Raw genomic sequence first — 144,179 nt, 5'->3', positions numbered from 1 at the left:
TCCTTTGCAAAACTCAGACACCCATTGAGGATGCAGATGACTCGGCACAACATTTTAACATCTGGGGGTAATTGTATCATAGTCCGTTTTTTTCATCCCGCACGAGATGACAACTAAAATTTAAAGCGGCGCTGCCTTGTAAAGGGAAACTTCCCTTTACAAGGCAGCGCCGCTTTAAATTTTATCTGTCATCTCGCCGAGCTCGCGCGGGATGCAAAAACCGGACTATGATACATTTACCCCCTGGTCTTGTCTACTGTAAAAGAATTGACCAGAATTAGTGACACCTCTGCTGTAACTCCACCTGATCCTACTATCAACATTCAAAGAATGGTGGAGGATTATTTTAATTTTTTTTTTGAACGGCATAAAGACAACAGTTTTATTAACAAAGAACAACAGTGCTTGCAGAAGTAATGTAAGCATTGATGTCTAAATAGACGTGTATATGTATTACCTTCCACTTTGCTGCTGTATAATCCAGTGTTTGTAATCTGCACTTTACATCAAAAATGCCTAACTATATTATAGTTTTGTGGGAATTGGGGCTGATTCCAAGCTCAGTGATGAACTTGCTTTTTGCTGTGAATTACAATGGCTCTTTAGTGCATTGTCTTGCACCCTGGATTGGTCTGGGTCTAATAAAAACATGCATCCCGGGGAGGGGGGGGGGGGGGGGTCAGCTCTCGTTGCCATGTTTTAGCTGTAGAATTTCCACAGTTATCCAAGAAACGGCTGGAGCGATCAAATGAACCATAACTGGTTTTATGATCCAAGGACAATTCCATCTTGCACCACTTTTCTTTTCTACCACTGCTGTGTGCCAATGTTTCTTAGATGTGCTAGGAACTGCCGTGTGTTTAGCATCCAGCCAGGTCGCTGCAGTATTTGTTGGAAAGTGTATGAAAATAATATTGTGACCTACGAGGTGGCCAAAACTGACTGCGAATGGCTTGAAATTTAGTGTTATTGAGGTTAATAATAATGCAGGAGCAAAAAAAGAGAAAAATTATGTGATTTTAGCATATTTTAGCAATTTTTCTAAAAAATATAGTTGCAAAACCAAAACACACGAGTTCGGTTTTGCCAAAACCAAAACACGAAGTTAATCCAGATCCAAAACCAGAACATGGGGGTCAGTGAACATCTCTAACCTAGAACTAATGCATGACATATGTCAGTACTGTAATACATTTCTGCATTTAACATAATAATATAAAGCAGGTACACTGTGCTGTCAATAGAAATATTGTCAGGTGCTGTCCCTGCTCTGTCCCCTTGCAGCGTGGCTGGACACCTTCTCCTGACTGTGGCCTGTTGTCTAGGAACAGGACGCAGTTTCCAGGTCTCTGCTGTCCAGCTGTATTGTTAGCATTCCGTTGCTAGGCAACCGGATGCAGCCTTCGGTTTTTGTGTTTATAAATGAGCCTCACTGACGTCAGATGTACTTTCTCATATATATATTCTCTATATGACAAAAACTTTGCTAAAGCAACCCAGTCCTACCAAAGAGTACCAACACACTCAGGATGAGAATACAAATAAGGACAGCAATATTAGCCGCTAAAACTTATGACATAGGAATATTCAACAAACCATGTAAAATAAAAAAATAATAATAAGTCCAACTAATAAAAATGAAAGTTATCCTTATCTTCACATTCATCCAACTCTAATATATTCATATAGTAAAAAATTTCATAAAGCAAGAGCTTATCATCCTGTGCTCAGATATACCTGCTTTATAAACACAGATGACCCAAGTGTGGTAAAGATATTGGTAAATCTTCCTTTTACCCGTTTGTAAATATGCTTATGTTTATTCATATGCTGGTAGGCGCTTTTGAAATGGTGAATTTTTATAATTCTTCGTCAAGCTGTTTTTTTGTATTCCATAAATTCAATTAATAAAACCATATATGAATCTTCTGAAGAGGATGTGTAGCCTGCTTCCCCTATAGATGTATTCCGGGCAAGAAGGATCAGCTGTTATCAAGTCCCGGGATCTTATGTCCTCTGATCATCCTCTGAGCAGCAAATAGGTAAGTCCAATTGTATCACTCGTTGTATCTACAGATGTTTATTTAGTTGTATGAAACCTATCGGTATATGAATACAGAACTTTCTTATTTATTAGATGGACTTAAATTAATTTTTATTTTACATTGCTTGAATACTATGAGAAGTTTTAGCACCTAATATCTGCTGTCCTTATTTGTTTCTTCTCGTGAATATGACGTTATCTAATCCCATAGATTGTAAGCTTGCGAGCAGGGCCCTCTTACCCCTCTTACCCCTCTGTCTGTCTGTATTACCCAGCATTGTTTTATTACTGTTTGTCCCCGGTACGTAACTTGCTGGCGCTATGTAAATAAATTATGATTATAAGCAGCTTATACATTTTTCCCAGTAGAAACAGCTGTAGCAAATATTCCCATATAGTTGTGTAAATTTAAAATTAAATCGGAGGTAGACAACCTGGCACCCCAGCTGCTGCTGAACAACAAGTCCTAGTCAACCTGAAAAAGAAGATGCTAAAAAAAAAAAAAAAACACTCAAGAACTCGATGAAATAAAATCAGTGTGACTTAAGAATATTTGTCAAAGAGCAACCACCGAATTTTAATGTCTTTATGGCATTAAGACGTTCATTACTTTCTTTGGTATACATAAAATACTGCATATATTGTATATCTATTATTGCAATGGTATTTCAACTTTTTAGAGTCCTTAATGAGGCACTTATATTCAGGTTATATTTCCCTTTCAATCCTGCTGTCTCTCGAGAAGAGTATTTACCATTTCAACTAATGAAGCAAGTTTAATTGGACAGGCATGACAATCTTATGAAAATTAGAATTTGTAAACAAGGTGAAATTAAATATTAACCGTATGTCAATAGAACAATACCACAATACCACTGGTATTCAAAGTGTGATTATGGAATAGTTGGTAGTATCCTATGCAAAGTGAAATAATCCGATTTGTTGCTTGAACCCAGTATTCATGAGTATGCAGCTGTTACGTCTCACTGGAGACAACTACCAATCAGTATTGGCATTGGCCTTCTCAGGGCACGGAGTCTAACGGACCCCCCCGGTCTTCTCCAAGTACTGCTGCAAGGCAGGATGGTTTTAGCTGCCGGAAGCCCGCAGGTTGCGGCCCCTAGGTTAGCCCACTGGCGTGGTAGAGAGATGGTAGCAGGGTGAACAGTTCTAGGAACACAGTAAAAGGCCTCGTGTAGCTGGATATTAAACAGCTAGCTGTAAGAAGTAGGAAGCCAGACTTACCTTGCTGTCTAGTAGAGAGGCACGAGGAGACAAACACGAGAGGAGTCAGGAACTGTAGCCGGTTCGGTACACAGAAGGTCTGCCAGTGCGTGTTGCCAGGGATTCAGCAGATGCAGAGTTAATCAGACAAGCCTGGTCGGTACACAGAAGGTCAGCCAGTTCGTGTTGCCAGGGATTCAGCAGATGCAGGGTTAATCAGACAAGCCTGGTCTGTACACAGAAGGTCAGCCAGTTTGTGTTGCCAGGGATTCAGCAGATGCAGAGTTAACTAGACAAGCCGGGTCAGTACACAGAAAGTCAGCCAGTGCGTATTGCCAGGGATTCAGCAGATGTAGGGTTAATCAGACAAGCCTGGTCGGTACACAGAAGGTCAGCCAGTATTCATAGGGATAAGTGCACAGGGAAAGCACAGAGATCAGGAGCAGCCAGACTAAGTACACTTGTTACTCTGACACAGGAGAGTGTCAGAGTGAAGACTAAATAGTGGGGAAGTTTGAATTCCCTGCCTCTCAGGTCATGTGATCAGACAGACCTAATGTGGTGGTCGAGTACTGATGGGAAATCCTTCCCTTACCTTGTCCTCCAGACACGAGTCAGGTTCTTTTCTGTTCGGATATCCGGTGGTCAGGAGATAAATACTTCAATGAAAGGGACAAGGATTGGTCAAACAACTTGGGTTTATTGAGAATGCGGTAAGGATAGTTTTGGTAAGCCACCGCACCACTGACCACTTCAGCTCAATAGTAATGACAAAATAATGCGTCTGATCAGCATAGAGCACAATAGCATTTAACATATCACATACACCTGGTGAGTATAAGGCACAATAATGATGACATCTTCAATGCACATTGTCTAATAAGGCACACTGGTAATCACAGTTACTACTTTCAAGTTAACACTATCTGACTGGTGATGATGCAAGAACCATCAATAATAACCCATCAAGACTCTTACGGTCACTACCGCACCCACTAGAGGGCTCCTTCTTATTAAGGTGTTTGGGGTACCATGCTATTCCCTATGGGTCAGGCGCCCCACTTTTAGCATCTACTGCTGAGTTAACTTGAATTGCAGCGGTACCACTAACACTGAATGTCACACCTTCAATATTAATAAATCAATTCTTAGGTAAATCACATAACATTAACATCCACCTAAAACATTTGGTGCACCAATATTATCCCTGGTAACGTTACCATATTATCCACTCAGTCCTGGGCTGACCTGTGCACTGGAATTTTGTAGTGCTCAAATGTCCTGCAGAGGTTTCCAGAAGGGTTAACAATCCCGATTAAGTCCCTGTACTTCCTCTCAAAAGGGTAGATGTTAAACTGTAGGCTGGTTAAAGATTATAGCAAAACACAGGACTGTTGTTCAATTCAGTCACAAGATGGCGCTGTTCTCTCATAAATCAATGTGTTTCTAATAGCACATGTGCTCTGCACGGGGGATAGGGTTCAGATATCAGCCCACACAGGATTTAGCTCAAACGACAGCCTTAATGGTTCCCTGCAGCCTGTGTAAAGGTATAATCTGAGGGAAAAGCTCCCAAGGAGGGCACAATATTCTTCCTTGTACAGGAATGCAATGTCAGTTTAGATAGATTCTCTGAACACGTTTCCCTCTGACGCTGGGGTGTGTGCAGTACACTGTAGGCTAGGATTTTACCTTGAGAAGGTTCTGCAGTTCGTGGAGACTATCTTGGAACGTCCCACTGCGTGTCCCCAGCCGTTCTCCAGCCGTATGTGCTGGCAATGTCACCAGTTCCAGCAGCAGATCATTCTCTGTGCCCAGCTGCATGTCAGCTTCACCTTTCTTCTACCATGCCACACACTCCTCCTTCCTGCACATCCTCTTCCTGTTACTCCCCCAGCCAATCAGGGCCTTCATCCTCCTCCTGTCAATCACTCCTGGTCACAAGTCTCCAGGAGCAAATTTAACCCCTTGTAGCCCTGCATTTTAACAGCGCTTGTGCACTCCTCTGTGCTGTTCAACTGGGCTTTGGGGCACCACATTAACAGCAGCCCATGAATTCAGTACGGGACAAGACCATGATACGGTGCCCCATCCTTTCCTCACTAATTTCTTCTCCATCCTGTAGTCCATCCCCCCTGCAGGCATCATATTCTCATTTTTCAAGCATTCATTTTATTTCACTTTAATTAACTATTCTCCAGTGGTTATTAACTGAAACTGATGGATTTTTTGAGACAACTATGCTAAATAAACCTACACAAAAATACTGTATCAATATGTTGAACTGTACATATTTCAAGATACATGCAGCTCTGTAGCATATGCACTAGGTTTACATCAGACATGCATCAGATAGCGTCAAGTATGCCTATTTGAGAATGTAGAGTGGATTGTATGCTGTATTTCTTAATTAAGACTTTACACAATTGCAGGAGCCCTTAGTCGTATTCTTTAATACAGTAATACTATACTACCGCTGCTTATTTCTTGTGTGTTGCCACTGTTTGGTTTATTTGTAACATATTTTCTCTTCATTGTTCTGTAATTGCACAATTTGTGAATAATAAACACTTTTTGACACTATTGCCACCTTTATTATGTATATGTACTGTGTACTGTCACTGCACCACATTAATACATCACATTAATCGGACTGTTTAATTGTTTTTCCACTTTCTTAGAATAAATTATTTGCAATTTATGTTCACTGAAACAAACAGATTTAAACAATAATAGCTTACTATTTTTTTTTTTTACTTTTGAAATAATACATGTTTTATGTATAAATGTGGTTTTTTTATGTAATTTTAAATTTTTTATTTAGACCAAATTTTCATGAGGACAATATAGTTCATGGTGTGCCCTGGGGAAACCAGATAACACCCACTTGGCGATGGATGCCAACCAGCCATGCCTGGGAACTCTCCATGCATTTCTCCATGGATATTTCTTTGTGTGCAGCATCTGTGGAGAAGAAAGGTAAGTTATAATTGTGCCAATATTAAAATAATAGACCTATAAATAAACAAATGAAACAATTCCAAAATACAGAGTTCATCTATCGTTGTTGACAATTGGGGGCTAGACGTAAGTTGACTATTTCATTTTATCTTGTCATTATGTTACCATTATATTGAATAATTGATTTGAATTAAATTAAGTAATCTTAGTTTATATGATCATACACAAAGTTACTCTTAGGTCTACTCTGTTCTCGCACCTAGAATTTGCCCTAAACTGTATGGCTAAAACTACTTAGACACATTTGGTACACATGTCTCTTAGCAAAGAGATATGTGTACCACTTTTGTTTAAAAGACATTTGTACCAGACTTTTTATTCTGTAAGAAAATTTGGGTATTTCTTTTTTTTGTTTGTTTGGTTAGTCAAAAAGGTAAAAATCCTGACGTAGTACACCTCCATTAATTCACCTATACACTGTCTGAAGTTAAAAATACGCACTGATTTTAGTTGACCAACATTGAGTTATCTAAAGCCTATAATGTTGTGTCTATAAAAAAAAACACTTTATTTTCAAGGGTAATTTGGTAAATTTATTTACATTCATCAGGGCTCACCTGGCCTCCTCCACGGCCCTTGACTTCCAGAGGCTGACCTTCTGGGCCTCCTCACCCTCCTCCACCTCCTGGTCCTTGACTTCCAGAGGCTGACCTTCTGGGCCTCCTCACCCTCCTCCACCTCCTGGTCCTTGCATGCAGACTGCTTTTGGTGTTGTTGCTCTGTGAAACAGAAAAAAAATATGTTTCGTATCTTTTACTTTATTTTAATACACTATTTAACCAAAAGTCAGCATGTGTAGTGGCAAAATATCAAAGCACTCTTTGGATGCTCAACACATATATATGTACAAAGAGTAGTTGGTGACCTTTACAATGGACATTTGCATTCCCATTTTGCCCATTAACAACCTGTTTGTACAAGATTGTTACAGTAATATGTATAACTGAATGGTTTCAATATTTATGGGGGAGTTTAATGTAAAAACACTATTGTAATGCACACTTATATCAATGTCCATTTATGAAATCTTTTTCTGTTTCATGTACTTAGGTAATGCCCTCTTTTACTACACTCTTCACATTTTACGTAGACTTAGTACACACAGTGGTACAAAACAGGACTGTCACTCACCAGACTGTGAGTGCTTCTTCCCGTGTGTTTAGGAACCGTGGCCGTCCGCCATCCTGAGGGTCTGCGCATGCGCAGCCCTTTCAAAACCTTCAGTACCTGTTCCTTTAACTTAATTGGCTGATCAGGCAACACTCCCTATTTAAAGCACCTGCTGTCCATACCTCGTTGCCTGATCTTGGAGTCTCATTCCCCATGAGCCTCTGAAGGTGTTCCTGTGTTTCCTCATGTATTCAGCGCTGCTGATTCCTGTGGTTTCCAGACCACTTCTACTCCTGTGGTTTCCAGACCACTTCTACTCCTGTGGATTCATCGTGACTGTTAGCTGATTCCTATCTGCTGCCTCCGTGCACTACAGTCTTCAGACCACTTCAACTCTCCTGTGTTTCATCGTGACTGTTAGCTGATTCCTATCCGCTGCCTCCGTGCACTACAGTCTTCAGACCACTTCAACTCACCTGTGTTTCATCGTGACTGTTAGCTGATTCCTATCCGCTGCCTCCGTGCACTACAGTCCTCTGACCACTTCAACTCACCTGTGTTTCATCGTGACTGTTAGCTGATTCCTATCCGCTGCCTCCGTGCACTACAGTCCTCAGACCACTTCAACTCTCCTGTGTTTCATCGTGACTGTTAGCTGATTCCTATCCGCTGCCTCCGTGCACTACAGTCTTCAGACCACTTCAACTCACCTGTGTTTTATCGTGACTGTTGCTGATTCCTATCCGCTGCCTCCGTGCACTACAGTCCTCAGACTACTTCAACTCTCCTGTGTTTCATCGTGACTGTTTGGCTGATTCCTATCTGCTGCCTCCGTGCGCTACAGTCTTCAGCTCATCTCTACTCTCCCGTGTTTCCTCAAGACTGCTACAACTGATTCCTATCCGCTGCTCTCCGTGCTCAACAGTTCCAGCTCAGCTCTACTCTCCCGTGTTTCATCGTGGCTGCACCTGCTGGTTGCTATCCGCTAACCCCGTGTACCTGCAGAGTCCTGCTGGCTGCTACTCCTCAGTTCTACTCGTGTCTGCAGCAGCTGATCCGCTCTCCGTGCTTCTCAGTGTTCCTGCTGGTGTCTACTCGCCAGTCTGCATCGGATCTGCGCCTCACTGCTTTCATCTCGTCTAGACCATCGCTACTCTTCAGGGTCCTCCAGGAGTCCAGTTCTACATACTACTGCTTCCTGAGTATTTGTTCCCCTGCTGGTCTACCTACCTGTGCGCTGCACCTACTTGATTACCGCTTCACCCTCCAGGGACTTCGCATCCTGCCGGCCTCCAGCCGTTCAGGTATCTCTGCACTCCTGTCTGACAGCCTGCTCCTGAACCACGGTATGCATACTTCTCATTGACTGTGCTGGTGTATTGCATATCTTGCTGGACTGAGTTGTTCTCCTCTGGAGCTTACTATCCGCTGAGACTTTTGCCATCATTGACTGTGTTATCTTTTGCCCGGATAGTTTCTATGACTTTGTATTATTGCAGTGCTGTTCAGTCATTACTATATTGTGCATGTCATTGTGGATCAAGTTCAAGGTGCCAGTGTATCCTCTGTATTGCAGTCTCTCCCCGTGCTCCTCCTCACATATATATTCAGTGGTACAACTTGCTAGAGGCAGACCACTGATTCCTGTTTCCAGTGTCACCTGTTCCAGTGTCCTCTCACTTAGCAGTGGTACAACTTGCTAACGCAGACCACTGACTCCCCGGATACCTTCACCTGGATCCCATTCCTTCACCCAGACAGCGGTACAACTTGCTAAACGCAGACCGCTGACTCTCATCACCTCCTCGTTTCTGTTGGACATTCCTCCTCACTATAGCAGTGGTACAACTTGCTACCGCAGACCACTGACTACCCTCACGTGTCCTTTGTCCATTCAGTTCCTCGTGTATTACTACATATATATTACCAGTGCTGCTAGTCATAGACTTTCCCGAGCATCTCTATCATCTGCTGTCTCCTGTTCCGTGATCACCCCGCTACCAGAGTACCATATTACCATCTATACTCCTCTGGTAAGCTTATCACCTGGTGATCCCTGGGTAAAGACTCCTAGTGCCCGTGACAAGGACAATGGGTCCTTTCCTCTATTAAAGCTTGTTTAATGAGTGATTTCTATATTGCAGTTGTCTGCAATTCAACATAGAGTGAATTCAGTTCCAGAGTGAAGAATTACCTGCTTAAAATCCAATTATATTTATTTAGTTCAAAAAGGTGCCATTAATGTAAGGTTTTCGGTTTGGTGTAAGATACACTTTTTTTGTGTGTGTGTGTGTGTGTGTGTTATTCCACTGCAAATCAAAAATTACATATGTATGGCTGTATACATGTACACATGATATTATAGAAAATGTATCTGCATACATTAAGCAATTTTCTATGCCACCTGGTCTTGTATATTTTGAAATGACCACCTAATAAGTTAATGCTTTCAACAACTGTTTTACTTGTTTGATGTAATATTTGTAAAATAATTATATATAAATATATATATATATATATATATATATATATATATATATACAGGGTGATTCAAAAGTCGCAGTACACCCTTTTATTTCAAAAACTACAGGAATTGGGTCGATTGGCCGATTTCAAGATGGCGCCCATGTTTGGTACATACCGTAAAAGATAGACCACGTCACCCATACCTTACTGGAGTATTCAGGTTTCCCAATTTCCTGTAGAGTTTTTGAAATAAAAGGGTGTACTGTGACTTTTGGATCACCCTGTGTATTATATATTATATATATATATATATATATATATATATATATATATATATATATATATATATATATATATATATATATATATAATGTGTGTGTGTATTACTTTTTATTGTAACAATCATCTGTTAACAGGTGCCAGGATTTCAAGAGGTAGCGAAAGATGAAATCAGCGGCTACCACTACCCAGCCAGAGGCACCAGTGGTGGCCCCACCTCCTCTTTGGACCTTTTAACTTACAAGAAGTCGATGGAGTAGTGGGTTGGATCCAGACCAAATACCATCTGTTCAACATCCAGGCACCGGCTCCAATAATTATCCTTCATATAAAATATATATCCTCTAATAATTCTAGCCCTGCGTATAATAAATGCTGCATGTTAAAATCTGTGAGTCTGTCATCAATAATTAACAGGTTGTATGTAAATTACATGTTAAAAATATTTGGTTGAACAAACCATTTTGCATGTGAAGTGTATCCTTAAATATGTATACATAAATGAGCACATTGTAAATAAATAAAAGGTTTAATTGGTTTAGTTTAACATCTGTTAGATAAGTAAACAAAGATGAACTCCTCAAGCGCTTCACACACAGACCGTACAGCCCTGTTGGGCTTATAAACTTCCATTACAGCTTAATAAATTGACAAAAAGTTTGGAGTCAACATAAGGTGCTCAGCAAATATATCTATCCATGAATATCCCAAATGTATAAAGTTTTAGTATCTAATAGCTAAGCAAAAAAGTCCAACCCCTCCACTCACTTGACGGAAGTTGTTAGAAGGCTCTTGTATATTTCATCGATGTGTCAGAAGTTCTTCGCTACAATCATAGGGGGGAATTAAATTCTCCCCGGAAAACAGCTGCAGAAAACATATTACCATTAATATGGTAACTTCAACCCTGATTTCTGCTTGCGAGCAAAAGGCCGACGTTAAAATTGCCCTATTAATGGAAGTAGTGCACACTATTACCGTAATATCGGTAATAGTGTGTGTAGTGTAATTTATTATACTAGAGTGGTAAGTGAGGAGGTAAAGAGGGGACTGTTAATAAGTGAGAACGTCAACCGTTTTTATGAATTTGACTATAGGCTTCAACCTATGTCTGTTCTCTAGGACCTGCTGCTGTTGCTGCAAACTAACCCAGCTCATAATGTTCCACTCTGTTATGCAATAGGCATTGAGGAAGACTTTAGTTGCTTGTACAGAATTCCTGTGGTATTGCTACTTCTTATGAGTGCATACAGTGCATAGGTCTTCATCTTTGCATATCGGCTTTGAAAAAAAGTTAGAGGCTTTCTTAGAAACTTCTGAAGAAGAATGTGTTTGTGTGAGCCCCACATTGCTGCCATAACAAATAGGGTACAATATTTGCAGAAGTCTCATCTTTTAGCATCAGAGTATACCAACCTCGGAAACTGTCCAATTGAGATTGATTAAGAAACTTTTTTTCTTCCTTCCCTGTCTTATTAGGAGCTGAAAGAGGTAACTTGAATCCAATTTAGGGCTCCCATGGTCTCTCTAGAAGATCACATTTCAAATTGTCATATAATAGTTTTGTCATATAATAGTATAAATTGAGCTCATGTAATTTCCACCATCATTCTTTTGCATACTGCCACAAGTTCGATTCTAAGTCAAATAACCTTCAGTATATTTAACTCTTCTCAATTCAATACTTTTTACCACCTTGATGAAATCTTTCTATTCTACCCTTGATTTCATTTTATGATCAAATCCATGGTAATAGACTACGTTTCATTTCATGCCTCGCAATCTTAGGGAACAAAAAAATTAACAAGTAGATTACTACGATAGACCTACAGGGAGGTAAATGGATATGTCTGAAAAGACAGGCATGTCTGGGAGAACATAGTGATCAACAAGCATGCTTGAAAAGATAGACATGTCTGCACAAACAGAGAGATGGAAGAACGTGTCTGAAAAGACAAACATGTCTCGGTGAACAGAAAGATGGACGAATATGTCTGAAATGATGTGTTGGAGTGAATAGAGAGATAAATGTGTCTGAAAAAACACATTGTGGGAAGATGACACTACATATGGGATAAAGGGCGGTCAGACAAGGGAAAGAATTGCCTTTTTTAATATGCATTTTAAGCTTGCACTTGCAACTGAAATATTCTTGGATAACCTCATAGCGAAACAGCTGGGATCTGCAAGAGGTAAAGGCTCCAGAACTAGACCTTCTTGTTCCGCTATCAAAATATAAACCTTGTCCTCAATCTGCAGCATATCTGTGAGGGTGAAATTTTGAAGACTGGCATACAAAGCAATACGGTCACACACAACAAACATGAGGGCTCCTTCAGGCTGAGCAAGGTAACGAAAAGAGGCGCTGAGAAGTCATGCTGTTCATTCAATGACCAATTTGGTGGAGGTATGTGATAAATTGTACGCAACTTGTTGCTCTGTGGCTGCATGTAAAAAAGAAGTAAGAAACCACGGTTTGAGAGGGTAGATGCTGTCTCCTGCGAGTAGAATATTTTTTTTTTTAAAAAAGAATTACCTATGTGTATTTTCAAGGCAATCTTATTCCACATACTGTTAGGTTAATGTGTTGGATTTAGATTATATTTTTTAAAAAAGGAGGTTTATAACGTTATTTGAAATATTTAAGGAGAACTGGGAAAATTGGGAGAATACATGGAGCATTGTGTTCTATGTACATTCATACTTACATAACAAAATTTCTTGTAAAAAAAAATGTATGCTAAAAAAAATCTATAGCCAACCTTCTTGCCTCTATGATAACCTATGCCATATTGCCTCATCATCCCCTCCCTGGATATCTGGCATAAATAAATTTAATATTTTATCTCCACAAAAGAGTGCTCATTCAGTGGCAAATTAATAAACTGCCTATTGTGCTACAGGAAAGCCTGTAATAGTCACTTGATTACCTGATTAAAAGAAGTCTGGGACATCCCTGTTGCCACACCTTTTATGTTCTAGAATGGTCCAGTTGCACAGAAATCTAAGACAGCCATAAATTAAGTCAGCAGTTGTACTTCAGTGCATATGCTGACCATAAGCTCAAGATCAATCTGCACAATAGACAAAGGGTCTGATGCAGAGATTTCTGCAATTGTAGTAATAAATTGTGTTCACTAAAACAGCCCCAATTGCAGCCATGTGCACAATTGCAACTATTGCAAGATGCATGCAGGTTGGCGCCAGTAGCATAGGCACCTGCTTTAAGGTAGGCATATGCCACATACACTTACGTGCCACTTACACCCATGTTTTGTTTGTTTGTTTTTAATCATATTTTATTAAGAACATATGAAAATGCAGACATGTAATAAACATAGCAAAAACAAAAATTGTACACCCTTTGCAGAGGATGTAATAAACAAGAACATGCAAAATTTTGTATGTAGCAACAACCAGAAAACGAACTCCACATAAATATTCTGTATTTACATTAAACTAAAATACAAAATAATTATCAGATGCCTGGATTTTGTTTTAACATAAGAGGGGGAACATAAGAAAATATGGAAGAGCAAGGTTGGATAAGGTGTGGGGGAAGAAGAAAAGGAAGAAGTCTCTTGAGCAATGGGGTAAAATCTAGTTTCATGAGGCCCAAAAGTTATATCTAAATCCCATAGGGAAGGTATAATAGCAGAGGGAAATACTATTCACATCACCCCAAGTTTTATGAAATTATTTTGCAAGATACTAGTCATAATTTCCATTTCATATATGAACCAGATCTTTTTCCTGAGGGCGATCAAGTTAGGATGGGTTAGACTTTTCCAAGAGTCAGCAATAAGACAGGTAGTGGCACTCATAACATGTCTGACAAGTTTATTAAGGTGTTTTGGCACATCCGGGAGTGGGAGGGGCAGTTAGAAATATTTGGGTTGGAAAGGCATGTCATTGTCAGATAAAGAGTTTACAAAAAAAAAATAAGGACGTCTGACCAGAATATTTGAAGGGCCATGTAGATACACCATATATGCAGAGAAAAACCAGTCTCTTGGGAGCACCTCAAACAAAGGGGAAAAACTTGGCTGAATCCTGTGTAGTTTGGTTGGGACAAGGTATCATAGGTACAACAATGTATAATCATTTTCTTTGATATGTACATTGATTGAAGATTTGTCTACTCCCAACCAAATATCTGACCAATCCTCTGCATCCAATTCTTCACCCAGGTCTTGTTCCCAATTCTTTTTATGGAGTGGTTTGAAAGATGCGAGCTTTGCTTAGGAACAGTGGTAAAGGGACAATATGAGGCCCTAGGATATGGGATTACCCAGATAAATTTAGTCAAATTAAGTTAGAGGCCTAGCTGAGATCCTGGTCAGGGAGAACTGAAAGAAGTATCTGACTTATAAGTATTGGTGGAATGTTTAGTTAGGAAGGAATTGATATATCTTACAATTGAGCCCACCAGTGTGGGAAAGCATGAGGATTTAGATCTGGGGGGAAGTTTGGATTGTGCTAATGTGGGATGAGAGGAGCTACCTATTGTTGCAGATCCAAATTGCCATGGACAGATTTATTATCTGGTGAATCACCTGGAATGAAGAGACCATAAGAGTGCAGACATGGATGATGCAGGAAGAGAAACCAACTAAATATCCACCAGAAACAAGAGCTAGAAATGGAATGGAATTGGATTCATTGTGCCAATTGGTCTGCATAAAATGCTTTTTAAAGCTAGGGACTTCCAGTCCATCAGCTTGCCTGATTGGCTGATTGAAGGGAAAATTTAATGGGACGATGGCTTGTAAAAGAAAACTTGCCTTTACAATCCATCGCCACTTTAAATTTCCCCTGCAAAGTCGCCGATTTCCGACGACTTGCTGAAATCGGCACTTAGTACATTTACCCCTTGCTTTTTAGTTTAACCAAATGAGGTAATCTGCTTCTGAAGAGACTCAAAGGTCCTAGGAGGGACAGTAATTGGTAGCATCTGGATCAGATTTAAGAGTTTTAGAAGTATGTTCATATAACTCAGCAAATCTATGAGATAAACAATTTGTCCCAGGAGTCCCGATCAGATATAATAGCTGAAATGACACAGGAATAGTTCACCTGAAACAAGAACTCTAGACGCTTTGTAACATATATCCTCAAGTTTTTAATTTTGTTTGGTAGCCATTTGAAATAAAAACTAAGTTCTAACAATTTTGTGGTTGAGGAGGGGAGGAAGAAGAGTCTCTGATGTATCAGGATTTATTTTAAAATTAGAAAGAGCACCAAATTGATGTATTTCTTTAAAAATAATATGTAGCGTAATAATTGGTTTGGATATAGAGAAGGATGTCATCAGCATATAGGGCCAGTTTATGCTCTCTAGGATCTATCATAATTACTGATATGTCAACATTTATCATCATCATTTCATCATCATTTATTTATATAGCGCCACTAATTCCGCAGCACTGTACAGAGAACTCATTCACATCAGTCCCTGCCCCATTGGAGCTTACAGTCTAAATTCCCTAATATATACACACACTCACACAAAGACAGACAGAGAGGGAGACAGACAGAGACTAGGGTCAATTTTTTTTTTTTGATTGCAGCCAATTAACCTACCAGTATGTTTTTGGAGTGTGGGAGGAAACCGGAGCACCCGGAGGAAACCCACGCAAACACAGGGAGAACATACAAACTCCACACAGATAAGGCCATGGTCGGGAATCGAACTCATGACCCCAGTGCTGTGAGGCAGACGTGCTAACCACTAGGCCACTGTGCTGCCCAACATTTAGTTGTATCCTGGTGGCCAAAGGTGAGGGCGAATATAAGTAGGGAAAACAAGCACTAGACACGATCAAAGATACAAAAGACCAGTTAACCTATAACCCCAAGAAAATAACAGAAGAATTTTGCTCCTTTTACAGTAAGTTATTGATTAGGCCATTATTTATATCACCTGTAAAGAAAAAAGTGTACTGTGATTTGATACAATCCCTAGAGTCGAACATTCAGATGGTTAGGACTCAGTATCAGGTATCTCCAACAGAGAATTCCCAGACTGCCCTAACATTATTGAGGGGCCAGCTCAATGCAATCCTGGTCAAAGAGGCCGCCAAGTCCCTTAAGTGGTTAAACCAAAGGTTCTACGAAAAGACTAACAAGATGGACACCCTCCTTGCGAGGAGGCTTAGGCAATTCCATTTGTTTACATATACTCTTTGAGATAATTTGTAGTCAATAAAGATAAAAACTTTGCAGGAATACACATTATGGGGGGTAGAATAAAATATATGCATGCTGCCAGGAGTTGGACAGAGAAAGTTATTTTAGACAGTGACAATTTTTTACTAGAATTGGAATTAGAATCTTTTAAAGGTGGGCAAAATTGTCTTCATTTGTCAAGGTTAGGGTCAAGAGTCAAATTAAAGTCACTACCCAGATCACATGGTCTCTCACATAGATCAATTTGTTTAAACAGCAGGGAGAGGAAGGAAAGTTGACCAACATTTGGGATATAACATGAGATAAGGGAGAGTTGCAGAGCCCCCAAGGAGCCAACATCTATGAGGAATATCCCTCTCTGTGTCAGAGTATGAGCGGGTAGCTGTACATAGTAATTTGCTTGAGAATAAGCCACACCTTTACACTTCAAATCTGCAAAGGAGAAAAAAAAATCTGCAGGAAATTTTTGCATGGAAGAAAAGTGTGTGTGTGTGTTTGTGGGGGGATGGGGGAAGGTGTTTAGCATCTCTTGCAAGTATACTATGTCATAGTGCCCCTTTTAAGGGAAGATAATATTTTAGAGGGGTCAACGTTAACAGAAAGGGGTTTCAGGGACATGTGATTGTTGTGCAATTGTGTGCACTTACCTGATATCTAGCAGACCTGTCATAATGGAGTATTCTGGAAGTGAGCCTTCAATGTCAGATGTCAGAGAGGAGAAAGGAAAACATAATAAGACCAAAAACATACTATGCAAAAACAGAGCCATCTTAGGATAATGCTGAAGGATTTACAGGGGAATTCAGTCTGCCACCTAAAACAAGAGCCCAAGAGGCTCCATTTATTCACTGTACCCCATCTCACAGAACATGGACCCAATCTTTATGTCACAGGTCCTGCATGTAGCACTTGATCACAAGTGCGGTGGGGACTGTCCCCAGGATGAGAGGATAGAGATGACATCTCTTACAAGGGGCTGCATCACAGAGTCGGTCGGGCACCTGGAATCGGTCTTTGTCCTCCATCATAGTGCCTAAGCTCATGGTTGGGCCTTGCAGCTGGTGCTGAGACTAAGGGGATGGAAAGCTGGGGGAGCATCAGTTCCATCTATCTCATACACTAACACTCCAGTGTCTATACTGGGCAAGCCTAATCAGTCTGGATAACCCCACCTCTTCTGGACTCTGAGAACCACATTTTGCAAGTCCTTAGCCTGAGCAGGAGGACCGGGGCCATGCCCTGACAGAAAGTTTGAAATTGTGTCTGCTAGCAAAATCCCTTTTTAGCAGCACTCCATCTTTTGGACACCCAAGTCCAACTTCTCTCTAACCACTACTCCCCTTTCTAAGATCCTGTCAATGAGGCATTTCAAGACTTAACTAAAGTTACAGGAACACCATGATTTTCTGACCATTAAACCACAGAACTCTGAAGTCACTATACACTAAGCGTCACATTAGAGGGGTAGGAGACTCCTGCGCACATCACAAGATTTATCGTAGAGTGGCCAGAGTGCTCCACAGTGTGGCGCATACTTGGCCAGAGTTCCTCTCAGGATTATATGTGCCTAACAAATGCAATAGATTCTGAATTTGTTTTTTGTAGACATTGGTGTTCCCTTGTTTTACTCAGCAAGAAAAGTTTTGTGAATAATTATTGTTTATAAGGCATTTTTCACTTTAAGTCCCTTGTGAATACATAAACTGACAAGTTTAAAATCAGAAAAAAGGGAAATGTTATAGCATTCAAAGAAAACAATGCAATTGTTTACTATTCAAAATTATAAGCCACAATGTTATTTAGTTTCACAAAGACTGTCAAAATAAATAGCTGTTTAGTTTAGCTTATTTATTTTACTTTAACTCTACTGAATACTACTGTTTGAATACAGCTTAGCATTAGATAAGATGATTGGCAAGCACATAATGATTTCATTAATTATGTATAATAGGAGAAAAGTCATTATGTGGTGCAGAACAAAATTGTTTAAAATTAGACAGAGTGTACTGTTTCAAATACATTTTCTGGCAATATAGGAGACTAAAATCTTGAGTCAGATGAAAAGTAGTCTGATTACTATTTCAAATTCTAGAATCTCAAAAGCAATCATTTATATTGCAGACATGATAATTCTTAATTCCAAAGTTCATAAAAGAACACATTTTAAAGATCATTGGAGGAAAGTTAATGTTGTTCCCGTAACATATTTTAAGTTTGTGCTGTGTATTTTTAAGGCTATACCTCCTTTTTTAAATTACACAATACAAATTAACCCAATCAGTTGCACACTTTTTGGATGAGTTGGGTACATTCTGGCGATGGTGAATCTGTCGGCAGACTTTCGACTCCATAAGGTTGATAGTCTGCCTGTTGACAGCTTCAGCCTGTCGACATGGTTAAAATGTGGTAACAGATAGTAAAACACATTACAACTTGTGCTGGTAGCCGGTGGCAATACAGCTGCCGGACCCACAGGAACATCAATCAGCTTTGAGGACAGGGGAAGGCCCCAGGTTTAATAGACCTGGCAGCTGTAATTCTTTCATTCTGCGGCTGGAGCTCTTGCTGTCAAGATCTAGTATGTGTCGTTTGTAATGTTTTTTTTATTTTTCCAAGCATGTTCCTGTGGATTGTTTGGGTTTACAAGCTGCAAAAGTGGGAATGTGGTTTGTTTTTTTATTTTTTTATTTCTTTTAGGTGCAAGATGCTAGATGTCGGGATACTAGCCCTGTGCTGACCGGCCTCAGGCTGGTTTGCCATTATGGCAGATGGACCACATGCTGCAGGTTCCCCTGCTATTGTGCCACCAGCCGCAGGGGCAAAGTCTAATGCTGGTATTATTAAAATCGGGAGGCCCCATACTTTTTAGCCCCCTTATTTTGCTAGTACCAGCCTAGGCTGGCAGGACAAGGGTTAAGCTTTTTGAGGGGGTTGGGCACTCTGTTTTTTTAAATTTATTTATGGACGTTTTATTTGTATATATTTAATGTAGTGCCACAGTGGTAGGCTGCAATTGTTTTGCTTATTTTTTTTATTAGTTATTGGCGGTGGGGGAGCCGATCATTGCTGCTTTAAATCTAATGCTTTCTGTCGACATTGTGACTGTCAACATTACAACCTGTCGACTGTCACAATGTTGACATTTTAACTGTGGTGACATAATGAAAATGTTACCATTCTGAATTACGACATTTACATTGTCACCATTTCGTATTCAACCATCACATGGTGGCCTCCATTTCACCCACACCTCCAGACCTGGTGGCAGGCAAGGAGTTGGAGTTAGACTACTTCTCTCCCCACACATTCACATTCACAGTTCTATCAATAGTCCCGTCATTCAAGTTCACATCTTTTGAAGTACATGCTATACCCTAGCGCCCACATCAACAATTTTTTGCACAAGTCTCTGCATCATTCCCTCACTTATTATCCTCTGACATCACCACCTTCACCCTGGGTGATTTCAACATTTCCATTGCTAATTAACGTCACAATTGAGCTTCCAAACTACTCTCTCTACCATCCTCCCTCTGCCTCTCCCAGTGAGTTGAATCCTCTACTTATCGGGATGGCCACTGCTTTGATCTTGTTTCTCTAGACTATGCTCAGTTTCTGATTTCCTTAACACTCTTTTTCCTCTATCAGATCATCACCTTATCATCTACCCCATCACCCACAGTACTTTAAACTATACCAAGCCTCCTTATATCTGCATAAATGTTAACTGTATTAATTTAATGTATTAATGGACACAATCAGTGTCCAGGATCTTGCTTCCTACTTAAATGACAAGATTGATAAGATCTGACTTTAAATGGTATCATCTTCCTCGACAAGAAATCAGCTGAATTTCTTTTAAGAACCCTCTTCATTTGATTCCGCAAATTATGAAGTATCTACTCTATTCTTATCTTTCTTTTCTACCTCCGGTCCTCTTGATCCTATTCCTTCACAAATTGGTAGATTCCTGTCTCCTGTGCTCATTTCACCTCTCTGTAAAATCTGTAATCTCTCTCTCTACTGGTAAATTTCCGTCATTATTCAAGCATGCAGTGATTACTCCTATTCTGAAAGAAAACAAATTCCGTCCCAAACTCTCTCTCAAATTACCATCTAATCTCTCAGCTCCCATGCCGTCCAAGCTTCTAGAGAGAATTGCCTACATTCGCCCCATATGTGCTTTCTTTCCACAAACAACCAAATCCTCTTCAGGCTTTTGTTCTCAAAACTCTACAGAGACTTTGTTAACTAAGGTTGTCAATGATTTGATTACTGCTAAAACTAAAGGCAATTTTTCCTCTTTTAATTCTCCTGGATCTCTCTGCTGCATGCAAATTGTTGACCACTCTCTTCTAGTACAAATACTACAATCCCTAGGTCTTCTTGTGGAGTTTGTATGTTCTCCCTGTGTTTGCGTGGGTTTCCTCCGGGTCCTCCGGTTTCCTCCCACACTCCAAATACATACTAGTAGGTTAATTGGCTGCTATGAAATTAACCCTAGTCTCTCTGTCTGTGTGTCTGTGTGTGTTAGGAAATTTAGACTGTAAGCTCCAATGGGGCAGGGACTGATGTGAGTGAGTTCTCTGTACAGCGCTGCAGAATTAGTGGCGCCATATAAATAAATGGTGATGATGATGATGAAAGTTGATGAGGTTGAAAAAAGACACCAGTCCATGAAGTTCAACCTATTTTTGATCTCTTGCGATCCTGCACTTATATTTGAAATTGATCCAGAGTAAGCAACCGTCACTCTATTTCAATTGTGAAAATCCCCCCAGACCCAATATTGCAGTCCTATTTTTACCCTATATCCACTACTATGCTTCATTTTAATTAACGGTCGTATCCCTGGATACACTTTTCCGCTAAAAATTTGTCTAACCCTTTCTTAAACATATCTATTGAATCTGCCATCACAACCTTCCCTGGCAATGAATTCCATATTTTGACTGCCCTTACTGTAAAGAACCCCTTCCTTTGCAGGTTGTGAAATTTCCTCTTCTCTAACCTTAGGGGGTGACCGCGTGTCCTGTGTATAGTCCTTGGGGTAAAAAGTTCCCATGAAAGTTCTCTGTATTGACCCTTAATGTATTTGTACATAGTAATCATATCTCCTCTTAGACGCCTCTTTTCTAAAGTAAACATGCCTAAACTGGCTAACCTTTCCTCATAACTTAATGACTCCATACCCTTTATCAATTTTATCGCCCTTCTCTGAACCTTTTCTAGTTCCAAATGATCTTTTTTATAGAGTGGTGCCCAGAACTGTACTGCTTATTCAAGATGAGGTCTTACCAATGATTTATACAGTGGCAAAATTACACTGTCTTCCCTTGCATCTATGCCCCTTTTTATGCATGCCAATACTTTATTTGCCCTTGCAGCTGCTGCTTGCATTGAGCACTATTGCTAAGTCTACTGTCTATGAGCACTCCCAAGTCCTTTTCCATTATAGATTCTCCTAAATTAATTCCATTTAATTTATAGATTGCGTTCTTGTTTTTGATCCCTAAATGCATAATTTTTGATTCCTAAATGCATTAATCAGTTCCTTTTTTCCTAGGTGTGGGGTGGGAAAAAGACTAAAATAAAGCTAAATTCTTTATGTAAATTGAGGAAATTGAGTGGCGTTGCCCTGCAGAAACCTTAAGATTTACTATTATGCTTCTCAAATTGCTCATTTGAAATCTTGGGTGTCAGACTCCAGTTATCATGATCTCCATTGAGAACTACTGAGGCAAGTGGCCAGCCGCCATACTCCTCTTCAGGTTTCATTGTCCGGTATCTATCCCAGACGTTCAGCCCCCTGCTCACACAATCTGTTAAAATCTGCAATGCTGCACATTACATACTGCATGGTGATCGGGTAGATCCCTGTACTCCTCTATGGGGTCTCACCAAATGTACTGAACTGAAATCATTGGCTGGGCATACTCTCTAGTTACGGCATGGGATATCTGCTGTGGGACAATTTTTTACCAATGGCATCCTCAAATCATTTGAGCAACTTAGGGAGAAATTTGCGGCCACCATCTCTTATTTTTTGCTACCTTCAGCTTAGGCATGTCATACTGTCCCAGTTTCACCAGGGTGTCCTGTCTCTTAAGAAGGCCCCCATGAAAATTCTGCTTCTGCCTTTAGGATACGGGAAACTCCTTCCCCTATTCATACTTAATGAATTAATTTGTTAAAAATACCATATTACAATTAAAGGGGAAGTGGGCGGTGGATCTCGGTCCATTCCAAAGGGAGGAGTGGGGGATTGTTCCTAGCAGCTCAAGGCCCTCTACTGCCTCTTTGAAATTCCAGCAAATACAAATATATATTCGCCACAGGGTATATCTTACCCCATGTAGATTAGCGAAATTTTGGAGCAACCAAGCAGCTTAATGTCCCAAATGTGGCGCCCCATGAGCAACCTTTGACATCTATTCTGGCAGTGCCCTAAAATCATGCACTGTTGGAATCAAGTCATTAAGTAAATCAACAAAACTGGTGCGACTGTGCCTCTGAATTCAACGGGCAGGTGCCTCTTTGGATCATTGTGCGAGGATATGCTAAATAGTGTGACACTATAATATATTACTATTGTATTTATGTTAGCCAAGGTGTGTATAGCTAGGCTGTAGATGGCTCTCGCTAGTCCTCACGTTCATTAATGGATTTGACTTGTTAATGACACAGTGGGACATGATTGATTTGTCTACACTAGTAGAAATGCCCTTTGAAATCTGAAAATATCTGGGGTCGTTGGATCCATTTCCCATACACCTTATAATTACTAGAACTACCCAACCTACTGGAGCAGACTTGTGAACACCCTTGTTCTCCTTGGTATCTTTGTCTTCCTTGAATCCTACATTTTGTTTTCTCTTTAATTAATTTAGTTAATTTTGGATGATGCTAATGCGAGCAGTTTATTGTCTTTTGCAACTTTACTTCTCTATTATGTGATGCCTGTTTTCTGGCAATTAATGTTTTGACTGCTTGTTTGTTTTTTTATTCAGATGTAAAAACAAAAACAAATAATTAAGTTAACAAAACATTGCCAAAATAAACAAAAAATAAATAAAACACTAAATTTTGTGCACAATAATGCAATTTGAGAGTTGAAAATCTGGAAGCAATAGTGTAGTATGAAGTAATTAACTTTTAGTTGAATGAATTGTCCAGGATAGAGTCAGAAGATGCAAACGGGAGCTTATTAATAATGACACATTTAAAATGCTGATATTCTTTTCAACTTTTAACTATAGCAAAGTCAATTTGTGTGAACCCAGCATTTCACAGTCGGAGCTCTTCAGGGGCGGATCTAGAAAAGTATCCTACCCGAGGCGATTTAGGGGGGGTATTTAGGCCCCGCCCCCTTTTTGACTTCAAGGCTGCCGGCGGCTGCACAATATGTGCAGGTCCGCTCGGCGGTGACAATGTGCTGCCCGGCTGCTCTGATTGTGTTTTAAACACAATCAGAGCAGCCGGGCAGCACACTGTCACTGCCGAGCGCACCTGTACATATTGTGCAGCCGCCGGCAGCAAGCCCCGATCGCCCCCCCCCCCTGGATCCGCCATTGGGGTTCTTCAAACTATTTTAAATATACCAGTGGAATTTCATGTATATGACAGGTCCACTTTAAATACACCATACAGATGTGTAAATCTGCAATTCCAATCTTGCCTTAGATTTTCAATAAAGGTACTTTGGTAAATATACTTCTTTTTTTTGTATACTTGATGTTTAAAAGTACTGAAAGATGGATATCAGTATATATAAGCTCAGGGATTGATCTACAGTGTGAGTTTAATTAAATCCTTTTTTCTCTGATCCTAGAATGAGACTAGAATGAAGAAAATAATGACCAGCAGGATTGTAACTGGGGAGTTTATTTATGTGTGACTTGATTTACATGCAAGTCGTTGATGTATCACAATGGGCATAAAGGTTATTGAAATACAAACAAGTAGCAATGTGAACTTATTTGAAATTTGTCAAATCAGTTGTCTTTGTATAACAACTTGTCAGTTGTCAGTTGTAAATTATATATTATGTTAGTGAAAATGCTGGAGAAATATATAGCATAGTGGCAACTACATTGAGACTAAAGACAGAAGGCTTAGCTCATTTAAGATGTATGTACCTTTGCGTGTTGTATCATCATCATCATTTATTTATATAGCACCAGCAAATTCCGTAGCGCCTTACAATTGGGAACAAACATTGATAAGACAATACTGGGTAATACATACAGACAGAGAGGTAAGAGAACCCTGCTCGCAAGCTTACAATCTATAGGACAATGGGAGTTAGAAACACAAGGGCATGTGCTACATCATATTGCACAATGGACCAGCTAGAACGCAAAGGTAAAAGTATTGAGTGGGCTGGGTGTGTACCAATGTTGGTCAGAAGGTTGTTGTCTTTCGTTAGCAGTGTAGAGGATGGTATTAGGGTAATCTAGGGAAATTAAGATGGTGGTTGAGGAATATCATAACCTTGTCTGAAGAGGTGGGTTTTCAGTGAACGCTTGAAGGTTTGAAGACTAGAGGAAAGTCTTATTGTGCGTGGGAGGGAATTCCACAACGTGGGTGCAGCCTGGAAAAAATCCTGTAACCGAGAGTGGGAGGATGTGATGAGAGTGGAGGAGAGACATAGATCTTGTGCAGAACGGAGGTGTCGAGTAGGGAGATATTTCGAGACAAGTGAGGAAATGTATGTCAGTGCAATTTTGTTGATGGCCTTGTATGTTAGTAGAAGAACTTTATATTGGATTTGTTGAAATACAGGCAGCCAATGTAGAGACTGACAGAGTGGCTCAGCAGAGGAATAACGGTTAGTAAGGAAAATCAATCTAGCCGCTGCGTGCAAAATAGATTGTAGGGGTTCAAGTCTGACTTTGGGAAGACCAGTAAGGAGGGAATTGCAATAGTCAATGCTGGAGATGAGTGCATGAATTTTTGTTTTTGCGGTGTCTTGTGTCAGATATGTGAGTATTCTGGAAATGTTCTTTAGGTGTATGTAACATGCTTTAGATATAGAGTTGATGTGGGGAATAAACGACAGTTGTGAATCAAGGATTACACCTAGGCAACGAGCTTGCGGAGTGGGATTTATGGTCATGTTATCAACAGAAATAGAAATGTCAGGCAGGAAGCTACTGTTTTTGGGTGGGAATATTATTAATTCAGTTTTTGAAAGATTGAGTTTGAGTTGGCGAGAAGACATTCAAGATGAAATGGCAGAAAGACAGTCAGTAACGCGAGACAACACAGATGGTGAAAGATCAGGAGAGGATAGATAAATTTGTGTATCATCCGCATAGAGATGATACTGAAATCCAAAGGAGCTTATTAGTTTTCCAAGATAAGTGGTGTAGATAGAGAATAGCAGAAGACCTAGGACTGAGCCTTGTAGTACTCCAACTGATAAAGGAAGCAGAGCAGAGGTGGATCCAGAGTATCTTGTGGGAAATTGCTCTGTGCATGCACAGAAACAGACTTCGCCATTGAACGCAATTGCATGCAATTGAAGCCCAAATGCAAACGACACTTCTGACTGCCTACCATTTGAAGGGTGGAACAGGGGAGGGAAGAGACGTATGCACGTAAGCAATGTACAGTAAGGACAGCCTGGGGTAGATCACACGTACATTCGTCCAATTCAAGCTCTGAGCATCTCTTAGGTATTTGTTTTCTTAGCCGTATCAGTTGCACCAGCTACAGGGCAGGTGTAAGTGCCGACTGAGAGCTATGACTGACCAGTGTGCATGCCAGAACATGTATTTGCAATTAACAGAAACTGTAAAAAAGCTTCTTATGTACATTACATAGTAAGAATATTCTAGTTTATGTATTTCATGCAAAAAAATAAAGTTATTTTAAATGTATTTTTTATTTATGATTATAGTATTAAGAGTTGTTAATGTATTTAATTTTTTTTCTCTGATTGGACTGTATATTGTACATGTGTGTTTCCTGCAGTGTGTTCTGCTTTTCTGCATACGGCAAATGCCGTTTCTTGAAATTCACTTGTACTTGAATATGGGTGTACATGCGTGCAATTTACACCCATATTCAGGGCCGGATTAACCATAGGGCTAACTGGGCTTCAGCCCAGGGGCCTATGGCATCCAGGGGGCCCTTGAAAGGGCTCAGCAGCAGTATTGATCGGTCGGGGGCGGGGGCGCCCCCCGCCGCGATCAGTGCTGCTGAGCACTTTCACTGCGGTCCTTCTCCGGCGCGCTGTAGTCTCCTACTGAGGAGATCTGGTGAGTCTCACTCTCACGAGATCTCCTCAGTAAAGAGCGTACGGAGAAGGAGGTAAGTGCCGGGGGCGGGCAGCTCTGATCACGGGGGGGGGGGGGGGGGAAAGGGGGGGGGGGGCGGGGAGCTTGGATCACGGGGGGGCCCTCACGGAGGCCCCCTAAGCCCAGGGGGCCTCCATTTCCTTAATCCGGCCCTACCCATATTCAATAGTACATTGTGTTGCAAGGTTATCCATGCCCAGAGTGAGGAAAACCATTGTAATTGAGGAGAGGAAGCTGCATTGTAGATTTAAATAAAAACAGTACAATGTGTAGAAATGTTTGCCACCAATTAGACAACTGAAAACGAAGTATAAGCCTTGTTATATACACTATTTCTCTCCCATTCATGGTTTATTCTGCATAATGAAATAGGTGCTCTGCTCTGGCATCTGTGATCCTTATGTTAAATAAGTTGTACACCTAAGCAACCTGAAAGTTGGCTGCAGGATTTGAAAACTTTTGTTCAGGAGTGCTTTAAAGGCTGTGGAACATTCAACAGGTAGCATCTGATTGGATGAACTTATGAACTTATGGCTAGATAGCAAAGCTGCATTTTGCACACTGTGGACTCCATCCATTTTTTTTGTTGTTGAGTTATGCTTTAAATTTTAACTAGAATAGTTAGAATATAAAAACTGCAAATTGACAATGAATTTAAGAGATGAAGCTATAAAATGTATGTTAAAAAGCAATCAATAAATAAAAAGTGCATACAAATGCAGCTAGTTTGATATACATATTAACTAGTCCATGTTAAACATATAAATAACAATGAATCCATAACAGTAACATACAGGAATGTTGGTACAATAGTTGGTGTTGCACACAGGCTGGTAAAGCCAATGGTGTCTAAATGGTTGGTGCAATAGTATAATATGTAGCCCTCTCCTGCCTGGGACAAAAAACTTCACACTAATGGTAAGAGCTCACCTTGGTTCTCATATACACAAGTGCCCCTTATAATGGTAGTAATACATACTGTGATTTTCATGTCAGATTATGCCATTTTAGATCTTTGCAGTGTTTTTTGCACTAGTTGGATGGAAGAGGATGTTATGTTTTAAGATATGGATATGCTGAAACATTTCTCCAGAATCTTAAATAATGATCAGATTTGAGTACAGGCGTTTCTGTAAAAACTTTATTTAGTACTAGTCAGTGTGACAGGTGGATACAATTCGGACAACTTGCTTATGATTTCCATCTGCTGAGTTGTAGTAATGTATTTTTGTAGTGTGTCAGTAAAAAGAACCTGTAATTGATGGAACTAGACTTTGAAAGAAATTGCACGTGAGATGGAGAAATATGAATACAGCAGAAAATATGTGGCTTCAATAAAACCTCACTGAAATGCAAACTATTACATAACCCTGTATAAATAATAGCACATTTTTATTAAGCTAATTCTTTTCATATCACTAACAAGTTTTTGCATCTAACTGAAAAACAGTTTTTGTAATCCGCACAATGGACTGAGAGCGGGTTGCGACAGACAAATACCTAGCTTTGCTTCTCCCAGCTCTGCTGTATTTTTTTCAGCCAGTGTGATGAGTTAGTGCCAGGGAATGAAACATTACCAAGTGATTTTATCTCACATTAGACTTAAAAGAAACAATTTATTTCTCTCTATATAGCAATTGTAGCATGTTCTCCAAGTGTGACATGGTGTGACAGGCAGAGAGACAAGGAATGGGAGACAAAGGACCTTATTCTATATAAATGGTAAAATAGATGATGACAGCAAGAATTGCACTGCAAGAAAGAGGCCTGGGAAGGGAGATAACATAACTGGTGAGAGACTGGTGAGGCTGAAACTTTGACTAGGCGAGAGAGACAAGTGACTGGTGAAAGTCAAGTGAGTGGTGTGATAAGTGCTTGTTGTTTGGTGTTCATTTTAGAACATTCTTCCCCCGAGATTCTAGTGAGACATAGAGTTGAATTAAGAAATAGAGAATGAGAAATGTAAGAGATAATAAGGGCTATTTACTAACAAAATGCAAATGTACAGCAGCCAAAGACCATTTAATGCTATTTGCTAATTGGTTGTTATGACTTATTGCACATTTGCGTTATTTTACTGTGTCCCAAGGGAATGCTAGGGGGAAAAGAACTTGTCAAAGATAGAAAAGATCAGTAACTAACAGAGACAGAGATAAACATGAATTACAGGATATCAGAGATATTCAGATGGCATTTGGTTGGATTTTAAGAGATTGGTTGAGAAGCTGGATACACCATACTTGCCAAGACTTCTGAAATTCGGGTTGGTCTCACGGACTACCGGGAGAGCAGGCAAGTCTCCCACATCCCGCAATTGCCTGGGCAAAATGACGCGACGCGATTCACGGTGAATCACGTCATTTTGGCCCCATCCCCACGACAAAGCAGCTTTTTCGTTGTGGGACCAAAATGACGCGTTTGCCCTCGCCCTGCCCCCTACCGCCCTCTAGTCACACCCCTCTCCCGGAATTCACTTGCCGAAAGTAGGCAAGTATGGGATACACATAGGCCGGTCCTATCACATGGCCTCCATACCAAGCAACAGTATCCATTTCCAATCTAGCTACACACAACATGGGAGCTTTATTGCATACACTGGCCAAGAACGGTCATCTGACAACAGGAATTACATTGTAGAAAATAACCAAATTATTTCTGGTGCCCACTTTCTGGGCAGGGCAGGGCGCAGGGTTGCTAGTCACATGTTGAGATAATTTTTTAGCAGGATTGTTCTGCTTCGATTAAGGATTCTCTGGATGTGATACAGCGATGTCTGGGAAAATGAAAGGGTGGCAGCTTTATTAGGTTACAGGGATGTCATCATCAGCTTATATTTTACCTAAGGTAAAGAGAGACCATCATCCAATTAGACAAGTGGAGGAATGGATGCAGGCAAAAAATAACCTGATGAAGAAAATCCTTTTTACTAGTTAATGGCCAGTGGGTTTTGCTCCTTTTATAACCAGATCATAATTCACATTCATCATGTGTAGGTTTTACTGGGATTAACGTTTTTATTCACTAATTTTTACTTCTTGTGCTGTCCAGGTGGATATTATATTGTTTCTTTTTTTCCGAACAGAAATAGTTTTAATTCGGTAACATATTGGAATAATTATCCATTCATTTTATGTGCATTATGTAGAAAAAAACCAGAAAGATAACTGTTTAGTGAGAGCTTACAATATAAAGTTTATCACACGATGCCCTGTGATGAGGTCACTACAACTGTTTGCAAAAGAGGAGTTCTTTTATTGAGCCATTCCAATGTGTACATAGCTCTTTTAGTTCACAATGTACAGGCAAAGCAGTTCTCACAAGACAAGCACAACACCAAAGTTATCAGACTGTCACAAACTGCCTCGACTGCACTGCAGCATCTTCCATGCTTACTGTCTGCTAAGAGCTTTGTTTGGACTTTGCCATTATGTGAACCTGGCCTGCAGTATCCTTCTACCACCAGAGGTGCTGCTGTCTCACTATTGCACATACCAGGAGTTACCTCATTCCCCAATAAGCACCCACACCTGTTCACTTTATAAGAATGCCTCTCCCAGTAATCTGTGGCAATTCATTGTTGTCTTGCCTGCTTCTGCTGATTATTCAGAATATCCTGTGTACTGTTCCAGTCTGACCTCCTGGTATTGACCCCTGTTGTTTCTTGGCTTTGCTGTTAATCTTCTAACCCAGACCCAAGCTGTGTTCTCGACTACACTCCAGCTCATTCCCTGGTACCTTTGTGGCTTTCCTGGCTTTTACTCTTTGACTAGCTTGACCTGCCTCTATTCTGACACCCACAGATCTATCCAGTACCTCGCACCTCCTGGCAAAACCTTGAGTCCTGTCTACCATGGTTCATCCAGTACCTTGTGCCTCATGTCTCCTGAGTAAACCAGGTATCCTGCAATCTGTGATTTATCCAGTGCCTCGTACCTCCTGAGTCTGCCAGGCATCCTGACATTGTGGTGCTTCCAGTGTTTTCAGCCTTCTCTACTTCTTCAGCACTTGAGCTAGGCCTCATATCCAGCTATGTTTTACGCTTTGTGACTTCTTGAGAAGTTCAAACTATATTGCCAGTCCTGCCATTTGAATCTGCCGCTTTGAACTGTATTGTTATTTATCATTTACTGCAACAATTTCTGCCTGTGAATCTCTGCCTCATAAAGAAACTTACTTTTACATTATTATCTCTCTGGAGTTCATGCTAGGAGTCCTGACAGTATGAACTGCCCTATAAATTCAGAATGCCTTTGCACACCTTCTGTCTTGTTCAGGGGATCCCTAGCTTTGATGGAACATAGTATGAAAACCCACAATTCTTGATTCTCCAGATGGACATTCTTCAACTCCACTCCCAATTAAAACAAGTATCTAACTTGTTTTTGGAGGTGCTGAAACTACTTCCGTCTCCTTTTCAAATGGTTCTTGCTTAGGTTCCAGCTCCGGAGCAACAAACTCTTTTTCCAGGGAGAACATTGTTACCACAGTAGATCCTCCTGAGGCTGTACCTTGTAAAAAAGAGACTATTGGTGCTGTACCTTTGCCAATACCTGGGGTGTCTGCCCCTGAGTATCCCAAATCAGCAGGCCACCCACGTCACTCTTTGTCTTGGGAGGAACACAGACACAGAGGGGTAAACCATCTATGACTTTACTGTGCCAGCTCAAGGCGTTTCCTGGTGCAGTGCCCACTATGAAGATCCAAATGCTATCTCAAGGTCTCTCTGGTCTAAAAAAAACAAATTCAAGTCAGGATTGCTTACTAAACCTTTTTCTAAGACATCTCTTCAGCCTGAGTCAAACACCAGGTGAAAGGGTCAGTCCAGACAGCAATAAACGTAATTGGGGTCACAAGCAATAAGGTCAATTCAGGCAGCAATCAGGGGTGGTGATTTGACTGAGTATCAGACAAAAAAGCAGAATATACACCGGAGCATGGAGAAGCAAGCGTGTGAACGCTATAACCACCAATGGTTCAGTGAACTTGACAAGTATTTAAAGCAGTGGTAGCCAATCAGGGCAGGTGTCAGATTATGTTGCAGGTGAGTGGAGTTCATGTGATCAAATCCAGGCTGACATCAAGAGTGCAGCAGAAATGGAAACAGCAATTACCTGCTGTTCCTAACACTTTTGTAAGGCTTTAGTGGCATTTATTAAATTTTCACTACTTCAAAGTTGATAGGGCTAGATCCTGGAATATGTGTAACGTGTCCAAAGTAGTAGGCAATAGGGAGATTTGTGACCAATAATAGGGGCTTTTCCTCTGTTTTATAATAATGAAATTGTATTATTATAATGAAATTGTACATACCACAGAGATTGGTCTGAGGAGGATTTAGAGCACAGGGCCCAATGTGCACAGTCTAATTGAAGATCTTTAGATGCAGCATCGGATAAACACTGAAGAAAAAGGCCCTCTAAGTATTTGGGGAGAGCATCACTGTCAGTGGATTCTGGTATGTTACTTATTTGTTGTTATTTCTGGGCCTGTTTTCAAAGCCCTCCATTTGCTCTAATATTGCTTCTATTGCTGAATGCATGTCTGTAATTTCCAGTTCCACTAAGTATTGGAATTTGCACACTTTGTCAACTAAGGGGTATATTTACTAAACTGAGGGTTTGAAAAAGTGGATTTGTTGCCTATGGCAACCAATCAGATTCTAGCTGTCATTTTGTAGAATGCACTAAATAAATGACAGCTAGAATCTGATTGGTTGCTATAGGCAACATCTCCACTTTTTCAAACCCGCAGTTTAGTAAATCTAGCCCTAAGTGTTCAAAAGAATTTGTTCTGGATCTCCTAGTTTTACAATGAGGTAGAAGGAGAAGCAGTGATATACCACCTTATACTGGCCCACTTTGACCACTGGCACTAAGTGCCTTTTTTATTGCCATAATAAGCAATAACAAAATCAGTCTCATCGCTGCAATCAGGGTTGTAATGATAAATAAACCCATAAAGGACTAAATCAACTCTGCAGTGGGCAAATCTAACTAATAAATAATGTTTTTCATATTTTGTGAGGAAACAACATGCCTGTTTTTTTTTTTTGTTGTAATCAAATTGTCACAGTTGTCACAATTGATACGGAATATAAGTCATCTTGTCTTTATTGTAGTGAGGTTTCGCTGACAAGTCCTTCCTGATTTTCCATTCCTCCTGTGAATGCAAATGAAATAATTAAGATATTGCGAGGTGAAAGCAGATAGCAGCATACATGGACAAAGCAATTTGTCTTCTTTCCTGTTTATGCAGTTTAGAATATGCAGTAAAAGGGCTAAATACATTAGTGGCATTGAATTAGAAAACAGATAATAAAAATAGATACCGAATGGTAGAAAAATATTTCAAGATAAAATTATATTATTCCCCTTAATATATTTTGTGTTGTGTATTTGTAGAATTCATGGTCATTTGTTTACACATTAATTGTTCATACATGTTATTGATAGTGCAAATGTCTTCCCGCTGTCTGTTCTCAGTCTCACCAGATATGCAGGAATGATCTGTACTCACTGATGCTAACGACACTATGTAATCTTCCCCAGCCAGAGTTTGGCGATTTTATAACCACAACCTATCCTACAGTAATAAATGCTTGGGGGGCCCTCCCACCATTTGTTCATTGCTTCAGGGTTCCATACTCACTGTGATAGGGAAACTGCTAGATCGCTGCTCTAATGCTGTAAGAGAGCTGAAAGACCTAATGCTGGGGGTAGAAATGTCGGCTAGCTCATGATTGGATAGTTTTGATAACTAGACATATAAACTTAAATGTTGATTAAGTTTATTTTCTTTTTAACAGAATAGATAACTCGACACTCATAGGTGACTTAGACTGAAAGAGTAACGCTCTCAATTGAATTCCTCCCTAAGGGCTGATTGTAGCACTGCATTGTACTGTGGCTGAGTGTGAGGCAAGCAGTGTACAGTCTTCTTAGTGACAAGCACCAAAGAACGCTAGGCCTTTATAACACATATCATGAATGTAATGCAATTAAATTATGGATCCCATTGGGTGCCAGAGCTGTCTTTCCCCCTGGGTATGCAGGGCAGTTGCCCAGGGGCCCCACAAACATAGGGGCCCCATAGGCAGAGCCCAATAGAAAAAAAAATCTGTTCTCCCATTTATCAAGGCACAGCTGTACAGCATGTTATTTAATGTTTAAATACTGATTTTTGTTGCAGGTACCAATAAATATAAACTTAATTTTGTTGATAATTACATTTTTATTCCTGTGAGTGGTTGTGTAAGTAGGGGCCCAAGTGCACTGCTTTGGCCAGGGGCCATAATGTTGTTAAGATGGCCCTTCCCACTACCACCACTGTACATAGAAGGAGTGGTTGGCTTCTTGACCCTGTTAGGGCTGGGGGTTGTAGCGCAGCCGCTCCAGTTCCTCACTGTCACTGATGATGACATAATGGGCCGTAGGCTCAAGAGCATTGCTTGGGCTGGGGAGGAGAAGTGTGATTCCCCCCCAGTTCCCTGCTGCCATCATTCATGACACGAGGAGCGCTTGGCTCCATGCACATTTTGTGATTGGGGGGTGTATGGTGGCCCCATCACCCCTCTGGCACCAATGTGCAAGAAGGAGCATTGGGCTCCATAAATTGTATCAGTAATCAATTTATAAGAGGCTCTAGGCTCCTGGACCATGCTGTGGCTGGGGGGGAGTACTGTGGCCTCCTCGGCGCACCACTGCCAACAATCATGACATAGGGAGCACTAGACTATGGGACACATTTTTGGCTGGGGGAGTAGTTGTAGTATAATGGAAACTACTGAGGAAGAAAGGGATCTAGGAGTCATTATTTCAGGTGACATAAAGGCATGTAAGCAATGTAACAAAGCAATGGGAAAGGCAAGTCAGATGCTTGGTTGCATATGGAGAGGAATCAGTAGCAGAAAGAAAGAAGTAATAATGTCACTGTATAGGTAATTGTTACGGCATCATCTAGAATACTGTGTTCAGTTTTGGAGGCTATATTTCCAGAAGGATATAAATACATTAGACTGTACAGAGATGGGCACTTACAATGGTGCATGGTCTCCCACACAAAACTGCCCCAGAAAAACTAAAAGATCATATGTATGGTTTGGAGCAGAAAAGGGAACGAAGGGGACATGAAACTTTCAAATATATCATGGATTTTAACAAGGTACATGAGGGAAACATTCTCCAAAGTAAGAGAAATATTAGAACATGAGGACATGCACCAACACTGGAGAGAAGTAGGTTCAGAGGAAATTTGAGAAAAAATTACTTCACAGAATGGGTAGTAGATAAATGTAATAGCCTCCCATAAGAGGTGGTAGAGGCTAATACAGTAGAGCAATATAAACATGCTTGGGATAGACATAAGGATATCCTTACAAAGAACTAAGGATCAAATAGAGTTTGAGGTTACCATAGGTTAAACATTGGGCAGACTAGATAAGCCATTAAGTTCTTTTCTGCCATCAAATTCTATCTTTCTATGTTTCTTTGTTTCTAGACCCCCCCCCCAACATCCCACTTCTCCCCAGGGGTGGCCCTAAGTAGGGAATGTGGGGCATAAGTTATCCCTCCTGCACCCACAGCTCCATAGCGCATTGCTGTTTGGAGTAGTGGGGCGCTGAATCGAATCATACTTCAGTTGTCCTCCATGTATCCCTGCATGGCCTTGGCTTTAGGTTCACATGCTTAAGGCTCTTTCCCTATAGGGTGGGGGTAAAAGTAAAGGGAAACAAGTGCACTTCAGGTAATTTACCGATTGTGGGTACAACTTGTCCTCACCCAGTGCGATGCCCATTTCATTACTTATGTCCCTTGTTATAAATATGAATCCAGCGTTACACTTTTACAGGGCATGGCATAGCTGAGTGGGTACATATTCTTGTGGACCATGGACATTTCGAACAAGCGGGTAAGGTTTGTGCCATGAATATGTTTTTGGTAGGAAAGGTACAGTCATTTTTATCATATTTTTATGTAAGTGGGTGGGTGAATATACTTGGTTAGCTGTTCTTGACTAGTTGGAAAATAAACTCAAACCTAACATTATCAAAGATCCCGTGGCATCTGACCAATCAATTAATTAGCATATCTGTAGCAATATGAGAACCAACCCTATCTGGTGCTTTAGCTCTCAGGAACTCGCAAGCGGCGGGTTGTTAAATTAATTTTAATTTCACAGGGTTACGGTGCTTATCAAATTAAGGGAGAGGGCAACTTGACAGACAGACTCTTCACAAACGGTTTTCTTTGAATAGCTAAGCAAAAACAGTAAAATGATGTTGGCACCCTCATGTATGCTGTTGCATAGTCGACGGCCTTATGTTGCCCATGCAGCTATCTATCAGATCTATTTAAGGCTTTTGGGTGTGGCTCACGAACCACCCCTTGCTAGATGTCAGCCCCTATGCCTGGGAGATGAGTGTATCTACTTTTAATGGTACTTTAGTGGTGTTTGACGTCTATAGAGCAGGGGAGGAGCTGCGTACCAGGAGGCCATTGATGATGAGATGCAGGTTCCATTTTGATCAAACTTTAAACCGATCCCTCATGTTTTCCTGTTGCTGTTTTTGCACAGAATGGCAGTGTTGAGGATATGCGCCCCACAGTTGGGCAGATGGAAGAGCATTGCTTTTATGTATGTGCGGCTCCCTGTTACAATGGGGGCAGTGAGTCACTTGTTCCTTAAGAAGAATGCCTTACATTGCTGGTTCCAAGTTTTCCCTGAGTTGCCTTTATACATTCTCTTACAGTGGATGGTTTGTGCATTGAGATGGGTCCCCCTCACGGCATTCCTGTTTACGGTTGCTTTTAAGCAATCACTAGGCTTAAGTGGTGTAGATGACTTGCTGTTGGGGCAAGCATTCCTGTTGATCAGAGCAGCCACATCTGCAGCTGTAGATGGTGCGGCAATGCAATGTATTTACCAGTTGGGCAGGTGGAAGTTGATTGCTTTTATGTATGTGTGTCTTCTCTGCTATCTTGCTTTTCTGTTTTTCCTTACTACTCTTTCGACTTTTGGGTGACACAGGGCTGTGGTCGCTGGTTGCTTTTAAAAGCAAGATCGCAAAGGGATTTTGCTTAATTTTTCCTCTACAAGTGGGTCTGATTGGCTTTTGGCGCTACAAGCTTTTATGGTTTTACCTTCGCTTGTGTCTACTGTTCAATGTCTCTTATTTCTTCTTCTCTGGTTTGTGTCTCCTTCTTTTGTTCTTTCCCTACCTGTTTTCCCTTGCTGTTCTTTTTGGGCCCTGTCTGTTGCTGCTCTCTGCTCTGTGCCACTCTGTTCTGGCGCTGTGTTGGGCTCCTCCATTCTGACATGCCCTACCACCTCCCTGTTTGGATCTGACTTGGATTCATTGGATACATTCCTTCTGGCCTGCTGTGGTCCTCTGCCGGTCCGATGTAGGTTCCCAGGGGATATGGAGGTCTTTCCCCATGGGGGATGGTTGAAGAGGAGTGGTGAACAGTTAATTCAGGTGGCCGGGTTTGGACACACCTCCACATTTTTCAGGGGTGATGCATCAAGCATATTCAACTTAAATCCCATCGTGCTTGCCTATATGGTCAGCTGGAGTTCATTTGCCTGATGAGATTTTAGGTCTGTTTATGAGGCAGATTCATGGGAGTTTGGTTACTGTAGGTTCAGGTATGGTAGCGGGCTTTGGTTTGTGAGGGAAACTGGAGTGGCAGAAGAACACTGTACAGTAAGTGGGCGAGGTTGATGGAGAAGAGTCGGCTTAGGCTCGGTGCAAGTACAGCCCCTGTGGGAGGTTGCATTACGATTAGCCCAGAAGGGTTTGGGTTCTGGAATGCCTGTGATTATTATCCCCATTTAAAGACAAATGACAAGGGTGCGTTCAGGTATAAGTGGCATAGTTATTAATGTCCGGAGGGTAAGTGAGCTATGATTGGACATCCAGATTGGCGTTGTGCCTTTGCCGATCTGCTTACAGTGTTCTCAATCCACCATACAGTGTGATTATTGGGTTAAATAAACAACTCTTTATTTGCAAACAGGTTTGGTGTGGTGTCCTTTATTTATAATATTGTGTTAAGGGTAAGAGTACGGTGGTTATAGTTATGACATCAACCATTAAACACTCTATAGACATGCATCTATTTTGCTATAGTTTCAGCTTTGCATATGTCCATAATTGCATCTCCTTTAGTGTCTCTCTTGCATCTCTTTTAGTAAACACAATTTATGCCTGCGATTAGAGTCAAGGTAAACAAGATAATAAAAACATGAAGAAGGTATATTCTGTATGTTATATGTTATGTGATTCAGAGTTAATATAATATGGAAAACAAGGATGGGCTGCACAATAATGTAAAATCAAGAGTATAAATTAAAACCTAAAGCAATTCAGCATAGCAAGATATGTAAAAGCCTAGGTTTATTTTTACATTGATAGTGTTACATTAATGTTAAATTTTACATAAACTCCACACAGACAGGGCCTTGGTCGGGAATTGAACTCATGACTCTGCTCTTTCAATTAACTCTGGCTTAGAATGGTTTGAGTGCACTGACCAATCAATGCTCAGGACAGATTACAGGCCCCAATGACAGCCACGAGAAGGAAAAAATATACAATTAATGCAGGGCTATCCAAAGGTGGACTTGGGTTACATGTGTTCATCCAAAGCTTTTCTGACAACTTAGAAAGACTCTGTTCAATGACATCATTGTTGTCATAGTCTCAACTACACAGACATGTAGTCAAAACATATCATCATAACCATTTATTTATATAGCACCACCAATTCTGTAGCCCCATTGGTGCTCACAGTCTAAATTCCCTAACACACACACACACACACACACACACACACACACACACACACACACACACACACACACACACACACACTAGTGCTAATTTTGTTAGTAGCCAATTAACCTACCATTATGTGTTTGAAATGTGGGAGGCAGGGGAGAGCTGGCAAATTTTAGCTTGGGGGGCAAGACTCTACTCAGCAGGCCATTAGGAACATTTTAAAAGAAAACAAATTATAGTAAAGGATGAAATCGCGCTCTCTTCCTAAAGTTTTGCAAGAGCTGCACCAGCTAAGGGTATCCCTCCCTTATATTAGAAGTCAACACATCAATACTGCTGGGCGCTCATTGGCTTCTTGAAATTTAACTTAAAACAATTGATAATAATTGCTGTTGAATGCAGATATATGTATGTAAATAACCAAATAATAAATAAAATAAACCAATTTATTGTATAATTGGAAGAATCCAATTCATCTATTCATAAAACAGCACAAAAAACCACATTTAAAATTGCATCACACAAACCATCAATAGCATGAGTTCAAACTACTGTCCATCCCGGGTAGTATATATCTGATGTTAAGGGGGTGTAAAACCACCCCCTTAACATCAGATATATACTACCCGGGATGGACAGTAGTTTGTTCCGTTACGAACCAGTAACACCTGTCAGCAAATTGTGGCTGGAGGTCAATATTATTTAGGAGTTGCAGTGTGGAATCATTTTGTGCTGTATATTTATTATAACTCTTTTAATATAAATTACTGTGTGTTTTCACACCATGCTATTGATGGTTTGTGTGATGCAATTTTAAATGTGTTTTTTGTGCTGTTTTATGTATAGATGAATTAGATTCTTCCAATTCTACAATAAACTGGTTTATTTTATTTATCATTTGGTTATTTACATACATATATCTGCATTCAACAGCAATTATTATCAATTGTTTTAAGTTAAATTTCAAGAAGCCAATGAGCGCCCAGCAGTATTGAGATGAAAAGAAAAAAAAAGCAGGTGGTCCAGTGACTCAGCCCGATGAAGCCCACTATGGGATTGGCCCGGGGGGAAGATGCCCCCCTGCCCCCCAGCTCAGCCTGCAACTAGTGGGAGGAAACCGGAATACGTAAAGGAAACCCATGTAAACATGAGGGGAACTCATGTAAACTCCACCCAAATAAGACCATGTTTTGGAATTGAACTCATGACCCCTGTGCTGTGAGGCAGAAGTGCTAACCACTGAGCCACCCTGCAGCCCAACATATTCAGTTTTGTGCACTTGTAAATTCAATCAACCTCTAGTTTTACATAACCTCTACAGTGTATAAAGTTATATGTAAAATGCTATTGCAAATTGAAATGCATGATTACTAATTTACTATTTCACAGCAAATGTTAGGTCATAATTATCATGTTATTATTATTATTATTATTGACAGTGAATCTATCATATAATATTTAGTATTTTGGTAAATCAATTCACAAATCTTTATTACTGCTGCAAACAAAATGTTCTGTAAAAAAAAGAGCATAATAAATTTAGAGTAAAAATATGTTGTTATATTTTTAAATAGAATTTTAACTTAAATAGAAATTTTAATTAACATCTTTTAGATGATATTGAGTGGTTGGATTGCTGGCCCAAATACCCCTTAACAAGCCAGTGTTTAAGAATAAATAAAAATCATTTATGAGCTGCAAAAAAAGTGCAAAATCACAGCATAAATACACTTGTGACATTACATGCCTGTTTTTCCAGAAGAGCACATACCTTTACAGGGAAGCACATAGATTTGTGAGCCAAGATAACACGTACTAACCACTGTGAGAACTTGGTCAGATCATGGGTGTTCATCATCATCATCATCATCATCATCAACATTTATTTATATAGCGCCAGCAGATTCCGTAGCGCTTTACAATTGGGATCAAACAGTAATAAAACAATACTGGGTAATATATACATACATACATACGTAGAGGTAAGACGGCCCTGCTCGCAAGCTTACAATCTATGGGTGTTCCCTACTAAACCACTTAGTAAAAGTGGAAAGTTTAAATGAATAATGGATGTGGGCCACGGTGGTACTACATTGGACTTTGATGTGATGTTGTTACAGATTTTACCCTACACGCTTTCTGCCAACTCACAATACTAGGTGCAGATTGCTTTTATATGGGTATTTACATACACCATGAAGTGGTGCACCTTTAAATGCTAGTGGTGGAAATGTAGGTGCACTTGTTCTCTTAGAAAAGCATTGCGGGTCAGCAGATTTTGGGCTTTGTAAGTGACCCTTAGGGGTCTATACATCAATAAGACGTAGTGCACCTAAATATGCAGCGCTGCACATCACAGTGATGTATATTTATGTACCGCTTCATGCCGGGGCTACTCTGGGAGCCCTGGCGAAGTGACCCCTCTCTTGCGATTTTCCTATTAGCCGGCAGCGTAGCGCAGGAAGTGATGTGCGTATGCACACAGCACTAATACCGTATCAGATTCTGCAAAGCCGAAGAGGCTTTAGCAGAATCCCATAGGAAATGAGAGGTAACGCCATCCTGAGATGGCGTTACCTGTCTGCGCAATGCAAAGCTTATCAAAGCTTGATGCATTGCAGAACACCGCAGTCCCCATAGTATTCTATGGGGACTGTGATGCAGCACGATATTTCCCTAAATGGAGGAGATTTCTGTGAAATCTCCTTCAATAGGTAGTTAATGCATGGCTAACATACTTAAAAGATGTGGAAACAGTAGTTTACACATCTTTTAAGTGTCAAAAAAGCTTGATGCATAGACCCCTAATTATCTTGACTTGTTGATATTTAGTTGAATCCATACTTTATTTCACTTACACTCTGTTAGTTGTGACACTGGTACCATGTTTAATATTTCATTTTTAAAATGAAATGATACATTTTAATGTAACATTGTAAATATTCAGGCTTTCATGTATGTATTGCTTAACCCAGCGAATAAGCTGAGAATTTTACACTGATACATTCTATTCTCAGCAATATGTTCTTGGAGGAAATTCTGTTGTGTTTCTTCATTTCTTACTGCAACAATAAAAACACACAGTCTAAACTTCATTGTATAATCGCTGGCTAAAATGCATCAGGTCTCTTCGTAAGCAGCGCCAGGGGAAAACACTGTCATTTTTAGAATGATGTTTCCATAGTGATGCCTGATGTACAAGTTTTGATGTTCTATTTTTAAATGATTGCATTTTATTTATTAATAGGAATATTTAAAAAAAAAAGGAATAAGTAATTCAGCATCTAGAGATAAGTAATTACAATGTGATTACAGGGGTGGTGCTAGGTGGCGCTGCTGTGCTAAATAATTATATGACAGATACTCTGGCAGAGAAACCTAGCAGATCATTGTTGTCTGCTTCTATCTAGTTTACAAGTATAGTGCCAAGTTTTGAAGATTTTGTCCAACATTGTCTTTGGTGTCTAACATTTTCCAACTGAAATGTAATACTCCCCCAATTTGACTGAAGGATGCATTTCTCACTATGTGTGCTTATCTAAGCTGTATATGTTCTCTAGAGTAGTCATGTAATGGGTACAGTCTGTGTCACTATAGAGACGAATAGATTTTTAATATGGTGATGACCAGTGGTTAGTTTATGTTGGGTAGATGCAGGAGTGACGCCATATCCTGCTGCTAAATTTATATAAACAGCATTTGTGCACTCACACAAAAGCAGGGTCAGGAGCTGCAAAAGCAGTCCTTGAAGTCTTGGAGTCATGTCCGTTGGATCTTCACAAAGCTTTGAGGCAGCGTTGAAGGTACTGTCTTCTATTATCCAAAAGCATGTTCCTGAATTAACACCGTCCACACTTGTTCCTTCTTTTGGCACTTTTAGTGTGCAGGCAATGTCTAAGTCTGGTGTTCTTACACAGAAAGCACCACATTGGCTGGGTGAGTTGGTATCATGCAACCTCCATATTTGTGGTAGCAGACAGTAGTGGATGTAAGAGGTTCCCGATTATGCCTTATGGCAGTCAAACCTTTTTTCAGAGGCAGCTGGAGTCAGGTTTGTAGGTGCCCCATATGGTGGTCAGATAAGCATTTCCCTCTCTATATTCAATGAATGCCACAGGCATGGAAATATTGAAGTGTAGAAAATGATCTGCCACCTTTTATTAAACATCTGCCAGGTCTCAGGGCATGGGACAGTCAGCCCATGTTAGAGAGGTTGGGGAACGCAAATGCGACACTTATAATAGAGACACAGACTATATAGACCAAAATAACCCGATTGCCATAAAACAAACATGCTTGAAATGCTGATTTACATTATTAAAGACATAGAACATGTCCGTAAACAGTACCTTGCAGACTGCTATCAATTCCGAAGTGACTGCATGCCGGCACTTCCAGTTTATATCACTAAACAGAGCGAGAGTGAGGTTTGTGAATTTAAAGTGGCAACCAGGTGCCTAATCTTAACCCTAATCCTAATCCTAACAGTAACCCTTACATTAAATTGTGGAGTTGTCGGGTACTGCATTGCCGCTTTAAATTCACCAAGCTCACTGTTGCTCTGTTTAGTGATATAAAATGTAAGTGCCTGCATGCAGTCACTTCGGAATTGATAGCAGTCTGCAAGGTACTGTTTACAGATATGTTCTATGTCTGTATTATTATAAGTCAGCATTTCAAGCATGTCTGTTTTATTGCAAACGGCTTATTTTTGTCTATATAGTCTGCGTCGGTATTATAAGCGTTGCATTAACCACTACCACTGATTAGAGGACTCTGTTGTCCTTTAAGCTCAGTATAAATGTGCTGCTTGTTTTACTTCCAGCACAAGGGTTGTCATGGTGAAAGCGCCCATTCAGCCAATAGGTGCTTTAAAAAAAGAGGTGGCCAAAGGGGGCAATAGCAACAATGATGTTTAAAAAAAGGGCTCCTTGGCTCACCCAATATTCTACCAAGGGTAGGACCATTTACTGTTAGGTGTATTTACCAATGTTTTCTTATCTGTGTGGATGAGTTAGGCTATGATGGGAGGGAGTCTTTCAGCCAAAAGGCTGCCCTCTTCTTTTTGCCTCCTATTTAAGGTTTGAGAGTTCACCTCTAGATGTAATCCCTGAAATAAAGAAGACCCAGGGGTATATTAACTAAACCAATCCGATTATAGCTGTCATTTTGTAATAATTAAATGCTAATTAAAATCTGATTAGTTGCTATACGCAACATCTTCAACACATATGTATGTTGTCCCTCAGAGATTTCATTGAATGACACTTGACAGTTTTTTTTAAGAAGGTCTGTAATTGCTAGGACAAATAGCTGCATGCAGTGCCTGACAGTTACTATCTGTGCGACTACTGCATGTTTGTCAAAAGACAGTGTATAATCACCAGTATGACTGAACTATGTACAGATGTGTGCCTAGCTGGCATATAGTGGATTGCCAACACATTTTCATACATTTATGTTAATTTGTAAAATTGTGATAGATTTTATGACGCCTTTATGGTATCAAAGGTATATCTTATTTTTTAATAGTGTGTTTCCATCTGCATTGATTTCAGGAACAAATTTAAAAAAAAGTGTGTTCAATATTATCCAAGCACTCTGTGTAGGCATTCAAAATGACTACTCATGATACACAGAGTAAAAATCAGTAAGTTGCTGTATTAGATTAATGTACTATGTACAGCTAAATCTAAATAACTACGTGCATAAAAAGTTCTAGGCCATTCTGCAACCTGATTGTCAGTGGGTGTATAAATGTAGCACACTCAGGGGCGGGCTGGACCGGGAGGCAGCGGGCACTCGGGCCGCTCAGTCTAACGGCTGTTTGGGCCGGCTGCTTCCCCCATCCCCCCCGTGGATGAAATAGTTTCTTAATGTTACCGGCGGCCGCATCACATGACACGCGATGCGGCCGCATGTGCGCCCCCCGGGCTGAACCCTGCCAGCTCGCGCCTGAGCACACTGTCACAAACCTCTGAAGATTACCAAAGTAAACATGTATACTGCAATTGACTGTGCTATTGATACATTGTTCTTCTCTGACAAACCCAACAAGTTGAATACATGCAATTTGTTGCATAGGGGGAGATCCAATTAGCAATGAGGTTCCGTAGTACCCTTGTGGCTATAGTAATCCATACATTACCGTCAATTACGGCAATTAAAACTTCACTCTTTTTTGCTCGCACATCTATGAGGTGCCAACCAAAAAGAGTGAAGGTTTTTCCCAAACATCACGTTAACACACTGCATGATGAACTTCGTCGGTAAATTGAATCTCCCTCCATAGAGTCACAAACTACTACTCCATGCTACTGTTAACATTCCAATGCACAAACTGGATACAGTGTGTTCCAGAACCGCTCACTTTATTTTCTGCTTGTCCGTGTGTGCCCAATCTTGAAGATTGAATGCAGTAGGTACTCTGGTCCCTTTAAAGGGAAATTAAAAAATATTTGTTTGTTACTTGAGACAACACAATTCAGTAGGAGACTTCAGACAGAACAGGCTTTAAAAATATATATTTTTACATTTTAGCAGTTTATTTTGCAGCATTTCAGCTGATGCAATGAAATTGTGAAAATGAATAGTTATATCAGAGATTGGTGTGCGCTGCTACTATTTGTTCAAAAGATAGTTTCCCTTCTATGTACCATAAACTGTTCTCTATATAATATTCTGCTGCAAATAATAAAAAGAATACATACTGTGCAAAACCCATCCTTGTCCTCACTGTCAGATATGTATGACATATGTCTTAGATATGTAATAAAAAGTAATGTACATGTACATACTATATATATATTTTTAAGTAAATAGGCTTGCAGCTTGTGATATAACTACAGATAGAGGTGCCGAGAGGGAGGGTGGGGCAGGTACCAAGTACTAGGTCTGGGCCTGACTGGGGGCACCGGCCTACCTCTTTAGAGTTTGGATGGGGGCAGACATGTCGGGCCTGATTCATTAAGGAAAATAAAGCTAAAAAAAAGGAGTAACCATTGGCAAAACCATGTTGCATTAAAGGGGGAGGTAAATGTAAAATATAGGGACAGATTTATAGTTAGGTAGGGCATGTCCTGGATCAACTTTAAATATCAGTGTAAAAATAAATCTAACAAGTATTTGTGTGCAACACAAAAAAACAGCCAGTATTTTCCTTACGTGTAAACTACTACATTAATTTGCTCCCCTTGCATTAAAACATTATTATTCAGGAGCAAGTTTACTCCTTATTTTTGCTTTACTTTTCTAAACGAATCAAGCCCGTTGTGTTTACTGAATGAGAGACACAGAGAACTGAGCAATGAGAGGGGTGAGGACATATTGAATATCTCACGCTGTGGAGGAGCCAATCACTGCTCAGCATTTTTGTTGTGGGGCAGGTACATTCTGCCCAATTAGCAGTGTGGGTTAGGAGCATGCTTGTGGTTCCCGTGGTAACCAGGAGGCGTTCAGAAGCTGCTGCAGTTCCTTTCTGAGCATGTCACTAGACAGACTGCATTGTCCCTGCTGATTCTGTTGGCCTTCCTACTCAATGAGAAAACCTGAGCTGTTCTTTTCAAATATATACCATAGGCAGATCAATAAAATAGTGCAACAGTCTAAGAGAGAGTGAAAGATACAAATGAACTAATAAATATATTAAGATATTACACTATATAATACCTATTTGATGATATTCCAATATATTGGTTATTGTTACTATTCCAAATTGGTAAGGCCGAATATACCAATTATTGTAAAAATATCTACAGTAGAAGGAATCGTCCTGTAAACTATTTGAAGGAGATAATCAAGACCCTAGATGAATATTATACAGTATAGCTTACTGTAATTTACTCCAAACAAATAGAATTTATTCCTTAATGAACATTTGGTTAATTTTTAAAAAAAACCTGTTCAAAATTTATATACTTTTTCATAGCTGTATTTATTTTTGTACATCTTTATTTATAAAAGGTTGCATTACAAAAATATTTCAATTCATGCATTTCCCATACATCATTTTTTTAACAATATAGATTTTAACATTTATTTCATATTGACAAAAATAAAAACTTTTAAAAGAAAGAAAAAAAACACATTATTTCCTTTATCATCGTCTTCATTATTTTCTCTTTTCTTGCTTACTAAATCTATCAAATATATTAAAAAAGGGATTTAGGGAATTCTTTTTAATCAATGGGCAATGTATTTATATAGGGGGTCCATATTTCGAGAAACCTTTTTGCCATTTTTTCTTTATTAGTTATTAGTTTCCAGCCAATCCATTTGAAAATGGAAAGAAATTCTGTTTATCAATAGGTTTATATTAGGAATATCTGAAGATATCCATTGGGATAATATGGTATATTTTGATGCAGCCTCTATCATCAATAATCATATTTTTTTTACCCATCGTTAAATGTTGGTTTCTATCTTGATAATATATATTCCAAAAAACCCAATCAATAATTATTTTAAAAACAATCTTAAATCTCTTAAATCTCGACAGCATTCCAGAAAGCATTAACCTTTTCACAAGACTATAAACAATTAAATATATCTACATCTGGTTGTTTACATTTATAACAATTTGTATTTAATGTCTTACCAATAATAAAGCTTATCTTTGGTCTTAAACATGCTCTATGTAATATTTTACAATTAATTTTTCTGAATGTTTGTAGATAGTTTTAGTCTTTTATGAATTTGTCTCCATGCCCTAGATACCGGATACAACAATGAATTATCTTTGATATCATTCGGTAAACCTGTTGGATTACTATGTAGCAGAACTATTAAATCAACATCTGGACTAAACATTTGTTCTATATCACTACTAGTATACAAATCTGTAACTATTATCCAATCAACCACATATCTATAAGTTATATAGTAAACTATAAACTTTTATGTTTGGTAAATTTATCCCTCTTTTATCTTGGAAATGTTTTAATTTTGCTAATGAAATTCAAGGACGCTTATTTGACCATATAAATTTCTGAAATGCTTTATTAAATTTTTTTTATATCTGACTTAAGAAGTATTATTGGTAACATAATAGGATATAATAACCGTGGAAAACTTACCATCTTAATAAGATAACATGTATCTAAATAAGATATTGGTAAACTTGTCCAAGAGGAAAAATCTCCTATTATTCTATTAAATAAACTTGAAATATTTTGTACATATGGCAACGATGGATGTGTCAGGGTATTTAAACCTAAATATTTTAATGTTTTTTCAGTCCACCTGAATGGGAAATCTCCTATCCATCCTCTCCTCGCTTCTGGGAAAAAAGCCAAAGCCTCTGTCTTATTATTGTTCACTAAGAACCCTGTAACAGACTCAAATTCTAACAATTTCTGCTTTATAAAATGTATAGCTTCCTTTGGGTTATGTATATATAGCAAGATATCATCAGCAAAGGTAGATATTTTAAGTTCATTTAGGCCAAGTTGTATTCCCTTCCAATTAGTTATATTATCTAGATGTCTCAAAAGTGGGTCTAAAGCAATGTTAAAAAAATAGGTGATAGATGGCATCCCTGCCTTGTACCTCTGCTCAATGAGAAAATGTTATTGTTTTTTTATTATTATTATTATTATTATTATTATTATTATTATTATTATTATTATTATTATTATTATTAAGTCATAAAAGCTTTAGGTTTATTATATAGTGTTCTAAAGATATGTAAGAAAGTAGAACCAAAATGTTGAATTCTAAGCATCCTAATCAGGTGGGAACAAGATATACGGTCAAATTCTTTATCTGCTTATCCCTATATTGTTTTTTTCTTTATATTGATGTGTTTTAGTCATTGGTGCTATTAAATGTCTAACATTATGAACAGAATATCTACTACCTCTTGTGCTGGATGTAATAAAGTAGGTAAAATACCTTGCAGTCTAGAAGCTATGATTTTAGAGAAAAGTTTAATATCTTGATTCAATAGAAATATTGGTTTATATGACTCTACCAATCCCACATCTTTATTTGGTTTTGGAATAACAATTATTCTTGCCAAATTAAAGTATTTTGGCACTTGATTTACATTTATTATAGAATAAAACTTTTTTGTCAGATGTAGAGGGATATGTTCATATAAATATTTCATAATACTCTGCTCCTAGACCATCTGGTCTAGGTGCTTTGCCATTAGGTAAGGACATTATACGTTTTTTAACTTATGTTTCAGTAACTGGAGCTTTTAATATTTTTCTTTCTGTTAATTCTGTCAATTGTCTCAATGTTCCCTCTTGTGGGCTATCTTAGAGTCATATACATTTTTATAATATTGTAAAAATTCATCTGAGATTTTCTGAGGATCTTATTCTGTGAGCCAGTTTTAATAGCTAGTATACAATTAACTGATATAAAAACCTTTACTATATTTGCCAACAGTTTCCCTGGTTTATTTCCCCATTGATAGAATTAATTCTTCTGGGAATCCATAATGTTCTGTGCTTTTCCATACACAAAGTATAAAACATTGACTTTAGTTCTTTATATTTTTCCTTAGTAAATTGGTTGTTATCTATATGTAAATCTGCATATGCTTTAGTCAATTCCAATTTCAAAGCAAGCAGATGCTGATTAATACATTTCCTTTTATGGGCTACATAAGCTATAATAACACTGGTTTAGATGCTTCCCAAAATAGATTAATATCTTGCTTATGTTGAGCATTGTCCTCTATATATTTTAATAAATGCTTTTCTAATTATGCTCTGAAGATCTCTGCCTTAGCTAAATATGAAGGGAATCTCCAATTATTAGAATTAACTTAAATTTCAGTGAACAAATAAGCTATCAAGTATTTGTGTGCTACATGAAAAAAGACAGTATTCAACTTAAAAATAGAAAACTAATTTTGTACCCCTTGCATTGTAACATGGTTTTGTCCAGGAGACTACTTGCTCAATTTTTTACTTAACTTTCCTTAATGAATCAGGCCCATTGTGTCTAAATCTATCATGTTAGTACACATTCAATTGCCTTTTCTTTGCTTCTTTTAGCTTCCTCCTTCCCTTTGTGGAATTTGGGGCTGATTTTGAGTTAGGAGCAAAGCAAATAAAAATAGCTACTTTGCACCCGGACAAAGCATTTTACAATACAAGGGGAAAATTTACTTATTTTTTTTAGAGATGAGCGGGCTCGGATATCTGAAATCCGAGCCCACCCGAACGTTGCCGATCCGAGCCGGATCCGAGACAGATCCGGGTATTCCCGCCAATTGCAAAACTGAAACCGAGGCTCTGAGTCATAATCCCGCTGTCGGATCTCGCGATACTCGGATCCTATAAATTCCCCACTAGCCGCCGCCATCTTCACTCGGGCATTGATCAGGGTAGAGGGAGGTTGTGTTAGGTGGTCCTCTGTCCTGCTATATCTCGTGCTGTGCTGGGGAAATAACAATGCCCTTAGAATGGCCCAGCCCAGCCCAGCCCAGCGTAGCACAGCACAGCACGAATTTTTTTTAAAAAAGTTATAAAAAAAATAAATATCCAAAAACAATCCTGCAGTATAAGTCCATTGGTACTGCAATATTACAAAGTTCACTGATTCTGCAGAATAGACTGGGAATTAGTGGAAATGATTGTTATTGAATGTTATTGAGGTTAATAATAGCGTAGGAGTGAAAATAAACAAAAAAAACTTGATTTTAACACTTTTTATGTTTTTTTCCAAAATAAATCCGAATCCAAAACCATAAATCCGAACCAAAACCTTTCGTCAAGTGTTTTGCGAAACAAATCCAAACCCAAAACCTCAAGCAAATCCGAATCCAATACACAAAACACGAGACACCAAAAGTGGCCGGTGCACATCTCTAATTTTTTTGCACACAAGCACAATACTGGCTGTTTTTTCGTGTAGCACACAAATAATTGATAGTTTTATTTTTACACTGAAATTAAAGTTGATATATGACATGCCATATCCCAACTATAGATTTTAAATTTAACTCCCCCTCTAATGCATCATGGTTTTGCCAAGGTGCAAAGTTACTTCTTTTTTTTGCTTTGCCCCTAACTCAAAATCAGGCCATTTGTCTGATTGAAACCAAAAAATGTTTTAGCTGAAGTTAGAGTGTCAAAATATATGGTTCTCCATGGTGCATAATCCTTCATTTTCCAGGATATATTAATGCAAATCTAATTTCCATGGCAAAGAGTTCTTTACAAATCGGCGAAAACTCACATCTTTTTGTCGCCACCTGGTAAGAAAAATCTTGTAATAATATGAGTTTATCCCATTGGTAAGGTAGTTCTGAGTGTTTTCGGTATGCTTCCAGCAGTCTAACCTTATCTGCATAATTTAATAATTTCATTATAACAGGCCTAGGTCTACTTTGTTCCATTTGTCTTCCAGGGCCTATTCTGTGTTCTCTTTCAATATCTCTAGGGTCTGAAGTTATATTTAATCCTAACTTTGCAAGTAACCATACTGAGACAGTTTTCATTAATTCTTTAAACTTTTACCCTTTCTGTCAAGTCAATGACCCTCAGATTATTTTGTCTATTTATATATTCCAAATCTTCATTTTTTTCATGTAGGGCCTTAATTATATCATCATCATGTGACCCCAAAAGTGTTTTCACTCATACATTATCATCTTCCATATTAGAGATTCTCTGTTCTGCTTCAGTTATGCAATAAGTATGGGTAGCTATCTGTGTTAATGCTGAGTCAATTGACTCTTTAAGACCCGCAAGTTTTTCATCCAATAATGGTGAAATTATTTCTGTTATTTCTTGCACTCTTCTAACCGCTTGAGAGTTATATTTTACAGGATCTATTTCAGTATCCATAGTATCTTCTACCATGGAGACATGGGGAATCCTAATAATAACAAACCTCTTATAGTTTGATATTCGGTCATTCTACATAATACATTTCCATATAGCATTTAGAAAATTCTTTCTCATAAAAGACTTATTAGTCCCGATATCTCTTAATTCAGCATATAACTCCTCAAATTATTTTCTATTTACGGTTTCTATATAACCTATATTCATTATTATTTTTATTTCATTATGTTTATTTAATTTTTTGGACTTTTGTGATCCTTTGATACTGAATTTTTATATGAGGTATACCACTTTAAGATTAAATGTTTTTGCTACAGTTGATAGAGTAATTAGTTAATGAGTATGCAGTATAAATAAGACCCAGGAGATCAGGTGGTCATGTTTATTTCCCTCTGAAGAAATCGCTCTCAAGCGAAGAAACGCGTCAGTGTATTTCTTTTTTAGTGAACCCTTTGGAATTATTTGTTTTTGCTAAGAGACTTTTCTGCGATATACATCAGACTCCATTTGGATATTTCGGTTATATTGATCTTCAGTAGTTCCAATGTGCTGCCGTATTAAGGATCCAGCGATACGCTGCTAAACTATACAGACTACAGCTCAATCATCATGGGCCATCTACACTATTTAGACTAATTATAACACGCTGCACAGACCCAAGGATAGCACGACCCGTGAGATCTTGCGAGACTAATAGCGAGATCAGACCGGCAGGAGCTTTCACAACACCTGGAAAGCCACAGGTTGACCAGGCCTGGTATAGCTGTTAACTATAATACCCTGTGTATTATACGGTGGACACAAGTATACACTCTGTATTGTATTGAGAGCACAAGAATGCTCTCTGTATTGTGTGGCGATCACAAGTATGCTCTCCATATTGTGTGGCTGTCACTTTGTCACTCTCTGTATTGTAAGGTGGTCACTATGATGTTCTCTGCATTATATGACTGTCAGTAGGATGCTCTCTGTATTGTATATGGGTCCCTAGAATGCTCTCTGTATTGTATGTGTGCCCCAAGAATGCTTCCTGCTTTGTCGTACTAGAAATACATTTTGTATGGCACATTCATGGGAGTATTTTCGTTTAATTCAAACAAGAAAAGCATTTTTGTGAAGTTAATGTTTACAAATAATCACAGTTACATTTAAAAGTAAAAGAAAGCCACCCGTACTCCAAGAAGAGGTACAGAGTCCATTGGGACGGTGGGATTTCTTCTTACGGGTAAGGGTATACCCCACTATCATTAAACAATGATGTGGCTAGGGCTATGTCCTAACCACACCTAGTTTTGTGTTGGCCCTGCCTATAGTTCATTTGTTACCACCTACATGATCCGCCCCTGCTGGCAACACTGCAGGGTTATATCAAACCCCCAAACATATGTTATATAATTTGATTTACATTCTCAAAAGTAGTGTGTCTTATAGTGTGTCTTATATGTTCCATTTTATTTCCATATACTTTTTTCTTTCTACTGGAAACAAAAGTCATCATATTAACATGTTAACAGAGCAAAAATGTAAGACACAAACTTCCTTTATCTTGTTGCTATGTTTAACCAATATATAAAGAAATAGTGGTAAACTTACTAAAGTGCAGTTTTGCAAAACTGCATTTTTTTATGTGTGGTTTGGAAATTTTGAGATTTACTAAAGAGCAAACGGCTCGTAAAATAGCATGTTTTAAAATTGCTATCCCAACTGATTTCTTTTTATGATGATATATGTTACTCAATTTTTCAACAATAATAACATGGGTAGGGGACAGGGGTACAGAAAAGAGAAGGGAGGGAAGGTGGCACAATTTTTATTAAACATTAAGAACTTTTGGCACATTATTAACCAAACAATGCATTGACAGTACCACTAGAAGTAGTCAGACAACATAAAAACAGTCAAGGACCATTAGTTTCCAAACTAAGTAAGTTGGGAGAGGGAAGGGAGACCGGGCAGATGTCAGTAATGGACCCAGAGAAGGAAGGGACCGTAGTGGAAATAGAGGTAGGACTACAGACTAATTGGCAGAAGCATCTTGTGCTTTTGGGGTTTGGGTCTGATACATAGTGAGTGCATTAGAACATATACTAATGATATGTTCTAGCTTGTTAATTGCTAGACTTTATGAATGAGCGCTGGAATGATGGGAGGGTATATTTTCTCCAATTGAGAGCAATAAGACTACTAGCTGCTGCAAGAATGTGCCCTATACATTTCTGAGTGTGCATTTGAGGTGGAGACGTACCTGTGTAATGGTCAGGGCCTGATTACCCAATAGGCTGACTATGCTGCAACCTAGGGCGCAAGGCTTTTTGGGGGAGTGGGGGTTCAAATTTTTGACAGGGAGAAGTATAAACTGAAATTCATTGTAAAATATAGTTATTCAAACTAAAAAGAAAACATGAAAAAAAAATATAGTAAGGTTTTAATCTTGACGTATTCCCATGGTAAAGGATGACGATAAGCGACTAGGAGAGACAAGGATGGTGACTGGTGCAGGCTATATAATTCTGATTGTAATGAGAACGAAATGAGGGACAAAGATTGCTGTGACCCTTTTAAAAAGCCAAGTGTTGCTGAGTTTCAAAAACAAGAAACAAGGGAACAAAAACATTGGATTAAAGATGAGTTAGTTTTTAGCTACAGTGAATTAGACTGTTAGGGAGTGCGAAGAGCGTTATGAGCGTATTAGCCTAGGGCAGCCTGAACTCTTAATCAGGCCCTGGTAACAGTTGTAATAAAGTCACGTACTTCTTGACAGAAGCTCTCTATTTTGGGGCAGCTCCACCAGACATGGGACAGGGTGCCTTCGAACCGCAACATCGCCAACAGAGATTAGAAGAAGATAGGTATATGGCGCAAAGTCGAGATGGGATTAGGTTCTAACGAAGCAGTAATTTATATGAACTTTCTTTGATTCCTGTGCAAATTGAACTTTTAGCAACTCCCTCCTGGATTCAGTCCTCTGGGTTTAGAGCATCACCCATATCTTTCTACTTTCAAAGCTTGTGCAACTCTTTAGTTGGTTGGCCATGTTTAATTAAGAGAGAGTAAAAGGTAGAGTTAGGCCATTGTAGGTGGATCTGCTCAGGCAAATGGCCTTGAGGGCTGAGGGATGGTGTGGTTTTCGTGGGTTGATTTTGATATTATAGAAATGCTGGAGATGCAATTATTGATAGAAGGTACTCGGAGGTAAACCAATGTGGTCACGCAGCTCTGAGAACTAAGGGAAGAAGTTCAGAGACAGTATGTCATGGAGGAATTTAATATTATTTTGCATCCAATCCTTGAATGCCTTGGATTGATGCCCGTTAAGAAGGTTGTTTTTTTTTTGTTTTTTTTAGAGAGGAACCATTCTGTGAGGTTTATCTATGAGCTTAAAGGTGTGGGTACAGTAATTCCAAATTGAATTCGAGAAACATAGCGTGGAGGGAAGGAATAATTTTAAAGGGCTATCTTTGGGGTCCATCCAGAATAGAGTTTGGGGGGGTGAAAGTATATTCACTAAGCTCCCCTCTACCTGGTTTGGGTGTAAGCATGAGCCAGAGCTATCTGAGTGTGATGGGTGGCTGGGTAATACTTTTGAAGATAATTAGGCCTAGCCCTCCATCCTATGAGTGTTTATAAAGTAACTTTATTTGAATTCCGGTCCTACTACCTGACCAAACATGTCCAACAACGTTTTTCTGCAGGACTCTGAGGATGTTGGATGGGACCCTGATTTTGGGGGTTTATGACAGTAGAGAATCCTGGGGAGGTTATTTATCTTAACTGCAGCTCCTCTGCCTATCCAGGAAACAGGGCTGTCACCAGAAATTGCGGGGCCCAGTACAATGTAACAATGTAATCCGTCTCTCACCCCATTCCCATTTTTACATTATCCTCTGCCCAACATTTGCCTCTTCAGTCACCCCATCCCCGGACCTATCTTACCCCTGTTTGGGTCCCGGGCTGGTGGGGCCCCATTTTACTCTTGGGCCCGATACTGCTGTACTACCTGTAGCCCCCTGATGGCGGTCCTGCCAGGAAATACATTGTGAGTACCAAAAATGCAGATTTGTTTGAGGGGCAGGGCTTCTGTCTTTAAGCATTCATTTTGAAGTTTGAAATCTGGCAATAACCTCTGATCTCTTTTAAAATGACATGTGGGATATCTGTGGGATTCCTATTGTGAGGAGTATATCAACGGCTTAAAAAGCTAAACCCCTGGTGGTTGATGTTGGGGTTGTTGTGCAGTCTGGCTGCTCCATAGTCAGACTCCATACTAGGGGCAAATAGAATGGGGGACTTGCCATCCCAGTTTTTTCAAATGGCAAGTATACAAAACGAGAGATTTATTAATCTATTTATTTCAAACCCACTTGTCAAAACTCCAGAAAAAACAAAAGGACCTTGGGCCTGATTCATTAAGGATCTTAAATGAAGAGGTATCTTATTTCAGTCTCCTGGACAAAACCATGTTACAATGCAAGGGGTGCAAACTAGATTTCTGTTTTGCACATAAGTTAAATACTGACTGTTTTTTCATGTAGCACACAAATATCAACTTTAAATTTCTGTGTACAAATAAGCTATCAAGTATTTGTGTGCTACATGAAAAAACAGTCATTATTTAACTTATGTGCAAAACAGAAAACTAGTTTGAACCCCTTGCATTGTAACCTGGTTTTGTCCAGGAGACTGAAATAAGGATCCTCTTCATTTAAGACCCTTAATGAATCAGGCCCCGTGTTCTGATAGGTGAGATGGCTAAAACCATATGCTGTTTGAGAGCTATGTTGACTGTCAGAAAGGTGCTGAAAAAAGAAGGAAGTGTGTGCTTTTAAAAAATGAATGCACTCCATTGCACACTCTTGCATGCCAAGAAAGCATTAGCAGGTGCAGTGTGATAACTTGATGAGACAGAGTGATTTGTGCAATCTTCTTGTTTTGGTTATATATATCTATCTACTATATAAAAGCCTAGTGGCGTGTGTCTGTGTGTGAAAAAAAAAAAACAAGCTGCAGCGCCACCTGCTGGGCGAAGTTATACATTGACCTACTAAATTCTTAGTGTGTGTGGGAAAAAACCTCAGAAAGGGCTGAAATTTGCTGCAGCGCCACCTGCTGGGCGGAGTTATACACTGACCTACTAAATTCTTAGTGTGTGTGGAAAAAAACAACTCAGAAAGGGCTGAAATTTGGTATACTAAGATGTTTTTAATTTGTTAATTTAATTTGTTAATTGTTAAAAGTGTTTATAAAGATTTTAAAAAAATATATATATATTTCCTGAAGGAGAAGTGACAGTGGGGAGTGGTTGGTGGTTGCCGGGGGTGACAGTGGGGAGTGGTTGGTGGTTGCCGGGGGTGACAGAGTGAGAGGAGTGTGATACTCAGGACCGCTGAGAGAGATCCCTGTGTCTGGATAGACATCTGGATAGATGTGGTGATAAAGATGAAGGATGAGGTGATGGAGAAAAATGATGAGGTGGTGACATGTGGACAAAACCACGTTAAAAAAGGGCGCTTGCGTCAAGAAGTAACGCTCTTCCCCTGAGGAGGCCTGGGCTAGGCCCAAATGCATGACAAGAACTTTTTTAACACCTGATATAGCTTGATTTGACTAGAATGCATGAATATCATGCACGGGTTAACTTGTATATATATATATATATATATATATATATATATATGTATATGTTACTTTTTGATTGTTATGTGTCATAGAAGTGACTATACTGTGTGTGCTGATTGTACTGTTGCTATTTGTTCTCCTAGAATACTTGGTTTTGGGGTGATTCTTGTTTTCAATCCTACATAGACCCTGCTTGTATAGTTAACTACAGAATATATATAAGTGGTTTTGGTAATAGTAAAGGCAGTGATTTTTAAACCTACAAGGTTCATCGTGGAATATGGAGTATGTATGTTAAGCAGGAGTGAAGCTGGGATTATTCCTCACTCTGTCCATTTTAATTGAATCCAATACAACATCTCTCACAGCAGAAACTAACACATCTGCCTGCTGCAACAATCACACACCCAGCACTTCTCATCAGCATCACATTCCAAGCTCTCGTTGAATTTTAGTCCATGCTGCCACTATCAGGGATCTACACGACTTTATTTCTTTAAAAATACAACAACTAGTGCCCTTGGCAGAGTGCCACCCACCTGCTCTGTCATGCCAGGCACGTTATAAATTGCAAATCACTCCACATAGACAAACTGCATCTACTTATACCATGCGGGTTGGGGTTTTAATAACTGCCACATTGAGGTATTCAGTGAGAGTAGGAAAAATGTGGAGAAAACATATATATTAACGTATTGCAAATGTAGAATTATCTTTTTTTTAAAATTACATCAAACAAACATATAACAAAAAAAGTAAATGGAAACCCTTTGCAATATTTAGCATGATTGGCTGAGAGATTCCACAGCAGAGTGATGTACCTGGCAGAAAAGGGTAGTATGTGAGCCAATCATGTGACACTCATATTCAATCTTGGAACACTCTGTTAGGCTAAGTATGCTTCGCTGCTGCTGAGTCCCCGGGCTAATCAAAATAAATATTGCAATGTGTCCGGGGGCTTCTCTGTCCCCTTTAAACAAGCCAGAATAATGCTGCTATCTAGCAACCAAGGTCTTCCAAAGACAAATAGAAAGAATAAACACACAAAGGTTTATGGAAAGTTAGCTGCATTGCTGGATACTAATAACTATGGGATTCCCACAATTCATAGCTTTAAGCTTTAAAATCATAAATTTAAATAATCGTTGGTTCTTCCTCAGAATGCTTAAAATGTTCTTATTCTAAAATGTGGTGCTAAAATGTAATTATTGAAATTGTTTTTAAAAAGTACAAATGATTAATTTCCTCTTATTTGTAATATGTGGTCATATTGCACCACAGTTTCCATTTAATGTTTGTGGTGAGCAGAGTATATCCCTATTTTTGTCTATGATTACTAAACACCCAGGGCTTTCAGATGCAGTGAATCCTAGTAAACAGCAACTTTTTGAGGGTCACCAAATATTAATTTTGAATATTTTGTAGATTCACAGCAATCACACATCCTTACCGGACACCAGCATGCAATACATCTTTAATTTTGTAACAGGTTAGGAACTTATTTTCCAAATGAGATATCAGTAATAACCGAAAGCAGTTGGACATATATGATTAATAATATGCAGATTAGAGCCAAATGATTTTGGTACAGCTGAAATAAAAATAGAGGGTTTGCGCTTAGGTCTTAGTGGAGGGCTGAAATTACAATAATCTGTGTTGGAAGACCTATTAAAAGCAAAGACAAAGCCTTGTCCTCACTTTGAAAATAATTTACAAAGTGTGTTTCCAAATCCTTCCTGCAGCATACTTTAATATGTTCTTAATGAGCGCTACTATAGACCTGCATAGCAAAGTGAAGCAAACACAGAAATTGTGTGTATACATTCACTTACACTACTGGTGTCTATTAGCCAGTGCTCGAAGTGGGGGGTTATGTGTCGGTTTGATATACCGGACTTCTTCTCCCCACTCCATTTGAAGCTTCTCTCATGCTCTGCAGCAGGTGCTTTGCTTGCAAAGCATGTAAGCACAACATTAGCAGCCAACACTGCCTGAGCAGCAGGTAAGTGATCAGCTCAGCGATTGGGTCTTCTGGGGAATGCATAGGAGAAAATGCCTTTCTCACCTTTTTGGGAGCTTCATGCTCCGGTACATGCATTGATGATGTGAGCAACAGAGCGATCCGCAAGAGAAACTTTATACAGCACTCCTCCAACATCTAGGTAGCTGCTCCCCTCATAGACCAGACACCAGTGAAGATACATCAAGAGCTACTGACTAAAAAGTGGCTATTATTTATTCCATGTATTTCATTCCAATATATAGTGATACACTGTTATGTTTGTCGCTACCAATAAATATTGTCCGATGCAATTAATGTGATTCCAACGCACAAAGAGATTTAATAGCAAAATATAACAGAATTACAGCATAAGAAGGAATAGCAAAATAGAAGAAAGTATAACCAAATACATTACGCATAGCGCACTGAAGTCCAAATATCAGCCATCAGTCCTGAAGTCTGATTTAGCAAAGAGAATGAATGATATTGTCCAATGACTTTTTATGCAGTTTGAGTTAACAAATACCAGTGATGATGTCACAATGCACAACAAGATAAACTAAGGTCTTTCTTCATTGGTCCATGGGTAAAGTCAGTCCTGTACAATGCAGATCATAGGTCAGTTCAAAGAATTCCTTCCAAAGGTGGGGGCAGCTCACTCCAACCGCTGCTTAGGTGCCTGAGGGAACTGACTCAAGCTGGTGTGAACTAACCCTTTTTTATATGTGCTGCATACAATATTATAGAGTATCAATCTCATAACAATCAATACTATCGATCGCAGAGTGCGATCGCCTAGCCCACAATACCGGATTTATTCTGGTAAAATGAGGAATAATATAAGACCAAACACCATACATTTCTCAGGACCAGAACCATAAATACCCTTAATGTAAAAGTATCTTTGTATAAATAACCCTTAAGTCTTACTAATGAACCAATGTGAGTTGGAACTTTATTAAATGAGTACTATTTACAAATGTAAGTGTGAATGTAAGTGTATTTACTTTGTTTGAAATTGCGATGGCATAATTAACCCTTTTATGCCGTAGGGTACCAATCGCAATCCCAAGGAAACACCATTGCAATCCTTATTTAATCATTGAAACACCTTCATCTAATTATTCAACTTCAACAACACATACCACATTTCCTACTGCCACCATTACTCCCACATTTCACACTCACAATTAGAGGCCGATAAAACTACTTACTTGGGCTCACAAACATACATTTGCTCTATTTTGAGCTTACACTTTGACTGTGATTAAGTTTGCATAAAAAATTTGCCATTTATTAAGAATGGTACCAGTGCTCGAATTGGGCCGGTATACAGTAGTATGTCATACTGTCACTTCTCTCACTGCTCTAATAGACAGTTCTGTGTGGCTGTGTGCTGGGTGTATCCCCTCTTTCCCCTCCCCTTCCTGTATAACCATGCCGCCTTCTATTAGTTGATGTAATCTGTCCCCTATACCTATCCGATCAAAGGCATTTGTCAGCTGGTGCCATGGTCACCAGCTCTTTGCCCCGCCATTGCATAGTGTCCTGTGATAGTATACACTGTCCTGTGTGGCTCTATACTGCAATGTGATATTTTGTATTGGGATCGTCAGCAGCAGAGAGATCCAGACACACTGGTGCTCCAGCTGTGTAGGTGCATACAGGCAGGTAGAGGACCACAAGTTACTCCCGCAAAGCCCTGCGTTCCCTTAACCCATAAACTGACACAAGCCTGCTATTATGTCCAACAAGTACAGCCCTCTGGACGGCCTGGGGGCCCTGGATTGCCAGGTAGCTAAATGACATAAGATACATAAACCACTGTGTCTAATACATCCACCATGAAGGGTAAATTATAAACTACAAAATGTATCCACCAGCAATGCTTATTTTTAGGATTTTTCTTCTATATCCTGTACTATCTCATCATCTTCTACCTCCCATCCTATCTTACCTCCCCTGTCCCCCTTCTTAAACGTCCCGCCTGCCATTATCCCTACCATATCCCTCTATAACGCCTTTATTCTACCCTCCTACAACTTAGACCATTTAGCCTCTCTCTCTTCTGCTACCCACCTGAACCACAGAGCCTAATGTCACATCTGCTGCTATTATCTTGCATTACCCCCTCTCTCTAAAATGTAAGCTCTTACGGTCAGAGCCCTTTACCCTATGTCTTATATCTGTTTTCAAGCGCCGTCCCTGTGCTCCTTCATCCAAACAGGGACAGGCACCTTCTCTGCAGAAAGTTGCATCTGGTTGCTAATGCATCAGCGTCCGGCGGCTCATTCTGCACGTGCGCATCCCCTTGCTAAGCAACAGGACGCTATTCTTACAGTCGGTGGAAACAGCTGACGTTAGCGCTGCTGGCGGACCAATTCTCCTGCCTTTATTTAAGGAAGATTCTGGCAACATTAGGGTGCCAGAGTATTAGGTCTCCTAGCTCCTGGTTCTGACCTCGGCTACTCCTGACACTCCTCTTGGATTCTCCCTTTGGCTCTTCAACCTTGACTTTTATTTGACGTCTGCCTGCCTGCCTATTCTTTTGGAACCTCCTTGTGTCCTGCATTGACCACATGGCTAGACCTCAGCACTCCTGACCATCCGATTATCTTCACCTATTTCGCTGATTACCCTCCATGCGCGCCTCTCACAGCTAAATCCAAACCTCCTTGTGGGGGTCTCTGGTGAAGACCAGAGGAGTATTAGACTCCGCGCTTCCAAATAGGGTAGTGCCAAAATCAGCAGATAACTCCAGTTGCTGACATCTGTCCTCACCGTCTTCCTTGTAGTCCCAGTCATGTTTCTGTATGTCATGAGATTTGTTCTGTTAGTTTTAGCCAAACATTTTATTATTCTGCCTAACTGTACCCATGTTATTAACTTTACTTTTTCGTGTATATTTTATCTGTATTATTATGTCAGGTACTACAGAATCTGTGGCGCTATACAAATAAACAGTGGTGATGATAATGTTATGTGGGAATTGTGTGTGGGGGGAGGTTCCAAAGTTAATTTCAAACTATCGAACTCCACTCACATTTTCTAAATTCTCACTTCAACCACTGCTATCAGCAATAGAGCACAAGTAATAGGCTTTAAGAACCATCCTTCAACACCTTTGTGTATAAGAGCTAAAAGTTGCCAGTTCTCTGACTGGCCAACTAAATTAACAGGGACTCCATCACTGTGTTTTTATTTTCTCTTTGTATTTTTGTGTATGTCTAGTTATGCATCTAGTTTCTATGATGGTGCTAGTAACTCTGCCCACAAAGATCACCATTTAATACAATTCCATTGTTTGCTTTCACTTATCTACTTCCAGATTATATTTATCTTCTCCCAGAGCACTGCTGTCAATTTAGTTAAGGAGCGAAAATTCTCTTACAACACAATATCTTGGGAAAGTGGCCCAATTGCAAGGGATAAATGTGACAACATTAGGACCTGAGTATGATGTAAATGGTGTGGACAGGTACTGAATAGCCCAAAAATATAACAGACAGCAAGCAGAGGGAACAGAACTGAAATCCTCAGTTTGCTTATATGTGTCTAAGGGAGAATAGTGGGGAACATATGTTCAAGTGGAGAGTGGTGAAGATATATGTGACTCACACCCTCTTCAATCTCTCATTGTCACACAAGTTCCCTGGCCATTCTCCCTTTATCATGTATGCTTCTCCTCCAAACAAAAAATCATCACAGGTTTCTACCTGCAGAATGGTCTGGTGGAGGAGTCTTCTGGTCTTCAAGTAGCTCCCACCTCTGTTGCTTTATGTGAGAAGGAACTCTGGGCAGAATGACCATGTCTCCCACTAGTGATGTCTTCGGTGCAATGCACAGACTGCTTACATCATGGGTCTGCTGTTGTGCAGTACAGTACTATGACCCATCCTCCACTGGATACTGCAGCAGTGCAAACTGGGAGAGCAGAGTGAAGTGGGACACATCTCCCAAAAATGGGGACTGTCCTATTAAAATCAGGATATATTGCCCTGCTCTCTCCTACCTGTTCTTGCAGCTTTGATTACCTTCTGCTTGCGTGTTAAGCTCAGTCGCTGATTGACAGACCTGGGAATTTTGGGGCTCTGGAAAAGGGATAGGTGCTATCCAACTTCTGGAAAACCAAGTGAACACTGTAACACTCCCCCCCACCAACTTCAACATTAAATCATATCTTCATGTTTATTAAATAGATCTCCATACCCCATCAATAAAGTATTAGTCACTACATTTAATTCACAGTCCCAACATTACATTATTAGCCCCCACAATATATTAATAGCACTTATTATAAACACATTACATCAAAAGACCCCATTCTCAATAAAAAGAGACGTCATATTAAATGAATAGCCGGATCTGTGTATGCATTATATATACTGCCACATTAATACCTCCCATGTTACATTAACAGCCCCCATCCATACAACTGACAGGAAAAATGCAAAAACACCTTGGTTAAATTCTAGGTTCGAGCCTGCAAAGCATTCATTTTCTTGAGTAGAAACATGTCGATCCTTACCTTCAGTTGTGAAATTCAGGCTGGTTGATATATAACAGCTGACTAGGCTGATCATGTGACCAGCCCTTCTTGTGATGTCACTTGGTCAAGGTAAGCAGTGCGGGTTTGCATTTTTTTTTCCAAATTGTAAATAAGCTTTAGGGTCTCTCACAAGATCAGTCCTATTCATTCGATCCACTGTAGATTATACACACTTCTATAAATTGATGTTAATGCATAGCTGCTGTACCTATCGAACAATAAACAATTAATGAGAATTGACAAACAATGTTTGCTCTGTGACTTCCATGTAGTTCTCTTTCATTATCACAATATTTTCAGGATTAGTATTTTAACATCACATTTCATTTTGTAATGTTGTGATGACAGAGAGCACAGCATGCAGCGTCTGTCTCATTACAAAACAACAAAGATAAGGTCAGAGCTTCAAAGACTCTCACAGTTTAACACCATGATAGCTTAGACTGGGAAAAGAGCGCCAGTTAATTTAAAATAAATACAATAAAATATATTTTTTAAACAATTAGATGTAAAATCACTTTCAGTTAGAGATGTTCTCTATTTTTTTGTATTGAAGAACTCACTTAAACAATGAAAATGTTATTTTTTTCACTACAATCATTATACAAATAAATCACTTAATTCAATTGAAAAGACATCTAAGAAATGTCGTTTATATGGCAGCCACTTGGGTCAGTGCTTTAATCACTGGGTATTCTGAGCACATTAAGGGCCTTTAATGAGACAAAGGGGAGAGCCTATAATAAAGGTCGATTTGCAGAACATAATTTATTTTTTAGCAATTTACAGGTCTATTTACTAATCACCAAATCTGTTAATGGCAAATCAGCATATAAATCACTAGTTTTCCAAACCAAATATTGGCAGATATTGAAAAATCACTACAATAACAGATTGCTCAGTGTGAAATATAGACCAGTTAAGGACAGATTTAGTAAATAACTGTGAAAACCACAAAAATGGTTTCACTGGTTTGCTTGTAAAACCAGTAAAATTAAAAATTACAGAACACACTTAAGCATGTATGGAGCTTTTCTCATTCATTTCAATGGCCCATTCATTGCAGTGGAGAGTTTCCAGTGCAATAGAAACACCACAAAATGAGTATGCCAATTTAAATGAATGTGAAAATCTCCAGTAATAAAAAATAATAATAGTAAAGGAATCATGCAGCCTGCCCACCCTGTGGGGTCACCCTGCCATAATGAAAACTGACCCCAAGCTGGTTATTGCATTATTGGTGCCTGTAAAGGGGGGCCTTCAAAAGCACTGCATGTATTCCGCCCAGAGATGAGTCTTGCACTGGAAAGCGCTAGGACTCTTCCAGACCCCCATCAGGTGTGGTTTTCAAGGTAATGCACAAGATTAGGACCTTTGGAGCTGCAATTAGTAAAAATAAGTCAACAAATATGCAATTTTAAAATTAACTTTATTTGGAAAAAAGGACTCCACAAACTCTTCTATACTACTTTATTAAATCTAAATCTAAAATAAAATCTTCCTTTCTTCTTCTCTCATGAACAATTTTAGTACAAGCAGGAGGAAAATCACAAATGATCTTAAAATCCCCATACAATCCGACACATCTGCTCACTAACACTGCCTGCTGCTAAATGGAGTTCCTGGGTCTACCCTTGACCAACAGGTTAACACAAATGGCTGGATTTTGCTCTATCAGGGGGTCCCCACACTTTTAGTGGTTTTAGTGGACACTAGCTCAGGCTGCCCACCACTGGGACTGATTAAAGATCTGGGGGTAAATGTATGAAGCTCCGGGTTCTTCAACACCCGCGAGTTCGGTGTCTTCAGCGCTTAAATTTAAAGCGGCGCTGCCTTGTAAAGGGAAACTTAGTACAGGCTTACATCAGATGAAACCTACCTGGTGTATAGGCAGTAGAAAAATCTGACTCATTTGTTTTTGAATATGGTATAAAGAGAGAAGACCTTGAAATACTACTAAAGAAATTTCAATAAACACGCCTCCCAGTAAAAAACGTAATAATGTCTTTAACATAGCAACTACAAAATGGGAGGAGATTATACAAACATACGTGCTCACACTCAAATTACTGACAATGAAATGTGATTTTTGTGAAATTACTAATGAGCTAATAAGAGACAGGATTGTATGAGGCATTCAAAATTACACTGTCCGCATGTAGTTAAGAGAGAAAAGGGACTTACACTAAAGAATGTGATTTATATGGATGCTCAATAAGCAATCTGAGAGGAACTAAAGAGAGTTGAATGGGGATGACATACCTAACTACAGTGAAGCAAATACACCACTGCTCCAACTTCTCTACCAAGATGCAGAATGGTGTTGGCAAGTGCACCAAGATGCTGGATAAGTGGAATATCCTCCCATCAGAGGTGGTAGAGGCTAATACAGTAGAGCAGTTTAAATATGCTTGGGATAGACATAAGAATATCCTTATAAAGAATAAAGGATCATATAGGGTATCAGGCTACCAAAGGTTAATAAAATAATGAGCAGACTAGATGGGCGAAGTGGTTCTTATCTGCTGTCAAATTCTATGTTTCTATGCTGCATTTGCAAAGCTAAAGGTTCTGCTGGCAAGCCTCCCTGTGGTCCAGTACTTCAATGTACACCAGCCAAAAGTACTGTCTGAAGAAGCTTCTCAGGATAGGTTAGGTGCACTTTGTCTGCAACACAACAAACTGGTGATTTTTGCACAGATTGTAAAAGAATCATAAGCACTAGTATTCACATGCCAGAAGTTCCATTATTACATCTATGCCTGCTCAACTGTGGAAACAGACTACAAATCATTTATCACTATTCTGAAAAAGCCACTTCACACAGCATCCTCATGCATTCAGAGAATGATGCTCAACCTTCAGCATTACAACAAGGATATCATTGACAAACATAGCAAGTAACTGTATGTCGCAGATAGTCTTTCACGTACATACCTGCCACAATCTGGGCATGTTGACCTGTAGAGGAGTATGAAGTCATGACCCTTCAAGTGCTTCCTCAAGGAGAATTGAGGAACGTAAATGTGAAATGTAAAACTAGCTGATGGTCTATGTAATCGTCTGTCACAAACTGTCAGGAATAAATAGAGTTGCAACATGTCATATATTCCTTCTATGTTATGATGGATGAACTAACTGTAAATGGTGGAATACTATTGCAAAGTCAAAGGATCATTATACCTTATTTTCTCCAAAAGTGTTACATCCAACAACTTTATCAAGGGTACTCTGGTATGGAGGCCACAACGTGGAGAGCATGGGAGACAATGTTCTCGTCATCTGTCTATATTCAAAGAGAGATTTCCCTTTGTGCACCCTGTAACGTGCTTACATCTCACCAATCTGAAGAAGCACTGCACCTGCACAAGACCCCTGACATGCCATGGACACTCACTCTAGATACATAATCCAAGCTGATAACAACACGTGTGAAACTGACACTATATCCTACAAGTGCCTGAAGGATCTGCTTTGGCCCATACACCAGTGGCAACTGCCCCACCAGTAAATTCCACATCGTGACAGAGACACTGAATACCAAACCTTCAGATGTTAAGGTTCCTCCAAGTTCAGTGGGACTCATCATCATCAACATTTATTTATATACCGCCAGCAGATTCTGTAGCGCTTTGGACTCATGGATGGAAGTTTGGATCACGAGCCACCACAAATGCCTGCTACTATCACCAAGTCTGTGAGGGTATCAAACACATAGTTTTTTCTTTTTTTTTAATTGACCTCTTTCCCTCATCCATCCAAGTGACGCCTATGTTTGCTATCACCATCATCATCATCATCATCATCACCTTTTACTTATATAGTGCCAGCAATTTCCGTAGTGCTTTAAAATTGAAATACTGTCGCATGTTCTTTTGAGGAGAGGGATGTAGAGTTATGCAGCATCACAGGGTGCTGGTACGTATTATGGGAGGTGTGATCCCGCACAATCAGATGTTATATTATGTAGGTGCCAATCTCACCACCACTTGTATCGTAGTAGCCAAATCAAGGAAATGTATTAAATCAGAAGCAAGTGTAGCCCATTATTGCTTACACACATCTACCACACAGTATGAAGCTATTAAATGATATACAAAGATGGAATAGTCATGTGCAACATTACCTGATTGTAAGACAACCATATACAGGAGTCTCTAGATTCAGCTTGTGGGAGAGAGTTGGCAGGTATATGGTAGGGGGTATGCCTTACCTCTACTTCTCCTACTACTTTAATGGTAAAATTGTTATAATCAAATAAAATAATGCTACTATATATCTGTTCACATAATTAGCTAAGATAAAATTGAATATGTTTATATTTTTAAACCTCAGTATCCAGTAATTACACATCCCTTCAAGAATACCTATAGAGGCAAATGCATATTTAATATCATATATGCCTAAACTGCTACGGAATTTGCTGGCGCTATATAAATAAATGTTGATGATGATGATACTCTTGTTTCTACTTTTCATTATAAAAAACCTTTGGCTATTTGCACATGGTATGCTTTTAAAATGAGGGCAGACTTCTGCTATATTCCATAGCTACAGCAGTTCTATTTTGTCTGTGTCCTCAATTTTTCATTGTAAAGTAAATACATTGCTCCCTCTTTTGAATATCCCTTTATAATGCCAGCATCATATTCTAATAAAAAAACATATTCATTCCATTATAGGGCCGAACTGGCTTACCCATCCAGGGAGATTGTTATCATGCATTTTACATTGCATAATTAGACTGTAACTGCAACATTCTGTAATGGTCTTCACCACAGAATATGTGTTCTCTGTCTGTTAGCACCAACAGACCTAATGGATTATTAAGTGCATTTGTTGTGACAAATTTTGTTTTTGAATTTTAAGATACATCAACACAATGATTTGTGAATAGCTTTTGCTTTTTGTAGTTGACCTTTGTTTCACATTATAATCTTGTTATTTCCATTATTTTGTTTCATCAGTTTTTGTGCTCACTTGTGACATTTGTCTTATGCACTTTCAGGAAAAATGAGGGAATGCGCCGGTATCATTCATACAGACTAGAGGCCATGTATCATTGTGAACAGATTATTGGGGAATCAGAGAACATCATTTTGACAGATGTCATATCAGTTGGAAGAGTGTGAGAATGTCATGTAATGTCAGTTACATATAGCATTTTTACATGAGTATAACATATCACAGTTACAATACTTATCTTCAGGCTCCTGGAAAAGGATATTAACCTTAAATAACAAATACTTGTGTTATTACATAGCTGTTTGCAATGAAATAGTCGGGAATGGGTGCTCTACCAGCTCTAATCCTATGAGCTTACTGGTACACAGAGATACTGTAATATCTGGTGCAAAAACACTACCATACCATATGCTTTTTTTTTTTTTCTTTATAAAAACGCAAACCAATTTATATAATTATACTATAGTCTCTATAAATAAAGATATACTATACTCTTTATAAATAAACAGCCAATTTATATAATTATACTATACTCTTTATAAATAAATAACCAATTTATATAGTTATACTATACTCTTTATAAATAAACAGCCAATTTATATAATTATACTATACTCTTTAAATATGTCAAATATATAAATGTTTCATTTACCATAAAATTTGAAAATATCCTGTTTATAGACACTGTATATATTTTCAATGAATCCCCTGAATTAAGTGAAGATACATTCATGACAGGTAGATTCTGTTATTAAGTAGTAATATCAGTCAATTGTTCTACCATCCATAGACATTACCCACTTACGCACTGATTTTGCTACTGACAATGAACTAAATCATGTCCTATTGCAAGCATAGTCTGTGACAGAAGTGGTGCAACAGTGGCCATAATCCTACCCATGACATAGCATCTAACAGAGACATCTTTGACAGTGTTATCCTAGTTAGTAATGATATTGGAGGTTTATTTACTTCATTGGAGAACTGTCTCCATTCTGCTATTTCCACTGCTACAACATCACTAGACACTAGTGGTATATCTCAGGTACAGATAAATGTCTCTACAGCATTTGCTACAGACACTTTGCCTTTTTCCCAGGATTTATTCACTTCCAGATTCTTGGTGGCAAGTACAGCAATTCAAGGTCTAATGCCTGTGGCATATGCTAAAGATTTAGGCAGCCCAATGTTCTGCCCACTATGGTCTTTGACTTGTCAGTATTTAATACTGCCAAGAGGAGGCTGCATTAAGGACTTGATGGTGGACACCTGCAATCTATACAGTAATGTTTTGCTCTTGGGCACCTCCATCAATACCTTCAGAGGGTGCACAGGATGGATTTAGGCAAGGTTGGCATGGCTATGATTGCCACTGCAGAGGTTCTTGTCTGCACTGGTACTGCTATTTCTGCATGTGATGTTGGTGCCACTAGCAGTGGAGCCCCTAGCAGAGGTTGTCAGGGACAAATGCAGGTGCAAGCAGCCTGCTGGAAATGTTGCCAGTGCTGTGGATTCTGTTCTTCAGCCCCATCCAACACCCAGGCAGCAGGATACAATTGTGGGGGCAGAACTAGTTACCAGTCAGAGTAGGTTCCTGTCCCTTTCTATTGAGATGATACATAATCTCATGTCCCTGTATCTGACTGTTTGCAGTGTCTCTCTTTTGGAGTGTGAGATCTGAATGCTGTTACAGATACAGGAAAAACACATGAGCATCACTCAACCTGACCGATGTCAGGCTATGGAGGCGGAGCCTAAGACTGCCTGCAGCCCTATATACACATTCAGATAACACACTAGAACATGGACACACCTGAGTGTCACACTAGGACATGGACACACAAGTTTTGAAATGGGCGGATTTACTAAAGACCAAACTGCCAGTAAAATGACAGCGTAACAAAGCACCACTTTGCAAATCAGCATCTTTATTTTTGACATGATCAAGCTAGAAACAGTCAGAATTACTAAGCTGCTGTTTGACAAACCGCCGGATAAACCACCAGCAAAACCGTGAAAACAAAAGAGGTGGTTATGAGAGGCGAGATTGCTCAAAACTGCATGCTGTTGGAGCTATTCACAACATAAGGAAGCACCATTGACTTGTGACTTATGGGATCAATCATTATCTATTGATTATGGGGCAAAAATAATTTATAATAAACTAAATTTTATTTTCCATTATATTAAGGGGACAACATTATTGTATTATTATATTATGGGGCAATATGAAGTGCTGCATGTGTGCATAATAAGTAATTATTGCCTCCATTAGCAATCAAATAGTATTTTCCCTTAATATAATTATATATTCATATTGCTCCCATAATGAAATACAATAATATTTCCCCCTTAAAATAATAAAATTAAGATTTGCCCACATAGACTAAATATAAATTAGAATCAGTGAAACCAGGGTGCGGCCCTTTAAATGAATGAAATATATACAATGGATAAAATCATTGGAGATGAGAGAGGACAGCCAGGACAATTAAGACCACTGTGTAAGTGCAAACAAAAAAAAAGTCTAGTCTGGCGCTCTGAAACAAACAATATATAAATCACTATATATCTATATAAATCACTTTATATCTATACTGAGATAAGCTCACCGGCTACCGTCAAGGCATCTCCTGTAGGTGAGACCCTATCCTTTATAGCAACATATGTACTCTGGGTATCATAGTTAAAACGTCCCTGAGTCTCCATTTTCAAAGTCTGCAGTAACCTATGAAGTGTACACATATTGCTACACAGGCTAGGGACTCTCCTACAGCAGATGCCTTGGCGTTGTCAGGTAAGCTTATCCAAATATAGCTATATTGTGCACTAAACTCTTCTACTTTTATATATATATATATATATATATATATATATATATATATATATATATATATTAACACATAGTGATTTATATATTACTTGTTTCAGAGCCAGGCTATATTTTCTTTTGATAATTATAAATTAATTTTTCCCTTTAATCAATAAATTATAATTGCCCCAAGTTAACAGTGCCTCCTCTTATGTTCTGAATGACAGGATATGCTGTCTGAGCTATATGGGAAATCAGAAGCAGGTAGAAAAAAATCCACCTGTGGTTTAGCTATTTTTGCATTGTCAGCCATTTAACATCCCAGCCTCAAACCGCCCTATAATAAGTGGAGCAGTTTGGAGCACTAAACTGTTGGTGATGTGTGGCGGTTTAAAACCACCTCCAAATATGAGTTTTAGTAAATCTACCTCTATGTTCTAAAGTTTGCTTAGATGTGTTAAGATTCAAATAGTTATTTTTAGTTTCATTGATACTTTACAGGGCTGTGAAAGGTCTGGTTGTGGTGGTATAAATCTTCCTGTATGTAGTGGAAATTATGCCAGGAAGACAATGCAGCATTTCAGTTTTTCATTTCTCTAGAACAATTTGTGAGATCTTGTACAAATGCTATTTAAATATTGTACAGTCGCCCCATAAAACTGAACGCTGTATTTAAACTGCATGAGATTATGGCAGTTACACAGGAAATAATTTTCTTTTACACAGCAAAAGGTGATCACTTCAGCAGAAGGTCGTACTCTTATTTTTTTTTGCTAACAATTCATTTTTAAGACAAGTTTTACAAAGTTAAACTGTCTTCCGTAGGTCAGACAGTTCTGAATGTCCCTCTCCAATATTCCCAGCTCATTTCATTTCTCTATAGAGATTTCATTAACGGTGTGTTGGCATTTTTCTCAGATCTTTGTGTTGTCTACTTGACCTGAGAGTAATATTCTGGAACATGCAAGATTGTACTTGAAACATGTATATATTTATGTATATACAGAAAAGCAACTGACTTTTAATTGTGTTGATTACTATATATTTCTTTGTACAGCTGCTTGTTTAGGTATGCACTGTGGCGATGAATGAAACACTTCTAAATTAATTCTACATATAAAACTGTCAACCACAGGTATGTAGGCTGCATAGTCAAGGGCTTAGCTACAGTAGGTGCAGGGGGAGCAGCTGCTGTGGTGTCCACAGCTGAAGGGGCCGCATTCCATGTTAAAGCCCTATATGTTTGTTTTTTCAACATAGGGCGGTACCAATTGTTTGCTATGGGGCCCACAAATATTTAGTTGTGCCCCTGTGCATAGGTATAGATATAGTCTGTGCAATTTATCAATGTTGAGAATTGTTTACATTTTAGGTCAATGGGGGTGATTTGGGTATTAATTTAGGGATGAAAGAGTATGTATTTTGAGGAGACTCCTTTATTTTGTAGTGGACATAGCATTATTTAATTACACCCTAGCCTATGTTTATGCATTTGAGGCATTATTTAGAGTTGAACGATTTGTATTTGAGTAAAGATGTGTCAGCACACTTTTTTTCCACATCTGTATTTTGAGATGTGCATCTTTAGATATGCGCAATCTTAAGCCTAGTGTACAGCTGCATCTGCCACAAAGTTGCATTAATAAGGAACTAGCATAGTGCCTGCAATCTCCAGCTGTCCAGGAACTAATGATGTACCTGTAAACACCAACTACCTAGAGCCAGGAACTAGCACAGTGCTTGTAATCACCAACTGCCCAAAGAACTAGTGCTGTACCACGAACTGCTCAGGGCCAGGAACAACCACTGCGCCTGTGATTATCAACTGCCTGGAACCAGGAACTAGTACTGTACCTTTAACCACACACTGCTCTAGGCCAGAAACAAGCTCAGTGCATGTGATTATCAACTGCTTGGATTTACTAATTATCAACTAATGTTGTACTTTTTATCTTCAATTGTCCGCAGCCATGATCTGACTGGATCAGCACGCTGTAATTACCAACTGCCCAGAGCCAGGAACTAGCACAGTGCCTGTAATCACCAACTAACCAGAGCCAGGATCGGGTGCAGTACCTGTAATTACTAAATGCCTGGAGAAAGAACTATCATAGTGCTTGTACCGTGTACATGAACATATAACCCCACCAACAAATACAATTTATATTCCACTACCTTATGTTTCAAGTGTACCTCACTCCTTTTAGATTGTAAGCTCCTTTGAGCAGGGCCAGCTTTAGATTCTGATTCATTTCATGGTATGTTATTTGTTTCTATGGTGCTTTATAAATAGAAGATAATAATGATAATATTTATAATAGTAATCATCATTATCAACTCCAAAGTATGTACCCAGCTAATGTAGGTACAAAATGCGTGTCTTTTAGCTAACTTATTTCAAGATCTGTGTAACTCAATATAAGACACATTACAAAGGGGAGTGTTTAACTTACATCTACAAGCCCCTAGTACACAAGGGCCTACAAGTGCAAGATATGAGCTAGTCTAAGTACATACGCAAGTTGTGCACATGCTATCTACTAATTTTGTACAAAAATCCATCTTTACACAAAAGTTCATGGGTCTGACTCATTAAGGAGCGTAAATGCCGATATGTGCCGCAATTACATAAAATCATACTTCCTATGCCCAGAACCGGAGCATATAGCAGAGAATGCAGCAACGTCCAGTTCATCTATGATCACAAAGGACCCTTAATATAGCCTACAATTTCAAGAGCGGAACAGGGAGGGGACTGGTCGTATGCACGTGGTCAATGAACACTAAGGGAGTGTCAGGGTCGTGCGCCCGCAGCAGCATCTGATTCAAGCTTTGGGCATCTCTAAGTAGCACATCTCCCCCCTCCCTGCTGCTAGATACCCCAATCTGTCACACCCGTCCTCACTGCTGCCCACTTATCAAAATCCTTCCACTGTTGCCTGATACCCTGTTCTGTTACACTCCCCCTCCCTGATTTCAAACACCCCCTCTGCCGCATTAACACCCTCCTGCTGTCAGTCACCCCAATCCATCACACTCCCCCTCCCTGCTGCACACCTATCACACTCTCCCTCCCTGCTGCACACCTATCACACTCCTCCTCCCTGCTGCACACCTATCACACTCTCCCTCCCTGCTGCACACCTATCACACTCCTCCTCCCTGCTGCACACCTATCACACTCCTCCTCCCTGCTGCACAACTATCACACTCCTCCTCCCTGCTGCACACCTATCACACTCCTCCTCCCTGCTGCACACCTATCACACTCTCCCTCCCTGCTGCACACCTATCACACTCCTCCTCCCTGCTGCACAACTATCACACTCCTCCTCCCTGCTGCACACCTATCACACTCCTCCTCCCTGCTGCACACCTATCACACTCTCCCTCCCTGCTGCACACCTATCACACTCCTCCTCCCTGCTGCACGCCTATCACACTCTCCCTCCCTGCTGCACACCTATCACACTCCTCCTCCCTGCTGCACACCTATCACACTCCTCCTCCCTGCTGCACAACTATCACCCTCCTCCTCTTGCTTCCAGACAGCCCAATCTGTCACATTCCCTCTCCCTGCTTTCAGAACCCCCCTCTGCATTATTAAACACCTCACTGCTGTCAGTCAACCCAACCTGCCACAATCCCCCTCCCTGCTTCCAGACATCCCAATCTGTCACCCCTCCCCCCTCCCTGCTGCATACTTATCACACTCCTCCCCCTGCTGCAAGGCACCATAATCTGTCACACTCCCCCTCCCTGCTGCACACCTTTCACACTCCTTCCCCTGCTGCCAAGCAACCCAACCTGCCACAATCCCCCTCCCTGCTTCCAGACATCCCAATCTGTCACCCCCCCCTCCCTGCTGCATACTTATCACACTCCTCCCCCTGCTGCCAGGCACCTCAATCTGTCACATTCCCCTCGCTGATTTCAGACACCCCCTTTGCTACATTAAATCCTCCCTGCTGCCAGACACCCCCAACTACCACACCCCCCTCCCTGCTTACAGACACCCTATTCTGGAACACTTTTCCTTAATGCTGCCAGACACACCATCTGCCACACTCCCCATCCCTGCTACCAGGCACCCCAATTTGTCACACTCCTACTCCCTGCATTCAGACAACCCCTCTGCCACATTAACCCCCTGCCTGCTGTCAGACACCTCAATCTGTCACACTCCTAGTATAGCCAGAATGTTCTTATAACCGTATTTAAATGGAAACGTTTCTTGAGATCCGCTTGTATTTGAATATGGGTGTATGTGTGCAATTTTTGGCCTTTTTAAAAAAAAAAAAAAAAAAAAAAGAAGATAAGCAAATTGCATTAACTCTGCATTCCTTCTGTAGAGGTACAAAGCTATGATTAAACCCTCTCGAACATAATGTCATTATATGTGTTTTTTTACAGTACTGTATACTAAACTCTAAAAAACAATCAACTGATGTATGTCTCATGAAAGCATCCTGACGAATGCCTGTGTTTTACGCTGTTATGCAATAAATTGTTAATGTGCATTAAACAATTTACAACAGCCCTATGAAAATGCCAATTACATGTATTATTTAAAAGTGTCGTGTACTAAAGTCTGAAAGCAAATGAAACAACTGATGCGTGTCTGACTGGAGCATAACTACACATATTATTGTAGAGTCTAATATTAAAATTTTACTAGTACATAAATCAGATGATATCTGTATAAGTAGAATTAAGATACGTTACATTTTTGCAGTTGCTTATTTTTTGCCTGCTGGACTGCAACCAAGTACACTTTTTTGTTGTTTCTTTTCTGTTTTCTGTTTTAGAGAAGAAGATTGATTTTATTCACATATGCAAGGTTAGGGCTAGAAACAATGGGACCCAGAGAAAAAGATAATTATTTTGCTATAGCATATGACATGCCAGGATACCAGGATGTTAGAGCCTAGACTCACAGTGTAGACAGGGGCAAGCACAGGATTTCAAAAGGGGGGTTTCCAAATGTTTGCTTGGGGCGGTCTATTTAACAAGTATCGTGGTGGTAATTGTACCTCCACAATACCTATTCTGTAATTGCCATCACAGTATGGAGACAACAGATTAACATAATTTGAAAACAATGTATTATTTGAATAAAACATTTTAATGATTAAAGATTTTAAAATATATATATACTTTTAAAATAAATTTAATTTATTTTTTTAAGAAGGGGTTTGCCGCAGATAATTAAAAGAGCCTCACTGTTTTAACTCCTTCCGTGATTTTGTGATGTGGAAGGGACTCCAACTGAACTCAGCTTCCTGTTCCCAATGATGGAGGAAACTCTTTAGCAGGAAAAAGGGATGGCATCTGGTCCTAACTCCTGGGAGACTCATGGAACCCACCTGGCTCCATTTAAAAATATGGCTGTTGTGTTAAACTTCCCCATGTCCAGGAAGTAAAAATGGGTCACAGTACCATGTGCATCCTCCTCCCATCTGAGGAGAAATCCACCTCTCCCAGCTGACCCAGGTGCTGTCCTCTGGTCATGGTAACAAAGTGGTTGTAACAAAATTTAGGAAGGGCAATCAAGTGTCCACAAGAATAAGTGCATTAAGATAACTTCTTTTAACAATGTGAGACAGTTGGAGGGAATGTTAAATACATTAGAGATTGTACAAAGTTGGGCAACTAAAATGGGGCTTGGCCAACAGCACAAAACTAAGACTAAAAGATCTTAATATGTATTAATAAATATAGTTTGGAACGGAGAAGGTAAAGGAGGGGCATGATAGAAACTTTCAAATATATCAAGGGTTTTAACATGGTACTGGAAGGAAACATTCTTCAAAGGAAGAGAAGTATTAGAACACGAGGACATGCACTGAGACTGGAGGGAAGTAGGTTCAGAGGATATTTGAGAAAATATTTTTTAACAGACAGGGTAGTGGATAAGTGGAATATCCTCCCATCAGAGGTGGTAGAGGCTAATACAGTAGAGCAATTTAAACATGCTTGGGATAGACATAAGGATATCCTTAAAAAGAAATAAGGAACAAATAGGTTTGGGTGTTACCATAGGTTAAAAAATGGTCAGAATAGATCAGTCAAGTGGTACTTATCTGCCATCAAATTCTACATTTCTATGTTTATAACTTAGCTGGTGCTTCCATAGACTATTGTGAATAGAGAAAACTGCAGGGCTCTAGACATCCTAAACCCCTTTTTTGTGCTTAGAGTTGAAGACGCAGACATATTTATACATAGGATAATGCAGTAAATTATAAGGATATTATAAGTCACCAAGGAGATCTGTGACCATGCATTATTTTTATACAGACTATGGATCTCCAACTTGACATCTAATATCTGTGAATTATTTCTCATACACAATTTTCCTAATGAACACCGACGTGATGATATCAGAACGCATCATTTATAAAGAATTTTATAGGAGTTATTCATATATTATCCCCACTTGTGTATTATAATGTTAACATTATAATCCCAGATATGTGTTGTTGTTTATTAGACTGATGGATCTAGTTAACTTATTCTTATGTAGAATTTGTTTACATTAAGAGCAAAATGACACATTACATTCATTTGATGAGGCTTAACTCACTTTCATGGAAACTTTTTTATGTGCTTATTGGACATATTAAGACATACAGTACATGTGTAATAATATTCATATTACTTTAACTAGCTTTCCCAAAATGTGTTACAACTGTGCCAGCGAGGCACTAAGAAGCCATTATTCTAATATTAGGGCCATCATCTCCTATCAGTGACAGTGTTCTCACAATATAATAACATAGGAAAGTGGTCTAGTGGCAGAGATACAGCCTAATTTTTGGGGGGTGACGTGATTTACGTTCTGTTTCCCTTTTTTCCTCGGTTGAAACCTGGTTGAAAGAATTAAGAGATGACAGATAGCAGGCAAAAAGAAGGAACTATATATATATATATATATATATATATATAGCTATTTACTAAGACTGCATTTAGTTAAACAATTTTGCTACACCACATGAATTCAGTAATTTACTTTATCTAGTTTGTGCTGGACAGATAAAAGCTAATTGCTTTTGTTGTCAATTTTATTTTTTGTTGCTTTTCTCATATAATATTATTGGGATAAACGCATCTGAAGAACCAACAATATATTCCATGTTATGGAGTTTGCATCTTCTTATCTGGAATGTTGTGTCAAGCAATAAAACAGTTCTGAAAACATAATCATAGTGTTACTTAATATTCAGTAATATTACCTTTTCTTTTTTGACCCGTAAAAGTGGTGTTAACAGTCATGTAATTACATTCCCAATGTTAGATGAAAATGTACTGAGAAAAATATTAAAATATTGTGTATGTGTCTTTATAATATTTATCCCAGCATTTGATCATAAATGGCAGATGACATAACATAATTCCACCCTTATTATAGTACTATAATAGACACAATGTTATGGCAATTCCGTTTATGCAAAATACACAAAGCACTTGATGCAATCAATGTTAATAAATTATCAGGTACAGGTGGGATCTATACATTGCTGTAAATTGAAATGATCTTTATTATTCAGCAAGAGCGTTTAGAGGTGATAACTTATATTCTTTATAAGAATGTCAGAGGCGTAAATTTTGTACCTCTAATGATTTCATCACATATAATGCTATCTACCACTCCTATAGAAATGCCCTGAACACTGCAAAACAAACATACTTCCAATCTCTCATCTATGCTCAGGCTTCTAACCCAAAACGTCTTTTTAACATATTTAAATATTTTCTCAATCCTCCCACCGCAAACCTTCTTACTACCATCAGTGCCCAGGATCTTGCTTCCTATTTCAAGGACAAAATAGATAAGATCAGACTTGAAATGGTATCATCTCCCTCAACAAGCTATCAGCTCAATTCCTTTGTAGTACCCTCTGACACTCTCTCTTCATTTGATTCCACAAATGAAGAGGAAGTTTCTACTCTCTTCTCATCTTCTTACTCTGCCTCCTGTCCTCTTGATTCCATACCCTCACAAATTGGTAGGTCCCTGTCTCCTGTGCTCATTCCACCTCTAACCAAAATCTGTCATTTCTCTCTCTACTGATATTTTTCCATCACTATTCAAGCATGCAGTGATTACTTCTATTCTAAAAAAACAAATTCTGACCCAAACTCTCTCTCAAATTACTGCCCCATCTCTCAGCTCCCATGCCCCTCCAAGCTTCTCGAGAGAATTGCCTACACTCGCACACATTTGCTTACAGCCAACAACCTACTGGATTCTCTTCAGTAAGGATTTCGCTCTCAACACTCCACAGAGACTGCACTGACCAAGGTTGTCAATGATTTGATCGCAGCAAAAAATAAAAGCCATCACTCTCTTCTAATTCTCCTGGATCACTCTGCTGCATTTGACACTGTTGATCAATCTCTCCTTATACAAACGCTACAATCCCTAGGTCTTAAAGGTACTGTCCTATCCTAGTTCTCATCCTACTTCTCTAATCACTCTTTCAGTGTTAATTTCTCTGGATCCACCTCTGCTCCTCTTCCTTTATCAGTTGGAGTACCACAAGGCTCAGTCCTAGGTCCTCTGCTATTCTCTATCTACACCACTTCTCTTTGAAAATTAATAAGCTCCTTTGGATTTCAGCATCATCTCTATGCGGATGATACACAAATCTATCTATCCTCTCCTGATCTTTCACCATCTGTGTTGTCTCGTGTTACTGACTGTCTTTCTGCCATTTCATCTTGGATGTCTTCTCGCCAACTCAAACTCAGTCTTTCAAAAACTGAATTAATAATATTCCTACCCAAAAACAGAAGCTTCCTGCCTGACATTTCAATTTCTGTTGATAACATGGCCATAAATGACACCCCACAAGCTTGTAGCCTAGGTGTATTCCTTGACTCACAACTATCTTTTGTTCCCCACATCGACTCTATCTAATTCATGTTCTCATCATCTCCCGCATCGACTATTGCAATTCCCTCCTTATGGGTCTTCCCAAAATCAGACTTGAACCCATACAATCTATTTTGCATGCAGCGGCTAGATTGATTTTCCTTGCAAACCGTTCTTCCTCTGCTGAGTCGCTCTGTCAGTCTCCACATTGGTTGCCTGTTTTTCAGCGAATCCAATATAAAATTCTTCTACTAACCTACAAAGCCATCAACAAAATTGCACCAACATACATCTGCTCACTTGTCTCAAAATATCTCCAGACCCTGGACAGCTCCGTTCTACACAAGATCTCCGTCTCTCTTCCACTCTCATCACATTCTCCCATTTCCGGTTACAGGACCTTTTTCGTGCTGCTCCTACTTTGTGGAATTCCCTCCCTCGCACAGTAAGACTTTGTTCTAGTCTTCAAACCTTCAAGCGTTCTCTGAAAACCCACATCTTCTGACAAGCTTATAATATTCCTCAACCAGCATCTTAATCTCCCTAGGTTACCCTATTACCACCCTCTACACAGCTAACACAATACATCAACCCTCTGACCAACATTACTGTGTGACTGATCAAACAGCCCACTCAATACGTCTTACCTTTGCATTCTAGCTGGTCCAATGTGCAATATGATGTAGCACGTGCTCTTATGTTTCAAACTCCCATTGTCCCATAGATTGTAAGCTTGCGAGCAGGGACCTCCTACCTCTCTGTCTGTATGCATTAGCCAGTATTGTTTTGTTAATGTTTGTTTCCAATTATAAAGCATTAAGGAATTTGCTGGCGCTATATAAATAAATGTTGATGATGATGATGATATTCTTTAATTATTATTTTGCTTTAATAATAATGGTGATACAATTGGCTATATTGAATAAAAAGATGATTTGATTGTAAATAATAGTGTGGCTGAATAATATGTTTCAGTTGTGTTTTCTGAAGACACAATACTATTATTAAGCTTTTCTGACTGGTCTCGTCTTGGCAGTCATCAACCAGTTTCTAAGTACTGTATGTTACCTGATGAGAATAGATAAGGACTAGTGACTTTTTACAGTAAATTAACCTGGCAAGGACACCGCTTATTGTGGGTGGGGTGGATCTTGTCATGAGACATCCCTTATCTGTCATGACAAGCTTCATCCTACCCTGCTGTAACCCCAGCCTTCATATCACCAAGTTCTTTTAAATGGCAAATTCTCCATTTTCCTAGGTTTCAGGGTGACTGCATAGAACCATTATTTATGAATTGAACATTTTATTTTAGTAATGTAAGAAAGCTGATTTTCCCTTGCATTTTTGAAAACATACAATTTCTTGAAGTACTTATTTAAACACATTTTCCAGTCTGTTCTGAATTGACTAAATTTAAATTACTAGAAAGCTAAGACAGCTATTTGAAAAATACATATTTTTATTAGCTAAATGCACTTTGGAAATTGAATCTAAGACCCCAGTTTGAAATGAAATACAAGGAGTGCACCACCTTCTAAGATTATTGCAACCTTAGAGAGAGAGAAAGAGTGTGATTGAGCTAAGTAATTTTCTTGAAGTAATTGAACAGTTTATGTTCCCCCTACCTTACATCACTCTGAAATAGGGTGAACCAGTATAGAAGCCTACAGGAAATGGTCATGGGAACACTTGCACGAATGAGACTGGGCTTCCTCAGCAAAGAGGAAACTCATTTACATACAGTCTAACACATTACTGTTCAGAGTTATTGGCTTGTTGCCGCCTTAATAACACAAATGCTTTGCTCAGGTTGATGGGTTCAAGTGCTACCAGGGTCAGTCTAACTCAATCTAGTATCTGTTTATGTATTGAATCGATCATTGGCATGTGTCTTAAATTTAATGAAAGGGAAAGATATACTATATCACACTTTATTTTTAAACAAAGCTGCTGTGGAAACTTTACATTTTAATATACAGTGCATTGTCATTGAGCATGTCATTTGTGTACTGAATATGTCACAACTACATTGATTTTCAAACAAGATTCTTTATACTAATCTGGCAATGGCTCCTATGTCCTCACCCAACAATGTCACCACTGTGATTCTGTGGCAGACTTATTCAGATGTTCTATGATGCCTACAACCTCACAACATGACAGAATGGTGAAATGGGAATATCAGTCTCACCGAAGCATTTAGGATGAATTAGAGATTTTAGAGGGGTATGCCATATAGGAGGTTGTTGCTGCAGTTTAAGGTGAAAGAATGGATAAGGGTAATAGTAACACCTTAAGTGAAGAAAGGGTGTATTCTGGCGAAAGGCAGAGATGACAACTTAGTGCAAGGGACTTGATGTGTGGAGTGAAGCTGAGGGCAGAGTCAAGAATGATACCAAGGGTTGGGGAACAGAAGAGATAGTGATTTTGTAAACCGTGAGGGAGACTGGAGGATGGGTCAGAACACTTGAAAGGGGGGAGATGATAAACTCTGTTTTAGACATATTAAGTTTTAGGTAGCGTTGGGAAATACAGGTGGGGATGGCAGAGAGGCAGTCTGCAGGTATGAGTGCAATCAAGCAGAACACCTAATGAGAACTCCTTGAACTGCTTAAACCTGTCTTTTTCATTGCTCATGAGTGACCAATGCAAGATAGTGGCTGCTGTCTAGGGAGTCTGTTAATTTAGCATTACGTTCTTGAGAAAGTGTGTGGAACTTTCTGTTGTCAATTACTTTTCCACCCTGACAATAAAGCAAAGTATAATGTAAGAAGTTGTTCATGTGTGCATCACCAGAAGGGTGCCCATGCTACACTGTGTATTGTGTATTAATTACTTAATTTTGTTCATCCCCTTTGTACTGCTCTGCTGACACTTTGTGGCACCTTAAAACTATACTACTACTACTACTACTACTACTACTACTACTACTACTACTACTACTACTAATAATAATAATAATGATAATAATAAAAGACAATAATTAGACAACAAAAAATAAGTGCAATTAAGATGCTATAACTGGCTCTCTAAGTATGGCAATGCACCTGGCTCAAGAAAAGAAATATAAAGCCTTTACCTTTAACTCCATGCAGACATTGGTGCCATTTAGTAATGAAAAGGGTTTAAACAAATACCTATAGTTTTCACTTTGAAGGAAAGGAATTAAATAATAGACCTAGAGTGTGCTTAAATCTTGTGAAATGCAAGGCATTAGTAACAATATTACAAGCTTAATAGTGTTATAAGGGACAGCGCCACTTCTAAAAAATACCTCTGTAACATAAAAACAAAATGCAGTCAATGCTAATAGAAGATATAGGGCCTGATTCATTAAGGATCTTAACTTAAGAAACTTCTTATTTCAGTCTCCTGGACAAAACCATGTTACAATGCAAGGGGTGCAAATTAGTATTCTGTTTTGCACATAAGTTAAATACTGTCAGTTTTCTCATGTAGCACACAAATACTTAGCTTATTTGTACACTGAAATTTAAAGTTGATAAAGTTGTTGTGGTGCAAAAAAAGCTCCAATTTCAGTGGGCTCTGATGTAATTTTCTAATTGCTTGCAGTTCAGGCATGCTGGGAATCGACTGCATTACACTGTCACCTACTGCCAATAACTCCTCCCATTATGTCAGTCAGTTCTTGGGACCTGACCCTCCGCATCAGGTAACTGCTGGAGCCGGGGTTTACAGACATTATTCATGCAACATATTTAAAATACGTATTAACTGTTAACATCAACACAATTTGCAAACATTATTTTATACATTGTTTAAGCAATGGTAAGTTTACTGGTGTTTAAAGCTGCATTACCACCTATGGAAAAGATTTTACACCAACCTTTCTGCTGTTTAAAGGGTTTGTTAAATGTATTTATTATTATGTCATTGCAAATATAAAAGTATACATTAAAGTTAAACTTTTTTTTATTATAAATATACTTTTATACTGTAATACACATGGCAAATTAAAGAGCTTCAAATGGAAAATCTCTGCTAATCACAAATGCCATACTCCCGTCACTATTTACACAGTGGAGGCATTTCTGTGGATAATTGCTGTGGGAGTCCATTTACCTAAGGGCACTTATCCTACAAATGTGCAATAAAATGTAAATTTAACTAGAATGAATGTAGCAATATGTTTTATGTAATATGATAACACTATATGGTTTTACAAGTTGGTCTGTAAAGTAATCCAAAATATTGATCATAAGAGGACTGTAAATAGTTACACAATCTGCATTGCTACCCTAACAATGTCAGGTTAACACTGTACCATCAATTTATAAAGATGGCTTTAACATAAAGTATCCTTGACTTGTAGAGGTCAAGATGCACAGTAATTGTATCTTTTAAAAGAATGATTTGTCATAAATCAAATATACAGAAAGCTCCTAGTCATTTTATTAAAACAAAGCATCCAAGAATGAACAACTGAGAAAGAACACATAAGATTAATTAAGACAAGTTTAGCCTTGATATAGGGAAGCCTGATTTCCTCTGGGAAAGGAGAGATTAAGAATACAGCTAATGACTTGGAAAATGCATATCAGCACTCCAAGGGGATGCATGGGGTGCACTGCAGATTGCAAAGTTTTTTTTGAAGCATGAAAGATCCTGCTGGATATTGTACAACATTTTATTCTGAAAGAATATCTATAATTACATGTATAAGTTATGTTTATAGTGTAGGATATTCAGGGCTGTGCCCAAGTAGAAGTTTGGTGATGACACAATGCATTGGAAGTCTTGTAATCCCTTTTTATTATCTGCATGGAGGTTTCAGAGTTCGAGTCCGAATCAACCAGAGTTTGTATCAGATAGTCCTCAACTTTTTCATGCTAATATATGTGCTGAAAGTTTGTATTGTCTGGTGTGTGATCATTTCACTGCTTAATGTCAATATGAAGAAAACATTTTACATTATGGCAGCTCCTTTTCTTCCTTCTTACTACAACTAGGAACATATCGAGGGCAGCACTATTTATGGGTGTGAGAAACAGCTTATTTTCTAGTTGTTTATCAACCATCCATTTTACCAGTAAAAATAAGTGAGATAGAGGGACAAGCATGTGGGGTTTATGATCACATGTTTAGAACACATTCACTCACAGTGCCTAAAGCAGCATTAACTTTAAATTCAGGTCAGGGAGTATGAGTATGTATGTATGTATGTATGTGTGTGTGTGTACATATATATATATATATAATATATATATTTTTATATATATATATATATATAAATATATATATATATATATATATATATATATATATATATATATATATATATATATATATATATATATATGTACATGTGTTTGCAATCAGGAGCAACTGTAAAAATGTATTTTATGTTCAGTAGACATTAAGATCATCCTAATAAATGCATTTCATGGGGGTAAAATTAAAAAACATGTTTTTCAGTATTGCCTATATTATTAACATTAATTGTATAGGTTTTTTGTCTGTGCATTGGTTTGCAAATTTATATTCCCCATAGGCATTGGACGTATCCTGCAGTGTCTTGTGTAGCAGAGCAGACCTACATCCGAAATCAGCAGCGCACTTATCTCAGATCCGTTCCTTGTTGGATTCGGGCACACGCAGACCCAAATTACATGCATTCTAAAATAAACACATGTTGCATTCCGTATGCCTGTCTTGATGAATAAGGCCTATTATCTTCAGTCTTTACCATGGGAATACGTCAAAATTTAAATTTTTCTTTCATGTTTTCTTTTTTCTTTGGAGAACAACAATTCTCTTATATTTTAACATGAATTTCAGTTTAGCCCTCTCCGTGTCACAATTTTGCACATTCAAAAATCTCATGCCCCCGAAAAGACTTGCACCCTAGGCTTCAGCCTAGTTAGTCTATTGGATCATCACGCCTTGGGCATGCTATTACTTTAAATACAGGATGCTACAGAGTCATTTAATAAGACTAGTTCAAGACCGCAGCTTTTAAATCCAAGTAGACACTACCAATGAAGGAACATTTCTATCACAATTTTCAGAATGAAACACAGTATCCTTACACTTTAGGTTTTAATTAACGTTGTGTATGCCTACAAATTTTAAGTGCAACTGAACATTCTATTTCATGTACATAGGTGTAGTATATTTCCATTTCTTGTAAATGTATTTTTTATTGATGTTTTTTTAATGTACTAAATAATATGACATTAAGCTATTTTTTATTTATAAGAAATACATGTAAAATGCTTTTTTACTGTTTCTTTACTTTACAAACTAATGCATATAATATTTTATTTATTATTTTATACTATACATTTAAAAAGCACATTAACGGATTTTATCATCATCATCAGCTATTTATAAAGCGCCACTAATTCCTACTGGAGCTTACAGTCTAAATTTCCTTCCGTGACATAACATCTAGACACAATATGTGCAGGATAAGTTTTGTAGACAGTGACTATCACAAAAGAAGGCAAGGTGCCAGTCAGAGGTTACTCTAGGGAAGAGGGAAAGTATTTTGAGTTGAGGTTTGAGATATATAAAGGGGTGGTACTCTTGAGGGGTGGTAGGTGAGGGTGAGTCATTTGAATAGGATTTTGGAGAATATAGTGAGCCAGTTTATGGATTTGCAGAGTGGTGCAGCAGATGTGGAGTGACAAGAGATGAAGATTAGATTTACTAGGATTGCCTGAAGTAGGACAGATAGATGAAGGTAATGCCACATAGGAGGAGGTTGCAGTAGTCCAGTCAGGAAATGATACATACCAGTCATTCAGTTTGTTTTTATTTCTCAGTTTTTTTTCAGATCTGTTCTAAATGCATTAGTTTAGAATACATTAAGGCAGTGGTTCCCAAACTTTTGCAGTTCATGGCACCCTTAGAGTCTCCATAATTTTTTCAAGGCACCCCTCCAAAATAATTACTGAGCAGTCCTGTTTTAGAAGTAGTTGGGTCAAAAAATTGGAATAAGTGTTTAGGTCAGGACAGAAATACTTATTTAATTGTATGCAAAAATGCCCCTCTCTGCCCCCAGACTCTCTGCCAGGGCCGGACTGGGACTAAAAATCAGCCCTGGCATTTCAAGCATACAGGCCCACCTCTGTTGATCAGCAGGACAAAACTGTGTGCCGCTGCGCAGCAGCGGCGCCGCCAGGGGCGTGCCCACATTATGTTGGGGGCGTGGTCAACATGGGGCATTGATACATACATTATAAGAAAATATTACATTTATCAGGCCCTCCCTATCATATCACACCCCACCCCAGAAACACATTACAACACCCCCAGCCCACTGCACTTATCTATGCTTCTGATGCTGCTGACATCCAGCAGGGTGGGAACTTCCTGTAGAGTGAGCAGGGATGCACTTAGTCTCACAAGATTAATAAATCTCATGAGACTTAGAGCTCCTCGGCTTGCTCTGCAGGCTGTGTCCTATCCAGGAACTGGGAGTAGCTATCCGCTCCCTCCTGCTAATCAGAGCTGGATTAAGGCTCTGGGGGCCCTAGGCACTTAAGACAGGGGGACTTCTATGATGTAATATGGTTATTAAACACATTTTCAACAAATACACAGGCAATACTGTGAGCACTACTATTAGGTGCACACAGTTCTGTCTTCACAAGCAGTACAATGTGAAGCAGTACATACCTCCCAACTGTCCTTGTACTCACACCAAATCCTGACTAAGCGGGACAGTCACCCACCAAATTCAGGACAGTTGGCAGAATGTCCTGGTCTCTCTTACCTGTTTTGTCATTGTCTCCACTTGTGGCCGCTGGTGTCTTTAGATCAGTTGCTGCTTGTCTGGATCCTGGAATGTTGGGGGCCCTATTTGAAAAAAAAAATGGTTACATGAAATTTAGAAAACTCCAACCAGCAGCGGTGTTAAATCAATATAACACCCATGTTTTAAAATTAGGCCTCACTCCAGCCCCAACATTAAAATGATAGTATTCACATTTGAGAAATACATCTATTTCCCTCCAACTAGCCCTGACATTAAATAGTATATACATTTAATAAATAGACCTATTTTCCTACAACAAGCCCCAACATTAAATTAATAGTATTCCCATTTAATAAATTAACCGCTTTCCCTCCCTCCAAACAACCCCAGCAAGAAATTAAATAGCATTTATATTTAATAAAAATAAACATTTCCCACAACCATCTCAGGCATTAAATAATTCATAATTTCATTTAATAAATATACCTAATTTTCCCCAAACAGCCCCACATTCACTTAATAGCATACATTGGTCATATACTGTCCCCCATACACATTATAGTCATATACTGTCCCCCCACACACATTATAGTCATATACTGTCCCCCCACACACATTAGTCATATACTGTCCCCCACACACATTAGTTATATACTGTCCCCCCACACACATTATAGTCATATACTGTCCCCACACACATTATAGTCATATATTGTCCCCCACACAGATTAGCCATTTTTTATTTTCCACCTCCTACAGCCATTGTCCCCATACAGACATTTTCACTCCTAATTCCACCTGCAGCCATTGTCACACACCCCCCCTTCCCCCTGCAGCCATTGTCACACACCCCCTCTTCCCCCTGCAGCCATTGTCATCCCCTCCCCCTGCAGACATTGTCACACACCCCCCCTTCCCCCCTGCAGCCATTGTCACACACACCCCCTTCCCCCTGCAGCCATTGTCACACCCCCCCTTCCCCCTGCGGCCATTGTCACACAACCCCCCCCCCTTCCCCCTGCAGCCATTGTCACACACCCCCCCTTCCCCCTGCAGCCATTGTCACACACCCCCTCTTCCCCCTGCAGCCATTGTCATCCCCTCCCCCTGCAGACATTGTCACACCCTTCCCGTTCCCCCTGCAGCCATTGTCACACACACCCCCCTTCCCCCTGCAGCCATTGTCACACACCCCCTTCCCCCTGCGGCCATTGTCACACAACCCCCCCCTTCCCCCTGCAGCCATTGTCACACACACCCCCTTCCCCCTGCAGCCATTGTCACACTCACCCCCCTTCCCCCTGCAGCCATTGTCACACACACCCCCCCCCCTTCCCCCTGCAGCCATTGTCACACACACCCCCTTCCCCCTGCAGCCATTGTCACACTCCCCCTTCCCCCTGCAGCCATTGTCACCCCCCCCCCTTCCCCCTGCAGCCATTGTCACACACCCCCCCTTGCCCCTGCAGCCATTGTCACACCCCCCCTTCCCCCTGCAGCCATTGTCAATCACTTCCTCCGTGTATTTTCACTCATTCCCCTCCCTTGCAGTACCTGTCATTATCCCCGGACACACCAACTCACCTCAACAACCCCGCGAGCTCAAAAGACTGACGGCTCCTAGGCGGCTGCGTGACGTCATGACGTCACATCGCGCAGCCGCGCGGAAGTTAAAAAAAAAAAAAAAAAATAAGAAAAAGCTGCGGGACATGAAGCGCAGGGACCGGACCGGCCCATACAGCCATCGGCCCTTCTGGCAAATGCCAGAAGTGCCAGATGGCCAGTCCGGCCCTGCTCTCTGCCCTCTTTCACGCTGCCCTCTCTCATGCTGCCCCCTCTGCCCTCTCTCACACTGCCCCCTCTGCCCTCTCTCACACTGCCCCCCTCCTCTGCCACGCTGTCCCCCCTCCTCTGCCCTCTTCCACGCTGTCCCCTCTGCCCTCTGTCACGCTGTCCCCCTCCTCTCTCACGCTGTGTCCCCCTCCACTGCCCCTCTCATGCTGTGTGCCCCTCTCATGCTGTGTCCCCCTCCACAGCCCCTGTCACGCTGTGTCCCCCTCCACAGCCCCTGTCACGCTGTGTCCCCCTCCACTGCCCCTGTCATGCTGTGTCCCCCTCCTCTGCCCTCTGTCATGCTGTCCCCCCTCCTCTGCCCTCTCACACGCTGTGTCCCCCTCCTCTGCCCTCTCACACGCTGTGTCCTCCTCCTCTGCCCTCTCACACGCTGTGTCCCCCTCCTCTGCCCTCTCACGCTGTGTGCCCCTCTCATGCTGTGTCCCCCTCCACAGCCCCTGTCACGCTGTGTCCCCCTCCACAGCCCCTGTCATGCTGTGTCCCCCTCCACTGCCCCTGTCATGCTGTGTCCCCCTCCTCTGCCCTCTGTCATGCTGTCCCCCCTCCTCTGCCCTCTCACACGCTGTGTCCCCCTCCTCTGCCCTCTCACACGCTGTGTCCTCCTCCTCTGCCCTCTCACACGCTGTGTCCCCCTCCTCTGCCCTCTCACACGCTGTGTCCCCCTCCACAGCCCCTGTCACGCTGTGTCCCCCTCTACAGCCCCTGTCACGCTGTGTCCCCCTCCACTGCCCCTGTCATGCTGTGTCCCCCTCCTCTGCCCCTGTCACGCTGTGTCCTCCGTCCCTCTCCTCTGCCCCTGTCACCCTGTGTCCCCCTCCTCTGCCCCTGTCACGCTGTGTCCCATTCCACTGCCCCTGTCACGCTGCGTCCCCCTCCTCTGCCCCTGTCACGCTGTGTCCCCCTCCACTGACCCTGTCATGCTGCATCCCCCTCCACTGCCCCTGTCACGCTGCATCCCCCTCCTCTGCCCCTGTCACGCTGCGTCCCCCTCCTCTGCCCCTGTCACGCTGCGTCCCCCTCCTCTGCCCCTGTCACGCTGTGTCCCCCTCCTCTGCCCCTGTCACGCTGTGTCCCCCTCTGCGCCTGTCACGCTGTGTCCCCCTCCGCTGCCCCTGTCACGCTGTGTCCCCCTCCTCTGCCCCTGTCATGCTGTGTCCCCCTCCTCTGCCCCTGTCACGCTGTGTCCCCCTCCTCTGCCCCTGTCACGCTGTCCCCCTCCTCTGTCCTGCTGTCCACCTCTGCTGCGCGCCTGCCATAGAACAAACAAACAACACAAAAACTCTGCGCGGCGCCGGGACCCAGCATCCTCCTCTCTCACGCAGAGAGGAGGATGCTGGGTCCCGGTGCCACGCGGATTGGGTAAGTTTTTGTGTTGTTTGTTTGTTCAATGACTGGCCTGCGGCACCCCTGTGACAGCGCCCCGGCACCCCTGGGAGCCGCGGCGCACACTTTGGGAACCGTCGCATTGAGGCGATAATTGTAGATCTCTAAAATGTTATGTCCTTTAATTTCAGAGTATTGGCAAGAAACCCTTATGATCTACCAGTAAAGACTAATGTGATGCATGTTATGTAATATATATATTTTTTTTTTAATTCTACTTGCCAATAGTGATTGTTCCAAAATGCAGGAGTATGCTTACCTTTTTGCTAGATTTACAGAGAGCGTCTTTAAAGGCATGCTGAACACAGTAGTGCAGCGGCCACTGCGGCTGTTTCCAGAACTGTCTACTCTGCCAATCATCTGGACAGTGGTGTTCCAAATGGAAGATAATTTGGAGATGGAGCAGGAGGTTAATAGTAGCATTAATCCTTAGTTGGCTCACAGGAAAAATAAAAAATAAGACAAAAAGGGGAAAGTCTGTTGAGGTGGTGTAGGATATGACTGGATAAACAGCTGACACACCAGAGTATAGCAAGGAAAACAGAGGAAACTGGATAACGATTACAACGTGACAGTTTAAGCACAGATCTAACAGAAGGAAGGAAGGAAGGTGAATACTATATGTTGAAGAACGAATTTGTTTATTAACTAACACAACCTTAAATGGAACGCTGAGCTGTTTGTTAGTTTTTTATACTGTGTGCCAAAAGACAAGAAAATAATACAACCTTAAATGAAGAGTTGATCAGTGTTATATTATTGAGTGTTATAGACTTCATTTGTTAAGAAAAGCATATACTGTATATATCTTACGGTGTTGCACAACTACTAGGGGAAAGAGATAAAAGTTAATTAAAACATGACCCTTAAATAATAGTGGAAATATATTTTATTGTTCATATTTACATGTGATAGTATAAAGAAGCTTATGGATGTCACTTATATCAAATGATGTGTTCCCTTTATAATGAATGGTTGGTGATCAACAGACAATAATAACCTACACTACAGAAAACATTAAGGAACCCAGGATAGTGGCAGGGTTTTGTAGTGTCCAGATCTCCCCCATCCGGGCTCCAAGAAATGATGCGGACCCCTTCTTTGAAAGAGGATAGTCTCAACTTTCAAATGCTATGCCCTTAGTATTTATTGCTTGCTGATCACCGGACAATAAGAATGTCCAGATCTCCCCCATCCGGGCTCCAAGAAATGATGCGGACACCTTCTTTGAAAGAGGATAGTCTCAACTTTCAAATGCTATGCCCTTAGTATTTATTGCTTGCTGATCACCGGACAATAAGAATGTCCAGATCTCCCCCATCCGGGCTCCAAGAAATGATGTGGACCCCTTCTTTGAAAGAGGATAGTCTCAACTTTCAAATGCTATGCCCTTAGTATTTATTGTCTGCTGATCACCAGACAATAAGAATGCCCAGATCTTCCCAATACTCAAATCAGTAAACTCAGGGTTCCCTTCATTTGATGCAGTAGGTTGTTTAGCTTTCCACATGGTGTGCCTTGCTAGGTTGCCTATATTGTTCCTATACATTTCATGCATTTCATTCAAACAAGCAAAAAAAACCAGCCAATTTTTAATATGAAAACCTATGTGTCTAATCCTGTGTTTTGTATTGGTGTATTGATGCCAAACCAAGAACCACAAAGTATTTCTTGGTATTTAGAAGAAAAATACACACTTTTACTATTAATTCACTTTTTTACAATTTCAAATAAACCCTCACTTTCAGGGCATTTTGGGTAGCACCACATTCCTATACACCAGGGGTCTGAATTATGGGCAAATGTGGGTGACCATTATACCTCCTCGGGCCTGCACCCTGGGCGGCCTCACCACCACCATTGCCTTCGTTACAGCCCTGATTTCATCAGAAGTCAATTAACCTTCCAATATGTTTTTACAGTGTTGGAGGAAACACACACAAACATGAGGGGAACATAGAAACTCCCCATAGATAGGGCCCTGGTTATGCCCCCTGCACTGTGAGATATCAATGTTGACCACCGTGGCTCCGTGCTGCCCATGTGACATTTTTTGATCCTAGTTAATTAGCTTCTTTATGTTTCATACACTGTGATTGTAGACTTGGGGTAAATATGAACTTAAGATTTCAGATTCAGCTTAATTGATTCTCCCATCTCCATAAATGGCATTTACTAACATGATTTTGATTAAATTTAACTATTATTTTATTTATCTGTTTTGTAATGATAATTTTGCAGAAGCTCCATCTTCAATTGCTTAAATGGCCTGGAAACCTAAACCTTGTATAAAAAAAACTATGTGCTAATAACACTTACAAATATATGTGAAACCATTTTCAAGCATTGAAAGATGAATAATGCTGCGTGGAGGTTCTTTATCAACTCATCGAAAGTGTATAAAAGGTTTAACTTTATAGACTTGTGCATTCTTGCATCCTAATTTTGTGACTAAATGAAACAATATTCCTTTAATTCTTAGGTTGTACAAAAATTTATGGTTAAGAATGAGTTGTTAATAAGATCCACCTTTTGAAAGCCAACAGCATTGACTATGTTAGTTTTGTCAGAATTATCATGTGCTTTAGCCTATTAAAGGTAATATATATCAGGAGGCATATTACAGTATACTAACAAAAGGCATGTTTACACAATAGTGGCAGCGTGGGCATCCTCATCTGGTAACATTTAAAAATATACAATAGACATACATACATAGTTAACACACTCCAATCCAAGCAATTTTAAACACAGTATGGACGAGAAAGGTGTCCATCAGGCTAAACCCCTATTTTCAAGGTCAATACCCCGACCTCATCACGGCGGCCAGGAATTTAATCCAAAATGTGAAACAAAAAGTGTTTATTAATACTCATTGTGACATTCTACATATCATAAAAACATTGGTGACTCGTAAGTACAGAGTGATATTATCCACCCGCCCACAACACAATTGCTTGAGAGGTCCTCAACTTGATATGTGAAAATGTGGGTATTGCTCTGAATGATAGTATATGATGAAGAGTAAAAGCTTATTATCTAGTAATAGACAAAAGCAATTTATGGTTAAATATGTATTATTGGTATTAGTACAATGGTACAATATATATTTCCTCTGTGGAAAAACTTGTATAGCCAAGAAAATATGCGATTACATGTTTGCATTAGTGAAAGGGGCAAATGCAGGATTACTACATGCCACGCCACTAGAGTGTATGCAAGGGGCATGGCTATCATTTGAGACAGTGCTAGGCTGCTCTCCATCTTTTCTCATTCTCTTCAGATATGAGCAATGGGAGCCAACTATCCTGATTCTGGTGGGGCATTTCCAATTTTGTGTGACTCACTCAGGACTTTGTTTCGACTGCAAGTATAGTTGGGAAGTATGTCCTGCTTCACACTGTACTACTTATTAAGGATGAGTTACTTGCATGTACATGTAATTCATGCAGCTTGCCCTTAACAAGCAGAAAAATGTGACATGGGAAATAAGTCACAACTATCATTGTAGTTGGGATGAAGTCCTGACTGAGCAGGACAGTGACACAAAATTGGGACTGCTCCACCAGAATCAGGACAGTAGGTAGACTGTGCTGCTGTCTCCTTCCTGTTCTTGCAGCTTTCACTGCTTGCGGCTGCTGGTCTCTTAAGCTTAGTTGCTGCTTGTTTGGATCCTGGAATGTTGGGGCTGTTTGGAAAAAGAGATATGTACATAAAATATGAATAATCCATTTAGCTCTCCCTCCCCCCTACAAGCCCAGATGTTAAATCGATTGCACCTACATTTAAAAATTAGGCTTCTCTACCTGAAACCAGCACAACCTTTAATTAATAACATTCACATTTATTTCCCCCCATTTAGTCCCATCAATAAATTTTTAGCATTCACCATTGATAGATAGACCTATTTCCCCCAAATATGCCTTGACATTAAATTAATATTACTCACATTTAATGAATACATCTATTTTCCCAAGCAATAATATAAACAATAACATGTATTCCCATTTAATAATGACACCTATTTTCCCCAATATTAAATAATTGTTATTCACAATTAATAAATAGCGCTCCTTCTCCCTAAACTCAGCACCACATTAAAATAATAATCCCCAACTCACCCTAACATTAAATAATGCCATCATGCCACCTTAAATTAATAGTCATTACTTAGACCCCACTATTAAATTAAATAGTCCCCGCCATCAAATACATTTCCCAACCAATTAATTAATGTTTTCCACCCACTATTGAATGATTGTCATCCACCCTCGCCTGTATTTTCTCCAGATATGACTAGTCTGTTTCCTCTAGTGAATCAAATGGGGTTATACAATTTCCACCCGTTCTAGATTTTTGTGATTTTGGTTTTGCAGACTACATACATGCACTTGGATGGTGTTCAACTATTGTAAGTTTTGTAAAGACTTACCAGTCTGACATCTTCTTTGTAGAGTTTGCGATTGATTCTGTTCTTCTTGTACACCATGTTGAGTTTTGTGCGTGCAGGTGTATGAGTATGTGAATGTCTTAAAGTCACTGACACCTAAGTATAGGCTTGACATCAATTATAAATCCATTATAGGTTCTGCTTCCTAACCTGGATGCTATTGTCCTTGGTTGTACAGGTACTGACCTTACTGACTTTGATTTCACTTGCTGATTTTTTTATCACTTTTGTCTGTTGTGTTAGATCTGGCTTACCTTACCTCTGCTGCACTTTTCTTGTTCATTACTTACTGATTACCGATACTGGTCTGTGACTATAACAATGAGCATAAGACTTGGGGGGGGGGAAGGTAACTGAGCAGCGCCACCTTAACAACATTATGGGCCCCCGGGCAAAGCAGTGCAGCAGGGCCCCTACCTCTATATATGTGTATCATATATATATATATATATATAGCAAAAAAATCTTTAAGTCCAGAGCGCTTAATTAAGTAGTGTGATAAAATAAAAATAGTACTTATATGTAATAGGCAGCTCCCCGGTCATTCAACACCTGTCTGCAAGTGTCAGACCTAGTAAATGGAACACAAAATTGACAGGGGGCGCCAACATAGTGCATTACAAGAATTAAGAATGCAAATACAACGCCAAAGATAGGTTTTACCCGTACCAGATGGTGGTAAACTGATAGCCAAATGGAATATAGTTCTTGCTATAAACACTGGGAATCTGTACCAAGCCTGGATGGCAGATGGAACCTTCCAATACGAAAAGGTGATGATCAGGAAACACCTGTGGACAGGCCTTATTCACTTTCCTTACGGTGCAGTTACCATCTCTGGATACAGGAATGACACACACTTGTGGATGGCAATAAATATATGCTGAAATCAGGTTAACAGCAACTCAAACATTTCTTGTTAGGCAGTCCAGAGAAAACTCTCCTTCAACCATAATTCCCTTCTCAAACATAAGTCCCAACAGCTCTTATCCCAACTTTTATGACCTAGATAGATAGAGATATATTTGCAGGTTTTTTTGCAGGATTATTTATTTTACTTAAGAGCCCTGTCTATGGGGCCTCCTTGCCTGTGGGGCCCCCGGGCACCTGCCCATCGTGCCCAATGGAAAAGATGGCCCTGTAACTGAGTACCTCCTGAACACCTTAAGCTATATGGGAAAGTGGGCAAATAAAGAAAAAGACCACAACTAGTCTGGCTATAACAATTTTGGTTCATCTATATCTTATTATCTTCATGAGAAAGCTATGTGAGCATTATGCAGCACTGAACATTATTGGATTTTATTTTTCATGTCTTCATAAATTATACACCATGCATTATGAATTATATCATTATGAACTTCATGTTTCTATATAATTATATATTTGTGTGATGTATTACCATGATGGTTTTATTAATTTATCCAATATGTAATATTTAATTATCTATTTAACATGGTTAACTCTACGCAGAGTAAGTTCATCCTGGGAATTACAATCATACTGGCATTAGTATGTGGAGCCAACTATATATATATATATAAATTCAAATAAAGGCTGACAATTATTAGTATGCAGTATTTTTAAAGCACCTTAAGTTTACAATATGTAGCACTGTACAATGTGTAAGGCATGCAGACATTACATACTAGTGGGTCCTTTGAAAGCAACCAACCTCCCGCCCTTCTGGCATCAGCATCGGAGGCACTGCATCTTTACCTTGTGTGGAAGAGGGCGTAGGGTGAGTGGCATCTTCTGCACCTCTGTGCCAGATTTGTAGTGTGTGACATCATAGCCCTGCACCACACTCAAAGCCCATCACTCAAAGCCCATCACCCAGACGCAAAGCGGATCACAGACGCCATGGCGACTATGCTAGTATTAGATCAGTGTCCAATATCCACTATTAATGTAGCTGATGTTAGACAATTACTTGAGGTCTTGTGTTCCTGTTACCAAATTCCATCATGACACCATTTTACTAGAAAAGCTATTCCTCACCTCTACCAGAAGGTTCGTAAAAATGTAATTATTGGACTACAAAATGACATTCTACCCACTGTACACTTAATTACAGATATGGGGACAAGCAGAACTGGGCAAACTTAAAGATTATATGACTGTGACAGCCCACTGGGTTGGTGATTCGCCTTCACCAGCAGAAACAGCAGCAGCATGTACCCAAGTACGTCACATTTTTCTGAGGCGGGCTACTCTGTATCATCTGCTTCACTAAGAGGCATATTATTATTATTATTATTATTATTATTATTATTAATAACGTAGATTTGCAAGGCACCATAGTTCTCCACAGCTCCGTATAGTAGGGAAGACAAGGACATACATAAAACAAGACACACATAAAACAAGTACAGACAAGGCAGACAAAATGAATGGAGACATGAAAACAAAGGGTATGGAGGACCCTGCTCATTGCAGAGCTTACATTCTAAAGGGAAGAGGGCACAGCTGAAACAAGAGGAGCGAGTGTGGCTCAGAGTGGAGATTGGGATAGTTGTGAGGGTGCATTAGTGTGAATAGTGTTATCGAGGATAAGGTCACCTCTAAAAGAGCTGGGTTTTCAAAGAGCATCAAAGTTTTGAAGGCTGTGGGAAAGTCTGATTGAGTGTGGTAGGGAATTCCATAAGTGGGGAGCAGCACAGGAGAAGTCTTGAAGGCAGGAGTGAGAGGTGGTTATCAGACACGAGACAAGGCGCAGGTCAGAGGTAATACTGCTGACAACCTCTTTTAAAAACTAAGGGATGTCATTGCAACATGGCTTATCCTGCTTGAACTCTCGGTAATGTTTTGGGTAGAATGGCATCTTGGCAATTTTATGTTTTTCTACAGTAAACTTTCACCTTTTTTAGAGCGTTTTTTTTTCTTTAAAAAGGTACAAGCTTTTTATTTACATTTTTGTTTCCCTGACTTAAAACCACTATGCACTTGAACATAGGCTTTAGCACATGAGGTAGAGGGATTAGTATCATCATGACTGAGACTGGAGAGTGACAACAACAATGTCACCCCTCCTGCTTCTGTATAAGCTATGGCACAGTACAATGTCACTGGAGACTTTTAAGACTTTTTAACATGGACAGCTCTATTATTTTAATTTCTGATTCAGCACTGAACCCTGCCACCTTTCCCGTTTCTGAGTGAGCTATGGTACAGTAAAATGTAACTGCAGATTTAGACCAAGCCAGCCAGCTCTATAATTTCTATTTCAGCAATGGCAATTAGCAATGGAGCAATGGAGCTCTTCTGTTTGTGTGTAACCTATATAACACTGAACAATTTGACTGCAAAGTCAGAAGACAAGCCTGCTACTCCTCGTATTTGTATTTCAGCAAATGACTCTTATCAATGGAGCACTCCTCTTTGTGTGTAGCCTATATAACGCCGTACAATTTGACTGTAAAGTCTGAAGAAAAGCCTGCAAGGCCTAGTATTTGTATTTCAGCAATGACAATTAGCAATGAAGCAATGAAGCTCTTCTCTTTGCTTGTTAACTATATAACACAGTAGTATTTGACTGCAGAATTACACCAACCCTGACAGCACTAGTATTTGTATTTTTCTGCAATAAGAATTAGCAATGGAGCTCTCCTCTTTGTGTGTTACCTATATAACACAGTAGAATTGGACTGCAGAATTACACCAAGCCTGCCAGCACTAGTGTTTGTATTTTTCTGCAATGAGAAATATCAATGGAGCTCTCCTCTTTGTGTGTTACCTATATAACACTGTAGAATTTGACTGCAGAATTACACCAACCCTGACAGCACTAGTATTTGTATTTTTCTGCAATGAGAATTAGCAATGGAGCTCTCCTGAATGTTACTATAGACTTTGTTGAACACTGCATGGGGCACCATGGTGGCTAAGTTGTTAGCACTTCTGCCTCACACCAGTGTTCAATTACTTACCATGTCCTTATCTGTGTGGAGTTTGTATGTTCTCCCGGTGTCTCGCGTGGGTTTCCTCCGGATGCTCCGACTTCCTCCACACTCCAAAAACATACAAGTAGGTTAATTGGCTGCTATTAAATTGAACCTAGTCTCTCTCTCTCTCTCTGTCTGCGTGTGTGTAGGTTAGGGAATTTAGATTGTAAGCTCCAATGAGGCAGGGACTGATGTGAATGAGTTCTCTGTACACCGCTGCGGAATTAGTGGCGCTATAGAAATAAATGGTGATGATGATGATGCTACCCCCTCCTCTTTCAATCCTATCTATTTGGTTGCCCAACTGCTCTACACAGTGTGCTACCACTTCTGTGTCTCTCTTTCAAATGACGCTAGATTTATAGATTTCAAAACTCGCGAGATCCGAGATCCGATGACGTAACAATGACGTTTTGCCTCGTTTTCGTTTTCAAAAAGTGCAAGCACCAAGCCGGCTTGGCTCGATACTCGGATCCCCTAAGTTTGGGTGTGTTCGGTTCTCGAGGAACCGAGCCTGAGCATCTCTAACATATATATATATATATATATATATACATATATATATATATATATATATATATATATATATAAAATTTTACTATTGCACATTATAATTTGGTGCCCCCGATTGTCTATTATTATTCTATTGCGGAGTGACAGATTAGAGTTGCATAGTAATATTAATACATTGATTGATAGATTTTCCAACATATTAATGTCTAGATGTTTTCAGTGTTTTTTTAGAGGATTTGAGTGGGGCCACTGTTTTCTAGCTTTATTTCTTTTAGTTAGTTTTTGGAGGTACAGACTATTTTATGAAATTGCATTAAAATGTTTTATTAACCTGATTACTTTAGTGAGGTAAATATAGGGATGTGCACCAAACACCTTAATTGGCTAAAATGCATTAATTACATCCCCTAGGTGTTGTTTGTTGTAAATAACAGGGTATTTTGTAGTGTTTTAATTTCTGTTGCTTAGAATGGTGGTACAATATAATAGCGGATCAGGATATTAGAAATAAGAAACACAATAACCCTCGTTACCAATGTGGCTGATGAGTAATTGTGTAGAGAATGGTTTTAAAATCATTTTTATTTGCTATAAAACCCACGTATACTTTATCATGAAATGCATACAAGATTACTAGTAATACAGGGCCCTGGGGCACAAGTAATCTGCATGTGTTAAGTAATGTTAAATGATGTGTTCTTGCTATTATTTGAGAAGATTACAGAGCTTAATTGTCAGTCAATATAATTTACTCGGTCATGTTTTCATATGTCTGCTATGTTGCAGGGAAAAATGATGGTAACAATTACCATTTGGAAAATCTTTTATTCATCCATGTGTAAAGGAAACCTGAATGCTATTTTCCTACAAAAGGTAGTGTGTATTTAGAACATCTTTTAAAAAGGTTATACATTGAAACATACTAATGTGCACAATACGCTTTATGAAAACATTTTTAAGTCTACATATATATATATAACAGGCTAACACTGCTCCTCACCTTTATAAATACACACAAACAATATTTAATTTTTTTTTTTTAAATGACTCTTTTGTGTACTTGACTATTCTTACTGACTAGATTTTGCTCATTTCTTGGGTTTATTTTGTTTGGTTTATTTGGGTGGCAATTACCATTTAAAATGACCTTTATAACGACCTTCCAAATTGATTTGATTTTCTATTCCTTTTATTTGCACTTAATTAAAGGAATATACCAATTAATTTTAGCAACAAAGTGTAACTGCGATGCCACCTAAAAGGTAAATGTCTGCTGTGGGAATAACTGCATAGCAAGAAGCAGCAAAAAGGCAAAGGGCTGAGTGGGATAAAGCCAGAAGACAAACTATGACTGATGCCCAAAGAGAATGTGATCGTCATCACCATACAAATATTTTTTTTTTTTTATCATAAAAGTTTTTATTGAGTTTTAACAGGAAAACGCGTTACAGACAAAGCAGTAATTACCAAATACAGTGCATAGTGTAGAATTGAATGCTCACACAATACTGCCAACAAACAAACAATCCAAAAAGATAAAAAAAAACAACTTAACATTGGAATATATAAGACGTAGACATCTGGGGGGAGTGGGGAGGGGGACAGACAAGGGGGGAAATGTCAGAGACAAACCAGTCAATAAACAAAAGTACTAGTAAGATGATTTTATTAGCAACAAGCAAACGCCCTATAAAAACGTTCAGCATAACATAATAGAAGTTAGGCATTAGACCCAGAACTATATTCTGTAAAGTACTCGTACCACATGAACTATCTAATCAATGGTGAAGAGGCCGCTGTATCATAATTGAAACCAATAGTTTCCATCTCGTAACTGTGTTGAATTTTGTTTGGTGTCGGTAATTTTGAGGAAACTAATATTAATGATCATAACTGTGGTCCCATGAACAGTATTTGTGAATTTTCCCATGCTAAGCATTTTGCAGCAAAGCAGCCGTCTGACAAAATATTCACACAATGCTGCCACAAAAGTAAATTCAAATTGGGTGCAGTAAGGTCTGCCCCTGTTATTGAGCACTTAATGAAAGGACAGCATGAACATTCAAAAACACTCTTATTTTCTTCCTTCAATTTGATGGGCTTTTAACTAGTATGCTAATAAAATAACACATCTTATAGCATATTGGTCTTATAACATTTTAAAAAATCTATTTCTAAGAATTATTTTCTGTTTCTGTTATTATTTGATCTTCATAAAAATTATTTAAGTATTTATCAAACAACAGTACAGTAAACTTAATTCTAGTCTACTCTTCAACTGAAGAACAAGAAATAAAATCCTCCAAGTTTTTAACATGACTACTGTTTCTTTGTTTTGATAAATGAAAAGCTAATCTTGTAATAAAGTGATTTACAAAAAAAATAATAATATGGAGTTTGGATATGTTTCAATGAAATTATTGATGGCAGAACGCAGGAAAGTATGAAGTTGCTGTGTTGTAAGCTAGTTACACAGCTTACAATTGATTTTAATGATAGTAAAAGCACACAAATGTGTATGGGAATGGAACGTACTGGTTTCAATGACCCCTTACTCACTACCACTTGCCCCTTTGGTTGGAAAAGGCAATAGCAGAGTCTTTATGGCGCTGCATGCTCAATTTACTCGTTTATTGAAGCTGAAAAATATATGGCTGAAAGTATTATGCTTATAAAATGACAAATGACAAATGAAAGAATCTATTGGAGCCCAAAAGTGAAGGATAACAGAGGACATTGATTTGTTTTATGTTACCTTGTTACCACCTTGTAATCCACAAAATAATATGTAATAAAATAATATGTAATATAATAAAAAATTAACCTTGTACAATTTAAACCTAAATATGGCATTGAACAATTAGGCATTTTATATATATATATATATATATATATATAAAAAATGCCTAATATATATATATATATATATATATAATATATATATATATAATATATATATATATATATATATATATATAGATATATATATATATAGATATATATCTATCTATATATATATATATATATATATATATATATATATATAATATATAGATATATATATATATATATATATATGTATATATATATATAGATAGATATATATAAATATATATATATAAATATATATCCATATATATATATATATATATATATATGATCTTTTAAAGACAACTAATCATTTAAGATATTTGATGCAGTGAGGCACAGATCTGTATTACTAGAGCTCTATTGAAGAGGAATGGAGGGTTTAGTCCATCCTGCAAGCTGTGTTTTGCTTTAGGTAGCAGTGTTCTTGAGGGAACTCCCTTAAAAATCATTTCCAGGCTCCAGGAGGTTAGGCAATATTAGGAAAAGTTTTAATTCTACTGCCTAGGGACAACATAGAGATCCACATTCAGTTTCCCTTTTACCGAAGGGATATTAAAAGTTATGCTCTGAATTTCCAGTGATCCACGCAGGCATTCTGAGCAGTCCCTACTTCTGAGGTGGAAATGAGGATGTCCCTTTTAAAAAAAAAAATCATGATTTATGTTAACAAAAATGTATAATGAAGGGACAATGTATGGAAATCATAACAGGAGTCAAAGTAGACTCTTCTCCCCCAGAAATTTGATTGGAGGAAGGGTTTAACAGTAATTAACAATCCCAATCATGGGAGCAGGACTTATCATGCTACATATTAATGCAGCATAAAATGAGCTAACTGCGCAAGAATGAAATTGCCACTTTGAGCAATATTCTCAACTCCAGTCTTCAAGAACCCCTTAACAGATCATGTTTTTCATGATTTCTTTAATCATTTACAGATGAATTCATTTTTACAATTGAGTCACTATTATCCCTCTTATTGACTTAGAGGGAAATTCATGACCTGACGGGGCATGCTAAAGGACTCTCTAGGAAGGGAAGCAAACAAAAATAATTAAATGTCAGAAATCTGATAGATACATTCCAAAGTTAAGTAAGGGGAGGGGCTAAAAGTGGCATGCAAAGCAAGTTCCTGAAAAATGTAAATAGGTGTGGCTATGCTAAACATGGGGTGTGGTTTTCACTGGGACTGTTATTTATGTATTGTCTAAAACATATATCCATTTAAAAGAATGTTTACATTGCATACATGCCATACTAACCTCGCAGTGACCAGCATACAGTGGCAAATAAATTCTATTTATGTGGCAAAAGTAGAGTATTCAATATTCTGTGCATAGCAAGGAGCACACTGCTGTGCAATAGTGAGTACTAAGTATGCATTGTTCTGCAAACAAAATTATACTTAGGGTGCCCATAAAGCACAGGGGACACTATGACGAAAAAGTAAATATCAAACACGGTATGACCAAAAAATACTGTGCATGTAATCCGAGTGCCCACCCTAAAACGTTTCATGAACATGATATGATAACATGTAATATGAGAGGTAAATTTCACATAAAGTATTAACAAATTAAAATATTATACCCTGAATGATATGCCAAATGGCCACTAAATTGTCAAGCAAACTGCACATTAATGTGCCAAGTAAAATGTGCAGCAGAAATAATGTACCCTGCAAGATGCTGAGATATGCCTCTGATATGGTTGTAAAACTGACTATGTTCATTATGATGAATGAGCAGCAATGCCTCTGTAGGCAGCATCATGTAAAGCCTCTAGTGGTACAAAATAGCAACTGTGGTCTTCAGTGGCTGTTTCATGTTATTGTGTATAATTTAATGATTATGGTTTATGAGCTTCAGAAGTATGGTAATTTGTGATACATCAACGAAGTAAAAAAGGCATATGTTTTATGATTCATTATCCCAAGGCTTGAAACAAAGTATAAATAGCTGGCAATTTCTAAATGTAGATATTGCTAGATTGTAATCAACACATAAAATAAATAAATATATTCATAAAACATAATTGTTATAAATTACTTCGGTACATTATATATTATATTCTAAAATAAAGATTTATCTTTGCTGTCCAGATTATACATTTATAGATCATTGTAATCACAGCTCTAAAACATCAGAAAACTTGATGAGAATATGAGCTGTGGGATTTAATTTCCGTGTAAGCCGAGTTGGGTATTTTAAGGGATCAAAGGGGCTTTGTGCTTTGTGCATGATCTATGATAACACAGGGGAAGAATATGATCCCTGTCATTCATTTGTGTTCCCAGGCAATATCCACTTCTAAAAATAATGCTTACAGTACTTGAGGCTGAATTAACACATACATGGGAATCTTATCTTTGCTTCACAATATCAGTCTGATCCTTAAAATTAGTTTCCTTATATTAATAAATAATCATTTAAGAAAAAACCTATAAATACTTGTTTACAGACTTAAGGGTTCTTTGTTCAAAATTATAAACGTGAAAGGGTGTTTAGTAAATAAGGCACACTAGGTAAATATCTACAGAAATATGGGGAGTACCTGAAATATATACTTGGAGATTTGGTAATGCAGCTCAAGTATCTGTGAATGTAGCATATAAATATTCTCTTGTTGACTATTTTTTTTGTTTTAAAATATTTAATCACCCACATTTACCAGAATAGTAGCCCAACATATTTCCGAGTTGCAGTGACCCTCATTTTTAATAAACTAAGCATTACTGTAATATTATAAATAATATTAATGCTAGAGTGGATGGGTTATATCCCTCTTCTTGCCAATATTAGCCAGGCTGCAACACATGTTGACTATGGAGAATGCATCTAAAAGATGTATTAAATAAACTTTAGAATTCTCAAAGCATTGATTTGGCAGAGGCTTTGACAAAGCTGTGTGCGGGCTTGTCTAAGTAAGTGGAATACATTTCATTAAATAAACTGAGAATAAACTTCCCTTACCGTAACTGAGATCTGCACCTAGATCGCTATAATCGGCTATATCCTATGTTCTCAGATATTCAGCAAGAGCACTTCAAATGGAAAATGCCAACTAGATGATAAGAGTCTTTTGAAAACAGTGATTGAAAATAACCAGGGCCACGAAGGCACTGACATTGGCTGTTATGCACAATCTTCAGAAAAATTGTTTACAAGTCTTTTGGAACCTATTAGGAATGTCGCATGGCAGTGACAATCAAATAACAGTAGTGGTACATAGCATTTCTCGAACTACTGCTAACTCCCTACAACTGGTACTGTTTCTTTAATTTTAGTGTCTTTAGTGTGACTGTAAGAAACATGAGTAAAGATGAGAAATGGCTTATAAATGTAGAGTGGGGACATAATCTCAGTAACTTTTTATTCAAAAGAAAATATATGGTTTCTGTTTATTTTCTGCTCTTATCTTCTGAAAATTTTGCTGCTTTATAAGAACTGACTATACCGGTGAAATTCTTTAAGTTGTAGCATGTACAGATGAGCATTTTTTGGTAGTGAAATTATATTTTCCCATCATCATCATCATCATCATCATCATCATCATTATCCATCATCACCTTAATCACCAGCTCCACAAAACTCTGCAGTGCTGGACAGTTGGTATAACAAATCATACATGAAACAAATCATTTATAAACGCAACTCATACATAAAAACAATTATACACGTACATAAGTGGTTGACAAAGATGGTGCGAACATGCAAAGGAGAGTAGAGAGGGCCCTGCTTCTGAGAGCCTACAAATTAGAGCAAGAGGGCAAGGGTGAGACAATAAGACCTAGCGAGACTTGGAATGGAGACTATGATGGTAGCTTGTAGTAACCAGAGGTGGTAGCTGGATAGGCCACAGGTAAGATGTGGGTTTTGAGGGAATGAGTACTTTGATGACTGAAGGTTGGAGTAGAGGAACTCGCTCCTGATCAGGAGGAGTCTTGAAAGTGGGAGGAGTTTTGGAATTAGAATAGAGAGGTGGTAATCAGAAAGGAGGCAAAGTGCATCTCAGACGCAGATACAAGAATCACATGACAAGGTCAAAGATATTTACGGGAGAGTGAATAGTTTGAATTTGATTTTAGTGGGTATGGGAAGCCAGTGTAGGGATTGACAGAATGATGCAGTGGATGTGGAACAGTGAGAGAGGAAGATCAGTCTGTGGGCATTTCTGTAATGACAATGCTACAGGTCTCTGTCCCTAGACTACGGGAGCCCTGTAGCACCAAATGATTGTATCCTCTAATGAGGATATATTAATTTATTCCTTGCCTTGCGCTTTTCACCTCCTAGGCATGTCCACAATGACACACAGCCACACCTCCAATGGTATGGCCACACCCTTTTGGTGTGCACCTCCACACAGCGGCGGCACATGGGTTTCCCTTTTAGTCGACTATAGGGGGGCCTCATGAAATTGCTGTTAGGGACCCAAAATTTCTCTTGCCGGCCCTGCTGCCAACTACACACTAAGAAGAAGGGGAGTGTTTCGGCCTACTGTTCAACTCTCAGCACTGTTCCTCTGAGTTTGAAGCCCTCCGAAATGCACTATTCCATCAGGGTTCATTACAACATTGTTGGAGTGGCTAGCAGGCCTCTAGTGCTGCTGCTTCTGGATCACCAGGAGTATTTTGGTAGCAGGAACCTTTCTAGTTTTTAAGCATACAATTTATGTATATATACGCATGTATTGCTATTCAACATTCCTTCACTAGAACTCTTGTCCCCTCACTTGGGAGGGGAGTGATAGCAGAGTGCATTAGAACACTGCACCTATGGGATTTTTAGAGCTGCTAATCTCTCCTTATCTCTGGCTTCTTCTCTGGACAGGAGGCACATCTGTCTGACACCATTAGTCCCCACCGGATGCCCACTGGACCACCAAATATGCACTTCTATTTTTAAAAATGTAAAATGTACTGATAATAGTATTTAATATTTATGTCACTCATGTTGCATGTGTGTTAAAGCAATAGTCAAGATGTTTCCTTTTAATTGTACATTAGTGGGCTCATTCTGAGTTGGATACATGTACAAAAAGTAAGCTCTAAAACCTGCATGCAAAAATAACATATCTGCTAAGTCTGAGGCATTTAAAAATGCATCCAGCTCTGCACCAGTAGTTTATGTACCAGGTTTACAGCGGGCATACTTATACTCAGATACACATACACCCAACCAGGTTATACGCACAAAGAAAGTTTGTTGCCATTTGTTTTGATAGCAAAAATCTAATTTGCTATTAAGTTTGATTGAAATAAAAAAAAAAAACCCCTCTATAATGCAGCGGTAAAATCCTTTATCGGGTGGGGTACGGTTTAACGGTGCGGAAAATTCCGACACTGAGGACACCTCTAAGGAAAATCTGAATGTGTGAGTTTTTTTGCTATTGTGACACATCTGCCACATGATTCATCAACCTTGATTCGAACCTTGAACATGATTCGTCTTGTGCCAGACATCTGTGTAGTCGGAATATCTCAGATAGCATGCTGCTGCGATCTGAGATGTAGAGCATCCAGGCCCGGCGCTCCTATTAGGCAAGGTTAGGCAGTTGCCTAGGGCGCCGGGCTCTGGAGGGTGCCTCAGAAATAAAATTACTTTAAAACTGTGCGGCGACCGCTGACCACACCTTTCACGGCCGCCGCACAGCGTTCAGATAAATCCACGGGGAGGGGGGGAGAGGCTATAAATAACACCGCCGCCTCTCTGCTCAGTCTCCTCCCCTCCACTCACTGACTGTCGGGCGTGACATCATCATCACGGCCCGACAGTGGCAATGAGTGGAGGGGAGGAGAAGGAGCAGAGAGGAGCAGGTTTATGGAAGCAATGTAAGGAAAGATGTGGGGAGGAGGGCGCCAATTTTGACAGTGTGCCGGGTGCTGATTTTTAAAGTGTGCCTGCAGTGGGGGGGGGGGGGGGGGGGGACGGCGCCGGTTTTTAAAGTGTTCCTGCGGCGGGGGGGGGTGCTGATTTTTGCGGCGGGGGGGGCGCTGATTTTGACAAAGTGCCTAGGGCGCCAAGGACCCTAGCACCGGCCCTGAGTGCATCGCTTTGGAGGTAAGTCTGGTTATATTCAAATCATTTTTTTACAATTTCGGATTTTCCTTGGAGGTGTCCCCTGTGTCGGAATGATTGTCATCGTGAAAACGATTACCACGTCTTTTATCTGGTGTGTGAATGAAAGGTTCTCATTGACAGCTTGATTATGGGAATGGAGTCATGCACTTGGCACAAGGCCACCCACCACCAATGTAGACATACCTTTGGCTGCCTGGAGAAAGTTAAAGTTGAGAATAGGAAATGGAACTTTATTTAAACTGGAAACAAATATAGATATAATTAAGCATACTATTTATTGATGATTCTGGTTTTATCTTAAACACTGATGTGTCATGGAAAGATGAATCATGCGGCTGATGTGTCACAACAGCAAAAAACTGGGAACCACTGTCTTCGAGTATCACCCCTTTTTGTGTTTGTTTAACAAAACCCCTTGATACTGAACTAAGCAAATAAAATGAAAAAAAAAAATGCAAAAGATTAAAATATAAAAAAACCTATCATTTATTTCTGGCTGCTTAATTTATGTCAGGAACAAGACATAAGTTATTAAAATAATTTTCAAAACTGGAAGTATATATTGATTTAATTAATTTTAATGAGAATCCCAAGCAAATTTAGATAACAATAACAAAGAGCTTTATTTTTTTAACAATAAGTTCACGAAAAAATCGGAATGCCCTAGACGTGTGTAGTCTAAACAAGATTCATTAAACAAATTGAAAATATATAGAAACTTTCTCCCTTTCCATAGCTGAAATTCGTACCTATCAGATTTTATTTAGCCATTTTCAATCTTTTCAGATATTCAGCAGAAAAAACTTTAACGGAAAAAGTAAATTGTAAATCTCTTGAAAACAGTTATTAAAGGAAACAGGCCACAAAGACACTTCCCTTGGTCAGCGCCTACAATCCTTACAAATATATCTGACAAGTCTTGTAGAAGTTGCTAGGTGTTAGGACTATACTGGCATGAAGAAGGGAAGAAAAAATTGTGTTGCAATAAAATCTGTTTATTGAAACTCAGCAGCAGACAGGGAATAATGACAGTCACATTACAATAACAGTCACATTACTGTACTGGGAAAATGATATGCAGGATAATATGGATATACATAGTGTTGCAGAAGGTCTCTGGCAGTCAATGGTAATGCAGAATGATACTGATTCACAATAACAAACAGTCTCTGGTATAAATGAGGATCACTTGGCAGGTATGCAGACAGGCTGATGGTAACACAGTCCAAAAAGCACAAACAGTTGAGCACTCAGAAAGAACATCAGTACTACTAAGGCAGTACCGGAGCCCCTCAGTATGGATAGAAGAAATGCTGAACCAAGAATTAGTACTCTAGTATGTGTGGCTGGATCACTTATAAATAACTTATTATATAAATTAATTTAAATTAATAGCGCAGGGCGCTGATTTGTATCATTGCAAATGTGCTGATTTTATTATATTGTGTTGTATTTCTGTATAGGAAATGCATTAATTTCTGAGGTATTTAAATGTATTGACTTCTGAGATAGTATGTCATGTTTGGGTTGTGTAGCTTCAAGAGGAAATCCTCATTGAGGCTAATTAGACGTTTTTCATGTGAAGTAACACACACTTGCTTTGGCCTAAATGCGGATAACGTGAAAAATGAAGCTGTAGGCATGGCAAAGTTATTTGTTTTTCTGCCGTATCTCTTGCTCCAGCAACAGGGCTAGTCTGATGAAGGGAGCAACTGGAAAAATGTTTTTCATGTTCAGTAGACGATAATAATATCCTAATAAATGCATTTCCTAAGAAAAATAAATAAATAAACAAACATGTTTTAATGTTTTATCATTAATGTCTTTGGGCCTGATTCATTAAGGATCTTAACTTAAGAAACTACTTAGTTAAGTCTCCTGGACAAAACCATGTTACAATGCAAGGGGTGCAAATTAGTATTCTATTTTGCACATAAGTTAAATACTGACTGTTTTTTCATGTAGCACACAAATACTTGATAGCTTATTTGTACACTGAAATTTAAAGTTGATATTTGTGTGCTACATGAAAAAACAGACAGTATTTAACTTATGTGCAAAACAGAATACTAATTTGCACCCCTTGCATTGTAACATGGTCTTATCCAGGAGACTTAAATAAGAAGTTTCTTAAGTTAAGATCCTTAATGAATCAGGCCCTTTATTATTAACTGGTTGCAATAATTCTATATGTATTTTATTCTGTGTTTTTTTTTGTGAATTTATAACCCACATAGGCTTTGGACGTATCGTGCAGTGTCTTGTGTAGAAAAGCACAACAAACCTACACCCGAATTCAACAGCGCACATATCTTGAGAACCGAGCCTTGATGAATTCAGGAGTACTCATAGACTTTTCCGTTCAATATGCGTGGCTTGATGAATCAGGCCTATTGAGCCTAACTTAACTACTAGCCGACTGCCAACCAACTTAACTGTGGCCTGTTAGGACTGCATTGCCATTTTAAAATGGCAGGCAGAAAAATGTGACAGCACCCTTTGAGGGCACTGACAACACTAGTCCCAGCAGTCAGTAACAGCACAGGGATCTAGACATGATGCCAGGAAATCTTACTGCTGCAAACAAAGTCACTTTAAATGCATACTTACATACTCTCCTGGAATTTCCGGGAGGCTCCTGAATTTCAGGGAGTCACCCTGGGTTCCTGGGAGAGCAGGCATTCTCCCGGACATGAAGGGGGCAGGGCTTAATGATGCAATTTTGCATCATCAAGCCCCGCCCTTGGTTTGAAATGCCGTAATTTGATAATTTCATAGCAGGGGGTGGGGCTACTGTGACGCAATAAAGTTGGCACAACCCCTCCTACCAGCTGTCACATGACCTCTGCTCCAGTATCTCCCGGAGCAAAGGTTTAAAAAGTTGGCAAATACTACCATCCAGGGGGTATATGTATGAATCTCCGGATTCTTCATCTCCGGCGTGTTCAGCCTCTTCAGCGCTTAAATTTAAAGCAGCGCTGCATTGTAAAGGGAAGTTTCCCTTTACAATGCAGCGCTGCTTTAAATTTAAGCGCTGAAGAGGCTGAACACGTCGGAGATGAAGAATCCAAAGATTCATACATTTACCCCCAGGTCTTCAAATGTCCATGGTCATTTCTCCTCGGCTCCCCTATTGAGGCGCTACATAAACATGCAGACAAATTGTTCGTATATCCTCAACGCAGCCAGATGTCTAGTTGCAAAGCATTGGAAAAATCTTAATCCCCCCACTCTAGACAGCAACTGCTTAATAAAATCTGGTACCTGGCATCTATGGAAAAAAATCTCTACATATCTAAATAAGAAAACCCACAAATTACTGGCTTCTTTAAAATGGTACTTTCAAGTCTGCACACTCACCTGACCTTCCTTACAGTGTCTTAGCCCTCTACCTGTCATTGATATTTAGTAGATTACACACTGCATATTCTCACTAGTCCTCCGGGAGTAACATAGTATCATAGTAACATAGTTGATGAGGTTGAAAAAACACACCAGTCCATCAAGTTCAACCTATTTTGGATCTCCTGCGATCCTGCACTTATATTTGAAATTGATCCAGAGTAAGCAACTGCCAATCTGTTTCAATTGGGAAATCCCCCAGACCCAATATTGCAGTCCTATTTTTACCCTATATCCACTACTATCCTTCATTTTAATTAAAGGTCGTATCCCTGGATACACTTTTCCGCAAAAAATTTGTCTAACCCTTTCTTAAACATATCTATTGAATCTGCCATCACACCTTCCCTGGCAGTGAATTCCATATCTTGACTGCCCTCACTGTAAAGAACCCCTTCCTTTGCTGGTTGTGAAATGCTCTCTCCTCTAACCTTAGGGGATGACCACGTGTCCTGTGTATGGTCCTTGGGGTAAAAAGTTCCCATGAAAGTTCTCTGTATTGACCCATAATGTATTTGTACATAGTAATCATATTTCCTCTTAGACGCCTCTTTTCTAAAGTGAACATGCCTAAACTGGCTAACCTATCCTCATAACTTAATGACTCCATACCCTTTATCAATTTTTTTTCGCCCTTCTCTGTACCCTTTCTAGTTCCAAATTATCTTTTTTATAGAGTGGTGTCCAGAACTGTGCTGCATATTCAAGATGAGGTCTTACCAACGATTTATACAGTGGCAAAATTACACTGTCTTCCCTTGCGTCTATGCCCCTTTTTATGCATGCCAATACTTTGTTTGCCCTTGCAGCTGCTGCTTGACATTGAGCACTATTGCTAAGTCTACTGTCTACGAGCACTCCCAAATCCTTTACCATTATAGATTCTCCTAAATTAATTTAATTTAATTTATAGATTGCGTTCTTGTTTTTGATCCCTAAATGCATAACCTTACATTTATCTATGTTAAACCTCATATTCCATTTGGCTGTCAAATCCTCCAGTTTATATAAGTCCCTCTATAGAGAAGCTACATCTTGCTCTGATTTTTTTACCTTACAGAGTTTAGTGTCATCTGCAAAAATAGAAACTTTGCTCTCTAAACCATCACCAAGGTCATTAATAAATATATTCAAAAGGAGTGTCCCCAGCACGGAACCTTGAGGTACTCCACTTAAAACTTTTGACCAATTAGAAAATGTTCCATTTATCACAACTCTCTGTTCCCTAATCTCTAACCAGTTTTTGATCCAAGTACAAATGTTGTTTCCTAGACCCAATTCCCTTATTTTGTGAACCAACTGTTGTGGCACTGTTTCAAAGGCCTTTGCAAAATCTAAGTAGACCACATCTACTGTGCTGCCCTGGTCTAAGTTCCCACTAACTTCCTCGTAGAAGCTAATTAGATTAGTTTGACATAACCTATCCCTCACAAATCCATGCTGATTCCCACAAATAATCTTATTGCGTACCAAGTAATCCTGAATGCTATCCCTTAATATACCTTTCAGTAGTTTCCCCACTATTGATGTCATGCTTACAGGTCTATAATTCCCTGGTTGTGATCTTGTCCCCTTTTTAAACAATGACACCACATCTGCTATTCGCCAATCCCTTGGTACTGAGCCTGATGAGATTGAATCTATGAAAATTAAGAATAGCGGTCTAGCTATTTCTGAGTTTAGCTCCATAAGAACCCTTGGGTGTATGCCATTTGGACCTGGAGCTTTATTTATCTTAATATTCTTCAGTCGCATTTGGACTTCTTCCTCTGTCAACCACGTATTAATTAATGGTACGGTTTCATTTCCATTTTTCTATTATTCCTACCATTTGTTCCTCTCTAGTAAATACTAAAGAAAAGAAAGTGTTTAATACCCCTGCTTTTTCCTTAGTATCATTTATCAATTCATCCATCTCACTTCTTAGGGGTCCTATATTATCTTTTTTAACCCTTTTGCCATTTATATACTTAAAAACTTTTTGGGGTTTGTCTTACTTTCTTTTGCAACTTGTTTTTCATTTTCTAATTTAGCCAATCTAATTTCCTTTTTGCATGTTTTATTACATTCCTTGTACATACGGAAAGACTCCTCAGACCCTTCAGACTTAAACAATTCAAATGTACGCTTCTTACTATGCATTTCTTCCCTTACCTATTTAATTAGCCACATTGGTTTAGACTTAATTATTTTACATTCATTTCCCATAGGAATGAACTTATACATGTATGTTTCCAACAACATTTTAAAGACAGCCCACTTTTCTTCCGCATTTTTTCCTTCAAAAACTTTGTCCCTGTCTATGCACTTTATAGACTCCTTTAGCATATTAAAATTTGCCTTTCTAAAGTTTAAAGTCCTAGTTGATCCCTTATACCGTTGCTTCTGGACACTCAAATTTCAAATGAGACCATATTATGATCACTATTTCCCAAGTGTTCCCTTACTTAAATATGTGATATTACGTCTAGTTGGTTCCTCTACTATTGGGACATGTAATGGTCTTATAGCATGCTCAGAAACTTATTTCCCATAGCTGTACCACAGGTCTCAGTACTCCAATCAATGTCCGGATAATTAAAATCCCCCATAATTAAAACTTGACCTAGTTGTGTAGCCTTTTCAATTTGCTGTAGAAGCTGGTCTTCCTCAATCATACTAATATCTGGCGATTTATAGCATATCCCTATCAGCAACTTCCCTGAACTTTTTCCTCCGCTGGATATTTCCACCCACAATGCCTCTATATTATCACCAATATTCTAATAAATAACTTCCTGAATACTTGGTTTTAACTCTGGCTTAATATAAAGACATACTCTTCCTCCCCTTTTTCTCCCTATCCCTCCTGAAGAGAGTATAGCCTTTCAAGTTGACTGCCCAGTCATGTGTATCATCCCACCAGGTCTCTGTAATACCTATAATATCATACTGCTCATTCATTGCTACTAGTTTTAACTCCCCCATTTTACCTGTCAGGCTTCTTGCATTTGCAAGCATACACTTAAGTCTATTGCCTTCCTTAAGTATTTATTTTTGCTTTAAAAAGGGCCTCTCCTTATCGGCTATGCTTCCCTTTCCCCCCTCTCCACCCCCTTGACTCTTGTTAAATTCCTCCTTACCACTCTCAGGGCTAGATTTACTAACAGGCGTGTTTGTAAACCCGCCGACTTTCGGCGGGTTTGGCGGCGGTTTAGCCATCGCCGGATTTACTAAGGCTAAACCCGCCGTCCAAACGGCCAGAAATTATGTTTCCAAACCCTCCTCTGTATAAAGCGCCATGACGGTTTCAACAATGTTCAACATACAAACAGCCGGATTTACTATTAGGGGGTTTATAAAGCCGCCGGAAAACCGCCATTCAATAGACCAAAATGAAAGCGCTGCTTGTGAGCGGCGAGATTGTTCAAACAGTGTGCTGTTTCAGATATTTGGTCAATCAGAACAGAAGGAAAAGGGCCATTTCATGTACAAATTTTTTTACTTTGGGATTGTATATGTTAAAAGGCCAGTGTCTTGTAATTGCAGTGTTGTTTTGGTTTCTTTTTCTCTTGTGTCTTCCCACCATGCAATTTATTTACTGATTTAGTAGAGGTGTGTTATAGCGTACCTTTGTACTTTGGTAAACTAGGTTCAGGTTACTAGAATAATCGGGTTGGGTGGCTATGTATGCACCTGAAAAGGGGTCTGATATTATCCTGGCTGGCTGTTTGATACATAATCTAGCAATACATCAACTTACCCCACCGATTATTGCAGTAGACAGTGAAGAAGAAGCGGTCCGTGTCACATCTGGTGATGTGCAGAGCACAGAGGGCAGAAGGGAGATTAGAGACCGTCTAATTGCAAACTACTTTACGTGTAAGTAGATAGTATGATAAACTTTTTTTGCTCAAAAATGTGTTTTATGTGAGTGCAATTTTAGTATTTTATTTTAAATGTTTTGTAAATTGGAACCTTTAAAAACAGGATAGTGTGTACTCCTCATGTGGTAAATATGAACATCCCTGGAATGTGACAGTCAGAGGTCAATGTTTAAGTGAAATTAGTGCATAGTTTTTAAAACATCAGTATACTCTTGTTTAATTAGCAGAAAAGAAACACTGACACCATAGAAATTTAACTGCATTTATTGCAGAACACAATAAATAATAACGTATAATGCTTACGCAAACTTGTGAAAACATGAAGCAATAATAATTATTGCACTAGCGACGCCTTTTTGCAGGCATATCACAATGCTTGGTGCCACTCTCTCCCCTCCCTCGCCCACCCCTGGTGCGAGCACCTCTCCTTGGAGGAGTACTCTGTACAGATGTGCTAGGCGTACTAGCGGTACTGGTGGTGGCGGAAGACATAGGTGCCGGTAAACGGGCTACAATTTGTGAATGTAGTTGCCCTGCCAGCCGGGTCACATTGGCATTCCCCTCACGTACTGTGGAATGTAAGGCCTTCACAGCCCCAGTCATTTGGGCCAGCTGCACATTGGTCTGTTCTAAAGCTGTTGCCAGACGGTTGATTCCAGCAGGGAGTTGACTATTGGACCGGTGTATCCGCCTCAACTGGGCCGCAATTTGTGACATGTGGCGAGTTTGCCTGTCCATGAGCAATGTCTGTTGCTGCTGGAATGCGCCAATAGACAGCGCCATTTCTCTGGCTGGGTCCATAGTTTCAGGTGCAGGTTGGTGGTGTGATGGTTCAGCAGGGCCAGGTGAAACTTCCTGGAGGCCAGACACAGGGGCATCCACTGTTACCAGGGTGATGGTCGTTTGATCCTCTGGCTCAGGGGACATTTCCAGGGACTCCGCCTGAGGTGGCTGGTATGAAGAGGGCCCTGTGTATGAAAAATGACGGTAAGTATATAGTATATAATATGTTTGTATATTGCATTCTGAACACTGGATAGGAAAGAATATTGTTTAGCAACTACAGATTCTTTCACAATGTTTGCATTCCTGATTTCTAGTCCTATGCTACCTGCTTACGGATGCACTTATTATCCTTTTAATACCCATTATCATTTGGACTGTGTAGTACATGCTGGGTTATTTTGACTAAACTGCATGCTATAAAAAGTGGAGATGTTGCCTATAGCAACCAATCAGATTTTAGCTGTCATTTTGTTGAATGCAATAAATAAAGTAAAGGTATATTCTGATGGGTTTCTATAGGCAACATATCAGTTTAGTAAAATGTAGCCCTAACTTCTCATTGCAAACAATAAAAAGAAAAAAAAAAAACATTGACAGCAACATTTGCACAGAAAATCAAGTAACTCCATTATTTCTCTCCTAAACAGAAATCACGCACCTGCTTGCTCGTCTGTGCCAGAATCTCTCGCTGAAGGTGGAGGTGTAGGTCTGGCACTGGGACTGAACTGCGGTCCTGGCGATTCTGGATGTATTAGAAAAAGCATACAATGTATTTCCAGAAAAAAACAATTTCCAAATATACTGTTTATTGCACAAATGTGTTTGCAATTTTTTTATTTTTTTTGCTATGAGAAAAAAAAACCCTTTACAAACTATTAGAGTCAAAAATACACTTTGAAAAACAAAAAAAACCAAAACAAATAAGAAAAAACGTTTGCAAAGAGAAAAGCAGTTTTAAAAAGAGAAAAGCAGTTTTAAAAAGAGAAAAACATTTAAAATACTGTTAGGGTAAAAAAACCAAATAACTAACCAACTACTTGGCCAAAAGAGGGCAAATCGGTGTCCTGCACATTTATGCCCTCTACAATTTCAGCCGGCATTATCTGGCGCAGCTCCTCCTCGTACGTGGTGTACTCCATACGAAGTGGGAGGCCACCACCCGTGCGCCTTGTCGACCTCCTTTCCTGGGCCATCTTCTCTTTAAGCCTCCTCTTAATATCAGAGAAGCGCTTGCGGCAGTGTGCCACTGTCCGCTTCAGTGGGCCCACCGCGTTCACGGCCTCACAGACTCTCCCCCACAGTTGGTGACGCCGCCTTAGAGGAGTCCGGGCTGCCAGGTTCCCTAGGATGACCTCGTAGCAGGGAATGATGTTGTGCACCAACACACAATTCTCATCATGTGAGAAGCGCACATTCCTCCCTGTCTTGGTCTTCCTGCCCTGTCCTGTCTCCTCAACCTCTCCCTCCTCTGACCCCTCAACCTCCATCTCCCTCTCCTCAGCCTGTTCTCCCCTCCTATCTCTGGACATTTTTACCCAGAAGACAGAAAAACACAAAACACTGAAGGACTTACAAACACAAAGAACAAACTACACTACCTACAGACACACTCTCCACACAGTCACACACAAGTAACACAGACAAAGGACAAGTCAAATACAAAAAATACAAGACAGAAAATAAATGAGAAAATAAATGTACAAAACAGGAAAAAACCACAGGACTACTCACACTTCAATCAGATATCGCTCCACCAATCCACCAAACTCCAACTCTCACCAACTCTCAGCAAACCACTATCCTCCAAACTCCTCTCACAAAACTCCTCTAAACCCTATCAGAGAAAAAGTGTCAGGCCAGTGGTTTATATAGGGCTTGTGATGTCGCTTGAAGCCGCCATGCAACACGCCTGTTAGTAAATCTAGCCCTCAGTGTCTATCCCATATATACTTGCTTGCCCCTCCCCCCTGAATCCTAGTTTAAAATCTCCTCCAACTTTCTAACCATCCTCTCCTCTAGTGCAGCAGCCCTCTCCTCATTCAGGTGCAATCCATCTCGACAATAAAGACGGCAACTGACTGAGAAATCAGCCCTATGCTCTAAGATTCCAAAACCCTCCTTCCTACACCAATCTTTTAGCCACGCATTAACCTCACTTATCTCCCGCTGTCTCCCTGGACTAGCGCGTGGCACAGGTAGTATTTCCGAAAATACTACCTTGGATGTCCTTGTCTTAAGTTTGCGACCCATGTCCCTGAAATCATTAATAATGAGTAATTAAAAGCAAAATCTTTTTTCTCTAATTTTGCCTCTTTCCAGATAATGGAACAGGGATAGTAGAGGATCTAACAGAGATAGCTCAACCCTGATAATTCTAGTTTTGTAGTGCGGGGAGTCTTATTTATTTAAGTGAATTGGTTAATGAAGGAAAAAGGAAAAAGGAAAACAAAAAATAATATTTATCCCAACTGTAACCTGTTAGACCTATAATCTTACCAGCAGTAACAGAAATGCTCAATCTAGACATACCCCATGTCACTGGTATTTTGTTGGATGAAGCCAATATATTAGCATGATATATATAAATGTGTGTGTGTGTATGTGTGTGTGTATATATGTTTATATATATATATATATATATATATATATGTGTGTGTGTGTATGTGTGTGTGTATTAACATATATATATATTATATTTATATATATATTTGTGTGTGTGTATATATATCTATATATCTATATATATATGTATGTATATATATATATATATATATATATATATATATGCTCATGCAATCAGACACTGCCTCACCTGCAGCACTTTCACATGGTGGCCTCAATCTCACCCACAGCTCCAGACCTAAAGGCAGACAAGGTGGTGGGGTTGGACTACTTCTCTCCCCACAGTGCACGTTTACAGTTCTACCAAATGTCCCATCACTCACGTTCACATCTTTTGAAGTACATGCTATTCGCATTTTTAATCCATTCTTCTACGTGTTGCGGTGATCTATCGTCCCCCTGGAGCACACCAAAAATGTATTGAGGATTTCTCCTCATGGCTTCCTTACTTCTTATCTTCAGACATCCCCATCATCATCATGGGTGATTTCAACATCCCCATTGATAACCCACCTTCCAAAGCTGCTTCCATACTACTCTCTCTAACCTCCTCACATGACCTCTCCCAGTGGATTGAATCATCTACTCATAAGGATGACCACTGCCTTAATCTTGTTTTCTCTAGACTATGCTCAGTTTCTAATTTTCTTAACACACCCTTCCCCCTCTCGGATCATCACCTTATCAGCTACACACTCACCCCCGCTGCTCTAACCTCTCTACTGTCTAACTCTACCAAGCCTCCTCATACCCGCAGAAATCTTAATTCTATTAATCTTCAACAATTTTCCACCTCTCTCCAACACCTTCTCTCCCCTATCTCTACATTCTCATCCCCTGAGATGGCAGTACCTCATTTTCACCAAACCTTAGCAACGGCCCTTGATCAAGTGGCTCCAGCGACACTACATACTACACGTCAACTTCGATGTCAACCGTGGCACACTAAAGCAACTTCTAGAGAGACTTGCCTACACTCGCCTCACACGCTTTCTTTCCGCAAACAACCTGTTGGATCCTCTTCAGTCTGGCTTTCGTTCTCAACACTCCACAGAGACTGCGTTGACTAATGTTGTCAATGATCTGATCACTGCTAAAACTGAACGCCATTACTCTCTCCTAATTCTCCTGGATCTCTCGGCTGCATTTGACACCGTTGACCACTCTCTTCTCATACAAACGCTGCAATCCCGAGGTCTTCAAGACAGTGTTCTATCCTGGTTCTCACCTTACCTCTCTAATCGCTCTTTCACTGTTAATTTCTCTGGAGCCACCTCTGCTCCGCTTCCTCTATCAGTTGGAGTACCACAAGGCTCAGTGCTAGGTCCTCTGCTGTTCTCTATCTATACCGCTTCTCTTAGAAATCTAATAAGTTCCTTTGGCTTTCAGTATCATCTCTATGCGGATGATACCCAAATCTATCTATCCTCTCCTGATGTCTCGACATCTGTGTTGTCCCGTGTAACTGACTGTCTTTCTGCCATATCATCTTGGATGTCCTCGCGCCAACTCAAACTTAATCTTTCTAAAACAGAGTTAATAATATTCCCACCCACCAACAAGAGCATACCTGACATTTCTATCTCTGTTGATAACATGACCATAAATCCCACCCCACAAGCTCGCTGCCTAGGTGTACTCCTTGACTCACACCTATTCTTTGTTCCCCACATTGACTCTATATCTAAATCATGCTACATACATCTAAAGAACATTTCCAGAATTCGCACATATCTCACGCAAGACACTGCAAAAACCTTAATTCATGCACTTATCATCTCCCGCATAGACTATTGCAATTCCCTCCTTACTGGCCTTCCCAAAAACAGACTCAAACCCCTACAATCTATTTTGCACGCTTTGGCAAGATTGATTTTCCTTGCAAATCATTATTCCTCTGTTGAATTACTCTATATGTCTCTACACTGGTTGCCTATTTTCTACTGAATCCAATATAAAATACTTTTACTAACCTACAAGGCCATCAACAAAGCTGCACCAACATACATCTCCTCTCTTGTCTCAAAATATCTCCCAACTCGGCAACTCCGTTCTACACAAGATCTGCGTCTCTCATCCACCCTCATTACATCCTGCCATTCCCTGTTACAGTACTTTTTTTGGGCTGCACCCACTCTATGGAATTCTCCTCTGGTCTACAAACCTTCAAGCATTCTCTGAAAACCTACCTCTTTAGACAAGCTTGTAATATTCCTCAACCACCCTCTTAACCTAACTACCTTAGCCTATTACCGCCTGTTACACAATTTCACACAAGACAACTACCCCCTGACCAACATTGTTGTGTGACATGATCATTTAGCCTATGAGTCACTTTTACCTTTGCAGCCTGGCTGGGCCAAAATGCAAAATGTAGACTTAACCTCATGTATCAAACTCCCATTGTCCCATAGATTAAAAGCTTGGGAGCAGGGCCTTCTCACCTCTTTGTCTGTTTTACCCAGTTTGTTTATTCGTTTATTATGTTTGTCCCCAATTGTAAAGCACTACGGAATATGTTGGCGCTATATAAATGATGATGATGATGATGTATATATATATATATATATATATATATATTGCTTTTTCACCCCAAAGTACCCCAAGCTTTAGCCATAAGTATAACATGAGTCCAAACCTGGACGGTCTGTTTCAAACCGACAAGTGAATTAAAACAATCTCAAACTCTGTTGTTGTCTATCCCACCACGGAAAATGTATGAAACTCTCATACAATATAATAGGTACCAGGGGGAATGTAGAGCCTTCTGGGAAGAAACTCAACGTGACTATGTCTAAACAGCATGATTTATTGTTTTCTTTTTGTTTCTTGGAACTTTCTGGATAACCAGATTCCAAAAAACAGATGCCATACCTGTAATAATAAAATATATATCAAAGAACAATAAAATATTTAAGCAATTAATATTTCTACAGATAAATGAAATACAGATTAAACATTTCATCCAGGTACTTTTAATAAAAAAATAACCAACTCTACTGTTCCTCCCTCCATAGAGTTGCAAAAATCCTCTTGAGTATTCCTTAAAATGTTCCATGCTGGAAAGTAATTAAGCATACAATTTTAAAACAAACAAGCCATACACAGGCTATTCCCTTGACCCCAATTATTGTTTGCAGCTGTGCATCCTGTAGACCTACAGGAAAACAGCTGGCACTGCTTAAACAATTTACACGAGGGCAAGTTGCAAAGGTAGAAGCTGATTAAATATCCTGGTACATATATGTATGTAAAGGAACCATGATCTTTTTTTTAAAAAAATTGTCATGTTTGTTTGTATTGTATGTGTAGGATACTTGTAGGATGCCTAGATAGATACTGATGAGAGAAAAGTAGAGTTAGAACTTTTGGAGAAGGTGATGTTTTCAGACACTTCACCTCCCACTGCTAAAGTAAAGATGACACACCAGAGGACAGTGGTGCTGCCTGCAGGTGTTAAGAATGAACAAAACTTCTGGTGGCCTCCCACAGTGTTCAAGTTACGAAAGACTTGTCCTTGGGTTGAGAATGTAAATGTGATTGGGGAAACCCCTGGTCCAAAAGGAGTGCCAGAAACTACAAGGCTAAGTTAGATTATCTGTCTGCTGTGTTCTAAAGACAACTTGGACAAAAGAGAAATTGAAAATTTGAATAAACAAATAGTTATTGGTGGGAAGAGTTCTAACAGCAACCAATGGTGCATGCAGGACGAAAATAGCAATTTGCCAGGTTATGTATATTGAAAGCATTGTGTTTTAGTGCAGAGTGGATGTTACTCTTGGATGACTTATACAGATTCATTGTAGGTCCACATAGTGTATTTAGCACATATTAGGATAACTACCTATATAATTAATACATAATTAATATATAATTAAATATAAAACACTGGCATTCCAAACAAGTGTTTTACTTCATTTGCATCAGCCTGGTTTTGAAGAAGTAATTACAGAGACATCTCACAAACACACACATTGTACTAGCTGGCAAAACAATCGCTCTATGTACTTTCATTGTAGATGCTGCAAAGTTCTCTGCCAAATCTGACTACATTTCCATGCTGCTAATGATTTATGTCAAATTAGGTTTTCAATGGTTAAGACGCAAAATAAAATGTTAACCTTTACAAGCAGCTACTGCAGAAAACTGACATCCAGAACATACTCTAAGGGTGCAGGAGGTTCAATAGGTGAATTCATGGATGGCAGGTGAAGTGTGTGGCATTACCTGCCAGTATGTATCAAATGTTAATTACTGACTAGCTGGTGGGATTTTTTATATCTGGAGTTATTATATAGGCAGAGGCATATTTTTAATTATACAGTATATCATAGGTAATGGGTGGACTATTATAATACACAGAAAGGGCTGGCTCCCAGTCTACCCAAATCCAGTGCATCTTTCATTCTTCTGCATTATGTACATATAGGAAGAATTTAGACGTTTCTTGCTTTCTGTACTATATAGACGAGGCTTAAGTAACCTGTCTCTCTAGTTGCTGTAGAACGACACTTTCGCATGTCTTGCCAGCTAGAGAATACCTACATCTAATATGCACATTTTCAATCCTATTTATTTTTAATGTATCGCAGACTATAACGGGTTACGCTACTTAATTGTATCTTCCTTAACAAAAAGTTGTGAAGAAGGTACTGTATATCTGTCATAGAGATTTTGCAGTGACTGTTCAAGTTTGTTGACAATACAACACAATTACATATCTACAAACTGTCCCAATTTAAGTGGTCTGTCCCACTGTTCCAACAGTCTGCGCTTTTGTCGTAACTGTCGAAATGTTGGGAGGTATGAACAATTTACCCCCTGCTGTGAGCAGTCACTGTGTGTCCTCTGATGTCCCTTTAGGATAACTTCAAAAGTTAAGAGGTATGCAATTAAGCAATAAAAAGAAATAGTTGCTACTGAAGGCAATGTCAGAAAAGCATGGGAATGCTTTTTGTCTTGGAAAAGAGACATTTTTTAAAGGGGATTTTCTCCTACTCATCATCTATTTATTTATATAGTGCCGCTAATTCTGTACAGAGAACTAACTCACATCAGTCCCTGGCCCATTGGCGCTTGCAGTCTAGATTCCCTAACACACACACACACACAGACCGAGAGAGACTAAGGGCAATTTAATAGCAGCCAATTAATCTACTAGCATGTTTTTGGAGTGTGGGAGCAATCCGGTGCACCCAGAGGAAACCCATGCAAACACAGGGAGAACATACAAACTCCACACAGGTAAGTCATGGTCAGGGATCAAACTCATACCATAGTGCTTTGCGGCAGAAGTACTAACCACTAAGCCACCATCCTGCCCTACTCATCATTTGTTGTTGTGTATTACTATGAAAGGAAACTCCACATTTTTTGTTGTTACATTTATAAAAATAGAGTTTCCTTTTCCACATTAGTAGGGTTAGTTTAGATTAGAGCACATAGAGTGGGCACATAGAGTGGTTTGTTCACTTACCCCTTCCCTTACCCATACTACCTCCTTATAATAGGGACATTTTAAGGAATTCATGGCCACAGGAAAAAGATCACATTAATTTGCACCCATAGTGCTTTATCAACCATGAGGTATACCACATATACCACAATTTGCATTAATTTTCTGCACCTTCCACTTTTGTAAACTCTCCCCCATTTCTATGTACAGCACTCTATAAAGCATTTGTACTGCTAGTGAGGTACAATATAAGAACTGGGGTCTGTAGTATGCTGCGGTTTTTGCAAGTTGCCGATATTAGTGCTTTTAAAGACATTGCCATTTTAAATTTCCCCTGCAAAGTCGCTGAATATTGGCGACTTGCAAAAACCGCAGCATAATACATTTACCGCCTGGTGCATGGAATGTAATGACTCCTCTGTTTTTACCATATGCAAGGAAATTTGGACTTCATACAATGTACACAATCACAGAAATTGGCAGACAGATATTTTACTAACATTCACTTGTTGGATACGGGCATTCAGATAGCTGAAGTAAGAGATAATTTAATAAGAATGATCATCATTATTTATTTATATAGCGCCACTAATTCTGCAGTGCTGTACAAATGATTGCAATGTACTGTACATGTTTTTTTCAGTAACTTCCAAAATTCCCTTCATGATGCCAATAACTGTCTCCGTCCCCTGCTCTCATGACACCCATTTCCAGTCTCCCATATTTGCAGTCCTGCCCTGAACTCCATCTATGTTCGTCAGTGGGGATTACACAAGGTAAGTAGCACTGGGAAATTTGTCAATATTAAAAACCAGGGATAGCCAGGAACAAAAAAATTCAAAATCAGGGATTATTGGTGTAGCACATACTGTACGTATGTAATCCAAAGCTCAAAACAAGTACTTGTGCCTTCTGTATCATTAGATTGTAAGCTCTTCGGAGTAGGACTCTCTCACTTTCTGTTTCATAGTATGTCATCCTTGCCTAATCTCCCAGAATGGTGGGGAAGCTCTGGCAATATTGAAAGATTTCCCTGAGCCCTGGAAGAGTAGACTAAGCTACTGGACTTGTATGCTGAATCCCGATTTGCTCTCTGCGCACACTTGCTGGGTCCGGATTTGCTCCCTGCACATGTGCAGCGGATCCAGATTTGCTCCATGTGCATGCATACCAGTCTCTAACTAAAATAAACGGAGATCTACAGAATGCTGATGTTTTCAAAGACAGTTCTCTCTCAGGAGGAGGTCACAGAAGACTCAGGAAAGGTGGCATCAGAGATACATAGAGCAGCTGGGTCTTCTGTATAGTGCACTCAATGCGAGTCTCAGACCTGAGCTAAAATCTCCCCAGAAGGTGCCAAATGCTCCAGAGAACATATATGTATATGCAGTATATGTACTGTACATGTACAATATAGTGACATATATTAGGGACATGCACAGTATAGGTGTTACAAGTGAAAAAGTATTATGATATAAATAATAAATAAAACAGTACAATAGTATTCATTTTAATAAATGGCTGAATATGCCCTTTGGTGGCACTAGGTACGCCCATGAGTGGAGCATGACACACCCTCTGGGTAGAGCAGGGCACGACCTCTTTGTCAGTGTTCAATTCATGATCTCCATGAAATGCTTTTTCAACAGTTGGCAATTATGGAGAATTATGGTATTTATACTGTAATCAATTTATTTTATCTTTTTTTTGTATGTATAATATGCAGCTGCTTTATAAGTAAGTGATAAAAATAATAGTTTACAGTGTTGCTAAATGGTATCACAGCAATAAATGTTTTAGCAGTCAGTTCAATGTTAATGTTTTAATGTAATTTTGGTACTCAAATTCAATATTATTAATTGTATGTATGTCATTCTTTTCCTGTATATCTATCAAGTCAGATTTGATAGTACGTGGGACAATTCTACAATTAAGTCTCCAAGAAAGATTTTTGGAAACAGAAATCTTCATCCAAAACCCTGACATTTTTTAATGTCATGGTAAAATGAAGTCTTATCTGGATAGTCCAAAATGTCAATTTTCATAGTTCATTGCACTTGTTCCATTGAAACCAAGTTACACTTATTGAAAATAATACATAAAGCTTGCTTCATACAAAATATAATTAAGACCAAACTGTAACGTCCAAGTAAAAAATCTGTATTATCTTGACAATAAGAACATCAATCTTATTGATCACAGCTGCCCAAAACATTTTCTTGTTTCTTTATATTGTTTTTTTTTATCTTTTAGATGCTTTGACCAAAAGGACAGTTTGTTGAACTCATATCCACATGTATGGCATCACACATAAATATCCACATGTATGGCATCACACATAAATATCCATATGTATGACATCACACATAAATATCCACATGTATGACATCACACATAAATATCTATATGTATGGCTTCACATATAAATATCCACATGTATGGCATCACACATAAATATCCATATGTATGACATCACACATAAATATCCACATGTATGGCATCACATATAAATATCCACATGTATGGCATCACACATAAATATCCATATGTATGACATCACACATAAATATCCACATGTATGGCATCACACATAAATATCCACATGTATGGCATCACACATAAATATCCACATGTATGGCATCACACATAAATATCCATATGTATGATATCACACATAAATATCCACATGTATGACATCACACATAAATATCCATATGTATGGCTTCACATATAAATATCCACATGTATGGCATCACACATAAATATCCACATGTATGGCATCACACATAAATATCCATATGTATGATATCACACATAAATATCCACATGTATGGCATCACATATAAATATCCACATGTATGGCATCACACATAAATATCCATATGTATGACATCACACATAAATATCCACATGTATGGCATCACACATAAATATCCACATGTAAGACATCACACATAAATATCCACATGTATGACATCACACATAAATATCCACATGTATGGCATCACACATAAATATCCATATGTATGACATCACACATAAATATCCACATGTATGACATCACACATAAATATCCACATGTATGGCATCACACATAAATATCCATATGTATGGCTTCACATATAAATATCCATATGTATGACATCACACATAAATATCTATATGTATGGCTTCACATATAAATATCCATATGTATGACATCACACATAAATATCCACATGTATGGCATCACACATAAATATCCACATGTATGGCATCACACATAAATATCCACATGTATGGAATCACATATAAATATCCACATGTATTGCATCACACATACATATCCACATGTATGATATCACACATACATATCCACAGGGCCGGACTGGGACTAAAAATCAGCCCTGGCATTTAAAGCACACAGGCCCACGTGTTGTGGGCTCCATGCACTATATTGTTGCACACTGATGCTGGCGCAGTACAACATGATGTAGTATGAGTGTGTGTGTGTGGGGGGGGTATTTATTTCTCCTAATGACCCTCAACATTACATTATTAGCACCCCAATTACATCAATAAACACCATGACAATACATTATTAGTACCCAAATTACAGCAATAAATAACCCCCCACACACACTCATACTACATCAATCATCCCCACATTACAGCAACCGGCATCACCCCACACATTACAGCAACCGGCATCACCCCCCACATTACAGCAACCAGCATCACCCCCCACATTACAGCGTCCAGCATTACCCCCACATTACAGCAACTGGCATCACCCCCCACATTACATCAACCGGCATCACTCCCCACATTACAGCAACCGGCATCACCCCCCACATTACAGCAACCGGCATCACCCCCACATTATAGCAATACCCTCTCCTACTTATTAGCAATACTAGCACCAAACACACTACAACACTGCCATCAGCACACCCCCCCATACTACAGCAATACCACCAATTATACAGACGCCACTGTAGGAAACAATGTTTTGCTTTTTTCAAATCTCCCACAAAATAGCAACAACGAACAGAGTACTTACACACATAGGTAACAGGTACCCTTTTCCCTCAATTAAATAGTAATGGCAGAATTTTCATGAATCATTCCACATGAAATAAAACTAACATATATCTAAAAAAAACATAACTATTGAATGATCAGTTGAATCCACACGGCCGCATTAAAAGTATTTCCATCTACAGCAAAATGACAGAGAAAAATATTTTTGTTTTACTACAGTAATTGGATATGCGTCTTTTCTATTCATTTTAAATAACACAGTATATAAATTAAGGGGGATAGAGGAGGTGGGTGAGAAATAATTGGATGTGATCCATCAGTTTGATTAGATAGGAAACATTTAGATTATTTACCTGGAGGCGTCTACCCCCTTGACTCACAGGCAGGGCTGACAAGAGGAATTTTGGGCCCCGATACAGCAACTTCTTTGGGCTCCCATCATATTCAACAATGAAAGACTTGCCTTTGGCAGAAGTTCATATGATGCCACACCGTAGTGTGCCCAGTTCATATTATGCCACATCGTAGTGCCCCAAGGTCATATTATGCCACATAGTATTACCCTCAATTCATATTTGGTCATGCAGAAGTGCCCACAAATCATATTATGGCATAGTAGTGCCCCCAAATCATTAGTAAAGCTCAGATAAAAACTCATTCACAAATAAAAATTGCTACAGCATATCAGATACTGAGTGCGAGTCCCAAGAGCAGCTTAATACATCATTTACAATGCAAACAAAAATAGATATATTGACACAATTACAGATAAAATTTATGACAAGCAATGTTTTTTCCTCTTAATTAAAAATCTCTGTACAGATAAATATGCAAAAAACATTACAGCGCAATAATGAGCAATACATAGTGTTAAACATTATTGGATACGCTGTAGTGTCCCCAGTTCAAGAAAGGATGGTTAAAAACATATTGCACACGAGAAAATATATGAACTTACCTGATTATGGCATCCTGTGTTCTGTTCTCCTAGTGGGCGCGCTGGGCGAGGAGGGATCAGCAGCTGTCAGCTCACACAGGCAGTCGGGAGCAGGAATAGAGGGCAGTGGTCGAAGCAGAAATTTAGGAGTGGGGGTATAGAAAATATAAGTGAATGGAGTATGAAGGCTTGATTTTTTATTTTTTTTAACACTTGTCCCCTCTGTGCATTTCCATTCTTCATTACTACTTGTGTTTTATGATGGCTGCATCCCTGACATTCCCATTCTTAAGATGTCTCTCTCTTTACACTTTCTTTTACCTATGCCCCTGCACCATCTTCTCCTTTGTCCCTCTCACTTAACCCCCTGCACCACCTTCTCCGCTGGCTCTCACACATCTTCCTGTACCACCTACTCCCCTGGCTCTCTCACACGTCTTCCTGCACCCTCTACCCCCCGGCTCTCTCACTCCTCTTCCTGCACCCCCTACCACCCTGGCTCTCTCACCCCCTTCGGCTCTCTCACCTCCTTTCCCAGCACCCCTTCGGCTCTCTCACCCCCTCTCCCAGCACCCCCTGGCTCTCACCCTTTTTCCCAGCACCCCCTTCCGCTCTCTCACCCCCTCTCCCAGCACCCCCTTCAGCTCTCTCACCCCCTCTCCCAGCACCCCCTTCAGCTCTCTCACCCCCTTTCCCAGCACCCCCTTCCGCTCTCTCACCCCCTTCGGCTCTCACACCCCCTCTCCCAGCACCCCCTGGCTCTCTCACCCCCTCTCCCAGCACCCCCTTCCGCTCTCTCACCCCCTTCGGCTCTCACCCCCTCTCCCAGCACCCCCTGGCTCTCTCACCCCCTCTCCCAGCACCCCCTTCGGCTCTCTCACCCCCTCTCCCAGCACCCCCTTCGGCTCTCTCACCCCCTCTCCCAGCACCCCCTGGCTCTCAACCCCTTTCCCAGCACCCCCTTCCGCTCTCTCACCCCCTTTCCCAGCACCCCCTTCGGCTCTCTCACCCCCTCTCCCAGCACCCCCTTCGGCTCTCTCACCCCCTCTCCCAGCACCCCCTGGCTCTCAACCCCTTTCCCAGCACCCCCTTCCGCTCTCTCACCCCCTTTCCCAGCACCCCCTTCGGCTCTCTCACCCCCTCTCCCAGCACCCCCTGGCTCTCACCCCCTTTCCCAGCACCCCCTTCGGCTCTCTCACCCCCTTTCCCAGCACCCCCTTCGGCTCTCTCACCTCCTTTCCCAGCACCCCCTTCGGCTCTCTCACCCCCTCTCCCAGCACCCCCTGGCTCTCACCCCCTTTCCCAGCACCCCCTGGCTCTCACCCCCTTTCCCAGCACTCCCTGGCTCTCACCCCCTTTCCCAGCACTCCCTGGCTCTCACCACCTGAAAATTGCGGGCACCCCCGCCCGAAAATCGCGGCACCCCCGTGACCCCCCCCCCTGAAAATCGCGGGCACCCCCGCCCGAAAATCGCGGCACCCCCGCGACCCCCCCCCCCCCCAGAAAATCGCGGGCACCCCCGCCCGAAAATCGCGGCACCCCCCCCGAAAATCGCGGCACCCCCGCGACCCCCCCCCCCCCCCCGTCTTCAGTAAAAAAAAAAAAAAAATTAAAAAAGACAGGAAACTCACCAGTGTAACTGGCTGCACAGCATAACGGGGGAGGGAGCTGGGGAGCGCGCAGCAGAGGTGGCTGGTTCCTCCAGCCACCAAGAAGACAGGGGGAGTCGGGCCGGCCCATATAGCCATCGGCCCTTCTGGCATTTGCCAGAAGTGCCAGATGGCCAGTCCGGCCCTGCATATCCACATGTATGGCATCACACATACATATCCACATGTATAGTATCAGACATACATATCCACATGTATGGTATCACACATACATATCCACATGTATGGCATCACACATACATATCCACATGTATGGCCATATCCACATGTATGGTATCACACATACATAGCCACATGTATGGCCATATCCACATGTATGGTATCACACATACATATCCACATGTATGGCATCACACATACATATCCACATGTATGGCATCACACATACATATCCACATGTATGGTATCACACATACATATCCACATGTATGGCATCACACATAAATATCCACATGTATGGCATCACACATACATATCCACATGTATGGCCATATCCACATGTATGGTATCACACATACATATCCACATGTATGGCCATATCCACATGTATGGTATCACACATACATATCCACATGTATGGCATCACACATACATATCCACATGTATGGCATCACACATACATATCCACATGTATGGTATCACACATACATATCCACATGTATGGCATCACACATACATATCCACATGTATGGCATCACACATACATATCCACATGTATGGCCATATCCACATGTATGGTATCACACATACATATCCACATGTATGGCCATATCCACATGTATGGTATCACACATACATATCCACATGTATGGCATCACACATACATATCCACATGTATGGCATCACACATACATATCCACATGTATGATATCACACATACATATCCACATGTATGGCATCACACATAAAGGAAGGAAATGTAAATCTGAGCCTGTGAGGACCAGCTTGTATTTTATATAAAGCAGATCTCTCCTATTCCTATAAATAATGCCATAATGTCCTGGAGGCCAGGCATGTGGGAAATTCTCACTTCCCAGTACTTTATTACATAATTGCCCACTCTTCTGGATTCCCAGGTATGTCTTCATAGGGCGGGGCGAAGGCCGTGGAGGCCTTGTTGACATGGTTTGCAGCAAAGTGCATTATTTTGGCCCCACGTGACAAAATTACAAAATTGTGTCATTTCGCCAGAAGGGAGGCCCCACCTTCCTTTCGTACTTGCAATTCACTTCCCGTCTGGGATCTTCCAGAGGTGAAAACTATAAAGTGGGCAGGTATCCTTTACTAATGGTCCAAAAACTGGGATTTAAAACTTTAAAGTTTAAATGTCTCTTTTTTTCTTTAAGTGTCTTTTTGTGCAGTCTTTAAACTATGTGATTTATGAAACAAAAAACTGTACTAACTGCAATGTGATTCTCTGATAGATGCAAACAGTGCAATATATCAAGCTGTGATTTGCAAAACCATACAGAAAACCACAAAAAATACACAAATACTCAAATGTTTTAGATGCATTTCTCATTTGCGCAATCGCATGTGTTGTGTGTATGGTGCCCATACAAAGGTGCTTGATGTATATTTGATTGCGCAAAGTAGCTGCAAAAATACATTTAGACACATACCTTATGATATGTACAATTTTAACTATAGCATACACTTTCATCCACAGTTATTATCCACATGTAAGCTTGCACCAGATCTATGAGTCCAGGAAGTGGTTGGTTTTTGCATGGTGTTCGGATTGCAAACCAGCGGTTAGCTACAAGCTGAATGTGGTTTGTTTTAAACCCATATGGCTTGTGGTAAACCAATACATAGATTGCATTTTGTAAAAACAGATTGGGTGCGCTTTTATGCAAAACTCACACTAATAGATACTGTGGTTTTTATACGGAAACTACATTCAATTTATGGTGGTTTTAAAATCATATCCCCATTGATCTCCAGCTGTGAAAAGTGTTTTTTCCAGTAAGAGCAGTAAAACATACTCGCAGAGCCGTAACTTAGAATTCTAGCTCCCTGGGCGAGAAAGACAAATGCCGCCCCCCTAGCCCTCAATTTTAACCAAATTAACCTAAAATATTCCTAAATTGCGCCCCCCTTCAGCGTTGCGCCCTGGGCGGTCGCCCCTGTCGCACAGCCCTAGTTACGGCCCTGCATACTCGCACAAAAACAGGTACTTGCAGGAGCTGCAGGAGTTGAAGGCTTCCCGGCAAACTTAAAATACAGGACCATTCGACAGTTTGTCAAACCATTAAGAAGTCCAATTTCCAGAGTAGAGTAACAAAGGTTATCTTATCCTCTAATTGGTCTTTGTGTTTTTATTTTGTGTTTCCTATGGATTAATTGAAGTGAATCTTTGAAAAGTTGATCTCAAAGGACATTTGTCTTTTTCAGCCTAAATAATTATGTACCAACATTCTCTGTCCAATTCCTGACACATTCATAATACATTCCCCAATGCTGCCAGATCCTGACAGGTACAATCTGACTTTAGACATGGTCAGCTATATAGGCTACAAATAGTCCTAGGTGTGATGTAAACTATAACATGTGATCCACTCGATCTACAAATAAATTATCTTAAAATTTATTTTTAAAATAATTTAATTATTTAGAGATGCTGGAAAAATAAATTAGGAAAACCTTTACCCAATAGCTTAAAAAATGAGGTTTGAGGGGGAAACAAGGTTAGGTGGGAGTGGTGGTGAGAGGACTCGAGGACACCAAATGTGCCCTAGAAGGTAAGGCATTTGCTGCCAGTGTCAAAGAAGATGGGGTTCTTGTTTGTTTTACAATTTTTATGTCCAACTCTTAGTTTTTTATTGAAATGTTCCACAAAGATATGGTCCACATACATGTTCCACATACATTGCTGACAGTTGAGCTAAGCGTGCTAGGCCGCAAATACTACAGCAATAGTAAATTGTGGAAAACCACAAAGAAATAAGCCAAAGTAAACAAACACAACTATACTAATCTAACTAATCATGTGTGTGGAAGGGTATTGTACATCATACATGGGGAAGGTTCCAGAAAGTATCTTAGAACCATGTCAATAATGAAATGGATTGCTACATCTAAGCCACAGTAGAGGTAACAGGATAAGGTCATAGCAATGGTACATTAATTATAACTCTTGAGATCTGCCAGATTTCTTAATGTATACTAACTCGTTTTTTAATATTTGATACACAAAGGTGTTGTCTAGCTGACACACATTAATACCTGACATAATTAGATAACATATCAGTAATATATTTTAAAGTAAAGAGAAGTGGTTGTTTCCCAGACTTGGCAGTAAGCGAGCTGGTCGCAATGCACACATGAATGACAGTGGTATTATGCATAGGTTGTATATAAGAAGACCTGTAAGAGGCCTAGCCACAAAGTGCTATGGATACATCCAGGGATGCATTAGTATTGCAATGCGCATCAGATTTCTTGTATGAAATAGTAAAAAAAAAGTCCTCGGATGCATTTTACACCTTCAAGTTACACTTTTGCGAAAAAGCGTATTTCTAGGTGCATTTCAATCAATTCAATAAAAGCATTCAATGGCAAACAAATGTAATAAATACAGTCTTGATAGTGGTGCAACTACTGCAGGAGCAAAGAGGGGGCCTGGCTATGCTGAACCATCCATTACTGAGACTCTCTTCTTCTGAGCATGGGGCAGTTGTGCAGTGTAGCTCCAATGGACGCTCAGTTCCAAGGGCATAGCTCTGTAGCAGGTTGCCAACCCCTTATATTTTGTTATGGGGTCGCGTGATTGATTGTTAATGCCCTGAGTCTCATTTTTTTCTCACTCTCATGACTAATTTAATGCATAAGAAGGCTAGACATTTTTTCTGTGTACACCATTTACAACACTATTCCCCAATATTAGGGATATCTCAAGAACCGGGAAGTGGGCATGCCACTCAATAGGCAATAACGCAAGTTAAAAGGCAGTGTGGAGCTGCACTTATTTTTCAATATCTTACATTAATTAAAGGAATCAGAAATAGTATAGAAATATATGTGAATCTTTTTCACTTACAGTAGGATAAACTTGTGTTTTAGTTTTTGCAGCTCTTTAAGTTGTGGAATTACTTCCATATCTGCATATGGAACATATCTTCATTTGAGAATATTTTTTAATTCAGATATAAACAACTTGAATTGAACTATTTTATTTTACCATGTGGTTAGGGGCCTGCAAACTCAAACAAAAGCAATACATAAAATTATATCTGTCTAATCCCCCGATTATACCTTACCCTGTTGATGATGGAAATAAATCAGACCAGTTTCCAGCTCAAGAATGTAATCATAAAATAAACTTTGAAAAGCAATAACGCTTTATTTGATCATATGGCAAATTTTGGCAAAGCAGAAAATATTGTCTGTGCTCCTTATACTTATACAATGAAATAAATAACATTTCTACATAGAAATATAAATTAGCCTAAAATTCTCTCTTTTGAAACTCTGTGCCTGTGTCGAAGTATAATTGATCACTTAACGATTACAAAGCACTAGAAGGCACACTTTTGGAACAGAAAGAAAATGAACACAGATACTGCCTACTGCACAAAGCATCATTTATCTTGAGTAATTTAGAATAACTACCCGGTATGCCTGTCTGAAAACACATGATTAAAATACTGTGAAATAATGCTCGGATTGGAATTTAATTAGATTAGATACATTTTTAAACAGGTTCATGGTCAGATGTCATCTTGAAGTGTAGATGTGTACTATAATACATATATGGCACTCAGTTGATAGTTGGTATTCTTATTGTACCTGAGGTATAGCTTGAAGTCAATCTAAAGGTACCTAATAGCCCTCATACACAGCACATTCTTAGTAAAAGTGCACTCCTTGGAAACTGTCCTTGGGCATCAATGTGAAAGCGCTATCTCTCTCAAGTTTGTGTAAAAATTATCTTACCCACAAGTCTACTGTCCTTTAAGTGTTATTTGCATATATTGTTCCAAGGGCAGGTAGCATGAACATTTGCATAACTTCTACTTTTTAGTGAAGCAGGCTCTATAGCATTCCACGTGATGACCAGAGCAACCTATCCTGCACAGCTACACAGGCAAGGACAGGGAGGTTACATGTGCCTGGAATCCACCTCTAGGCCAGACTTGCCATTTCTAGCACTACACAAGCACTCATTGTTATGATACCATGGTGTCAGGACAGGAGCCCACTTAGTTAACCCTGGTAACTAGGGGCTCTAGATCACACAGGCTATGAAAGAGATTTTGCAATAGTAACTAATGGCAAAAGGCCAAAAAGTATTTAAACAAAAACAACACCCAGAATATCACCAAATTTCAATAACAACCCCACACCATTCCAAAGTTAGTTTTAAGGCAACCAATATAGTTTTAAGTGGGAACAGTTCTCAGTTCAAGTTGCAGTGTTCAAGTAGTCCTGAGACAATTACCTTGACAATGGAGCATTGGGGTCCACTGGATCTTTTCCAAATTCAAGTTCATAGAAAATGGTATTGGCTTTTACATCTTCAGAGGATGGATATGGAAGTGGCAAGATGTCATCTCCACATGAGTTTTCCCCCTGTTGGTCTGGTACTATTTTCATCTACTTTAAGACAAAGACTGCAACGACCTGGCTAAATTCTAAGGGAAAGAGGAATGACACAAACACCTGGCAGTTCATAGCACATCTAGGAAACATTGCCACACAGCAGTGGCAGATAAGAAAAGTTGTGCAAAATAGAATTGTCCTTGGGACCCTCCCACCCACCCTTATAATGGCTCTTAAAAAGCACATGCACACTTTAACAAACCAAGCACTTCAGCGACAAGGAGTGCCACTTTTGTGGCTGAAGTGCTTGGTTTGCTTGGGCCCCCTACAAAACAAGGTAACAATGGGCTTAAGACAGTTAAAGTAACATTGCTGTCAATGAACTCTACAGTGGCAAGATGTTGTTGTCATCATCTTCAGCCTCATCCTCACCCTCATCAGTGTGTACATCATCCTAACACAATATTAATTCAACCCCGCAGGAAACCACCATTACAGAAGCCTCTGTAATATAGCTGTCAAAAAAAACAAAAATGTAAAAAAAGCTTCTACTTTTTAAAGAAAAAAACGCATCTTTAATAAAGGTGAAACTTTACTGTAGAAAAACAAAAAATTGTCAACATGTCATTTTACCCAAACATTAATAAGCATTCCAGCATTGGCTAGCTTCCTTCTCTCAGCTAGATCCCAGCACCTGCAATATACATTGTCATCAACCTCACCCTCATCATTGTGTACATCATCATCATCACACAATACTAATTAATCCCTGCTGGAATCAACCATTACAGAAGTCTCTGTACTTGATGCTGGTACGCTTGTTAATATTTTGTGTAGAATGGCATGTTGACAATTTTATGTTTATCTACAGTAAAGTTTCACCTTTATTAAAGATGTGTTTATTTCTTTAAAAAGGTACAAGCTTTTTTTTTTAAATATTTGCTTTCCTGACTTAAAACCACTATGCACTTGAACATAGGCTTTAGCACATGAAGTAAATGTTAAAATTAGTATAATCATGGCTGAGACTGGAGAGTGACAAGAACAACGTGAATGAAGACTGGAGACTGACATGAACACTGCTACCCCTGTTTCTGTGTGACCAACGTCACTGAGAATGGAGATTGGCAAGAACAATGTTACTGAAAACTGGAGAGTGACAAGAACAATGTTACTGAAGACTGGAGAGTGACAAGAACAATGTGACTGGAGAATGGAGAGTGACAAGAACAATGTTACTGAAGACTGGAGAGTGACAAGAACAATGTGACTGGAGACTAAAGAGTGACAAGAACAATGTTACTGGAGACTGAAGAGTGACAAGAACAATGTTACTGAAGACTGGAGAGTGACAAGAACAATGTGACTGGAGACTGGAGAGTGACAAGAACAATGTTGCTGAAGACTGGAGAGTGACAAGAACAATGTGACTGGAGAGTGACAAGAACAATGTGACTGGAGAATGGAGAGTGACAAGAACAATGTGACTGGAGAATGGAGAGTGGCAAGAACAATGTTACTGAAGACTGGAGAGTGACAAGAACAATGTGACTGGAGAGTGACAAGAACAATGTTACTGAAGACTAGAGAGTGACAAGAACAATGTGACTGGAGAATGGAGAGTGACAAGAACAATGTTACTGAAGACTGGAGAGTGACAAGAACAATGTGACTGGAGACTGAAGAGTGACAAGAACAATGTTACTGGAGACTGAAGAGTGACAAGAACAATGTTACTGAAGACTGGAGAGTGACAAGAACAATGTGACTGGAGACTGGAGAGTGACAAGAACAATGTGACTGGAGACTGAAGAGTGACAAGAACAATGTTACTGGAGACTGAAGAGTGACAAGAACAATGTTACTGAAGACTGGAGAGTGACAAGAACAATGTGACTGGAGACTGGAGAGTGACAAGAACAACGTGAATGAAGACTGGAGACTGACATGAACACTGCTACCCCTGTTTCTGTGTGACCAACGTCACTGAGAATGGAGAGTGGCAAGAACAATGTTACTGAAGACTGGAGAGTGACAAGAACAATGTGACTGGAGAGTGACAAGAACAATGTTACTGAAGACTGGAGAGTGACAAGAACAATGTGACTGGAGACTGGAGAGTGACAAGAACAATGTTACTGAAGACTGGAGAGTGACAAGAACAATGTGACTGGAGACTGAAGAGTGTCAAGAACAATGTTACTGGAGACTGAAGAGTGACAAGAACAATGTTACTGAAGACTGGAGAGTGACAAGAACAATGTGACTGGAGACTGGAGAGTGACAAGAACAATGTTACTGAAGACTGGAGAGTGACAAGAACAATGTGACTGGAGACTGAAGAGTGACAAGAACAATGTTACTGAAGACTGGAGAGTGACAAGAACAATGTGACTGGAGACTGGAGAGTGACAAGAACAATGTTACTGGAGACTGGAGAGTGGCAAGGACACTGCCACCCATCCTGTTTCTGTATGAGTTATGGCACAGTAGATTTCACTGGAGACTTTTAAGAACACTGACAGCCCTATTATTACAATTTCTGTTTCAGCACTAAACAATGCCACCTGTCTTATGTCTGGGTGAGCTATGGCACAGTGGAATGTGACTGGAGACTTTTAAAAACACTGCCAGTCCTATTATTTCTATTTCAGTAATGACAATTAGCAAAGGAGCAATGACACGTAGACTGTAGACTGGCAACAGCACTGGGACCTCTCCTGTTTCTGTGTTAGCTATATTTCAGTAGAATGTCACTGGAGACTTTTAAGAAAAGTGCCACCCCTCCTCTTCCTGTATTAGATATGACGCTGCCCAACTGCACTAGAGACTACTAAGAACCGTGCTACCCCTTCTGTGTCTCTCTGTTAAATGGCACCGGATCACCGTGGAGGGCGGTACTTATAGAATTCAAAACTTGTGAGATCTGACGGCACAACAATGACATTTTGCCTCGTTTTCACTTCTGAGGGTGCGTGAAAGTACTGAGTCAGCATAGCTCGGTACTCGGATTAATGAAGTTTGGGTGGGCTTGGTTCTCGGAGAACTGAGCCCGAGCATCTCTATTTAACAGTAATGTGGGTAAACTTAAATCCATCTTGATAGGTTTTTATCCACAATCAGATGGTGTAACAAATGAGGTTAAATAAAATGAAAATATTAAATAAACAATCCAACGTTCAACTAATCAATTTGCACAATCATCTTTTCATCCTAATTGTTTAAAATGACAGATGGGGAAAATGGTTCCTATCAGACCAGTCTTGTCACAGACACACAAACTGCTTTTGCAGAGCTTGTACACATTTTGAGAGCAGGATGCATCAGTAATGATTGTTGTATTTGCAAATAACTTATATACATAGCATATGACTTGCTGATCCAAATTTGGAATTCCCCTGTAAAAATTCTACACTTGCCCCTGCTGCCAAACATGCAGAGCTTGTATACTGAAAAGACCCAATGGTGTGGCATTGACATAAAGAGTTATTCTCCTCTATCTTGATACTTCATATAATGTGCATGGTTCAAATCCTAACCAACTTCCAATGTAGAACTACCCCCTTCATTCATTTCAGCTTTTTCAGTTTTTCTCCTGAATTACTGCTTGGTTTAACCATATTTACGTCTTAAATTAAATTAGAGTGAGGGGATATTTGGGAACGTCATTATTACATATGTGACTTTTTAGTCTTTCAATGTTTTTATTATATTGGTGGATGTGTGCTTAGAACTATGCTTTTCCAAAATGTGCAACTGTAAGGTACATATTGCACCCCATCAAAAGTAAAAGGATGAGATTGGGTTTGTGGAGAGGAAAAAGTGGTGCATCAACCTGTAAAACAGAGAGCGCCTCCCCAAATGCACCTTCCTTACCCCTTCCAGATCATTCAAATAATCTTGACTCACAAGTGCACCTAATGCTCACTTGGCAAGGAGTTCCCTATCTTCCAAATAAATTCCTTCAGATGGTGCCAATGTGTTCATCCCCTACATCTTTCCCCGCAAACCCAAAATATGGGTGCATTTGCGCAAAGTAGGCATTTGTACTGCACCTTTTCACATCTGCTCATTCTTAAATGTGGGTGCCACCTCAAAAACAGTGAAACCGCTTTTGAGGTTTCAGCTCAGGCCCTTCCCCCTTATTTCTGGATCCCATAGGCATTGCACCCTCCTGCAGTGGATATTGTTCCTCCCCTGCCTAATGTGAAATTAGACTGTAAACTCCACTGGGGCAGAGACTGATGTTAATGATTAAACATTAAGAGCTGCTTAAAATGTTGGTACTATATAGATCAGTATTGGCTAACCTCTGACACTCCATGTGTTGTGAAACTACAAGTCCCAGCATAACCTTCCATCAATAAGCTGCTATATATTGGCTAAGCATGCTGGGATTTGGAGTTTCACACCACCTGGATATAGATAAAGGTTAATAATAGAGGAGAGCATCTGTGAGTGCCACTATTTGTGATTGTGACTTGAGCTGATTATTTTATCCTTGATCTTTACTTCTATTCTGTGCACTTGGTATGTAGCAACTTTTCATATTTTGCATTTCAAATTCCACTGGTGCATTTTTTACAATGCACTGACAAATATTCAAATGCACAGACAATACTTTGCCATTCAACTGTTACATTGATTTTGTTACAATGCAGTGTCTTTTTTACTCCTCTTTCATTTGCGTACTTCACTGTCTAGGTGTACAAAAACCCAAGCAATACATTGTTATCTCTGTACAGCCGTGTTTTTCAAGCTCCATTTTACATGGTTTGATGTTTTGGAGGGGGGATGTAATCAGAATAAATATAAAATCCTGTATGTAACTCGTCTGAAACAATTGTATCAGAACACCACCATGAATGCAATAAACTGCATAATTAAACTTAAGACTGTATCCTCTGTTCCTTTTAAAAGCTAAAAAAATTGCATATGTCCTGATTAGATTTACTTTTTAAATCTTTCTTCTCCAGAATGCTTATCTTAGAAGGAACATTAACTGTATTACCTATCCTCCTTCATACTTGTGAAAAATTACACACATAATCTAAATGGAACGTGAAAATGGCTGCGCTCCCTAACGGTGCCTAGCAATTTCAACCCCTAATCCAACTATTAATTTCATTTCTTCCTCTAGGTATTGTGACACGGGACCCCTTCTGGTGATGTACACATGAACAACTTCTTGCTTTGTCAATTTGTTATGGCTTTCAAACACCTTTCAAGTCAGGGTTTCTTTACACTGGCCTACCTTCTTACCAGAATATTCCACAAAGAAGATATTACCTCATCACAACAGGTCACAAGTTTCCCTTTATTTACATACCAGACATGGCTCCTGTAAGTATATTTAAGAATATAATACCATTTTTACCATGTCCTTATTTCCCTTAATTCAAACTTTTCCCAGCAGGGCCATCTTAACAACATTATGGGCCCCCGGGCAAAGCAGTGCACTGGGGCCCCTAGATATAGATATAGATATAGATATAGATGTATACAGATATAGATATAGATATATAGAGATAGAGATAGATAGATGTACTTGCTCAGTGACCCTTGTAGGTTTTTTTTGCAGGTTTTTTTCTTTTGCAGGATTATCTATTCTCATTAAGAGCTGTGCCTATGGGGCCCCCTTGCACGTGGGGCCCCCGGGCAGCTGCCCATCGTGCCCAATGGAAAAGATGGCCCTGTTTCCCAGCTGCTCAGTCTCCTATCACCCAGTTGAGATTTACTGAGATATCATAAAACCTAAAAGAATGTGAGGGGTCTGTTTTGGGATATTATTGATGATATTAACATAACCTTAAAGAGAGGTTCCAAGAGATTTTAGCTTTTATGATCAGTGCCGTAAATTGGTATTGGGCACTCATCTGTTGATACACCTCTGGTTATCTCTATCTATAAATATCTCATGGGTAGAGCAGAAGAATTTAGAGACAACCAAAAGAATAAAGACATAATATAGTTTTCCCTCTCAGGATTTAACCCGTGATTGGAAACAGAGTAAGCTACACCAGGCTAATACTATGAATAAACCACAAACAACTATTTGCAGTTTATATAACTTGTAAGTTGCTTGCATATGACAATGTCTATTTCATATATGTCCATTTTAACTGGATCTTCAGTGGTTGTCTATGTTTATATTTTAAATCAGCAATTTCACCTTTGTCTTAAAATCTAGTTATGAGCTGTCATTCTATGACATTGTCCTTGTGTTTTAGATGATTTTCTTATGTTTTTTTTACTTTGTACCAACATCTGGTCACCTTAGGTTATTCCAAGTTGAGTTTCTGGATATTAACAGATACCTATTTATATTGGAATAACAGATATGAGAGGTTGCCTTTCCTATATACACAAGAAAGCATCAGGCACCTTTAATAAAAACTTTTTTTAATGATAATTTTATCCAGTTTGCCCTTTTATTAGGTGGAGCCCATAAGGGTCATTCACTAGCTGCAAAAGTACAAAGTTTCAAAGCCAATTTCTCTTTTCTGATGCAGTGTGCCTACTTTTGCACTAAAATGCAAAGCTGATATTTAATTTTGCAATTTGAGATTATTTAAATGAGATAAAGTGGTGGAGAAAACACCTTTACAGGGTGCAGAGATTTTTCTTTGTGCAAAAGTTCTTAACCCATACTTTTAATAGGATGCATAGTGCAACTTCCATTTGCCTTCTCTGTAGGAAAGTACACTTGTAAACACATTTTCACCAATATATTAGAAATCTCATGCACACAAAATCCAGATATCTCCTCACTGTCATGATTAATTTAAGATATACATGTGGTAAACTTGACAGTATTTTTAGGGAAATACAGAAACTTATCAGCAGGGTGGTGCAAAAAGTTGAAGTAAGTCGGACTTTGAGGTAGTTGTGGTTGCATATTGATTTTACGGGTGAGATGGGCGTGCACTTTGAAATGCACTAGGCAGATAAGTAGGGCCACTTTCTGATGTAAATAAGCATTATTGGTCTTTACGTTTTTTGGTCC

This window comes from Mixophyes fleayi, chromosome 5 (genome assembly GCF_038048845.1).
Source record: "Mixophyes fleayi isolate aMixFle1 chromosome 5, aMixFle1.hap1, whole genome shotgun sequence".
In the NCBI taxonomy this organism is placed as follows: domain Eukaryota; kingdom Metazoa; phylum Chordata; class Amphibia; order Anura; family Limnodynastidae; genus Mixophyes; species Mixophyes fleayi.
This window is presented reverse-complemented; position numbering follows the sequence as displayed.